The sequence below is a fragment of the Antechinus flavipes genome, chromosome 2 (assembly GCF_016432865.1).
Source record: "Antechinus flavipes isolate AdamAnt ecotype Samford, QLD, Australia chromosome 2, AdamAnt_v2, whole genome shotgun sequence".
NCBI lineage: Eukaryota > Metazoa > Chordata > Mammalia > Dasyuromorphia > Dasyuridae > Antechinus > Antechinus flavipes.
Genome location: NC_067399.1, coordinates 654,731,834 through 654,858,887, shown reverse-complemented (window position 1 = coordinate 654,858,887; position 127,054 = coordinate 654,731,834). Strand labels below are relative to the sequence as shown.

Here is a 127,054-nt window from a genome sequence, read left to right as displayed (position 1 = left end):
GATCTGTAACCACAGGAGGTTGGACTTGATTGTGACCAAGGTCCTTTCCAACTTTAAATCTCTGACCCTGGGCATCCAGGCCACGTCCCCGGCCCCTTCCCCTCCACTCCCTGGCACTCAGCTCCTGTACCTCCCCCGCTTCCTTCACCTTGAAATTTCTCTAGTTTTATTTTTATTGACATTTATACTCGTTATTTCCAGCTATAAGAACTGAAATCAGGGACTTTTTTTTTGGTCTTTGTATCTCTAATGCCCAGTGCAGTGCCAGGCCCTTATTAAGCTCATCAAATGAGTAAAGTACTTGCAAATCCTAAAGTGACTTATTATAATTATTCATGTTAATAGCAATAAAAACTTGTGATGAATTGAATTAATTGCGGGGTCTCTCCCTTGCACAGGAAGAATGAGAGGGGATGAGGGGCAGGGGGAGGCTCTGAGCTTCCTTTGTGCTTGGATTATAAGGGGTAAGCCCAGCTATGGGGGCTTCAGTCATTTTGCAGAACTAGGGCAAAGCTGCCCTGGGCGTCTCCAAGGGCGGAAGGGCTTTCCTGAGACACCAAGAAGAGGAAGCCCCGCCAAGCCTGTAAGAGGAGGCCTTTTGCCCCTTGGATGCCCCGAGCCAAGGAGAAGCAGCCTGGGGTCTCCCGTCCCTTTCTCTCTGCCCACCCTCCTTCTCCATAGTCCAGTCTTTCTGATTGGCCTGAGAGGAATCGGCGTTGGCCCCCCAGGACTTCTTTTTTTTTATTTTTTATTTTTTTATTTTATTTAATGATTACTTTATAATGACAACATTATTCCTTGCACTCGTTTCTTTTCCGATTTTTTCCCCCTCCCTCCCTCCACCCCCTCCCCTAGATGGCAAGCAGTCCTTTATATGTTGGATATGTTGCAGTATATCCTAGATACAATATATGTTTGCAGAACCGAACAGTTCTCTTGTTGCATAGGGAGAATTGGATTCAGAAGGAATAAATAACCCGGGAAGAAAAACTGAAATGCAGATAGTTCACATTTGTTTCCTAGTGTTCGTTCTTTGGGTGTAGCTGGTTATGTCCGTCATTTATCAATTGAAACTTAGTTAGGTGTCTTTGTCAAAGAAATCCACTTCCATCAAAATATGTCCTCATACAATATCGTTGTTGAAGTGTATAATGATCTCCTGGTTCTGCTCATTTCACTTAGCATCAGTTCATGTAAGTCTCGCCAGTCCTCTCTGTATTCATCCTGCTGGTCATTTCTTACAGAACAATAATATTCCATAACATTCATATACCACAATTTACCCAGCCATTCTCCAATTGATGGGCATCCTTTCATTTTCCAGTTTCTAGCCACTACAAATAGGGCTGCTACAAACATTTTGGCACATACAGGTCCCTTTCCCTTCTTTAGTATTTCTTTGGGATATAAGCCCAATAGAAACACTGCTGGATCAAAGGGTATGCACAGTTTGATAACTTTTTGGGCATAATTCCAGATTGCTCTCCAGAATGGTTGGATTCGTTCACAATTCCACCAACAATGCATTAGTGTCCCAGTTTTCCCGCATCCCCTCCAACATTCATCATTATTTTTTCCTGTCATCCTAGCCAATCTGACAGGTGTGTAGTGGTCTCTCAGAGTTGTCTTAATTTGCATTTCTCTGATCAATAATGGTTTGGAACACTCTTTCATATGAGTGGCAATAGTTTCAATTTCATCCTCTGAAAATTGTCTGTTCATATCCTTTGACCATTTATCAATTGGAGAATGGCTTGATTTCTTATAAATTTGAGTCAGTTCTCTATATATTTTAGAAATGAGGCCTTTATCAGAACCTTTAACTGTGAAGATGTTTTCCTAGTTTGTTGCTTCCCTTCTAATCTTGTTTGATTAGTTTTGTTTGTACAAAGGCTTTTTAATTTGATGTAATCAAAATTTTCTATTTTATGATCAGTAATGGTCTCTAGTTCATCTTTGGTCACAAATTTCTTTCTCCTCCACAAGTCTGAGAGATAAACTATTCTATGTTCCTCTAATTTATTTATAATCTCGTTCTTTATGCCTAGGTCATCCCCCAGGACTTCTTTTGGGGCCGAATGAGAGCGGCCCCAGAGGCTGCCGAGGGGCTCTGATTTCACTAGTGGAGACGGAACAGGGAGGTTGCTAGCAGGGTGGCAGGGAGTGGGGATGGGGATGGGGAAAGGAGAAGGGGGGGGGGGGAAAGGCAGGATTCTATTGCTAGCCCTGCCCCGCCCCACTCCATGGCACTAAGCCGGAATCACTCTGCTTTTCCATGGCTCTGCTAATGAAGAGAGAGCTTCCCGTCTGCAGGGCACTGCCCAGTCTGGTGAGACTCTACCCCCTCTCTAGCGCAGAGGCAGACAGTCTGTTACACTGAAATGGAAGAGACTCAGGGTTAGACATTGAGACCGGGTCCTGACTATGGGGGCTGAGAGCAGCAGGGACCTTCAAAGAAGCAATTCCTGGAATCTTTCTTTATCCGGGAGAACTTCATGTAAATATAACACGTAACTGTAATGGGCTGAGGCTCGAGTTGATGCACTGAGGTCCCAAGCACGTGAGGCTAAATAGTAATTGGACCATACTCTATTAATATATAAGGTTGGAGAAAGAATGGCCCCCGCCCACTCTTTGTGCAAGTCCTGAAGTGTTGTATAGGAAATGATGATTTTGGTGGGTGGAGGCAGGGGAGTGAAAAAGGAAGGGGAAGGAGAGACTGCTGGCATTGTCATTGCGACCCCCCTTCACCTCCGATCCCCCTCTGCTGGCTGGCTTCTTGTCGCAGCTGCCCATGTTGCTATCGCAATCCCCCCTCACCCCTACTGAGAATAAAGATTGAAGACTTTTCTCTGACCTGAATTCCTGACTCCGGCTGATTTTAAATTCGCGGTCATCACATGTAAAAATAAATACATGTAAATAAAATGTCAATAGAGTTGAGAAGGAACTTAGAGGTCATCAGGGTCAAACACTTGAGTGTACAAAGGAGAAAACAGACCAAGACAGATCTAAGAACAAAGTTACAGGATGTCAGAGGGGAAAGGGACCTTAGACGCCATCCCGTCCTAACCCCCTCATTTTACAGAGGAGTAAACTGGGACCCAAAGGCGGAAGGCACTCCCCGGAAGTCACAGGGATACTTAACAATCAGGCCTTGGTTTACTGCTTTGTCCATCATGATAGGGAGAAGGTTGAGAATTTAAACCCAGATCCTTTGTCTTCAATCCAGTGATTTTTTAACTTCCCCAAACCAATGAATGAATCAATCAGTCAACAAGCATTTATTCATCTACTGTATACCAGGAACTGTAGTAAAATTCAGACAAAAGAAAAAAAAAAAAAAAAAAGCAGTCCCTGCCCTCAAGGAGCTTACATTCTTACAGAGGAGATGGTACCCGTGTCTAGAGCTACAGACAAAGCAGACAAAAGGTAAGCTTGAGAAGATGGCAACTGCCCACTGGGGGACTAAGAGAGGCCCCAGCAAGACAGAATCTCAAAGCTGAAAGGGATCGTCCAATCTCCGATTGGGAGCCAAGTCATTTCTGCTTGGAGACCGCCAGTGACTCCACATCCTTAGACGTGGGCCGTTCTATTTAGGGACAGCTTGAATGGCCCCATAACTAACCAGCGGAAGTAGGTACCATTCTGTACACTTGAATCACTTAGTTCCTTGTCCTACCGTTTCCACCCTGTGGTATTCAACTCTTGGCCATGCCCACCATCTAACTCATTTTCTCCAATCCAAACTGCTAGATTGTAGCAGAAAATGGCAAAAATCCTCCGACTGTATCTCGACAAGTTCATGGTTTCTCGCTCCATTTGGGCTTGTGGCCTTTCTGCCTTTGTTTCCTTATTCGTAAAATGAGTTGGAGAAGGTGAGGATTGCAATATTTAACCTATACCAGATTGCTTGTGTCCTGGGGAAAGGGGGAGGTAAGGGAGAAAGGAAAAAAACTTGGAACATGAAATTTTACCCCAAAAAAATGAATGCTGAAAGCTATCTTTATATGGAATTGAAAAAATAAAATACTATTGGGAAGGAAATGGCAAACGTCTCCAGTATCTCTGCCAAGAAAACCGCAAATGGGGTCACAGCAAGATGGACACAACTGACAAATGACTCAACAACAACCTCTTTTATTCTTCCCTGATCAACTATGAAGTGGCTTTTCTAAACCTCCTCTTCCTTCCTTAAGTGCCCAGTTCCAGCCCAACCTTCCAAATCAAATGACATACCCTTCTATTTTATTGAGAAAACCAAGGCTATTTTCTTGGGCTGCTTCTTTATTTTTACTTCTGGCTATCTTCTTCCTGCTAATGCAGCAGCCGATCTCAGACCAAGAACCGTGTTCTGGAAAACTTCATCTTTCCTGGGGGAGTGCCCCTGCTCTGAGCCCTCAATTCTGCTTTTAAAAGTGAGTAACTTAAGCTGGCTCATTGTATCTAAGTCAGCTTCAGCCAGGCTATATTTTATTCTTGCTAACTTTGCCTCTGTTTCCTCATCTGTAAAATGAACTAGAGAAGGAAATGGCAAACTACTTCAGTATCTCTGTCAACAAAGGGGTCTCAGAGAGTTGGACGTGAACGAAAAAAATAACTCGGCCATTCTCTGCTGTTCCCTGCCATCCTGTGAGTGTGCCCTCTCTCCTCCATCCCCTTCCCATTTCCACTTCTGGAACCATAATCAAAAGAAGGTTGCCATTTTTACCTGAAAGGGGATGTCAGTTTACTCACCTGACCAATCTCAGACCCTTCCAAATTGAACCTCCCAGGTCACTACTTCTCTTCCCTTGTCTCTTTCATTAGAATGTAAGAGCCTTGGCAGGGCAGTGTGTTTGTACCCACAGTTTTTAGCCCGTGGAAAGCACTTCCTACATGCTGTTTCTTACAATCCTCTCCTCCATACCTAACAAGCTCTCCAACCGTCAGCTCTTTATTCCCGTCTCGATGATCCTTCTCCTTGCCTCCACTTCTGATTGGGTCCCCATCCCCTCTCTTCCATCTCTCAGGAGCTTGTCCCATCATTCACTGCTTTTCTCTCATTTTTTTTCAGTCTCTCCTTTTCTATTGACTCTTCTCTGCTGTCTAAAAATTTGCTCACAGGCCCCTTATCCATAAAAACGTTTCCTTTACCTCACGCTGATGCGATTTATGCTAGCTTATGGAGCAAAACTCTGGGATTAGGAGATTTAGGAGAGCCATTGCTGGCTCCAAAGATGGATTTGGGATTTAGCCCCAAACGTGGAAGCACCAAATGTGGGGGTTTGGTCGTGAGAATTCACAATGGCCATTCTCTTTGGCAAAAGAGGGGTTTATTTAGGAAAAGAGGCAACAGACAAAATGGAGATGCAATAGGCACCAGGAATGGTAAACATGAAACAGAACTGGGAGAGCACATAGCAAGGAAACAAGCTTTAATAATTCATGATGGGAAAGATCAGTTCCCTAGTGGAACTCACAATCAGCCAGGAGAAAGACCCTGATGGGTGCAGCTTCTAGGGGAGATATAGCAATAACCTTACCCCTGGTCTTGGGAGTGATATAGTTAAAATGATATATTTCTTCCCCTACCTTCTAGGGGAGATGTCATGATAACATTGCTGGTTGTCGGATAACAATCTGCTGGTCAATATTTCTAAGATCCCTTGGCCTTGGGATACAGCAGGTTCACAAGCATCATGGCCGTCTGATAACAATCTGTGGGTCAGTTTCTGAAACAATAATGAGGTGCACACCAGACCACTCCTCAACTCTACCTGTCAGTCATAAAATTAGCATATCAGGGACATGAAACACCTGGTCTCGCTAACTTTTTCCTATAAATTTATTTTCTTGCTCCTGGTTCTCTGCTAAATTCTTTTGGAACTTAGCCTGCTGTTAACAGGGAAATCAATCTTTACCCCTTAACTTGGAGACAAACTGATTTTGTGAATTCTTTCGCCGTAATTGGGACACTGAGCCAGGGACCCTAACATTATTGGGGTGTCTCATGGAAGGTGGGACTATGAGGCTAAACTGATCCCTGTCAGTGCTCTTTCCTGCTCGCGCCAGGAAACAATTCCATCGACATTCTAATCCATCTCTGCCAATCCCACCCAGTTACTCAGGACCTCATCGATGCTATCTGCCCAATAGACAAATTGTAGAATATCAATTTATTGAAACCAGAGACTGTTTTGTTTTTGGCTCTAATTCCTAGCACAGAGCTTGGCAAACAGTCAGTGTTTAATAAATGCTCACTGACTGATTGGAAGTCACTGTGGTTGAGCTCTTAGCCCTGCTGCTTCCTAGCTGAAGGATCTTTTGACTCCTCCTCGCTGTCTATGAGAGAAACCGAGACTGGATCTGGGGAAATGAAGTGGTCAGCCTCATGTCAAGGCCCCCTGCAGTGGAGGGCCCACAGGGCTGAATCTGGCTCCATAGGGAAGGAAACTCCAGGTGCACAGAGCAGCATGCTAGGGATTTTGAGATCCACCGACTGATAAAAAGATGTCTTGGAAGTGATTTTGTCTTGGGGGAGACTTTCCTGCTCCATGTTCCGTAATTCCTTACTTAGATCTCTTCATACACCCCTCCCCCCAAAAAAAACCCTGATGAGACTGGAAGTATTCTTCCCAGGACACAACGGGGATGACTGTTTTGTAGGATGTCAGAGCTGAGCTGAAAGGAGCCTTGAATCTTAGACCACAATACCTGGGCTGAAAGGGCCCTTGGAAGAGAGAGCCTAGAATGTGAGAGTTGGGAGGAAATTTGGAGGATCATCTAATACTAATCTCCCTGCATTTTACAAAAAAAGAAACTGAGACCTGAGGAGGGGCTGTGACATAGCCAGTGTCATATCAGTAAATGAGAGGAATCTGGGGGGAGAAGAATTGGAGCTGAAGTCGGAAGCTTCTGACAGTAGCTCTGTAACCTCGGACTAGCTTTTCTGGGCCTTGGTCTTCCTGTCTGTTAGATGGGGACATTAATTACTACCAGCCCTTCTGACTAAGCTCAGGGATCTTCCTACAGCTCCCGGAGCACGGCTTCTTCCTCCCCTCGGCCGGTGTCCCACCTTGCCACCCCATCCTCACCCCACTTCGTCCGTGTGAGCCAGTCCGAGCCAGGGCTGAGAAACGGGACAGAAAGCCACTCACCTTTCATGGTGCGGGCTGCGGGGCCGGCTCCGCCTCCCCACGCTCGCTTCCAGGTGTGGCTCGGGCCGAAGGCTCTGGGGTTTTCTTTTTTGGGGGGTGGGGGTGGGGAGCGCTGTCCTGACTAACCTCCGGGATGGAGAAGAGCAATCTTTCGCTGCCCCTTCTCCGCCTCTCTGACAGGATCAGGGGAGGAAGCCTGTGAGGGGAGTTTGGAGCAGGTGGGGAGATCCGGGCTCGCTTTTTGGGGCTGCCTGCGCGTGGAGGCGCCCCGAGAGCACCGAGCCCCCTCCCCTGCGCCGGGCTTCCCGGAGCGCGGCGGGCTGTGCTGGGCAGCGGGCACTTCGGGCACCGAGCCTCGGGGCCCGGCCTTCGCCCCTCCTGTCTCCCTGGCGCCTCCGCTGTCCGTGGTGCCGGAGGGGGAGGAGGGGCGGGGGGGGGGTTCCTGCGCTCCGACGGCGCCCCAGCCGCCCCTCCGGGTCCGCCACGTTCTAGGGCCCGCCCGGGGGGCTTGGTGCGTGCGCCGGCTTTCGCCTGGTGAGAAGGGGGCTATCGGGGTGCGCCGTCGTCCTGGTTACCCGCACACCTGGCCGCAGCCAGCAGGCCAACGGGTGGGGGGGAGCTGGCGGTACCCGCAGGATGGACCCCCCGCTCCCGGCGTCTCCGAGAAGGCTGCCGGCTTCCTTCCTGCCGCCTCTCCGCATCCAGCCCAGCAGCAAACTAAAGCCCACTCCCTCTCTGGGCCCTAACCCCTTCTCTGCCGACGGCTGCTAGCATCCCCTCTCTAGGCGGCTTTCCAAGGAAGTTGGAGCTTTCCCTCGTGGGGAAACTGAGGCTGGGGCGGGGGAAATAACTGGTCCTGGGTCACCCTGTAAAATCTTCTGACCCCCTCCCCAGGGCTGTCCCATTAGGTCACTTCGTCTCACTTAAAACCACCCTATACACAGGGTGGAGGGGACTGAGGACTTGGGGAAAGGACACTTATACATACGGGAAGCTTTGCAGTCAACTGCCCTGGGTTCAAATCCCGCTTCTGCCACTCTGCCTGCGAAAGGTTAAAGGAAGCATTTAACCTCTCAGACTCAGTTTCCTCATCTGTATCACAACAGCATCGGACTAGATGACTCTAAGGTAGCTTCCCACTCTAATTTTGCAATCCTTTTTTCCCCCTTTTTCTTTTTCTGCATGGCCAAGAGAAGTAAAAACACTGCTTGATAAAAAGGAAAGACTGTAATTATGAGAACCCTCTTTCAAAGGGCTGGGCAATCAAACGGTGCCCTTTGATACAGCAATACCATTACTGGATCTGTAACCAAGAGATTATAAAAAGGATGAAAGGACCCATATGTGCAAAATACTTATAGTAACTCTTTTCATGGTGGCAAAGTATTAAAAATTGAGGGGAAGCCCATTAATGGGGGAATGGTTGGACAAGCTGTGGTGTATGAATATAATGGAATACTATTGGGCAATGAAAAATGATGAACAGGCGAATTTCAGGAAAACCAGCAAAAACTTGTGTGACCCGATGTAAAGTGAAATGAGCAGGACCGGGAAAACATTGGGTATGGGATCAGCAACATGGTGTTATGATCAACTGTGAATGACTCAACTCTTCTCAGCAACAGCGATCCGAGATAAGTTACAAAGGACTCACTAAGGAAAATACTCCCCACATCTAGACAACTGATGAACACACTTTTCCCCACTTACTTTCCCACTTTTTAATTTTTTTCTTTTGATCTGTTTCTTCCTTCAAAACTGTGATTTATATAGAAATATGCTTTATGTGATAGCACATGTATAACCTCTATCAAATTGCCTGCCATTTTTGGAAGAGGAGAGGGATGAGAGGGAGGGAGAAACATTTGGAACTTAAAATCTTATAAAAAGTGAATGCTGATTAACCAACACCTAACACCCTATATCAAGATAAGGTCTAAATGGGTTCATGATTTACACATAAAGGATGATACTATAAGCAAATTAGGAGAACAAGGGATAGCCTACCTGTCAGATCTGTGGAGATGGAAGAAATGTATAGCCAAAGAAAAGCTAGGGAACATTATGAAATGCAAAATGGATAATTTTGATTATATTAAATTTAAAAGGTTTCGTACAAAACTAATGCAGACAAGATTAGAAGGGAAGCAGAAAACTGGAGAAAAAATTTATATCCAAGAATTCTGATAAAGATCTCATTTCTAAAATATATAAAGAATTAAATCAAATTTATAATAATACAGGCCATTCTCCAACTGATTAATGGTCAAAGGATATGGACAATTTTCAGCTGAAGAAACTAAAGCCATTTCTAGTTATATGAAAAAAATGCTCTAAATCACTATTGATTAGAGAAATACAAATTAAGACAGCCCTGATGTATCACTTCACACCTCTCAGACTGGTTAAGATGATAGGAAAAGGTAATGATATATGTTGGTGGGGATGTGGGAAAACTGGGACATTAAAACATTGATGGTAAAGTTGTGAACTGAACCAACCATTCTGGAGAACAATTCAGAACAGTGCTTAATGAGCTATTAAAAAGTGCATACCCTTTGATCCAGCAGTGTCTCTACAGGGTCTGTATCCCAAAGAGATCATGAAAAGGCAAAATAAGCCACATGTGCAAAAATGTATGCAGCAGCCCTTTTGGTGGTGGCAAGGAACTAAAAACCGAGTGGATGCCCATCAGTTGGGGAATGGCTGAATAAGTTATGATATATGAATGTTATGGAATATTATTGTTTTATAAGAAAAGATCAGCAATATAGTTTCAGAAAGGCCTGGAGAGACTTACATGAACTGATGCTAAGTAAAAGGAGTAGAACCAAAAGAACATTATAAAATTATTTTAAAATTATTATTACTAGCTATTATAAAAAAATGAATGACGTGAAAATTGTTTTGACATGTAATTGGTAAAAAAGATACTATTTGAATTTTTTAATAATAGCTCTTTTATTTTTCAAAATACATGCAAAGATAGTTTTCAACATTCACCCTTGCAAAACCTTATGTTCCAATTTTTATTCCTCCTTTCCTTCCTCTCCCCTCCCCTAGACAGCAAGTAATTCAATATAAGTTAAACATGAGAAATTCTTGGAAACATATTTCTACATTTATCATGCTGCACAAGAAAAATCAGATTAAAAAAGGAGGGAAAATGAGAAAGTAAAACAAGCAAGCAAACAACAAAGGTAAAAATACCATATTGTGATCCATATTCAGTCCCCATAATCCTCTCTCTGGATACATCTTCTATCCATCATAAGTCCATTGGAACTGGCCAGAATCATCTCATTGTTGAAAAGAGCCACGTCTATCACAATTGTTCATCCCATAGTTTTGTTGTTGCCATGTACAATGTTCTCTCGGTTCTACTCACTTCACTCTATTCCATTCATGTTCCATAACTTATTCAGTCATTCCCCAACTGATGGGCATCTACTCAGCTTCCAAAAATACTGTTTTTTAAAAAAGTAAAAAGAACTGCCTTGAGAGATGGAAGGCACTTTTCTCTGAAGATCTCCAAAGAGATGCTGGATGACCAATAGTTGGACCAGGTATAAAAGGATTCCTACTGCAGAGAGAAGTGGATCGTGGTGAGAGGTGGGTGGAAGTATGCTTGCTTTAAAGTCAGAGGGTCCAGATTCAAGACCCAGCTTTACTGGAATTTTCAAATCTCACTTATATTATGAGTTGGTAAAAAAAATTAAGTTACCTGGACTTCTATTTTCTCATCTGCCAAAAAAGAAGGGATTGGATTAAATGAGTTCTAAGGGACTTCTTGCTTCTAATCCCTTGATCTTCTGGATCCCTTCACCTCTGTGTGAGGATAGCATCCTTGAGGATAACACTTGATAAATAGGCTCTGCAGGGAATAGAGCGCCAGGTCTGGAGCCAGGAGAGCTGCGTTCAAATTCTGGTAGTCACACTTATTTGCTCAATGACATTAGGCAAATTTCAGTCTGGTAAAGTAGAAATCATTCTGGATCCAGTCCTGGCTTTTGTTACTTTGGACAAATCTTCAACCTCTCTGGGCCTCAGTTTCCCCCTCTGTAAAAAGGAGGGGGTTATCCTAGGGTCCTTCCCAGTTCTAAAGCCTGAATTGTTCTTGCAGATTCCATAATTCTATCAAGGACTGGCCCCAAGGCCCTGACTAACAAATGGCCTAAGTGACCTCAAAAATCGCCAGTGCATGTGCATTTCTGCAGCAACTATAGTTTTGACTCAGACTTTGCTGATATAATTGCTCCATCTCAGACTCAGCATGATTGTTAGACATTAGGGTAATTTTCTGAACTTTCAAAGCAACATGTCTTCATCCCTCGTCAGAATTTCAATTTCTCAATTTCATCAAATCCTGGCTTTGCTCATAATGTGCTAGAAAGGCTCTTCAAGTCCAACCCTCTCATTTTATAGGTCTGAAAGGGGGTATAATTTGACTAGAGCCATACCATAGGAAGTGGCAAAGCTAGGGTTTAAATCCATGGCCTTAGAGTGCAAATTCAGATCTCCTTCCTCTGTACACAGACTCTTATACCCTGAATAGCTCCCATTTTCTCCTGTGAGACAGGGCTTGGACTTTTCCCCTTTTAATCTGCTTCATTCTTCCGTTCCCTTTCTACATTGCCCCAGAATGCCCAAGTTCACTTTCTTATACATGTTCAGCTTCCTAACCAGTAGCAACTTGATAAATATTTAACTACCACTTCTGCACTTTTAAGTTGAATCTGAATTGTTAGCATTTCCTCCATCATTTTCTAAGTCTAGACAATCAATAAAACAACAGTCAACTTCTGACTTACAGTATTTGCTGATTTCCAAGGCATAAAAGCTCACAATGAAATTTATTTTAAAAAATTATTTATTTTAATTTATGGAATAAAACAAGCATTTCCATAATATAGTATAATAAAAAAGATGATTGCAATTGAAACTATTATGTACCATTTGCTATATTTCCATGTAAATTTCATGTTTTTTTTCTCCTTTTTCTTCTTCCTTCTCTGCCCTGGTCCTACAAATGGCTATCATTAGATACAAATGCATAAATACATATATGCATATATACATGTAAAGTCATTCTATACACACGTCTATCATTTCTTTCTCTGGATGCAGATAGCATCTTCCTTCATATGTCCTTTACAGTTAACTTGAGTATATTATTCACTCAAAGTTCTTAAAACAATATTGCTGTTTTATACAACATTCTTTTGGTTCTGCTCATTTTGCTCTTCATTGTTTTTTGCAAGTCTCTTCATGTTTTTCTAAATTAACTGAGTTCATTATTTCTTATAGCATAGTAAAATTCTATCACAATCACGTACCTCCTCTGGCTCAGTCACTCCACAAGTGACAAGTATCCCTGCAATTTCCAGTTCGTTGCCCCCACAAAGAAAGCAATTATAAATATTTTAGAACATGCAGGTACTTTTTATTTTCCCTAAATATTTTTGGAACTAGACCCAGTAGTGCTATTGCTGGGTCAAAGAGTATAAGCAGTTTAATAATCCTTTGGGCATAATTCCAGATTCTTCTCCAAAATGGTTGGATCAATTCACAGTTTGACCAACAGTGAATTAGTGGCCCACACTCATTCCACATCCCCTCCAACATTTGTCACTTTCCTTTCAACCATTTTAGACAATTGGATAAATAATACAAAATGATCTGAAGATTGTTTTAATTTGCATTTCTCTAATCAGTAATGATTAAGAGCAGTTTTTTCAGACACATTATTTTGATTTATCTAAAAATTGGCTATTACATCCTTTGACTACTTATCATTTGGGGTATGTGTTGGATTCTTATAGATTTTCACAATGAAAATTTAGGGAGCTGATTAAGGAGTTGACAATGAAAATTTAACCATCAACTCTCATGAATATTCTACTGCTCCCATTCCTCCTTACAAAACACTTTTTAGAGGGAGCTAGATTTCCATTATAGACTTGCCTCTGGGCTGGTGTTTCATGACTTTAAGTTAGAAACTTCCCCAGATTTTCTTAGAATTGTAGGTTGGAAAGCCCTTCAGAGGTTATCTAGTCCAACTTGTTCCTGGGACATCAATTCCACCCACAACATCCATCACAAAAGACCAGCTGGTTTATGCTTGAATGAGGGAGACCTCATTCCTTCCTGATGCATCCTAACCCATTTTGAGATGCTCCTCAGTCCAAGTTTTCCCTTTGTTTGTGCTTTGACACAGCTCCTTGTTCTGCTCCGTGGGGCCAGGCAGAGCAAGTTTTCCATGTGATAATTTAGCAAATATTTGGGGAGAGTTTTCAGGTCTACCCCCAACCCTCAGTCTTCTTTTTTTCTGAGCTAAACAGCCCTAATTCCTTTGTTTTCTCCAACCACATCAATCATTTTCTGGACATTCTCCAGCTTGTTCATGACCTTTCTAAAATATGGTGCTCACCATTGAAAATGTCTCTCTAGATGTGATCTCATCAAAGGTGGGACTGTGAGATTAGCCTTTCCCTCTTCTTTACATCACCATTTCCTTAACATAGCCTGTTTGCCCTGACTTTCAGGTTGCTAAGCAACACTGTTAACTTTGAAGGAACTTGAAGACCTCATCTTATCACATTACCTGGGATCTAGCCATAACTCCCCCATCCTGTACTTGTGGAGTTGATACTGTGAACTCAAGTGGATTTTGTTTTACATATGGTACAGAACTGTACACAGTATTGAGATGTTGATTTGATCATTCTATGACTATTATCAATTAAGGCATAAAAGAGGGAAATTCATACTTGCCAAGGATGTTTGCCACTATCCTGGAGAAGTACATTTGGTAGAGGGAGCTTCCATATGGGGAGTTCTCCCATAAGATACCCCCTTACAAAAACATACAAGGCACTTGCTTCTTGGAGCACACAAAGATGAAAAAGGATCTAGTCTGCTTTCAAGGGGTTTATGGATTAGTAGGGTACAACAGGACCCCTACTCCAAAAAAGCATAATTTGGTAAAAGGGACCTAGAACTTGGAGACACAGGGTCTGAGTTAAAATTCTGGGTGCCCTTTTTGTGGTGGCAAGGAACTGGAAACTGAGTGAATGCCCATCATTTGGAGAATGGCTGAATAAGTTGTGGTATAGGAATGTGTTGGAATCTTTACAAAAAGAACACCACAGGAATGTTATTGTTCTGTAAGAAACAACCAGCAGGATGATTTCAGAGAGACCTGGAGAGACTTACATGAACTGATGCTGAGTGAAGTCAGAACATTGTACACAGCAACAAAATGATATGATGATCAATTTTTTTTAATTTAAATTTTATTTTATTTAATAATAACTTTGTATTGACAGAATCCATGCCAGGGTAATTTTTTTACAACATTATCCCTTGCACTCGCTTATGTTTCGTTTTTTCCCCTCCCTCTCTCCACCCCCCCCCCCAAGATGGCAAGCAGTCCTGTATATGTTAAGTATGTTGCAGTATATCCTAGATATAATACATATTTGCAGAACCAAACAGTTCTCCTGTTGCACAGGGAGAATTCGATTCAGAAGGTAAAAATAACTCGGGAAGAAAATCAAAAATGCAAATAGTTCACATTCGTTTCCCAGTGTTCCTTCTCTGGGTGTAGCTGTTTCTGTCCATCATTTATCCATTGAAACTCAGTTAGGTCTCTTTGTCATAGAAATGCACTTCCATCAGAATACGTCCTCATACAATATCATTGTCGAAGTGTATAATGATCTCCTGGTTCTGCTCATCTCACTTAGCATCAGTCCATGTAAGTCTCTCCAAGCCTCTCTGTATTCATCCTGCTGGTCATTTCTTACAGAACAATAATATTCCATAACATTCATATACCACAATTTACTCAGCCATTCTCCAATTGATGGGCATCCATTCATTTTCCAGTTTCTAGCCACTACAAATAGGGCTGCTACAAACATTTTGGCACATACAGGTCCCTTTCCCTTCTTTAGTATTTCTTTGGGATATAAGCCCAATAGAAACACTGCTGGATCAAAGGGTATGCACAGTTTGATAACTTTTTGGGCATAATTCCAGATTGCTCTCCAGAATGGTTGGATTTGTTCACAACTCCACCAACAATGCATCAGTGTCCCCGTTTTCCCGCATCCCCTCCAACATTCATCATTATTTTTTCCTGTCATCTTAGCCAATCTGACAGGTGTGTAGTGGTATCTCAGAGTTGTCTTAATTTGCATTTCTCTGATCAATAGTGATTTGGAACACTCTTTCATGTGAGTGGTAATAGTTTCAATTATGATGGATGTGGCTCTTTTCAACAATGAGGTGATTTAGGTCAGTTCCAATGGTCTTGTGATGGAGAGAGCCTTCTACTCTCAGAGAGAGAACTGTGAGGACTGAGTGTGGATCACAACATAGTATTTTCAGTTTTTTGTTGTTTAAATTTTGTTTTCTTTCTCATTTGGTGTTTCTTTTTAGATCTGATTTTTTGTGTTCAGCATGACAACAGTGGAAATATGTATAGAAGAATTGCATGTTTAATGGATTGGATTACTTGCTATCTAGGGGAGGGGATGGGGGTAAGGAAGGAAGAAAAAATTGAAACACAAAGTTTTGCAAGGATGAATGATGAAATTATTTATGCATGTATTTTGAAAATAAAAAAAGTTTATAAAAAACAATTCTGGCTGCCACTTACTTCTTGGGGGATGTTGGGCCAGCCATTTCATTTCCAGACTTTTTTGTCATCTGTAAAATGAGGGGGTTGGTGGGGTTGGCTTGTAAGGTCCTTCCTAGTACCTAAAGCTCTGAAAGGATCTCTCTCTCTCTCTCTCTCTCTCTCACACACACAGCAGAATGTGACAGAGAAGATATTCTGAGGCACAATGAAGGAAGGAAGCAGCTCTTCTTCCCCTTCTTGGCTTCGCAGAGCTGCTTGATTTTCAGGCACATTTTATGGATGTATTAGTAAATCCTTCAGCAAAGCAAGGGGAAAGAATTGCTCTCCCCACCTTTCAGCTGAAGGGCTCAGTAATAGGCTGACTCACTTCTGGGAATGGTACATCCCATGGAGAGAGGCTAAATCTATTGACTATTTATAAAGGATCTGAAGGCTTTGCTGACAAGCTTAACCAAATCAGCTCAAGGTTATGAGAAGACCCCAGGCAGGCAGGAAAGGCACTCTTATTTAGCACCAAGGGACAAGAGAATGAAACAGATGACAGTCTGGTCTCTGGTAGCTGAGAATCTAACAAGGGGCATATGGCTAGTGTCCTAGACTGGATGTGGGGACCCCAAATCTTGCTTCCTGGCTGTTCTTAATGGTTGCTGTGATCTTGGTCAAGGCACTGACTACCTACTCGGTGAACAAACAAGCATTTATTAAGTGCTTACCATATGCTCAGCCTTAGATATAAGTATATCTATAGTAACATACATAATCTAAAATGGTTAGAGTATGCAGCAAGTGATAGCCAAAGTTCTCATGTAGAGGTTCAGGAATTAAAAGTGAGAAGATAGAAGCAGGATGGAGAAGGCCTAGACTTCTTTTGAAAGTACTAAGTATTACTAAAGAGTAATTATAAGATTAAGAGATTAAGAAGAGGATATTAGGGGAAAAGATCCAGTTGTAAGAGTCAGAGGTTCTGGGTTGAAATTCTATCTCTGATGCTTACTGCCTGTGTGCCTTGAAACAAATCTCCTTCCTCTCTGAACCTTAGTTCTCAAAATAAAAATCATGAAATGAGGGGTTCGGACCAGAGGGCCTCTAAATTCCTTCCCATTGTAAATCTGTGACGCTGTGATTAAGTGATCTTTAAGGCTTTTTCCAGTCTTAGATCTGAGGATCAGAGAGGGCAAAGCCATCCAAACAATTGAGAGTTAAATTTTGAATCCAGATCTGATGACTTCAAATCCATTGCTTTCCTCCCCAAGGCAGGCTGTTATGTGAAAAGAGGAAGAATCGAGTGAGACACATTTGGACAGAAAGGGAGAAAGGAAGGGAATAAGCATTTAGTGCCTACTGTGTGCCAGTGTTAAGTGCTTTTACAAAAATTATCTCATCTGAGACAATTTCTAATGAATTTCCACATGGGTAAGGAAACTACTTTAACCCCTGAATGAGAACTGTGGAGCTGTAGTTCCCTTTCCTTTCTGGCATAGGGATAGATGAAGGAATAGTTTGTAGTTTGCAGTGGACTTAGTAGAAATCTCAGATGAAGGAAGGAAAATTGTCATGGATATATGGATGCTTTTACAACAGGTAGTCAGACAGGAACAGAAACTGACCTGATTGTAGGGGCCTACCCTTTATGGCTTGAGCTTCTTCTAATCATAATGAAATGCCTCTGCAGGATTGATGGAGGAAATCAATTATCCATTTTGGAGGACCTGAAGATCAACAAAATTTTCTCTTTAAATCCCACCCCCTCTACATGCTTATTCCTTATCAGAAATCCCTTACGCCTTATTTTCCTTATATTCTAAATCGTTCCTTTATGTTGCTTTTGTTCTTTCTCTATATAAATTTATGGTCAACTGAGAATTGTGCATTTTTAGTACATATCTTGCGATTACGGAAGCCACTGGCCATTCGGCCATGAAGCATTTAGCCGGTAAGAAGCTACCTGTCCAGCTTGACCAAGAGCTGCCTAATCATCATTTTATTGATCAGTTTTTAAATTTACCTAAAGGAGAATTTCTGATGGAATCTGAATTCCTCTTGTATTTCCAGAGTCATCACCTGTATTGTGAAGCTAAGAAATCCAGTCGTAATATAGAAAGGAAGACTTGACGAGAACAGGACGTGGACACGAGCAAAGTCTCCATCCCTTTTCCCAAGGGAAGTTGGGGGAAGTCAAACAGAGTCCTGCCTCCAGCCAGTCCTGAATAGCTAGGCATAGTGGTCAGCCCCCTTCCTACAGAGGTCCAGTGAATCAACTCTGCTGTCCACAGGGACACACCAGTGATTCTTTGTCCAGCTTAGTCTGCATCCTGGCTACTTTTCAGCGAGTCTTTGAGCCCCTCGCAATTTGCTCTGTAAATGAAGATAATTCTAACCCTTCTTCCATCACAGACTTGTTGGGAGGGAAATGTGCATCACTAAGAGAAACAGCTGTCGTCAGATAGAGCGAAGTGGCTAGGGGGAGTTACCGCCTCTTTTTGGAGGCGAAAAGGCTGGAAAAGCTGTGGAGGCAACGGGGCTCAGACCTGAGTGTTCATAAACATAGACAATCCAAGCGTATGCAAGTCCTGAATTCTCAGAAACCAAAGTCATCTGTTGCATAACAAACTGAAAAACAAAGGAAATGCACATTTGTACTGGGGTGAGGAACCCGTTTCATTTTTCTTTTGCTTTAGAAAAGAATCAGAGATCAGGAAATGGCTAAACAAGCTGGAGTGTATGAATATTATAGTGTTCGAAGAAACATGATGAATACAGAAACTTAAAAAGAAAAAGATCGACAGAACTAGATAATGCACCAAAAGGAGTTTGATGTTATATAGAATGTGTGTTCCCAGGATCCTCCCCCTACAAAGGGATGCTGTCTCTTTTAGGAGCGAGCGCGATGGCTCTAATTCCCAATATTCACTTTAATTCTGTGTTGTAGCCACCGTTTTCTTGGTTCTGTTTATTTCACATCAGCCTCAGTTGTCTCCTTTTCTGACTTCTCACGGCAATAAGCCCTGTGCAGGCTTGCTCTGGCGTGGCCCATAAACGTTGGGGTCTGGAGACGGCGTCACGGTGGTGATCTCCAGCTCAGACTCGAGGACGCGAGAGGACGGACGGAGGCCCCAGTTCTATCCCCGGCGGCCTTGGGCAGCCGTTTGCTCCCATTTCCTCAGCCACAAGGTGAGGGGTCGGCCCCAGTGGCCGCCGGGGTTCCTCCCCACTCTGGAGCTGGGACTGATAAGGCAGATCAGGACCCGTCCTGCACATTATCACCCAACACAGGGCCTGGGCCCGGGTCGGGGCCTTCACCCAGTCCCGCTGCCCGTCAGGCAGCTCCAAGTCGTAGAACTACAACGGGGACATTCCCTGCCCTTCCCTCAGAAGCACTGACTGAGCGCCAGGGGCTGACTCGGCTTCCCAGGATCTTCTTTCTTAGCTTCCTGGGGACTGCGACTCCCCCGGGGGGTTGCCAGCAAGGAGGGGCTCGCGGGGGGGAGGGGGGAGACCAGGGACTCAGAGTGAGGGCCCTCCTTCCATCCCAGCCTCTGAAGGCGTCCTCCAGGGGTCACAGGTCACTGCCTCTGCAGCCGTCTCCCCCCTTCCTCTCCAGCACCCATGGCTGCTGACTCCCAGTTCTCCCCCCAAAGCCCGTTAAACGGCTCAGGGAGAACCAAGTGCCCCTGACTGCCTCGCTGCTGTCCCTTGGGGCCCCCAGGCCTGTCTGTCTGTCCTGCAGCTGCCCCCTCCTGTCCGACATCCCCCTCCCGCCCACAGGCACCGCCTGCCTCTTCCTGACCTTAGCACAGTAGCTGGCACAGGGTAAGCGCTTAACAGATCCTCGTTTCTCCCTCCCTCTCCCCCACTTGGGCTTTCCTTCCTTCCTTCCCTCCCTTTCCCCTGTTCCTTCCCTGCCCCCCATGCTCTCCTCCCTCCCCCACCAGTTCTCCCCTGGCCGCTTGGGTAGCTCGGCTGCACCAGCCCCCACTTGAGGCACAGCCTTTAAGAACCCAAGGTCTCTCATATGAAAATATGCTCCAAATCATTATTGATCAGAAAAATGCAAATTAAGACAACTCTGAGATACCACTACACACCTGTCAGATTGGCTAGAATGACAGGGAAAGATAATGGGGAATGTTGGAGGGGATGTGGAAAAACAGGGACACTGATACATTGTTGGTGGAATTGTGAACACATCCAGCCATTCTGGAGAGCAATTTGGAACTATGCTCAAAAAGTTATCAAACTGTGCATACCCTTTGATCCAGCAGTGTTTCTATTGGGCTTATATCCCAAAGAAATACTAAAGAAAGGAAAGGGACCTGTATGTGCCAAAATGTTTGTGGCAGCCCTGTTTGTAGTGGCTAGAAGCTGGAAACTGAATGGATGCCCATCAATTGGAGAATGGCTGGGTAAATTGTGGTATATGAATGTTATGGAATATTATTGTTCTGTAAGGAATGACCAGCAGGATGAATACAGAGAGGACTGGCGAGATTTACATGAACTGATGCTAAGTGAAATGAGCAGAACCAGGAGATCATTGTTGAGGTATATAATGATACTGTTTGAGGATGTATTCTGATGGAAGTGGATCTCTTCAATAAAGAGAGCTAATTCAGTTTCAATTGATAAATGACGGACAGAAGCAGCTACACCCAAAGAAAGAACACTGGGAAACGAATGTGAACTATCTGCATTTTTGTTTTTCTTCCTGGGTTATTTCTACCTTCTGAATCCAATTCTCCCTGTGCAACAAGAGAACTGTTCGGTTCTGCAAGCATATATTGTATCTAGGATATACTGCAACATATCTAACATATATAGGACTGCTTGCCATCTGGGGGAGGGGGTGGAGGGAGGGAGGGGAAAAATCGGAACAGAAGCGAGTGCAAGGGATAATGCTGTAAAAAATTACCCTGGCATGGGTTCTGTCAATACAAAGTTATTATTAAATAAAAATTTTTTAAAAAGGAAGAAAAAAAAAAAAGAACCCAAGGTCTGCGGGAAGACATGGAAGCCAGGTCATTGAGGAAAAAAGGCTGCATCCGCTTCCTGGGAACGGACTCTGCAAGGGGGGGGGGGGCACAGGAGAGAAGGAGCCCACGGACTTATCGTAGGAGGATCCGGGTTTGAAGCCCCCGCTGTCTCCTGTCACTCCGTGCCCCGGGGCCCACGCGGCTCCCTGGGAAGGCCTCGGAGATTCCTTTTGGCTCCAAGTGTGTGATTCTGGGCTCCCCACGCAGGGCTTCTGGAAGTGCCCGAGGCAAGGAGAATCAGGCGCAGAGGCCGAGTCAGAAGCACTCGGATGGAGGGTTTGGGGAAATGCAGCGACCAGGGAGTGGCCCAGGGAGCCGGGCTGTCCGGAGGAAGTGGGGCCTTGTGTGGGGCTCCGGGGCCCGGAGGGTGCCCGCTCTGGAGCCCGAGGACTCACCCCCTCCGGACCCGGCGCTGCCAAGGTACCCCATTCCCTCTTAGGGAACAAGCCCGGCCTGCGAATTGCAATAGCCCCAAGGAGCCACAGAGACCCTGGGCTCTGGCTGCCAGAGCCTCGTTTCTAGAGAGGGAAACTGAGGCCCAGGAGGGAACAGTCCTGGACCAAATCCATCCCCCATCACAGACATTTGACCCCAAGCTTCTGGAGCCCCAGGCCACTGTTCTTCCCAGAGAGCCGCTGCCTCTGAGTTAAAGCAAACTCCCCCGAATTTAGGGACTTAGGGTTTTTCCTTTTCTCCGGTCATCTGCATTTTTTATTCTACTTATCTGCGTTTGAAGAAAACTGCAGAGAGGAGACAGCCAAACCCAAAGGAAGGATCTCCCCCCAGTTTCAGGCCTCAGGGAGGGCGCTGCTTGGGGATGCACCTTTTTCAGGTGAGATTCGGGGGGCCACGGGGGACAGTTAGCCAGCCAATAAGTGCTAATTAAATGCCTACTATGTGCGACTCTAGGAAGTGCTGGGGGAAACAAAGAGGTAAAAGTCCGCTTTGGGGCCACAGCCTAATGGGCGGCAGAAACACCACAAAACGCGCCCCCCAAACCAGCCACCGCACAGCCCGAGTCAACATGTCCTTTATTGCAAACCCAAAACTAGCCAAGCGCCCCGAGTCCGCCAGAAGACTCCCCTGGCCAAGTCTCCAGAAGTCAGCGAGGGGGGATTTCCTTTCCTGCAGTCACAGCTCGTCCCGTCCTTGTGCCCGGGCGGCGGGCAACGCAGAGACCCCGTGCACAAGGCCGGGCAGCCACGGTCGGAGGGGGCTTCTGGCCAGTCCGGTCGTGAGTCGTGGTCCTGGACCGGTCACTTCCCCTCGGTTCCTCTCTCTGAACTTCAGTGACACGTTAGGCTCCAAGCCTTAGTGGGGCACAAATCCAAGAAACGTCCGGCCCGGCCTCTGACCTTGACTCCCCGCCCTGACCCTCGGCCCTGGCAGACTGACCCGGCCCCCGGCCCCCTCCTCTGCTGGGCCCCCATCCCGCAGTCCCTCTCCCTGGCTCGGCCCGGTCAGTCAGGATGGCAGCCCTCATGTTACGATGAGCAGACTGGGGCCCGAGGCACGGGCACAAGGTCCCAGAAATGGGCCCTTGGGGATGGGGGGGAGCCCCCGGAGTGGGGGAGGGCGGGCGGAGGAGCACCCAGTCAGGCAGCATGGACCGAGGAAGGCCTACTATGTGCCAGACACTGTGCCGGGCACTGAGGGGAAAGAGGCCCCAACAAAGACCGGCCCCCGCCCTCAGGGAACAAGGGACCGAGGCTCTGTCCAGAGGTCAGGAGGAAGGCACAAGGCAGTGTGTGTGTGTGTGTGTGTGTGTGTGTGTGTGTAAGGAGTCACTCCGGAGTGACTGCCGGGGGGGGGGTTGGGGGGCACCAGAGACTGGGGTCGGCGGGGCAGGCCCAAAGGCGGGGGCTCGGGAGCCTCCTGGATCGGGGTCGTCCTTGTCCCCTCGCTCCTCACCATGTGACCCCCCCCCCCGTCCCAGCACCCAATCAGATTCTCTGTTGTACGAGACCGGTCCGTTTCCGCGGTCCCTAAGGAGGACTGAGGGGGGGGGTGCTGCCCCCCCCCCCCTGCCTCATGGGCTCCGAAGGACCCAGGCTCCCCTTTCTAGAGAACTTGGAGGTTTCCAAAGCTCAGAGCTGGGCCACGTGATGCCCTCCCACTTGCAGAGGGGACGCTGAGGGTCAGAGAAGTCAGTGACTTGCCCACGGTCACCGGGCCGGAGCCCGGGCTCGAGCCCACAGCAGCCAGGGAAGGGCCGCCCGACCAGTGCCCGCCATTTGGTGCCAGGGAGGAGCCGGCGGTCAGGGCACGGCACCCGGCGTCGGGCCCATCGAGCAGCTGTGGGGAGCGGATGCTGTGGCCGATGACCGAGCACACTGCTCAGGGCGGAGGCCTCTGCCCGGCTGGGCCCCCTGCCCGCGGCTCTGGGCCCCCTCCTGAGGCCTCCCCGGCCCTCCCGCAGCCGCCCGCTCCCCCTCCCCAGCACGTGATCTTCCCTTCGCATGTGTTTTGCATAGACTTCCCGAGGCACCCACAGCCCGCATGCAGGAAGCACTTACTAGATGCTCACAAATGCTCCCTCTGAGGTTCCCAACAAGGCTATGGCGTGCTAGAGAGCAGAGTCCCACTTAGCTTGGGAGAGGCCAGCGGGGAGCCCAGGCCGGACTTGGGGGCAGCACCCCATGTCACCCAGACTTCCCTCTGCCTTCCTCCTGGGGCGGCAGGCCCACCTGGGGGCCACTTCCCAGCCCTGACCCGAAGGCTGGAGGATGCAAGGGGGGAGCGACCTGACGCTGAAACGGCCTGGCTGGAGTTGGAGGTGCCGGGTTCAAATCCTGACACTCCTCACCTGCAGGCTCCCTCTGGGCCCGTTTCCTCCAGACTGCACCCCCCCCTCTAGCTCCAGAGCCGGGACCCCGGGACACTCACTGCCTCCGTGATTGTGAGTCAGCCAGGTCCGCCTCAGGGCCTCAGTTTCCTTTTCTGTTCAAGGACCAATCTGGGGGGCTGTGCTTTGGCGGGAAGGAGACCCCCATGAGTCCAGAGCAGCAGCCCCCAGGGGCCTGGGAAGGGAGAAAGCACTTTCCTCCCAGAGCCCAGTCAGGAACCAGGGCCAGGGCCTGGAGCCCTGAGGGCCACGGGAAGGAGTCCCCCCCAGGGACCCCAGGGCACTTCCCGGGCGGCGGGAGAAGCCGACCAGGGCCAATCCTCTCTGCCAGAAGCTCGGGGCCGCCCCGCCCCGTCCCTCCCCTCCTCCACCACTGCTCCGGGGGTCCGGCTGCCATGCCAGCGCCCCCGTGCCCCCCCACCTACACACACAGCATGCCCACACACCCCCTCCCCGCTCCTGCCCCCAGAGGCGCCTGCTGGGCCCCGCCAGGCTCCAGGTGCCCGGCCCCCTCGGTTCCGCCCCTCTGGAAGTCCGGTCCGGTGGCGCCTGAGCCCCCTACGGGGCGGAATCGCTCTGGGCTCCTTCGGGGGACACGAGGAGGTCAAACTTGATGAGGGGCCTGGCGATGGCTCGCACCTCGGGGTTCAGGGGGTTGAGCTGCAGGTTCACGCTCCTCAGCGCCGGCATGGCGGCCAGCTTCTCCACAGGGACGTCTGTTGGGGAGAGAGGAGGCGCGTGGGCACGGAGCTCAAAGGGCGCCTGGCGGCCACAGAGCGGCTGCGTCCGGCCCGCTGAGCCTCAGTCTGCTCGCCGCCAACCGGGCTGGGGCCAGGCCCGCGCTGCATCAGCCCGCAGAGCCGGAGCCGGAGATGAGGAGGTCTCGCTGCTTGTCCGCCTGGGGCCGCGCGCTGCTTCCCAAGGCTGGGGCGGCTTCCCTGGGGGGCCGGGGGTGAGCCCGCCCACCCGCCCGTGGGACCTGCCCGAACCGCACACAGCAATGCCCCCCGGCCCGGACCTCGGGGCCCCCTTCTTTCCTCCCGTCTCCCGCCAGGGCTCCCCCAGAGTCCCCAAGGAGGAGAAACTCTCTGCTGCCGAGGCGGCGGCTCTGGTCCCTCTCCCAACCCAAGCTCCAGACCTACAGCCCAGAGCCCACGGCCCACGGCCCAGAGCCCACGGCCCACGGCCCAGAGCCCACGGCCCAGAGCCCACGGCCCACAGCCCACGGCCCACGGCCCAGAGCCCACGGCCCGAGCTGTTTGCTGGCCAGCCCGCGCGGCTCCTCCCTCTGGGGCCCAGCCATGCCCACGGCGGCCGCCCACAACAGGCTGGCTCTTCTTCCAGGCGTCAGACAAGCCTTGAACGCTTGGAGAAGGGCTTGCGGCCCTTCTCTACCCCAGACGCAGGTTCCCTCTACGTGGAGGCTCTTGCCTTGGGACCCCCTGATCCCGCGGGGAGGGAGAAAGGGAGCAACCCGGGGACTCCCCCCCACCTTACCCCACAGCTCTGCACTCCGGGCCACCAGGACACTCCGTCTCCCCTTATCCCCGCTCCAAAATTCTCTCCCCCCCATCTCTGTTTCGTGTCCCCTCGCCCCCACCCTGTTTCCTTCCCATGTCAGCTTGAGTCCCGCCTTTGGCAAGAAGCCCTGCCAATCCTCCCAGTCTTAGAGCCCTCCTACGGAGATCAGCCCCAGTTTAATCTGAATTTATCTGGTCTGTCCATCGGTGTTTTCCTGTTCCTGTCCTGGAACAAAGGGCCTGGTTTCTGCCCCTCTGTAGCCCTGGCACTCGGAGCAGGGCCTGGCACAGAGGAGCCACTTATTTATTAAATGTGCCCTGATGGACTAACGCCCACCACTGATCAAAATGTTAAACCAGTTCGCAGACCCGGGTTAAAAAGGGCCGGTGAAAGGAGTTCAGAGGCTCTTCTTGCCATCCCTCGCCGCCGCGCCAAGGCCGTGCTGCCCCCCGGGGGGCTCTGCTCCTTCTGCTGACCAGCCCAGGCTCCCGGGCAGGAGCAACAAGAGGCCATCTGCCCTTCATCCACCCCCCTCAGGTGTCCCGACGCCTACAGGGCATCGGGGAGAGAAGGTCCAGGCTCGGGGACCGCCTGCTGCGCCGGACGCCAGGGCCCGGCTGCTCCTCCCCGCCCCCTGCCCGCCCGCCTGCCCCACCCCGTGCCCAGGGTGGGATCCATTTTCCAGCACACACAGTTTTCTCTGGAACTCTCTATAGGCAAGGATTGCGCTCTGCTTCAGGCTTTCCCTTCCGGGTCTCAGCACGTATAAAGAACTTAATAAATGCACATTAACTGACAATTTAAAAACATTCACAAGCATTTTTTTCCCTTCCTCTCATCTGCTGCTCCTTTCATCTTCACCCCCCAACAGAGAAAAAAGAAATCGAGTGACCTGCATAGGGTCCCAGGGCCAAGAGGCAGCAAAGTCAGGATTTGAACTCAGGTCTCCTGGACTCTGCGCTCCATCCGGCAGCCCCTAGTCTGGCTCTCAGGTCAGCACGCCAGCCAGAATCAGAGTTTGCCTGTGGACAGCCCCTTCTCACCGAGGCTTCGGTTCCTGGCGCCCCGGGAGGGCCTCGGGGCCGGAGCCTCAGAGACAGCCAGCGACTCACCAGAGCCAGGACTGGCATTCCCGGCCGCTGAGCGGCAGAGGCCCTGGAGTGCCCGGTGGGGTGGGCAGTGCCAAATGAGAGCCTATCCTGGGGTCCAGAGTCCCGGATGACAAGTGCCAAGCCTAAGTTCTGGGCGGAGCTCTGCCACTAATGTACTGGGTGATCGGCCCTCCCCAGGCCTCCAGATAAGGTCAGTGGAGATGATGGGACAGAGGCTGAAAAGCTTTGAGAGGCTCTCCTGTGGTCCCCTCTAGCTCAGACATTCCTGTTGTTTTTAATTTTTTGTATAATTAATGTTCATCATTTTCCTAACATTGAATCCTTTATATAACCTTGCTATAAATCTATCTTGCTTATGGTAATTACACATGTGTGCACGTGTGTATGTGCAGAGAGACAGAGGCATCTACAGTACTTTTGCTGGGATTTTACTTAAAAGTTGGAATCAATACTCATTTATTTACTAGCAAAACGGGTCTCCTGTTTTCTTTGTTTAATCCCTCCCTGTTTCAGGTGTAAGGACTGTCTCATAAAAGAAGTCTGGGAGAGCTTTTCTTTCTCCGTTTCTGGGGATCACTTTAGCACAGGTTTGCCAAGCCCCACCTGTAACACACCTGGCCCGGGGCCTCGGACCTTTTATGACTCCTTCCCTCTCCAGGCCACCCCCACCCCTGCTCTCACCGACAGAGCGGCAAGGAGAACTCACCCACGATCCCGTTCTTCTCCAGGTTGATGGTCTCCAGCGCCTGCAGGGCAGTGAGCTTCTCTGGGAAGTCCTGGAACTGATTCCGGGCCAGATTAATTGCCTTGAGGTGCTGTAGGGTGCTGATCTCATCAGGGAGCCGGCGCAGAGCATTCCCCTCCAGGTTGAGCTCTGGGATGATGGGAAAAGAGCGAGCCGATGAGACACACAAGAGCTCACCCGCCTCATCCAGTTTTTCTTGGATACTAAGAAGTCAAAGTCTCAGCTCTGAGCAGGGAATTGGGGAGCAGCTGACGTGGTCTCAAAATCTGCCTCCTCACTACCACTGTAACTCCCCATGGCAGACCCGCCTGTGAGACCTCTGCCAGCGCCGGTCTAAGGTCCTAGCTCAAATTCCATTTGTATGACTTTGGACAAGCCTTTTCCTTATGGGAACTTCGCTTTCCTTCTCTGTAAAATGAGCAGGGTAGACTAACTGGTCTCTGAGGTCCTTTCTAGCTCTGAATCCTCTAACTCTCCCTATACTGCTCCCAGCAGCTCATGTTTCTTTGGACTTTGGGACTCTTCTCATTTCCACTGCTTTTTAACATAAACATTTGTTAGGCATCTACCTACTACATGCCAGACACTGTGCTAAGCACCAGATATTAAAAAAGAGACAAGAAAATAGTCCCTACCCTAAAGAAGCTTCCAAAGGACCTTACAAATGAAGGCTGAACATAAACCATTATTCTTTTATTGGATTTTTGCTTTGAAATATCAATGTATCAGCAAGGTGAACACTCCTTCCCACAGGGATGGTTAAAATTCAACCATTCTTTCTCATCCCAAGGAATTTTTTTTTAATTTTTATTTAATGATTACTTTATATTGACAACATTATCCCTTGCACTCGTTTCTGTTCCGATTTTTTTTCCCCTCCCTCCCTCCACCCCCTCCCCTAGATGGCAAGCAGTCCTTTATATGTTGTCATCCCAAGGAATTAATGAAATTGTTTCTAATGAAAACATCTGTAAAATGAACTAGCCCCTCTCTGTAAGTGGGATTTACCAAAGTATTATTTGATCAGAGAACATGGGCACTCTTGAGAAACTTACTATGTTAAGGATTTATGAAGACAACATTTACCTGCTATATGACTCTGGGTCTGTTTCCTCATCTGTGAAATGAAGGAGCTAAACTCAGAAGAGCTCTAAAGCTTATTTCTAGCTTTTGCTTTTTACTGCTCAAACAAAAGTTCTATGGTTCTATTCCCAAGTCCTAGAAGAGAAACCCATACATTCGGAAGTGTTTTTAAGTGCCTTGATTAGGTTGTGTAGATGTGGAAGACATGTTTGGAGGCTGGGTGACTAGGGATCTACAGCATTTCAGCTCCCTACACCAGGAAGGCCAATGGCAGCCAATAAATGAGCCCTTGCTGGGTACCTGTTCCATGCTCAGTTTTGTGCTAAGCTCCATCTAAGAATATGAAAGACATCTATGTGACCTGGTCCCTGATCTTAAAAACGTTAGCGTCTGTTCCCTCCCCTAACCTAACAAGGTTAGAGTGCAACTAGAGAGAAAGACTGTCCTGAGACCTACTTCTTATAACAAGTTCCCCAAAAGAGCACATAAAGTCAGTAGTGAGACCAAAATGATCCCCATTTTACAGATGAAGAAAATGAGTCTCAGGTTAGGTACTTACTAGGGATCCCAAAGCTAAAAGCTGCATGTGGAGGATTTGAATATTGACCTCCAGATTTTAAGGTACCATAGCACAATGCCTTTCTCAGTAAAGATATCATCAACATTTCATGAATGGAGTTGGAGTTGGGGAGACTTGGGATTTAGTCACATTTCAGATTTTTATGAGCTGTGTGATCTTGGACAGGTCACTGAATCAAGAGTATTAATAGCGCCCACCTCACAGGGTTCTTATGGCCTAAAGACATTTTCAAACCTTAAAGGACTTTATAAATGGGAGTTATCATTATTCTCATTTTTACAGATGAAGAAACTGAGGTTCCAACAGTGCTTCTACTGGGCCTGCATTCCAGAAATCATAAAAAAGGGAAAAAGACCAAATGTGGGAAAACATTTGTAGTAGCTCTTTTTGTGGTAGCAAAAAATTGGAAACAAGTGGCTGCTCATCAACTGGAGAATGGCTGAATAAGTTATGGGATAGGAAGGTCATGGAATATTATTGTTCTGTACGAAACAACAGCAGGAGGATTTATAGAGGCCTGGAGAGACTTAAAGGAACTGATGCTGAGGGAAGTGAGCAGAACCACGAGATCATTGTACACAGCAACAAGACTATACGATGATCAATTCTGACGGATGTGGCTCTTTTTTTTTTTTTTAACTTTTTATTGACAGAACGGACATGGCTCTTTTCCACAATGAGGTGACTCACGCCAGTCCCAACTGTTCTGGCTACAACATTTCCTTACACACCACAGATGAGCCGTTTGAGAGCCTCCCAACCTCTCCTCCCTCCCCCAGAAGACAAGATCTAGAAGTCTGATTAGCTGGAGAGCAGGTTAGGCCTTCTTCCTTCAGGCTCTGCCACAGGGAGCCTCTGGGTCTTCAAGGCTCTTCCCCTCACTGTTTCCATCAACATCTTACATCCAGGGAGCAGGCGTCCCTTTGAGGTGAAAGATAATTTCTGTTGATGGTTTCTGTTAGAAATCCCGAGGAATGGCTGTTCACCCTGCCCCCAGCCCCTGACTCAGGGCTTGGAGCCTGCAGAAGAAGAAATACCAGAAGGCACCACATACAATCACCCAGCCGGTATTATTAGACCAGGTCTGACCACACTGTTGTCCTATTTAAGAAGCTTCACTGCTTGCCCTCAGAGAGTGCCTTGGAATAAAGCATGGCCTCCCCAGTCTGGTATGTAACGGATTTCTTACTCAAGCCTCCAAAGGACTGGAGGACTTCTTTGTGAGCTGTGAGGATCCCTTGGCCAATCTAGAATGAGGACCGGTATGATTAACAGCGGTAAGGAAGGCTTCCTTCCTTCCTCCCAAAGAGGTCATCAACCGAGATTCACCTAGGTCAAGAAGCATCTTCTTTATCATGGAAAAGTACTTGACAGGACTAAGAGAGGCACTGCTCTTACTTAGTAAGAGCATGAATTAGTTTGAGCATCTCGCTCTCCCTGCCACCTCTCTAAAGGAACATTTGAACGATACCTGTGTTGCATTAGGGTGGGCAGGAAGGACAGGAGACTTGTAAGCTTTTCCCTACAGGTAACGAATGTAGAGGAGTGGGATCTAGATTTACATGTGAATTGTGACATATTAATTATTTATGCATTTTAAAATATATCAAAATATATTATTTCTTTGGCCATATTAAGTAAAGAGTTATGTTTAAGATCTAAAAGTATTATTATTTACAGTATCTATTTGTATACACAGAAATATATTGGTGGGAGCTCAAGAATTAAAGTGGTGAATAGAGGAGTGTTATTTCTCCTCAATAGAGAACTTGGCAATTGAGAGAATTGACAGTAACTGCATTGTGATGGGGAAATCTAGTCCTACTAGTGTGAGAGGAAATTAGAGCAACCAAACCAGCCCAGCAAGTGAGAAGCTGTCTGTCTCAAAGCCCAGGTGAGAGGTGGGAGGCACTATCAGTGGAAGCAGCCACTCCATGTAACTGTTACACTGGGGTTTATTGAGGATTTTTTTTTATAACCACTGACTATATGGAGATTCATCCTCTGTGATTTTTTTCTCCACATTTTGCATTGTGGGGAATTTCTAGTCTGGGATTTCTTGGGAGGAGAGCTTGTTGTTGGAGAGATTCTTTATCTAAAATTTATTGGATGCCTAGTATCATAGGGATTCAAGAGCAAAAATTATTCCTTTTTTTTTGCAGGTCAGTATAAGGAAGATTTTTTTTTTTAAACAATTAGAATAGTCCCAAAAAGGAATAGGCTTCCTTATGAGGTAGTGAGCTGCCTGTCTCTAGAAATCTTGAAGCAAGGACTGGATGACTACTTAGGAGATGTGGTAGGAAGCATGCATGTTTTAGGGAGGCAGCCTAGTGGGTCTCTAAGTCTCAATCAATAATTCACCAGTTATTAAGTGCCTATTATGTGTCAAGGACTTTGTTGGGTACTGGGGGTACAAAGGCAAAGGTGAAACAGTCCCTCGTCTCGCAGAGCTTACCTTAGACCAGGAGAACACAAACATGCATACACATATATCTACAAATAAAGATATTATGCACGTGTGTACACACAAGCAATCTCCATCTCTCTCCCCATATATGTATATAAATATATACACATGTGTATGCATTTCTATCTCTAGAGAGACATATCTATAGCTATTCAGAGGTAAATAACAGGGCAGAAGGCTGATTAGGCAAGACCGAAGAGTTCTTAAAGGGGAACCATGTGGGAGAAGGTGGGAGCAGGTGGTGAAGGGTTCTGAAGGCCAAATAGAAGATGAGCTCAGAGGTCTGTTCCAGCCCTGAATCCAAGGTGTTCAAGTCTCTGAGGTGCTAAGTGCCCGGTCCAGCCCTTCAGCCCAGGCCTCCTAAATCCAAAGCACAAAAAGTTACCTTCCAGCCACATTTGGAAGCAGAGAAGAAAAGTGAGCTGAAAGGGGGGGGGGGGGGGGGGTCCAGGGGAGGGTGCAGGCCCCCATCCCAGCCTGAAGCATCTTCTAGGCCCGTTCCAGGGATGATAAAGGCAAGGCGAGTGGGTCAGAGAAGCTGCTTTTGCATGACAAAACAAGCCTCTCTCCCTGATAGTCTTTATAGTTTCTTCTTTAGGGTTTGTGAAGCTTTTTATAGTTGTAGTGTTGGGGTTTTTCTCCAAAGCCTAAGTGAGTAAGTTGAAATAAGCATTTAAGACTGAGTCCCAGAGGCTCCAAGGGGAGAACAATGGGCCTTGGGCATCCTTCCCTCTCCCATCCATTTCTAGCATCAAAGGACATGGGCCAGTCCCTGAGCACACCCCAGGCTGCAAAATTACTGCCTGTTCCCAACGAAGAGCTGACACTGACCACAGCAGGACCTGGGATTTGCTTCTCCTGAATATCGACGAAGCTGCTCCCGGGCCCACCGGGCAACATGTCCTGCTCAGAGAAAAAGTCCCCTAAGAGCGGAGGCACATCTTGCTCCTCAGTCCTGTTCCCCTTCCCGGCCAGGGGCCTCCCTCCCCCACCCCCCTCCCAGGCAGCTCAGGCCCACTCACAAAGACTCAGTACCCAAGTCCATTTCTGACTAATCATGTCAAATAAGCCCGACTGGTGAGGGCCCGGAGCGCCTGCATTTCCACCTGTATCGTGCGTGCCACGGGTGGGGGGAGCCTAGTCTTGGAAAGGGCTTCTGAGCCACCTTGTCACGACCATCATTCTACAGAATAGGAAACTGGGATCCTGGAAAGTAACCTCCCCAGCTCCCAAGGCAGGGCGAGAAAGCAGGGCCTGGGCTTCTTTGGGAGCCCCTGAAATGACATGGAATCACAGAGCCTGGCACTGGCGGGGCCGGCCATGGAGCTAACGGCACCGAACAAGCATCTCCTCTGCCCGATCCTCGGCCTCGCTCTTGCAGCCGTTTCCCTCGTTCCCTCCATCCCACCACTCTTCCTCAGGCTCCTGCTCCACCTTCAATCTCCTCACCCCCTAACCTTGCCCAGCAGGTGACCACTCTGCCCTGTCCTCTCAGATCTTGGCCATGCCCTTCTCGTGCCAAACCTCAGCGTGAGTATTTAGGGTTGGGGTCTAAATGCCCAATTTCTCTGACCCTGTCTCCTCCACACCCATTCCGAGATGGCCAAAGAGAGGCTGAGCAAAGCCCCTGCGCGCTAAAGACCCATTACACATTCGTGTTATCTCAGACCTCATCTGGCCCTTCCCAGAAGAAGGAAGCACTTTAATCACCTCACACTTCATTGAAAAAAAAATGGGACCCCTCCTTTTCTCCCATTTTCTTCATCTCAAGACCCCTCGCCATCTTCCAGCCTCTCCTCCTTTGGCCCAGTCTCTGACAAGGAGGCGGCCCTTCTCACCAAAGTCTCTCCACATGTACCTTGATGCCCTCCCCTCTTCTTTCTCCAGCAGATTATATCCTTAATCATCCTACCCCTCCCATCTTCACCTTCTCTTTATTAATTGTTTCCTTCTCTCCTTGAGACAAGCCCAGGTTCCATCTTTAAAAAGCCTTCACTGCCTCCTACCATCCCCTTAAGCTATTATCCTGTCTCCTCCCTGAGCCAAATGCCTTAAAAACTGTCTATACATGTTGCTTCTACTTCCCCTCCTCTCACTCCTTATATCTGGAAGCTAAGAAGCCCAAGTGTAGTCTAACAGAACTGGATTATTTTGTCTGTTGTTTTGTAACTTTTGACTTATATTGAGACTCCTCTCTACCCAAATCCTTAAGCCTTTTTCAGAGATGTCTCTGCTAAGATCCATCTCCCCATCTTGTATTTGCATTTTAAGTCAATTTTGAAGGCAGAAGTCTCCACTTTTCCAGCTGTCACACAGATGACAGACTGAAAAGTAGACAGGCAGGAGGCAGAACGACCTGGGGGTCTGGGCCATTAGTCTAAGCCGAAAGAAATCAGGCGCAGACAAGAGTGAGGGAAGAGAAGCCAGATGTGGGGGAGACTGCTGGGAGAGAACGAATGGGACTTGTCAACTAACTAACCTATGGGGGAAGACAAAGCGAGGGAAGCTTCACAGATCAGGCAAAGTCAAAGCCTGGGGACAGTGGAACCTAACTAGAAATAGAATGCACAGAATAAATTAGACTGGGATCTCAAGAACAGGCCCTGTCTTTCTTTGATAATCTTAGTACCTAGCACAGTCCCTGGCACACAGCAGGTGTTTAATAAATGTTTATTGGTTACCTTGACAAAGGTCGCTACCAGGTAAGATCTGCAAAAGGGCAATTATCCTGAAATTGGGCCATCTAATGTCTTCCCTTACAGCCACCAGAGCTGATGGAGTCACGCCATTATGATCCTCCTCCAAGCTGGGCCTGGAAGTCGGGGCCTGCCTCCAGCCCTGGCCCAGCCACGGCAGGCCGGTAACTGTCCCGGGTTCTCGGTGTCCGAGTCTGCACAGAGGACGTTTGGGGAGTGATTTCTAAGACGCTCTCCAGGTTGGGCATCTTATGTTGCTGGGACCTTTCCAAGTCTGACCTTCTCTTCCTAAGGCTCCGAGCTCTGGCATCCTCTGCTCTCTGTGATGGAATCATAGTTTGGGAAATGGAAAAACCTTTACCCGCAGCACGACCCCTTACTTCTCGAGGAGGAACTGGAAGCACAGAAAGGCTGCAGGCCTTGCCCAAGGGCTCCAGGACTCCAGGGGGTTCCTTGCCCCACGAGCCCCAGGCCACCTGCTCTAAGAGGCCCTTCAGATCGGAAGTGATTAACAGTAACAATGGTAATGACTGAAGAACAATCAAATTCACGTGTGATTGGTGAATGATTATTCTTATCATCTTTCTCCTTTGGGGCCCAGCCAGGACTAGTCCAGGGATTAGTCAGTGTATGCCCACAGTTCTATACTGAATGATCTTTGGATAATAACAGCAGGAGCTGATGCTTACACAGGGCCTTAAAGATACAAAGCACTTCATACAGACCAGCGCATCAGTCCTCCAAATAGCCTTATGGGGTCCTCCATTTTACAGATGAAGAAACAGAGGCTGCAAGAGTGATTAAGTGGGGTGGGATCTGAGCCTAAAGGCCCCTTCAAAGCCTGACACTTTTTAGCCTCTAAGGTCTCTCCCAGCTTTAGTATCCAACAATCTATGTTCTAGCTTCCTTTCTAACTCTGACATCTGAAGCCCCCCAGCTCTGCCAGCCTCCTCCCTGCTCCAGGGTTCCATGAGACAGCCATCCCCAGCACTAGCTCACAGGTTGCCTGGCAAGGATTCCTCTCCACTCCCCCTCCCCTGCCCTTGTCTGGGTTGCTTTCCTCATCATCTCATAAAACAGAGGGGCTCGTGCACTTTCTGCTGTCTCTATTTAAAGCTTGTTGATCAAGGCAGACGACCTTTTTAGGCAGATTTCAGCTGGGACAGGGGAGGGATCAGACCACAGCATGATGTCCCTAGCTCAGGTACTTGAAAGGACATTCAATCAATCAACATTTATTAAGTTTCTTCATGCAAGAACTGTGCTAAATGCTGGGGATGAAGAGGCTAAAGGGATCAGTGAAATAAAGCAAGTTCACAAGACACAATAGTCGATGACTACAGTCAATTAGTGTTTAATAAATCCAAAGACTCTAGCTTCTGGGATAAGAACTCACTATTTGACAATTATTGCTGGGAAAACTGAAAAAGAATATGGTGGGAACTAGGTACTGACCAACAGCTAACACCCTGTACCAAGATAAAGTTGAAACGGGTTCATGATTTAGACATAAAGGGTGATACTATAAGTAAAGGCATATCATCGAGCTTTCAGATCTGTGGAGAAGGGAGAAATTTTAGTCAAAGGAAAAACCAGAGAAATTCAAAATGGATAATTCTGATTATATTAAATTTAAAAGGTTGTGTACAAATAAAACCAATGCAGCCCAGATTAGAAGGGAAGCAGAAAGCTAGGGGGAAAATTTACACCCAGTATTTCTGATAAAAGCCTCACTTCTAAACTATATAAAGAACTGACAGATTTATAATATAAGCCATTCCCCAACTGATAAATGGTCAAAGGATATGAACACACAATTTTCAGATGAAGAAATCAAAGAAAGCCATTTATAGTCATAGGAAAAGATGCTCGGAATCACCGAGTGTTGTGGATACAAAGGCAGAAGGCCGTCCCTGCCCTGCAGGAGTGTCCAGTCGCCCAGAGCCAAGCCCTGCAGTCCCCTGTTCTCCCTCCGGCCCTGGGGATGCAGCTGAGTTTTCTGAGCAGGGGAGTGGTGACTGTGTACAGCATGGCACAGAAGGTCAGACACCGGACAATCCCTCCGGCAGCTCTGCAAGGTTTCCAAAGACTGATTCCCAGCCTTATGCTAGTGACCGCTCAGCGTTCTGTGTGCCCCGGCGGTGAACTGCCTATTCTGCCGCCAGTCCCGGTGGGGCTGATTGGCATGTGGTCACACGCACCCACAGAAGGAAGGCTGGCATTTTCAGTGAGCTCTATTGCCACCTGCAGGCCAGAAGGAGACAGACAGACTCTGTTGCCGCACAATGACGGACGGCGGCCAGAGCCCTGGCACTCGCTGAGTGACCCTCCTCACGCCACTGATCAGGGCAGCCGGGGGTACCAGGGTGCCCAGGGTGCCAGGCCTGGAGTCAGGAAGCCTCATCTCCCCGAGGCGCAGACTAGCTCTGACTCCGTGTGTCATCCTCTTTGCCTGTCTGCTCATGTGAAAAATGAGCTGGAGAAGGAAACGGGCAACCCTCCGGGGTCTTTGCCAGGAAAACCCCACAGGGGTTACCAAGAGTCAACACGACTGAAACAACCAGCGCTGAACTGTTGGGGGGAACTCCGTGACCTGCCTGACCCCACCCCGTTTCTGCCAAGGATACGGGACGGGCCTCTGTAAGGCGAGGGGCTGCCCAGGGACCCCTCTCACCGGAGATCCCCGCCAGAAACTGGCTCCAGTGCAGGAGGAGAGACAGCACTAGGGAGGTCCCCCTGACCTTGGGGTGCTTCTAATCCGGCTTTGGAATCTGTAATCTCGACCCCACCCACCCACCCTTGGAGTGCTATTTTTCTGGCAATCTGTCTGTTAATGATCATAAAAGTCCCCTGGCCTAGAAATGTATTGTTTCCCTTAGATTTTAGGGTAGATACATCAGTGATTCTGAGTTCTCTGACCTAAGAATGCTATTGTTCTAACAATCGGTCTGTCAATGATTTCAGGCTTCTGGCCTTAGGAGAACCACTGCAAACACTGCTGACCATTGTTCAGAGATAACCAAGTTCCTGAGACAATACTGAATAGACCACCCCTCAAACCTGCCCATCAGCCATAGAGTTAGCAAATAAGTTACATGAAGCTTTGATCAACTTTGTCCTAAAAATCTGTCTCTTTTCTCTTGGGTCCTTTGCTAAATTCTTTTGGAACTTAGCCTGCTTCAATTAACGTTACAATCCCAATAAACTTTGCCCCTTAACTTGGATATGGGTTCAAGCCTGCAAATTCTTTTGCGACACCTCCCAACACTGGTCTGTGACCCCAAACCTTTTGAGGTCCCTTCCCAGTATCAACTCTAGCTACACTGAAAGCCACCCAGCCAGAGAGTAAGCCCAGCCCCTTGTGGTTCCCAACTTGGCAGAGGGGCCTTCTCTACTTTCAGAAATCTGTCTTTAGCAGCCTGAACTTGGGGACTTGGCCCATGAAGCTCCTTTTTGCCCCCTTATTCTGATTAGGGGGAAGCCCTAACAAAGATTTTTCTTGCAACAGCTCCACTTTGTCTTCCACCACTGTAAAATCTGAGCTGCCTCCTTCACTCAGACACAAGATGATGCTGCCATTTATTAATTTTTTGCCATACAGACTTCCCCATGGTCCCTCCCCAGCAGAAGGTAAGTTCTTTCGGAGCAAGAGTTGTTTCCTTCTTTGTATTTCTGTCTCTACATCCTAGCATCCTATCTTGGTACCCAGTAGGTACTCAATACTGATTGATGGAAGGAAAATAAAGAAGGGATGGATGGGAGAGAAAAATAAGTGCTTCCCAGCGAAAGAACTATGGGAAATGAGTGTGCATCACAATATAGCATTTCCACTCCTTCTGTTTTTGTCCGCTTGTATTTTTGTTTTCCTTCTCAGGTTATTTTTACCTCATTTCTAAGTCCGATTTTTCTTGTGCAGCAAAATAACTGTATGGATATGTATACATATATTGTATTTAACATATACTTCAACATATTTAACATGTATGGGACTACTTGCCATCTAGGGGAGGGAGTGGAGGAAAGGAGGGGAAAAGTTAGAACAGAAGGTTTTGCAAGAGTCAATGCTGAAAAATTACCCATGCATATAACTTGTAAATAAAAAGCTATAACAACAACAACAAAAAAAAAAAAAAAAAAAAAAAAAAAAAGAAAAGTGCTTGTTCATAAAAAAAAAGAAGCCTTTAGAGGAAAGGCATAAAGATGACTTCAGAGCTATTCCTCTCACTTTATGGCCCAGTGAAGATTCCTTGGGGCCTGAGAAGGAATTCTATTCTTGCTGAGACAGGAGGCTGGGATTAGAGAAGGAAATAGGAGCTCTAAAGTGGGAAGTGCAGGGCTTTCCATACAATCACATTTGATCCTCATGATTTTATGTGATAAATAACCAGCGCATTTGAGTTTAAAACCTGCTTTTGTCCCTTCTTGTGGGACCTGGGGTTCCTTCAGCCCTTCTGGAGGCCTCAGTCTTTGCATCTCAAATGAGGAAGCTGGACCAGAAGGCTTCCCCCAGCTCTAACTAGGAGCCTATGACTTAGAAGGACACGGGGGGCAACAAGGGGCTGAAGGAACTGGGCAGCAAGGAGAGACGCGAGACCACCCATAGGGAGTTTTTCTTAAGGGTTTCTAGGGAAGGCACCAGGTCAAGCTCTGAGGGTACAATTTAATGGGGAGTTGGCATGTGAATAACAAGAACCACCCACAGGATCAATCAGACGCAATCTCAGAGGACAGCACGAGGAGGAAGAGCTGGGGAGATCAGACTGGAAAACAGAAGGGCATTGGGAAAGGTCACTGGGACCGCATGTGGAGGCTTCCCAGCGAGGAACCCTGGCTCACGTGCTGCCCAAAATAAGCAGAGCTGAAATCTGGGTCAGCAAGACTCGACATCCCGACAGGAGCGAGACCCTCGAGACATCGCTGATGGCCACAGAAGAACCGACTACCCAACACCGGCAATGAGATGGACCCCCCTCTTACCTCGTCCAGTTTGGTCAACAAGTTGTGACTCGCCAGAAGCGGGAGCCAGCCATCCTACCTCTGCAGGGCAAAACCAAAAAGAAAGCAAGGAAGCCTTTTCTGAAGGGAAGGCCAGCTCTTGTGGGGACCCACCTCATGGAGAATGTTCAGGGGCGGCAGGCCCATCACAGTTGATCATCACACATTCTTACTATTATTGTGTACAATGTACTTCTGGTTCTGCTCATTTTGTTCAGCATCAATTCATGTAAATCTTTCCAGGTCTTTCTAAAATCAGCTTGTTTATAATTTTTTTTACTAAACCTTTTTATTTTCAAAACATATGCATGGATAAATTTTCAACACTGACCCTTGCAAAACCGTGTGTTCCAAATTTTCCCCTCCTTTCTCCTACTCCCCCCTCTATAGCAAGTAATCCAATGTATGTTAAACATGTTAAAATATATGTTAAATCCAATATATGCATACATTTTCCACATATATCATGCTGCACAAGAAAAATCCGATCAAAAAGGGAAAAATTAGAAAAAAAACAAAAATGCAAGCAAACCACAACAAAAAGAGTGAAAATACTGTGTGTGATCCACACTCAGTTCTCACAATCCTCTCTCTGATGTAGATGGCTCTCTTCATCACAAGATCATTGGTTGCTCATCATTTTTTATAAAATAATAATATTCCATTATCTTCATATACCACAGCTTGTTCAGTGATTCCCCAATTGATGGGCATCCACTCATTTTCCAATTCTCTGCCAATCCACAAAGAGCTGCTACAAACATTTTTGCACATGTGGGTCCTTTTCCCTCTTTCATGATTTCCTTGGGATACAGACCCAAAAGTGGCCCACAGTATATCCATTCTTAACAGACTTTTAAATGAGAATTTGATTAAAGAAGATGTTTTAGCAGCCTTTATTATAAAGCTGTTTAAATCATGGTTAAATGAAAAAGAGATCAGTACAGTAGCTTCCAGTCTTCAAAAAGTCAGCATGGACAAAAGACTGATGGAATTTTTTCCTGCTAACAAAGTGCTGATCTTCTCACAAAATGTTTTACCAAAGCAGATCTAAAAGAAGTTTCTGAATATGTTTAGAAACAGCAAAGAGCTCATAAAGAGCTACAGAAAGAACTTCAAGAACGAATGTCACACGAATGCACTTAAAGATATCATTTTGCATGTCAAGGAGGAGATGAGGAAAAACAGAGTAGATTGTTATAAACATAGTCTGGTCAAACGTAATGAGCACTATGGAATAGAACAAAAAGAAGATGCTGGTCACAAAGCAAGACGTCAAGCACTGGAAGCAACATAAGCTCTACCGGCTGCCTTTGCTACTCAAGGTCAGTCTGAGCTGACTGTTATTGAGGATTCAGGAATACTGTTATGACAATTACTTTGTGAAAGCCTTCCAGAAAATGGTGGTGCTTTTTTTTTTTTAAATAAAGCTGAAGTCATGAGTGAAGAGTCCATTTTGAAATGATGTAAGATGCACTATGTTACAAAGGGGAAAAGTGTCTTTCTTGAGCAAATGAAAAAAAGCTGTTGAGTGGCTCAAGAATGCAGAAGAATCTGAGTCTGAAGGGGAAGGCAACTGAACTGTGAACCTACAAGCTCAGGAAAGCAAACAAGAGTTGCAGTTGGAATGCTATTCTTATGAGTCCTGGTTCGTACATTTTCCTGCTTCTTTATGCCAAGCATGGTGTAAAGACTTTTATGGCAAATTTATTTTTCCTTTTTTTAATTTAAATTCTTTTTTTACGCTTTGTTTTTCCTATCATTTATTTAAAAATTTTTAATAATAGCTTTTTATTGCTCTAAATCACGATTGATCAAAGAAATGCAAATTAAGACAACACTGAAATTCCACTACACATCTCTCAGACTGGCTAAAATAACAGGAAAAGATAATGACGAATGTTGGAAGGGATATGGGAAAATTGGGACACTAATGCATTATTGATGGAGTTGTGAAATGATCCAAGCAGTCTGAAGAACAATTTGGAACATAGTATTTTTACCTTTTTTGCTGTTGTTTGCTTGCTTTTGTTTTCTTTGTCACTTTTTTTCCTTTCTGATCTGTTTTTTCTTGTGCACCATGATAAATGTGGAAATATACATAGAAGAACTGTACAGATTTTAAGATATATTGGATTACCTGCTATCTAAGGGAGGGGGTGGGGCAAAGGGAGGAGAAAAAAATTTGGAACATAAAGTTTTGCAAAGGTGAATATTTTAAAACTATCTATACATATTGTTTGAAAATAAGAAGCTACAAAACAGCTTGGGTCAGGATAAGGTTAGTCTGGAGTAGATTTAGGGTTAGAGTCAGGAGTCATATATTTTAGGGTTATATTTTAGCTAGATAGCAAGTAAGCCAATATAGGTTAAACATGGGCAATTCTACTAAACATTTCCACAATTATCATGCTACACAAGAAAAATCAGATCAAAAAGAAAAAAAACGAGGGGGGAAAAAGCAAACAACAGCCAAAAGGGGAAAATACTGAGTTGTTCAGGCCCCGCAGTCCTCTCTCCACCCCAAGTCCATTGGAATGGGCCTGAATTGTCTCACTGTGGAGAAGAGCCACGTCACCCAATCTTGCTGTTGCCGTGTGTAATGATCTCCTGGTCCTGCTCCTTTCCCTCAGCATCAGTTCCTGTCAGTCTCTCCAGGCCTCTCTGAAATCCTCCCGCTGGTTGTTTCTTACAGAACAATAATATTCCATAACCTCCATATACCACAACTTCCTCAGCCATTCTCCCACTGATGGGCGTCCACAGGCAAACGTACTCTGCTTTCTAGGTTAGCTGATAACCGAGCCGCCAAGTGAGAGCACAGAGGGAGCAGAGACCTCGGACGGAGCCTCCAGGAACACCCGTGGTGAGAGACGTGAGCTGGAGGAAGGTACAGCGAAGGAGACATAGACTGGAGGAGGACGTAAAGGTCCCCGGTAGAGCCCCCTCCCTTGAGAGGAGAGGTCACAGAGCATTTAAACCAGCATCATCGGACTCTGACTCCAGAGTGCTCGCGGAGGGGCCAAAACAGGAAGCGCAGTCACCTCACGGCCTCTGGATGTCCCGGCAGAAGTCCCCCAGCCCTGACGCACTAACAGCAGAAAGCCCCCATCCCTGAATACAGTCAGCGTCCCCCTCCCCAGAGTCCCGACGCTGAAGCAGCAGGACCGCCCGAGACATCCAGGACTCGCTCTGCCTTTTCCCCTCCGAGCACCTTGGAGAACCAAAAGGCAGATGCTTGTTCTGGCTGGGACAGAAGCAGTGCTTTCCGTTGGGACAGAACTCGGCTAAAGAACTGAGGGAGGGAGGGAGCTGGGCTAGGGTGTGGGGGGCGGGGGGAGGGAGGGGGCGGCTCCCCTCTCGAGTCCGAGGGAAGCCGCCAGCACCGGCCCTTCTGTCCCCCCAAAGGTCACCTAGGGTAGAGACTGAGACTGGTGTCCCACGCACTGCTGAGGAGAAGGCTGGGACTCTGAGGTCTGGTCCCCAGGGAAATGACGCTGAAAGGAGGAGTCAAAAAGTGAATGATGGGGAACTACTGGGGGGAGGAGGGGAGAGGCTGAAATCCCCAAAGGGATCAGACTGCCGACAAGGCGGAGCAGTCCCTGTGATTCTCCCATTGCTAGGCCAGCCCCACTGCACAGGCTACTGTAAGTGTCTGGGGTTCGCTTTGCACTCGGGGCCCAGAGCTCTGGGCTGCTCCGTTCAGCTCCCGGTCCCCCCTATACCCCCGGGATCCCGCCCAGGCTCCCTAACACGGAGAGCTTTAAACGCCCTGGCAGACTCCAGGGAACAGAGTCTGACCCAAACAGCCTCCCCAGGACCACCGAGCCCCCGGCTCCCCGGGACCCAGCAGGGCTCAGTCTCTCGGGACTTTCCCTCCTACTATACACGCGGTCTCTGGGGAAAGAATCTGATAAATTCACCAGCGCTAAGCGAGGGAGGCTGGATGCGCCTCTCTCCGGGCCACAGCCATTTAAAAAGAGAGCAGTCTTAAGCCCAAAGAATGAAGCTATAATTACGGCGTTTCAGGCACCAGGCGAGCATGAGGGGAACATGAGGCGAGCATGGGGGGAACATGAGGCGAGCACGAGGGTCCCTGTGAAGAGGGCGGACCTCCCCGGGGTCACCCTTGGCTTCCTCCCAGGCCTTCCCCAGATTTGGAGCCGAGGTCCTGGGTGGGCCCTGGCCCGGCCTCAGTGTCCTGACCTGTGAAAGGGGCTGTGGTGGGAGGGGGAGGGAGGAGCTGAGCTGTGCCCGGTGCGGGGCCATGAGCGCAGTCTCTGGAGTCGTGTGCATCTGACTCTCGGTGGCCCGGCCATGTCTTGCCAGTCCCAGGCGGTTTTCTAGGCAGACACTGCAGTGGGTGTCATTGCCCAGGAGATGCTGGCAAACAGCTCGGGATCGCCTGGCTGGGAGCGTCTGAGCCCAGCTCTGGCCTCGGGCCCTCCGGGCCCTCGGACCCCTGCTGCTTTCTCCCCTGTAAGCTGTGGTCCCTTCCTGGTGCACACCACCTCCCCTGGAGGAGCGGCCGTTTGGCTCTTGCCCCTGCGGTTTCAGCACCCACCCGGCGCTAGGGACGTGGCAGAGAATGCAGGAGGTGAGTCGGAATCGAAGGAGAGCACGGAGAGCTGGGCCCAGAAGGAGGGCTCGGGCTCTGTCTGCCCCAGACATTTCTTTGTTGTATGATCTCGGACCGAACCCCACCAGGTGCCCCGAAGGGCCTGCCCACCAGCTCTCGATCCACACAACCACTGCCCCCGCCCCCAGGGCACAGACAGCCCCGGGGAGCACAGCAATGCTGCCATCGAGAGCCAAGGGCGGGGGCTGCGCTCTGGGAGCCGAGTCGCCAGCTTAGCCCCGGCCCCCATCACTCCTGCGCTCAGAGGCCAGCCCTGGCAACAGCCACATTCTCCCCAATCCCACCCAGAGCAGCGGGGACCTCAAGCAGAGAAAACAGGGCCTCCCAGTGCCGGGGGCCTTCGGGCCCAGGGCAGGACCATTACAAGGGCCAAGGTCCCTTTGGGATGCGGTCCACAGAACCAGCTTGAATGGACCCCCAAGGAGGAGCCTCGGCCAGCTCCGAAGCAGGAAGGAGCCCCCGATGGCTCCTCCAGGCTGCCCCCTGGTTGGACACAGAGTTAGAAAATGGAACACGTCCTTCTGAGGGTCCCAGCTGCCCCAGGGAGCCCACCGCCTGGCCCACAGAAGCAATGGCAGGTTTCCAGCAAGGCACTAAAGCCAGGGAGTGCCAATCAGAGGGGAGAGGAGCCAGGATGGGCCAACGTGTAGCCGCTGCTGGTGCCCCTGGCCAGTTATGGAAGCTCCCCACAAAAATGAGGAGAATCACGGCACCCACTTCTCCGACTGAGGTGAGACGCTTTTGTAAGCCGAGGAGGGCTACAGAGCACCTTCCTCTCCCATGCCCCTGCCCTGTTGTGGAGACCACGATCAGAAGATCAGAGCTTCAGAGTCAGAAGGACCTCACAGGCCACAGAATGCAAACCCCCCACTGGACAGCCCAGGAAACTGAGGTTCAAGGACTGACGAGCCACTTGCCTTCTAAAGGAACAGGGAGGGTGGGAGGGAGAGAGGATTTGGAACCCAAAATTTTTAAAATATTGGTTAAACTTTTAACATGTAACTGAGAAATATTTAATAAAATAAATAAAATTTTTTAAAATGCTGATTGGGTGACTGTCCAAAGGGACACCCGGTCACAGAGTGGAAGGCAGTGGAGGCAGGATCTGGGCCCTGGCCCTGGGACACCGGAGCTCCTGACTTGCCAGCCAGGAGGAGAGAGCTGAAGGGAGGCCGGGATGCCCGTTTCTGGCCTCAGTGCCTGGGCACCTACCTTGGAGTTGGCTGAAGGTGCTCATGAACTTGCCGGTGAGGGCCTGGAGCTCGTTGTTGGCCAGGACGATGAAGCGAATGTGCTCGGCCACATTCCGGAGCACTTTGTAGATGCCGACGGGGAAGGAGACAAGCTTACACTCGGCCAAGTCTGTATCAAGAAGAAGGGAGGAGGCAGAGTCACAGAGAGCAGAGGACAGAACGAAGGCCCCCAGACAACCCCCATCCCATGGCCCCGGGTCATCCACGCATGGGCAGCAGGGTGAAGAGGCGAGCCCAGGGGGCAGTGCCCAGACTGCAGACCCGAGCCTTCAAAACCTGGGGCCTAAACTGGCCTTGGGCACTGACCCTGGTCAAGGAACTTCATTCACCTCAGTTGCCTCAGTTTCCTCAACCACAAACGGAAATCATAATAGCACCTATTTCCCAGTTGCTATGAGGATCAAATGGGATCATATTGGCAAAATGCTTAGCCAACTGCCTGGCACAGAGCAGAAAGCTCTCCTTCTCTTCCTCTCTCCCTCCCTCCCTCCTACCCTTTTTCCCTCCTTCTCTTTCTCCTTCCTTTCCTCCCTCCCTCCTTCCCTTTCTCCCTTTCTTTTCTCCCTTTTTTCCTCCCTCCCTCCTTCCCTTTCTCCCTTTCTTTTCTCCCTCCTTTCTTCCCTCCCTCCTTCCCTTTCTCCCTTTCTTTTCTCCCTCCTTTCCTCCCTCCCTCCTTCCCTTTCTCCCTCCTTCCCTTTATTCCTCCTTTCCTCCCTCCTTCTTTTCTTTTCTCCCTCCTTTTCTCCCTCCCTCCTTCCTTTTCTCCCTCCTTCCCTTTCTCCTTCCTTTGCTCCCTCCCTCCTTCCCTTCCTGTTGTTGTTCGTTCTGTCTGACCCATCATGATCCCACCTGGCAGAAACACCACGGGATTGGCCATTTCCTTCTCTGGCTCATTTTACAGGTGAGGAAACTGACTCGCCCACAGTCACACAGCTAGGAAGCACCTGGGGCTGAATCTGCCCTCGGGAAGATGAGTCTCCCTGACCTGAACACCAAGGTCTTTGCTAGCCAGTGAGGCTGCAGAGATACAGGGCATGTGCACACACAACCATGTAGAAACACACACGTTTTTAATATCTGTACGTGAGATATGGTTCCTGCCCTCAGGGAGATCACCACTGTGAAAACAGGATTCTGGGCCTATCCTTTCCTGCCGTGCTTCTAGAGCAGGAGTTCTGACCATAAGGTCTACACATCTCCAAGGAGGCTATTGCAGGGGGTCTGTGAACTTGGACAAGAAAAAAATATATCTTTAAACTGAAATTTAGCATTTCCTTCAATTATGAATACAGGTAACAAGTCATTCTTAAGAAGAGTCCACAGATTTTGCCAGACTGCCAAAGGGAGCCAGCTCACAAAAAGGTTGAGAATTTCTAATCTAGAACTTGCCACATTCTAGAACCATTCTAGAATCTCACCACAAGAGGCTCTAGAAATTGCTGCCTTGTCCTAGTCATGGAAAGCTTTGCTATTTTTAGGCAGAACAATGTTAAGCAGCTGCTCAATCTGCTGTGACCGTATTTTGTAATCCCAATTCTATATTATCCAAACTTGCTTCTAAATCCAGTATGAAAAACAAAAATTTATATAGGTCTGTCTTTGAGAAGAGACTGACTATGACCATTTGGATATCTATGGCCTAGCTCTTATTTTGCAGTTGCAAGAAATTAAGGCACAGGGCAAGGGCCAGATGAAGAACACGGATCATGGCTGTGAAGGGAGTTTGGGAGTCAGAAAAGTTCTGGGGGGAAATGGAACTTTGTATTTGGAAAACTGAGTTCAATTCTAAGCCCCCCATTTCAAGGGGCCAGTGACAGACTGAAGTCCATAGTGATGGCAATGAATCTAGAAACACTATCAGGAGGGGAAGTGGGTCACAAAGTATTTGAGCTGACCTGCACGTGCAATCAATGGACTGGAGAACACAAAATGTCAGCAGTGGAAGGGCCCTTAAGGAATTCTATATTCCAAACTCTTCATGCTACCAAAAAAGGAAATTAAGTGACTTGCCACAACTCACATTAGCAAACCCAAATCAAACTCAGACCCTCTGACTAAATCTAGTCCTTTCCCCTCTATTCTGTGGTTGGTGCCCAATCATGTGCGACTCTTTGTGACACCATTTGGGGTTCCCCTGGCAGAGACAGTGAAGTGGTCGCCATGTGCAAAGGGTCACACAGCGAGGAAGTGTCTGAGGCCGGATCTGAGATTTCAGGTCGGGCGCTCTCAGCACTATGGCGCCCCCGGCGGCCCCCTCACTTTTTTCCTTCGCCTGCCCTGGACTACGTACTCCCTGGAGACTGGCCCCAGTAGCACAAAGAATGATCCTCCTTGTAATTAAAATTATTATAAAAGGAAAGGCAGCAGGCACAGGCCAACCCCTCGAAACTGGGCAGGCCTTCATGTGGTTAAGGGCACCTTTCACTGAGGAAGGGCAGGGGGGCTGACAAACGTTATCTCAGTAATCCTAATTAAGAGCCCCCGCTGGGGCGGGGGGTGCAGGGGAGAACCAGACGCCCAGCTTAACACACATGTTTCTTCATTAAATAAATGTCAGCCAAGTCCCGTGGAGAAGGAGCGGAGGACAGGCCGGGTGGCCTCCAGCGGGGTCCTCACAGGCAGACAAGGTGGGGGGTGCCGGCCCCACCCCGGGAGATGAAAGGTGGAAAGAGGTTTGAGGTATCCCCAGCCCTCAGCACAGGACCTGGTATATAGTAGGTGCTTAATACTTGTTGGTTTCCCGAAAGCGCTGAAACCAAGGCAAACCCCGTGCCCCTCTGGGCTCCCCTCTGGCCTAGACTCCCCTTAAGAAGGAAGCAGGGCCACATCAATGGGCCGGCCCTGGTCCAAGATCCCCCCTTCCAAGCTGGCTCTCAGCAAGCAGCAGCTCCGGAGCCGCAGGGGCTGAGCCTGGCACCGGCCAAGCAAACAGGGTCAAAGACACGGCCTTTTTCTTTAAGGGCCAGAAGTATATGAAGGGGAAAGGAAGCATTACATACTCCAGACATAACAATGATGGCCCAGTGTCTGACAGAGCACGGGCCCTGGAATCAGGGAAGCGAGTTCAGATCCTGCCTCGGACACGTCACTTACTGGCTGTGCGACCCTGGGCAAGTCACTTAACCCCAATTACGTCACCCCCCCAAATTTGTGGGAGGTCCCCAACTGATAAATGGTTAAAAGGCAATTTTCAGACAAAGAAATCAAAGCTATCTACAATCATGTGAAAAAGTGTTCTGAATCACTACTGATTAGAGAAATGTACGTTAAAACAATGCAGGTTCTATCTCACACCTATCAGTGTGGCTAATATGACAAAAAAGGGAGAAGATGTGGGAAAACTGGGACACTAATGTTGGTGGAGTTGTGAGCTGATCCAACCATTCGGGAGAGCAATTTGGAACTATACCCAAAGGGCTATTAAACTGTGCATACCCTGTGATCAGCAGTGTCACTACTGGGTCTATGTCTCAAAGAGATTTTTAAAAAGGGAAGAGGACCCACATGCACAAACATATTTATGGCAGCTCTTTTTGTGGCGAAGAACTGGAAATTGAGGAAATGCCCATGTATTGAGGGAATGGCTAAACAAGCTGTGGGACATGACTGTGAAAGAATATTACTATGCTGTAAGAAATGACAATCAGGACAATTTCAGGAAAACATGGAAAGACTGACAAGAACGATGCAAGGCGAAGTGAACAGAATCAGGAGAACAGCAATGCTGTTCAATAAAGAACTGTGAATGACTTAGCTCTTCTCAGCAATACAATGATCCAAGACAATCCCAAAGGACTCATGACGAAGCATACTATTGGCCTCCAGAAAAAGAACTGACAGTGTTTGAATATAGACTGAAACATGCTATTTCCCCTTTCTTTCCTTTCCTTTCTTCCTCCTTTCCTCTTTTCCTTCCCCTCCCTCCTTCCTTTATTCTTTCTCTTTTATTCAAGTCTTCTTATGAAAAATGAGAAATATGGAAATATTTTACATGACTGAAGGTGCACAATCTATATCTGATTACTTATTTTCTCGGGGCGGGGGGGGAGTAAAGGGAGGGAGAGAGTGATAGAGTTTGGAACTCAAAGTTTTATATAAAAATCTTTAAAAAACAACAACAACAATATCTAGGAAGACATTAATGTACTGTTGATGGAAACTTGAATCAGTACAACCATTGTGGAAAGCAATTTGGAATTATACCAAAGGGAAAAATGCCTCAAGATTCTGTTGCTAATCATAATCCCCAAGGGGGTTACTGATAAAAAGAAAGTTCTCATGCATTTGGGGAGCAGCTTCTGTGGTGGCAAAGCTCACTCCTCACTGGGGTGAGGTGGGAAAAACTCTGGGCCGTAAACACAACAGCACCGTGCAGTAAAAAACCATAAATATGGCGACCCAGGGGAAGCACTGAAAGATTCACACAAACTGACACCAAGTGATGAACCAAGAAAACAACAGGCAGAACCAACCCCACAAGTCCATCAAAAATGAACGTCACACAAACGCCGAGAACAAACAGGGCCTTAGCGCAAAGCTGAGGATGGTGCTTCCCTGCCCCCTCTTGATGGACTGGGAGGTGGGGGAGCCATGCAGTGGGACACCACACATATCTATACGTGGTCAAGCTTTTTTTTTAATTTCCTCTTTTTTTCCCTTTAAAAAGTCCTATTATATAGGATGATCCTCTGAGAAGAATGAAGAAGAGGAAAATGTAGGCAACTGTGAAAATAAAAGATACCTATTTTTAAATGGCTGCAGGTTTTTCCCCTCTCTTTAATGTTTTGTTATCTGAACTGATTCAGGGAATGGAGGAGAGGGGAGAGATACATTCTGAAATTAGAGTGAAATGAGAAGCCAGGAGGAGCCGTGGTGACAGCGGGACACCCAGCTGTGACTCCTGCCTGAGACAGAGTGGGATCTTGGGCAAGGCCTTGGCCTGCCTTCAGTCTCAGCTTTCTCCACCACAAACTTGGGGTGACATTTACCTTATGGGACAACAGAGACTCGTAAACAAATGTTAAAGCTGCACACGCATATTTCATTGCTTCCAGGACTGTCTCCCCTTCCAAAATGGGAAGCCCTTTTATGATACAGACAGGGTGCTGATACCTAACCAGAAAGAGTCAAAATAGAGAAAGAAAATTGTAGACAAATTTCCCTAAGGAATATTGATACAAAAATTTTAAAGAAAATATTAGCCTTTGCTAATTATGATTATAGCAATTTGTCACTAGGATAATACACTCTGACCACGTCTACCATAAATGCAGGACTAGTTCAATATTAGGCAAACTATCAGCATAATTGATCACCATTAATAACAAAACTAAGACAAGTCCTATGATTATCTCAAAAGAGGCAGAAGAAGTTTTTGAGAAAATATAGCACACATTCTTATTAAAAATACTAGAATATAGGAATAGAGTTTTCCTTAAAATGATCAGTAGCATCTAAAACCATGAGCAAGCATCTTATGTGGTGGGGACAATAAGCGATGGACCCAGCTCTTCTCTCTGCCCCCAAGAAGCCGGTGTCCCTGCCTAGAACAGGCTGTCACAGCAGGGGGGCCTCCTCAGGGCCTGGCCACCAAGTTCGGCGAGAAGGAGCAGGCAGCGAGGCTGAAAGCTGGGGAACGGGAATGGGTGTGACTGGGGAGGACACTCAAACCCCGGCAATGAGGAACCTGCAGCATGACGGGCTGACTGCGCCTTGCCCTGCAGTGGGCAGCCTCCAGAAAGGGGCAAAGGGGGCGGCCGTGGGCAGGTGTCAGAGGGTTTGTGGTTCACGGTCAGGGAGGAGGCCTCCGTCACCCCCACCTCCCTCCCTGACGGCCTTCACCAAAAGCCCACAGTGGCAAGGAGGCAGCCACATTCTCTGAGGCCCGCAGGTCCCAGCTGGCCACTCCCCTGGGACCCCTGACCCTCCCCACTGTCAGGGTGCTCCTTCCTTGCTTTCCATGAGAGGAGCCCAGGGAGTGACGATCAAGCCAGGAATCCTGGCCTCCTAGTCCCTCCCGGCACAAGCTGACTTGGTGAACCCTCTGCCAGGGTCCTGGACTCTTGAGTCCACAAGGTCTGGGTTCAAATTCTACCTTAGATTGCTAGCTAGATGATCTGCACAGGCCCCTTCCTCTCTCTGGACCTTGGTTTCCTCATTTATAAAAGGTCATGGATGGTAGCTTAGGAGCTTCTGCCCTAAAACAGAATTCTTGCTAGTTTGTGCCACAAAATCAGCATCATGCCAGGAGTAAGGGGGACTTTCCACTAAAACAGCAGCAAAATTCTCGGCAGTTCAATGATCCACAATTTCTCAGTAAAAAATGCTAGCCAGAGAAAGAACTGATTGTGTCTGAATGCAGATTGAAGCATTTTCTCTTTCTCTCCCTCTTTTTTTTTTTTAATTTTATTTTTCTTGAAGGTTTTAATTTTCAGGTGGGAGATTTGTTTTTCCCATGATTTTTATGGAAATGTTTTGCATCATTTCACATGTGGCTTCCTAATTGTGGTTGAAGATAGGGGGAGAGAACTTACTAAACATTTTTTCAAAAATGTAAAGATATATCTATTTTAAATGTAACTGGGGGAAAATATTAAATAAAACAAAAGAAGATATTGGGGGAGAGGAAGCAGCAAAAAGGAAAGTGCAGTAAAGCCAGGTGGGACTTCTTCGGCTGTTTCCTCACCGGCCTGCTTTTACCTTACAATTACCTCAACACTTGTTCCAAAAGACTTCCGAAATCATCTCCGCCCGGCTGAAGACTCAATCTTCATCAGCACCTGCTTCTCGGATGTCACAAATGACATCCTTGAGTCTCTCAGGCAGAACATTTTCATTCTATGGCCAGTATGGGATTTTTGATGTTGGAAAATTCTCTGTCTCTCAGAGGCTGAATTCTTCTCTCAACATGTTTATGAGCTTCAGGACGCCTTATGCTCAGCAGCACAAAAGCTCACTGAATGACTAATGGCCATGGGCTCCGTGAGGGTTTTTCCCCAAAAGCTTGAGAGAGGCAGGGTGAGCCCCCTGCCCTAAAAGTTGGAGGAGGGGCAGGTTGGCAGTAGCATGGGCACAAAACCAAATCAGTGGGAGAGGCTGCATATGGGGGAGCCCTACTAAGGCAGTGGCTACACAAGTGGCTGAAAAGAATTCCAGAAACTTAAGGAGAAGAAGTCAGGGGCAAATTTCTTCCTCATGTTCTGCCCACCTCTCAGAGAATCAGATGGGACCGGCGCCCCCTCCTTTTACAGAGGAGGAGACGGAGGCTTCCCAGAGAAGGGTCACACGGCCTGAAGCTCACTGCATGCTTGCTCTAGACCTGGAAGACTTTCCAAAGGCCATCGCATTTACCCCGCTCATTCTACAGACAATCAAGGCTCGGGGGGGGGGGGGGAGAAGAGGAGGGAGGGGGACACGTGGCAGAGCCAAATCGGGCCGAGGTCTTCCATTCTTGCCGCTGCCTTTCAAGCACCTCGTGGGAGCATCGGCAGGTGAGCGTCCTGCAAATTCACGGCCTGGGTCCTGGCAGGATGTGGGGCCACAGTGGCAACAGTGCAGAGGGATCCCCCAGAGCCTCCTGAGAGAGAGCAGAGCCCCCTCGAGGCCAGCCCAATGAAATGCCGTGTGGCTGAGCAGCTAGGATGTGGTCCCGCACACAGAGCCGGCCCCGGAGTGGATGGACCTCAGGTGGACACTGGGTGGAATAGCCGAGGAAGAGGAGCAGGCGAGCGGCCCTCTGGGTTCTGACAGGGCTTTCAAGGAGCCCAAGCTTCTCCCACAAATAAAGGCCTGGCCTTCTCACCCAGAGATCTCTGTAGTCTCCAAGCAGGAGAGGGCTTATTCTTCAAATGTAGAAACCTCCCGGAAGCCAGAAACTTCGGAAACTGGGATGCTCCCCTCCCCCTAAGGTTAATCAAGGGTGCATTTAAGCCTGAAATCATGAGAAAACATCAGGTCCTGGCGCAATTACTGGCCATTGGGAACTAAACATAAGTTTGAGTCCCTAGAAACCAGCAAGCTTCAGAGAGTTAGAGCCTAGAAAACAAACGGCTGCTCACAGAACAGCGCCTTTCCTAACAACCTACGGTTTTAAGACAAAGAAGCAGCGCGCATTTCTCTTATTAAACAGCTCTGCTGAATTATCAGCAGCCCCGTCTCCTTATTTCCCACTCCCACTCGCCCCATTGGGCTGCGCTGGTCACAACCACCAAAGGGAAACAAAGCAGGCACATGGGAGCAGTCCCACCCCACGCAGGGGGACCAGGACAGCAGCACAAGGCCTCAAACACGGGGGGAAGCCGGGCCGGTCCCAGGGAGAGGGTCCGCGTCAGGGAGAGGAGGAAGGCCTGGGCCAGGACCAGGAGCCGAGCAGGAGGCCACATGCAGAGCACCACAAATGAGAGGGGGATTTTAGAGCAAAATAAAGAAAAAGTCAAGCCTGTGTCCTCGCCCCCAATGGTCTAAGTGTCCTTGACACACATTCTGCAGGCAGAGACATAAGGGACCCCTGAGGCCACAGAGGCGAGTCCCCCCATTCCGCAGGGAAGGCCCTGGGGGAGGGGAAGTGACGCGCTCAAGGTCACAGAGACAGGACTGCCAGAAGTGCAGGGGTTGCCACTCTCTCGTGGAACTCAAAGACGCTACGCAGACACTGAAGGCGCTGTTGCTGTGATGGGGGACCCCACAGGCCCCTTTAAGATGCACAGGGAAGACGCTCTGACGGACGGAGCAGGGGACACAGACGGGCCAGCCTCCTCCTCCTCATGGCGGAGGCAGCCTTAGACTTCCAGGACGCAGGCTCAGAGAAAGATGCCAGCACATCTCCTTCCAACTCCATTTAAAGCAGAGGAAACTGAGGCTCACAAAGATGAAGGGCCTTGTCCAACAAAGCAGCCACCCCGCATGGGCTCCCCAACTAGGGAGGCCCTCCCACTATGCTCCCTCCCTCCACCCTCCTCCCCCATCCTTCCTCCTTTATCCCTCCTCCCCATCCCTCATCCCCATCCCTCCTCCCCCATCCTTCCTCCTTTATCCCTCCCTCCACCCTCCTCCCCCATCCTTCCTCCTTTATCCCTCCCTCCACCCTCCTCCCCCATCCTTCCTCCTTTATCCCTCCTCCCCATCCTCCTTCCCTTCTTCACTCCCCTCCCAGCCCCAGCCCCACCTGCTCCCAGCAGAGCTTCTGAGACCTGGAGGAGGGCGCCACCTGCTGGCTGCTGCCTGTGCCTCCTGGGTATGAGCGGGCCCTCAACAAGCGCCCCCTTCACCACGTGACCGGCAGGCGGCCTCTGGCTTTTGCTCGTTCCCTCCCGGCTCTTAGCCCGGCCTCGGGGCAAGGTCCCGGTGCATCCCCGGACCTGGGCCGGCCCTCGTCTCCCACCCCCGGCCCACAGAGGGGCGGTCCTGGGCCCCCTCCTTGTTCCACACTCACCAGATCTTGTCTTGTGATTTTTAAAAAACATTAATGTAAAATTTTTTTCCAATCCTGAACTCCAAATTGTCTCCCTCCCTCCGGCCCTTCCTCTGCCCATCGCCAAGGCAAGCGATCTGATGCCCTTATCCACAGGACGCGGCGCAAAACGAACTTCCCTATCCGTCCCCAGCCCCGGGCGCCTGTGAGAAACCCGTGAATGGGACTAAGTAATCCGCGGCTGACCGGGGGCTGCGCAGGGAGAGGGCGGAGGAGAACTTCGTCAGCGCAAGGACCAAGCTCGGAAGACTGGAGAGCAAGCCCAGGGACCTCTGGAGAGGGCACGGCCCTGTGGGCACTGGTGTTGCCAGCGAGGAAGGGCTTGTTCAGGGCATTCTACAATTTGCTGAATGGAAAGGGGGAGGGGACGGTGTAAGAGTGTCCGAGGCAAGAGCTGAATTCAGGCCCTCCGGCTCCCAGAGCCACCCCCAGACCCCATCTACTCTGCCACGGTGGGGTCCCGCCGGCCCCCGCTCTCTTTCACTCGCCATCTTGCCCAAGTCCCTCCTCAAGTGGGAGGCCCAGCATGGAACTGAGGCTCCTGGCGGGGCACCGGCACGCAGACCCCAGGGCCGCTCATGGACGGAGCAGAGGGCATGCAGGCCTTTCCCACGGGCTCTGGATGAGTCCTGCCCCTCTCCAGGCCTTGGGAAGTTGGCATTCTCAGGGCAGCAGACGAACCCTCATTGGTTCCCATTCATCCAGCTCCCATCGCCCCCTTCCCGATCCCATCCTCCAGTCCCCAGCCTTCGCCTCCTCCATCGCAGAGTGTCCTGGCCCTGGTCCGGCCACCAGTCATGCTGGGTCCACCCTCAGTCCAGGGCCTCCGGACCTGAGCCTCACCCTTCCTTGAGGGCAGGCCCTTAGGCCCACAGAAAGCACATTATCAATAGTTTCCCATTTGATTATTCATTCATTCATAGTGGCGGGCTGGCCCCCCAAGGTCCCCCTGAGAAAATAAAGGCTGATCCTAAGGTTCCCCATGTCTTGTTCCAGGCCTCCCCAAGGCTGCCCCAGGGGCTAGTCCCATTGACTGTGGCCCTTCATCTCCCTCTTCTCTTTCCTGGATATGCTGTAGCCCCTTCGGCCCCCTCCTCACCTCCCTTCCCAGCTAAGCCCCAAGAGTCCCTGCTTAGAGCTATCTCATTACTGCTGCCATCCTGGATCACCGGGCATCGCTACTGAATCTAAGCTCTCCAGACGCCCACCAGGGTCCAGCTGGGGGCTCCGGCACCACTGCCCTGGAACCTCCGTGGTACCTGTCCAAGTCCGCTTCCTCCTCAGCCTGACTCAGAGGCTCTCTGGCTTTCTACAAGGCTCAGCCCAAAGGCCACCTCCCCCTCCTCCAGCCGCGGAGCCTTCCCTTCTGCCCAGACATTGCTCCGCGTGCTGCAGAGCACGGATGTCGAAGACACTTCTGTGGATCTGAACGTCCCCCTTCCTAGATGGCCTGTGACTGCTCTGCAGAAGTAACTGGAACCTGGCCCCCTTGTTCCGTGCACTGGCCTTGCCTCCCTGCTTGATGTCATCCTCCAAGTCATGAATCAGTGGCCATCCGAGTCCGCAAGGCACCGAGGGCCTGGGACGGGTCCCCGTGGGTCCTCCAGGACCCAGGATAGATACCCGTGGGGCCCAGGACGGGTTCCTGTGAGTCCTCGAGGGCCCAGGACGGATCCTTGTGGGGCCCAGGACGGATCTCCGTGGGTCCTCGAGAGTCCTCTCTCAGGAAGACCCATCAGTGAGTCACTGGTGTTTGAGACACATTCTGCGCTGCTCTAAACGGACCAGAACCTGGCTCATGTGCCCCGCACAGAGTCTGGGAGGCCCTTGGGACGTCACTGCTCTCTTCCGGAGCAAAGGTCGAACCACCACCAATGGAGCACTGGGATTCCGCTCCCAGTCTAAGGCAGGAAGCTGAAAGCTGAACAGTCCCAAGCTCCTCAGAAGGACTTTCTAAGCAGGTCCTTATCCTGTACCTCGAGAGCATCACTTATCCAAACACAGGGTGACGAGAGATCCAGATGAAATCCTTACAGTAAAGCCAAGCAACTCGGGGGTGATCTCGGGGGTCTCCCTGGGCAGCCCCCAGGAAAACCTCTTGGGTCCCAGGAGTGAGGGAGATGCCTCCAGGCCCCCTGGGGCAGGACGACGAGCTGTCCAAAGTCTCCACACGGGAGTCCTCCACATCCTGTGAGCCCTTCCGGTGTCTGCGGGCCGTGGCCAGAGGCCGGGGACCCTGGGGCCTGCAGCTTCCTCCAGCCAGACTGCAAGTGGGAAAGTCCGTCCAGTTCTACCAGCGGGGCCGCTCTGTTTCCACTGGGCAGGTGGGCCCTCTAACAGGCGGCCACTGATGCTAAAAATACCCCTTAAAGGGGCCCACCCGGAACCTTCAGGGAGCTGGAATTGCAGGCTCACTGCAGGCTGGGTGAGACGGCAAGAGCCCGACTAGGACAGGGCACTTTCCGAGGCCTTTTTTCCTGCTGAAAGGCGCCTTTGTTTCCCTAAACACCCACGGGCACACACACCGGGCGCACACAGGATCCAGCAGACTCCTCACTCACCCAAAGTGTCGGAGTCATTTTCCACCGTCTCGTTCACCTTCCTGGCAACTCTGGCAACAGCTTCTCCCATTTTCTTCAGCATGCAGACCCAGTCCTTCCTGTCAGAGAAGCGCCGCCAACGGGTCGTTCGGGAGGGAGACGCGGGGACCTGCCGCCCAAGAAAAAGAGAAGGCGGTGGGGATCGGGGGCTCCACAGCAGCTAGACCACACGGCCCCACGCCGCGGAGGGCAGCCCCACGCGGGGACGCACACGGGTCTGCGGCCGGCGAGGGTCCCCCACTCACCTGGGCCCTGGAGAGTCCAGAGCCCCAAGTGACCCTCCACATCATCCCACTGCCCTCGCTGGGGAGGCGAGAGCAAGTCAGGTCATACCTGTCTGCTGAGGAGAGCAACAAATGGTGATCTCAGCAGCGCACAGAGCCAGGCGTGAAACCTGAGACGGCAAGATGAGAGCGGGGGCCGTGAGCACCCTGGGGTGCGGGCTCTGAATCACCTGGCTGCTAATCCCAGGACTGGAGCCAGGCTGGCTGAGCAGGGCACACCCCGGTGACTTCCAGGGGGCGGACAGAAGGTCACTCGGATGAAATGGGACTCTCGGCCCCTCTGCAGGACGTGCATTTGGGGAAAGGCTCAATCCACTCCACCTTCTCACCCTGACTGTGGGACCAGAGCAGCCCCTCCCTACCCACCTGAGCCTAACTCCTTTGGATTAAAGTACCCAATCTTCCTTTAAAAAAAAAAACCTTAAAAATGCAAACCTTTGAGTGCAAGCTTCAGGCCATAACTCGTCATTAACACTGTCACTGGCTTCTAAATCTGGCAAGACTCCTCCAGAAGCCTCAGGAGAATGGGCCGCAGATCATGACAATCCCCATCAGACAAAGGGGAAGGAGGGAGGAAAAGTACAAGGCTGTAGAAATGAATGCTTCCCAAGAGCAGCCCAGGCCTGGGTTCTCGCCCTAGGAGAGCCTCCGACCAAGGGATTAGGAGAATGAGGCCACAAGGAAACACCTCTGAGCAGCATCCAGTCCTCCCCCAAGGGACAGCCCAGCCCAGTCCCTGAGAGCAGCAGGGCTCAGCCACCAGGAAGGGAATAAGCATTCCCCTACACCAGCAGACCCTGAGGGGCTGTGGGGTTCTGTTCCAGACCCCAACAATAAAGTGAAAGTCACACTAAAGCAAGTCACAAGATTTTTTTTTTTTTGATTTCCCGGTGCATATAAAAGTTATGTTTACACTAAAGTGTGTAAGTATTAAGTGTGCTACAGTAGTTTGTCTAAAACACAATGCATATAGCATAAAATTACTTTTCTGGATGGCACGCATTTAATCTACATCAGATTGCTTGCTACCTTGGGGAGGGGAGAGGTAAAGGATGGAGAAAGACAAATTTAGAACGCAAAGTCTTACAAAAATGAATGTTGATGTTTGACATATATTGGACTACTTGCTATCTAGGGATAGGAGGTGGGGGAAAGGGGAAATTGGAACACAAAGATTTGCAAGGGGTAATGTTGAATAACTGTCAACGCATATGTTTTGAAAAATAAAAAGCTTTAATAAAGGGGAAAAGAAGGAAAAAAATGAATGTTGAAAACCATCTTTACAGGTATTTGGAAAAATAAAAAACTATTATAAATTTTTTAAAATCCTTTTTTGCTTTAAAAAAAAAATGGTAACCATCATCTAAGCCTTCAGTGAGTGATAATAATTTTGCCAGTGGAGGGTCCTGCCTCCATGCTGATCAGGCTGCTGAAGGCTGGAGCGACTATGATAACTTCTTCAAATAAGGCAACAATGAAGTCAGCTACATGGATGGGAACACTTTGATGCCCTTGTAGAGCAATTAATCAGCCTAATTTCAATATTGCGGTTTTTCAGGGAATGGCTAGTGGGTGGAGCAGTCAGAACTCACGCATTTATCAATAATTTGCCATCTTATATGGCTGTGTTTTTTGGCTCCCCAAGATAATTACAACAGTAACACTGAAGATCATTGATCACCATCACCATAAGAAATACAACAAGGAGGATGATGATAATGGGATGACGACACAAGAGTCTGAACTATTGCAAGAATGACCAAAATTAGAAAGACGCGATGTGAGCACATGCTGTTAGAAAAATGGCACCGGCTGCATCTGCTGAAGCCAGGGTTGCCACAAACCTTCAATTTGTTTAAAAAAAAAAAAAAGCAATATCTGAGGCGTATAATAAAGCAAAGGGCAATAAAAGAGGTACACCTTGCGGCTGTTTGGTCAGCTCAATCTTGTCCGACTCTTTGGGACCCCATTTGGGGTTTTCTTGGCAGAGATACTGAAAGGGTGTGGTCATTTCCGTCTCCAGCTCATTTTACAGATGAGAAACTGAGGCAATCAGGGCTAAGTGCCCAGGGTCACACAGCTAGGAAGTGTCTGAGGCCAGATTTATAGTTAGGGAGATGAGTCTTTCTGACTCCATACTCTACCCCCGCCCCCGGCCTCTGGCAGCAGGCTGACTGGGCCCCCCACAGCTTCGGACCCAAGTTCAGCCGGGCCTTCCCTCCAGCCTTCTCTCCCCAGTTTCAGTCGCTGAGTTCCCAGAGGACTCTCCCCTTGGAGGAAGCACTCAGGCCATGGAACTCACTCTTTCACTGCCCTGACGGTCTGGACTTCCCCAATATGGCCCCCTCCCTTTGAGGGTGGGCTTCTCCCTGTTTACTCTAAGCTCCCTGAGGGTGGGGCCCTTCCTGAAAGCTCACTGCCTTGAGACCTGCCTCGGTGGCCACCCCGTATTCTTCCCTAACTTCCCCCTCCCCAACGCCCCTCACAGCCCCTCGGACACGCAGCCCCCTTGGTCCTGAGACAACATCCGGACACCGTCCGTGCAGGAGAGTGTTCTGCCTGACGCTGTTCTTCAGCATCGCTCTCCATCCCAGCCTGCTCCTAGAGGATGAGGGGCCCTTTGGCTTCCGAGGCCAGCCCATCTCCGGGTGTCCCTGTCCCGGCTCCTGAGATGTCCCTGGGATCACGCCCTCTGCCTTCCTAATTTCCTACCTCCCCTTGGACAGGCTCTTTTCCTGGCTGCCTTCAAAAAGATCCCACTCCCTTCACCAGACAAACCAATCCCTCACTAGTGACCTATAATCTCCAGCCCAGCCCAACACTAGAAATACATGGTGACATCGTCTTCCTCAATCCCAAAGAGAAGTCGGTATCTGTCTGGCTGTCTGAGTTCCGGAATAATGATTTGGAATGAGAGGTCCTGAGTTCAAATCCCAAACTGATATCCGAACCTTGGGCACAGAACCTCATCGGTTTCCTCACTGGAAATTCTAGTTTACTGGATAAGGGACTTGAGGCTGGAGAGTTAAATTACTAGGCAGGACTTGAATTCAGGACTAGAGCAGCAGCTCCAGGAGGCAGCTCCAGGGAGCAGCCCGAGAACTCCCCAGCTAAGTATTCCAACATGCCTTGGACTAGAAACATAGACATTTACTTGCAGGCCCACACCTCCCTCAGGCCACATCACCTAGGGAAGGCCCTTCCTTTGGGGCCCAATCCGAGGGAGGACCTGCCTCGCCTACCTCTGCATCCCCAGGGCCCTGCCTCCACAGGTGCTCGTCAACCATGTGGCCAGTGGGATTCGGGGCTTTCACAGTGTCCGACTGTGGGGAAGGGCAGAAAGCCCAGGGTCACAGCTCTGCTCCCGCGGGCCCTTACTCTGGGGTCTATCTGGAGAACTCTAGTTCCACCTAATTGGTTTCCCTTGTCATCTTCTCTTCATCCCTTTACAAACACGCCCATGAGAAGGGCGCTCCGGGCCGCTTCAGACTGGGCCGAGGGGGACCAGGGGGACCCCAGCACCCCAGAGCCGGCTTCACCCGGCAGGGAGCCTCACCTTCTCTGCCCTCCAACAGCCCCTCTCGTCACCAGCTGCTCTTATATTTAGTTACTGGTACAGGCGAGGGAAACCTGAGCCCTGGGCAGCCTCTGGGAAACCCAAGCAGCCCCGGACGCTGCGGGGAGGCAGATTTTTAATGGGACCTCTGACTAAAAGCTGACCACCCCCCAAACTGAGCTGCCTCCGTTTCCCAGGCCCAGGAATGGGACTCAGGGTGGGAGAACAGCAGTCTTCCAACCTGCCCGAAGCAGGAAGACCCCAACACGGCTCCCCCACCAGAGCGTTTCCAGGGCTCTCTAGTGCCTCGTCAGAGCAGTCACAGCCAATGCCTCTGAGGCAGTAAGAGACAAGGGTCTCACAACTCAACAGCAAAAGCCCCTGCTCAAGTGCCCCTTCTGCTACCGGCAAGCAAGAGCCAGTGTGGGCCTCAGTTTCCCCACTTGTCAAACGTTAGGGGGTTAAGTCAGAAGCAGAGAAGTCTGGGGATGTTCCCAATTCTATCTGTAAATTCCTAAGTAAAACAGGTGGGATTACAAAGCAACCAATTAAACTGAGATAATCATCAGCGGTTTTAAAAGCTCCAGAGACCCCGGGTGTGAGGCTAGCGGCCGAGACAGCATTGTAAGGTTTGCAAATCTAGATTCGTCTGACCCCACAACAATCCTGGGAGCCTGGGGCTATTATGGTCCATCAGACAGATGAAAACACTGAGGCAGGCCAAGGCGAAGTGACCTGTGCAGGGTCCTACAGCTGGGGACACTGGATGACCCTGACCTAGCCCCTTCTTCTCTCGGAGCCTCAGTTTCTCCACTGTCAAGTGAGGAAGGTTCCTCGTTCCAAATCCCGGGCGCAGCCGTGGGAGTGCGGAGCCCCCCGGGATCCGCCCTTCCCCCATTACCCCCCTCGCACCCCAGCATGGCTCCGCCCTGGATCCAGACCGCCCCCCAGGCTCCCGAGTCCTGCAGCTAGGCTTGGGGGCGGAGCCATGCCGGAGGTGGAACGTAAATGGCGAGGGGGAGGTGTTCGGCTAACGATGGTCCCGCCCCTAGAGGCGGGGCCAGGACTAGGGGCGGGACCAGACCTGGGGCGGGGCCTTGCGAGCAGGCTACCTTCTCCCTCTCCGGTTACCCCTCCCCCTCCCCCTCCCCGAGGTCTCCTCGCGGTATTGCGTCACGCGGCGCTTCCCTTTCTTCCTCTTTCTCTTTTTTTTTTAAACCCGGGGCACAGAGAGGGGCTGCCCGCTAGGGGCTGCCTTCTCCTCCACTTACAGCGAGACTGGCTCCGGCCCCCAGCGACCGTTGTGCCGCACTTCGGCTCGCGACACCCGCCGCCCGCCCCCTGCTCCGGAGCCGGCGGGAGGGCGGGGAAAGGGGCGTGGCACACGCAAGTTTGGGCGTGCGCAGCTAATTCCTGCCAATCCGCGACTGCGAGAACCGCAAGAGGCCCGCCTCTAATCCCCGAGCAGCCAATCAGCACTCTCCAGCTCCACCTGGGCTGGAAGAGAAAGGGACCGAGGGGGAAAACGGTGCGCGCGCTCCCTCCGATCCCTCCCCCTCTCTCTAAACAATCTCCTCTGGCGCCTCCCAGGCCGGGGTGGAAGGGGCGAGGGAAAGGCTGGGTCGGGACGGTGGGGTGGGGGAAGAGAAGGAAGCGGGAATGGTGACAGTGTGGAAGGAGCGATGTGAAGGGAGGGAGGGGTGAATGGATGAAGAAGTGAGTGGAAGGAGGGAGAAAGGCAAGGGGGGGGGTGGGGGGACAGATGGATGACATTAAGTGCTTTCTATGTATAAATACTGGGCTAAGGTGAAGATACAAAAAGAAAAGACGATCCCCGTTCTCAAGCAGGGACGTTCTAACGGGGCAGAGACCACACAGAGGCTCGCCGGTGCTATAACGGCCAGCGTTTACCAGCGGTTCGCAAGCACTGTATGTTCGCCCCCCCCCACCCGGCTGTAGGGTGGGATGCCTGTGACCCCTTTCAAAAGAGGAAACCGACTGGGCGAGGTTCCCGTCAGATTTTAAGCTCAGATCTTCAGCGCTGCTCCCCGCGCTGCCCCCACGGTCCAGTGAAGAGCAAAGGTGGGATTTATGACCATTGTTCTCTTACACGGAGCCATCACAGCCTTCTTTCCCAGGGGCCTTTGATACTCAATTCTGCTCAAACTGTCTTGTACAGAAGGGATTCAGGTGAATTATGGTTTATGAATAATGGGAAATTGCTGTTCTATAAGAAACGATCAGCAGGAAGATTTCAGCGGCCTGGGGATACTACAGGAACTGATGCTGAGGGAAGGGAGCGGAACCAAAAGAACATTGGACACAGCAACAAGAAGATTTTGGAATGATCTACTATGGACGTGGCTCTTTTAAATAATAAAGTGAGTCAGACCAATTCCAATTGGCCTGAGAGGAGACGACTAGGGGGGCTCACTAAGGATTACAACATAGTATTTTCACCTTTTTTGTAGTTGTTTGCTTTGGTTTTTTCCTCTCACATTTTTTCTTACTTGATCAGATTTTTTTTGTGCAGCATGATAAATGTGGAAATATGTTTAGAAGAATTGCACAGGTTTAACATATATTGGATTACTCGCTCTCTAGAGAAAGAGGGAGGGAGGGAGAAAAAATATGGAGCACAAGGTTTTGCAATGTATTTCAAAAAATAAAAAGATGTTAAAAGTAAAATTTAAAAGATTTAGAAAAGTATGAGGAAACTTATATGAACTGATGCAAAGTGAAGTGAGCAGAATCAGGAGAGGAATGTATATAGTAGCCTCAACATTCTAAAGAACAACTTTGAAAGACTTAAGAACTCTGAGCCATGATTCCAGAGACTTGATGATGAAATATGCTATCCACCCACGGTGAGGAATAAGACCTATATTTTGGGGGAATTTACCGATAGAGGAAGTTGGGTTGATTGACCATAAATATTTTTATAAGGATTTTGTTTTTGTTCTTTTTTCAGTCTGGGTTGGGAGAAGTAAGAAGAAGAGACAATAAATGCTTATTAATTTTTTAAAATTCCATTTTAGATTATTTTGTATATATTTCCTGTGTGGATATGTTCTTCCTTCTTCCCTACTAAGGAATTTAAGCCTCCTCAGACCAAGTAACTGTTTTTGCTTTATTTAACATGTCCCTAACACCTAACATAGCATCATAGATCAAAATCTGGAAGACACCTTATAAATCATCTAGTAACAAGGTGCCTTACGCAAATAGATGCTAAAATACCCATAATACATTCTTCAGCAGTCCTCCCTCCAATACCTTCCATAGTATAGCAGTGATAGGTCTAGGTTTTCAAGGGCTATATCTAGAGAGTAAAAGTTCTGGTAGGCTAAAACAATCAAAAGAGGGGCTCAGGATGGGCCAGGGATAAGCCAGAGGCAGAAGACGAGGTAAGTTAAAACTTGGAAACTCTAGGCAGCTCTCCGAGACTGTAAATTATTGAGTGATCCATCTGCCTCTTAGAAAAGCAGGGGTTCTAAACCTTTTTGTATTACAGTTTCCTTTGACAGTCAAGGGAAGCCTATAGATCTCTTCTCAGTCCCCTTCTATACCCCATACAATTCTCAGAATTATATTTTTAATGCATAAAACAAAATTGAAATATAGTTATCTAAATATTTTTTTTAAAACATGCTCAGGACCTTCAGATAAAGACTCCCTGTGTAAAGAAAATTCCCATACCCTCCCTTGTGTGGAAATTCCCAACAAGTTGAAATATTACAGATCCAGGCAAAAATCTGGATTACTGGTCTTTAGCTGTAAAAGACTTCCTAACAATGGCAGGTCTTCCAAAGAAAAATGGGCTATCTTGTAATAACTGCCATTTATATGGTGCTTTAAGGGTTGCCAAGTGCATGAGGCACATTTTATCTTTGGCTCTTCATAATCACATTTAATATCAATGATCACTTTGTAAGGCATAGGCTACAGATAGCTCCATTTTCAAAATTAGAAATGATTATTATGTCAAATGAGTTCATCACGAAAGATCCTCAGGCAAAGGGCGGGAAAGAATTTGTCAAATATGTTGTGGGGGGAGAGGGGAGTGTCTTGTTATAATTGTTGCTTTCAATGAGCTCTATGGTGTTTTCCAGCTCTGAGATTTTGGGATTCCAAGCTGTCCACTTCCTGATATTTCCATTGCTATGGACAGCTAAAAAAGTTGACTTCCCAGGTTTTATGGGGAGTGTATTAAAGCATAGCAGCAGAGCTATGGAAAAGCTGAGGTCATTCCCTTCCAGACAGAGGATCCTCCAACCCCTCAACCCAAGACTCTTGTGAGGCCGTCTCCCTGGCAATAAGGAAGTGGCCATGCCCTTTAACTTGCTTCGACAAGGCTGTCAACCAAATGGAGACCTCTTGTCTAAGCCGGCAGCCAGGCTTCCTGCAGCCCCAGAAAGCTCCTACTATGTGCTGCCCTGTGGAGAGGAGATATACTGTGCAAGATCAACTTTGCTGTCTCATGGCAGGCTCCATGGATTAAGTGAAGTCTTTTCAGGTCTAAATGTTTTGGGTAGCAGCCGAGACCAAAGAACTAGTTGGTTGTATCTGCTCCTTTATCATCCTCCTATGCTCAGGTCCTTTACAGATGTGACTCCAGGATCAATTCCAATAGATTTGGAATGGAAAATGCCATTTGCAGCCAGAGAACCAAGAAGACTGAATGTGGATCAAAGCATAGTATTTTCACCTTTTTTGTTTACTTGTTTCTTTTTTCCTTGTGTTTTTTCCCTTTTGACCTGATTTTTTTGCACAACATGACTAATATGGAAATATGTTTAAAAGAATTGCACATTTTTAACCTATATCAGATTGCTATCTTGGGGAGAGGAGAGGTAAGGGAAGGAGGGAGAAAGTCTTACACATAAAGTCTTACAAAAATAAATGACAACTATCTTTACATCTACTTGGAAGAATAAAATACTATTGAAAAATTTAAAAAAACAAAAAAGGGTCAGGATGAAGGGTCCTATGTCTGTGTTGGACATGAACTAGACTGAGTGCTAGAGATGAGGATTCTTTTCCAGGAAGGATTCCTCAAAGCGCAAAGGCCTCTCTTATCATTTTGACTTCTTCTAGAAAGCCATAAGATCCAAATATACCTGAATAAAAGTCCCCTTCTATACACATATAGGAGCTTCTTTGGACCTGCTGGTCCAAATTTAGAACTGAAGTTGGAAAACTGCAATGCAGTTAAATAATATCACACAGGCAGTGAGAGTCAAGACCAGGATTTGAAGCCAGACCCTCCAGTTTCACATTCTGGACACTTTCAGGATACATTCTCAATGTATTTGAGCCTAACCACTAAACTCCATTTCATTCTTCACTCTCTTCTGACGGATATGACATTGGAACTCAAACAACTCCACATGACAAGACGTGAAACTAGGAACTTTTGGCCCCAGGACAAACTGCATGAAGTTCTTGTACGATCAGAGATCAAGAGCTGGGAACCAAGCTCTTCATCTTACAGATAAGGAAAAAATGAGCCTGGAGAAGTTGACCTGACCCAGCTTACACAAGTGGGAAGTATCCGAGGTCGAACTGAAACCCAAGTCCTCTGCTCCCAGGCCCAGGTTCTTTCTCTTCTGCCAAGATGCCATCCCAATGGGCTATGAGCAAGACCCGGCCTCATGATAGGGAGACCGATGCTCCTGCTTAGAACTGGAAAGGGAGCAGAGAATCTCAGCTCACTGCTTGGTGCTTCCTATTCTAATGATTCCTACTGGGTCTGTAGTCTCCTCACTGCTGAAGGACTGAAAGTATTTACACAGTCTCAATTTGGTGCCCTGAGCCAATCCCCAATTGCCCACTCTCTCTAGTTATCGTCTCTACCCTTCCTTTTATTCTAAACCACTTTTAAATGGGGTTGACAAAACCAAAGCAAAGAAAAGGATGATAGCCCTCTCCAAGATGGACTTTCTTGGAAATCAGATGACCTCAATCCTTATAGAAGAGAGAGTCCATTCAAATCAACAAATATCTTTTAAGAGCACACGAGGGACTCTGTGCTAGACTGGGAATATAAGGCTGAAACTGAAATGATCCCTGCCCCCAAGGAACTCCTTAGCAAGCAGTCATTCAGTAAACACTTGCTCAAAGCCTATTATTAGCTTGTGGGTTGTAAATTTAGGATTGGAAAGGAGGGACCTTGGGCCACCTAATTCAATCTCATTTAACAAATGAGGAAAGTAGGACCTGGCAAGCTTAAATATCTTCGAGCAGAATATATTTCCATTTTGTTTTGTATTCCTAATGCCTAGTACAGTGCCTGGCATGTAATAGATGATTAATTAATGCTTGTTTGCTTTGTCTAATGGCATTTTAAAAAGTTGTTTTATTTTATTTTCATTTCAAACTTTTCCCCTCAGCCCCCCACCATTGCTAAGACAAAGACTCAAAACCTATTTTAAATCTGTAGCCCTGTAATATGCCTGGCATGTAGTAGGTGATTAATAAATGCTTGTTTGCTTTGTCTAATGGCATTTTAAAAAGTTCAGTTTTATTTTATTTTCATTTCAAACTTTCCCCTCAGCCCCCTACCATTGCTAAGACAAAGAATCAAGAATCAATTGACTTTGCATCTGTTCATTCCGGTGTTCTCCGGTTTCTCTGAAATCATCTCCATCATTGCTTAAATCTGCAAGCATTCTTTATATGCCTCTTTCTATCTATTTTTCAAAGGCATCTAATCTAATCCCCTCATTTTATAGATGAGAAAACTGAGACGCAGAGTGGTGAAGAGCCTTCTTCAAGTTACAGAAAGAATAGCATAACCAGTGTATATATCTCTTCATTGCCCTTTGGAGAGCTCTAGTTTCACCTCTTCAGACAATTATTAGTCCATGATTCTTACCAAGTGATATTGCCAAAAGGAGATACCCAACAAAATATTACTTTGTCCCGGCCCTCATGGAACTCACGTTTACTGGGACATGTATGTAATGGGCTGGGATCTTCATGTAATTGCAACCCCGCCTGGGAGGGCAGTGACCATGTCCATAGATGGGGAATACAACAAGACTTGAGTCTAATTCCTACAGCATGTGCCTGACTAGGTGCATTGTAAGTCTGGTCCTTGAAGACATACCTGCAGCAACTCTCTCTCTCTCTCTCTCTCTCTCTCTCTCTCTCTCTCTCTCTCTCTCTCTCTCTCTCTCTTCCTTCTTCTTTCTCTCTCCCTCCTTCTCTGTCTCTCTCTCTCTCTGTCTGTCTCTCTCTCTCTCTCTCTGTCTCTCTCTTTCTCTGTCTCTCTCTTTCTCTCTCTCTCTCTCTCCCTCTCTCTCTTTCTCTCTGTCTCTCTGTCTCTCTGTCTCTCTGTCTCTCTCTCTCTCTCTCTCTCTTTTTCTCCCTCCTTCTCTTTCTCTCCCTCCTTCTCTCACACTTTCTCTCTCTCAAGGTCAAGGGAAAGGATGAGAAGGAAAAATTTAACAGGACTGGTGGCTGCTGGCTCTCACCCAAGGAAAAATCCACATCAGACAGAACTGGAATCCTAGTGCAAACCTTTTAGAGAATTAAGTTTATTGCCCAAAGGGCGGGGTTATGAGTAAGGGATGGAAGATTCTGCAAAGGAAGTTCTGAGGAAAATTTTCCCTAAAAGGGAAGGTGCACCCTATTGTAGACCAGGACTGGGAGACCTTCTGGCCATCACATCATAGGATCGCAGGATCATAGATCTTATAGATTCAGAGCTTTTGACTCCAGCCCCTTCATTTGATGGACGATTCAAAGAACAATAGCATTTATAGAGTGTTTTAAGATTTGCAAAGCATTTCACACATGTTAACCTTTCATTTTCACCCCCTCTATGAGGTAGGGCTACTCAGGGTCACAGCTAGAAAAGGAGTTGGGCAGGACTTTAACCTGAATCTTCATGAATTCAAGTTGAGGGCCCTACTCACTCTAACACACTTTCTCTGTCCAGTCCTCCCATTCTACAGATAAGAAAATGGAAACCTAGAAAGTGGAAATGGTTTTGCCGAAAGGTACACAACTAATAAAGCTTTGGATCGGCTGGCCCCCAGTTCCTCCAATTCCAAATATAACATTTTATGCTTCTTAGAAGTTGCTATCCCAGCAGCCAACAGCGAGTGTTCCCCTGCAGTGGGTTTTGTTTTTTGTTTTGTTTAAGGCCAGCTAACCGTGGCCTTCCTGGGGTGAGACCCAGTCAGCCTCCTCTTCTTTACTTTGCTCTTGAGAATCACTTTACCTTCCACTGATTTCAAAAAAAAGATGCTAACTTAGCTTTTCCTCCTCATCCATTTCCTTCTCCTTCTTCAGTCTTAGAATTTGAAACACTATGAAAATCCATTATTCTGGAATCTTGGTAGAAAATCCGAGGGACTATCAGAAGCCACCATAAAGGCTCCTAAGAAAATCATGGCCTTGGGGAAAGAGCACCAGATTTAGAATTAGGATATGAAGTCAAACTCTAGCTCTGTCATTTAACCAGATGAATGACTCAGAGCAAGTCACATACCCTTTCCATGTTCAAATTCAGTTCAAGAAGTATTTATTAATCATCTCTGTGCATGGCACTGTTCCGTATGACGAAGACACAGCGATAACAAAGATGAAAACCCAAACCGTTCCTGCTTGTGTTCTACCAGGGAGATACATGTTTTTAGACTGGGGGACATTCAGAATAGTACATGTGGCCTATGTCCTGGACCCCAACTCCTACGTAGTCAAATGAGACTAAACCCCAGAGTCAGACTGACTACATCTCTCCCTAAAGATTATAGAATGACTTTGAGGAGTCGCAAGTTTTTCTTTTTAAAAAATTTGTAGAAAAAAAGTTTTTTCCCAGTTCCAAATTTCCTCTTTCTTCTTCTCCTATCATGGGAAAGTCAAGAAAAACAAAACCCATGACAAATATGTGTGATCGTGCAAAATGAGCTTCTGCTTTAGCCATGTCCCCAAACCCCCAAACAGACAAGAGTGCTTTACTCTGCTCTCTGAGTCCATCAGTTCTGTCTGAAGGTGGATAGCATGTTTCATTATGAGTCCTCTGGGAATGCAAATTAAGACAATTCTGAGGTACTACCTCACACCTCTCAGATTGGCTGAGATGATAGGAAAAGGGAATGATAAATGTTGGGAGGGGATGAGGGAAACTGGGACACTGGTGCATTGTAGGTGGAGTTGTGAAGTCTGGGGAGCAATTATACCCAAAGGGCTATCAACTTGTGCATATCCTTTGATCCAGCAGTTTCATTACTGGATCTGTATCCCAAGGAAATCATCAAGGAGAGAAAAGGACCCACATGTGCAAAAATGTTTGTGGCAGCCCTTTTTGTGATTGCAAAGAATTGGAAAAGGAGCAGATGCCCATCAACTGGGGAATGGCTGAATAAATTACAGCATATGAAAGTTATGTGATACTATGGTTCTATAACAAATGATGAGCAAACGGACTTTAGAAAGGCCTGGAAAGATTGACACAAACTGATGCTGAACAAAACAAGCAGAACCAGGAATACATTGAACACAGTAACAGCAAGATTATTTAATGATCAATTATGAAAGACTTGGCTCTTCTCAGGTAATCTAACACAATCCCAATAAACTTTGGATAGAAAATGCCATGTGCATCTCAAAAGAGAACTATAGAAATTGAATATAAATCAACAGATGCTATGTTCATTTTTTTTCCCTTCTGTTTTTTCCCTTTTGTTCTGATTTTTTTCTCCCAACATGATTCACAAAGAAAGGTACATTAAAAAGTTAATATACATGTAAAAAGTAAAATGAAATACACATGTGGAAAAAAGTGAGTCCTCTGGAATTGTTCAGGGTCATTGCTTTTATCAAATTACTCAAGTCTTTCCAAGTTCATTATCTTTACAATTTTTCTGTTACTGTATAAATTGTTGTTCTGGTCTCTGCTCATTTCATTCTGCATCAGTAAGTCTTCCAAGATTTCTCTGAAATCACCATTTCTTTCAGAAAAATAGTATTCCATCACATTCACATATTATCAGCTAGTTCCCAGTTTTGGTTTCCAGTTTATCAATGTCCAATTTTTTGTCACTGGAAAAAGAATTGCTAGAAATATATTTTTTAAAAAATATTGGTCCTTGCTGTATGTGCCAAAATGTTTGTGGCAGCCCTGTTTGTAGTGGCTAGAAACTGGAAATGGAATGGATGCCCATCAATTGGAGAATGGCTGGGTAAATTGTGGTATATGAACGTTATGGAATATTATTGTTCTGTAAGGAATGACCAGCAGGATGAATACAGAGAGGATTGACAAGACTTACACAAACTGATGCTGAGTGAAATGAGCAGAACCAGGAGATCATTATATACTCCAACAATGATACCATATGAGGATGTATTCTGATGGAAGTGGATGTCTTCGATAAAGAGATCTAACTCAGTTTCAATTGATCAAGGCTGGACAGAAGCAGCTACACCCAAAGAAAGAACACTGAGAAATAAATGTAAACTGTGCAACAAGTGAACTCTTTGGTTCTGCAAACATATATTGTATCTAGGATGTACTGTGACATATCTAACATATATAGGACTGCTTGCCATCTAGGGGAGGGGTTGGAGGGAGGAGGGGAAAAACTGGAACAGAAGTGAGTGCAAGGGATAATGTTGTAAAAAAAATTACCTTGGCATGGATTCTGTCAATAAAAAGTTATTTAAAAAATTAAATTAAATTAAATTAAAAAAATATTGGTCCTTTTCCTCTTTATCTGATCTCTTTGAGGTATAGACCTAGGAGATAGTTAAAAGGTATGTGAAATTTAATATTTTGCGGGGCATAGTCCCAAATTGCTTCCCACAATGGTTAGAATAGTTAGAATAGTTCACAGCTCCACCAAGAATGTATTAGTGTACCTATTTTCCTGTTTTGTTTTCTTAGCCACGCTGATGGATGGGAGTTGGTACTTCTGAATCATTTTAATTTTCATTTCTCTAATTATTAGTGATTCAAAGCATTTTTTCATATAACTACTCAAGACTGATTCCTTCCTCTGAAAATTTTCTATTCATATTTTTGGACCATTTACCAATAAGGGAATGGATTTTATTATTGAAAATTTGACTCAGTTCCCATTATATTTTAGAAGTGAGACCTTTATTATTGCTGCTAAGATTCTCTCCCCTAGTTTCTTGCTTTTCTGTTAATTTTAGAGACATTGGCTTTCTTTTGGGAATTCTATATAGTGGTTCATAGTCATCTCCCAGAGTTCTTTCCCGAGGTGTAGCTGATTCAGTTCATTACTGCTCTATTTTTTTCTTTACTTTTTAAAGAAAATGATTCCCTTTATATTCTTAACCTTTTATTCCCACAAATAAATTTTATTCTTTTTTCTAGTTTTATAATATAGTTTGGTCATTTGATTGATATAGCATATAAATCATATCAACAGCAATATCAATCAGGCACTGAATAAGAAAATTAATTTCAGTAGTATTGTTATTCTTACTGTTTTGGCTTAATCCAGTTACAAATAATTAACATTTGTCTAATGATTTAGATTGGTCTTTTTAAAAAATAATAGCTTTTTATTTTTCAAAATACATACAAAGATAGTTTTCAACATTCATCCTTGCAAAATCTTGTGATCCAAATTTTTCTCTCTCCCTTCTCATCTCCCCCTCTCCCTCAACAAGAAGTAATCTTGTAGGCTAAACATGGAATTCTTCTAAACATATTTCTACATTTATTATGCTTCATGAGAAAAATCAGATCAAAAAGGAAAAAAAAAACGAGATAGAAAAAAAGCAAGCAAATGACAACAAAAAAGGTGAAAATACTACATTGGGATCCACATTCAGTCCCTATGATCCTCTTTTTGGATGCAGATGACTCTCTCCATCACAAGTTATTGGAATTGCCCTGAATCAGCTCATTGTTGAAAAAAACCACATCCACCATAGTTGATCATCTCATAATCTTCTTTTTGCCGGGTACAATGATCTCCTGGTTCTGTTCACTTCATTCAGAATCAGTTCATATAAGTCTCTCCAGGCCTCTCTGAAATCATTCTGCTGAGCGTTTCTTATGGAACAACAATATTCCATAATATCCATAGTACCATAACTTATCCAGCCATTCCCCAAATGATGGACATCTGTGGATCATAGCATCTGAAGCAGCTGCAGGGCAGCCTTTGCTGACACAGGTATTGTGGATTGGGAATGAGATAAATTGGAGGCAGAGGGAAGAGGAGAGAGATTAGAGAACAGCAATGGCCTCTCAGCCAGAGAAGTCAGAGAATAGCAACAGCCCCTCAGTCTCCCAGAGGAGATCCATTCTGGGTTGGATCTCCAGCAGCCACTGTCAGGTGACTTCCTGTATGATAACATGAGGTGCCCAGCATCCATTCAGTTTCCAGTTCCTTGCCATTACAAAAAGGGTTGCTACAAACATTTTTGCCCATGTGGGTCCTTTTCCCCTTTTTTATGTAGATTGGTCTTTATATGAAGAGTGTTTTACAATTGTGTACATAAAGTTCCTGTGTAGGTCTTGACAGGGAGATTTCCAAGTATTTTCTACTGTCTGCAGTTTTTTTCAATGGAAATTCTCTTTCTATTTCTTCCTTTTAGAATTTGTTGGTAATATAAAAAATGAGGATTATTTATATGGATTTGTTTTATATCCTGCAACTTTGCTGAAATTATTCGTTGTTTTGCTTAGTTTTTTTCAGTTGATTCTCTAGGATTCTTCAAGTTCTGATTCTAAGATGGTTCTCTTAGATGATCGTCTTCAAGATAATTCATCATATCACCTGCAAAAGTGACAGTGTTTTTTTTTTTTTGCTATTCCTTCAACTCATGTTTCCTATCGTATTGCTATGCCTTGCATTTCTAGTACAATATGAAATAAAAATCTTAAAATGGACATTCTTGCTTCACCCTGATCTTACTGGGAAGGATTAATTTAATCCCCATTACCTTTTCCCATTATCTCTATTAGTGAGATAATATTTTCTTGGTCTTTATATACTACTGATCATTTTAAAGAAAATTCCATTTATTCCTGTGCTTGCTGATACGGTTTTAAAAACAGGAAAGAATGTTATGTTTTCTCAATCTATGTTTCTAAATCTGTCTTATTTCAGCACTTTGCAATCGTTTTTTCATTCAGGGCTCACAACAACCCTGGGAGGTAAGTGCTCTTCTCATACTGATGAGGAAACTGAGACTTAAGTGGTTAAGTGACTTAGCCATCACACTGCTAGTCAACGTGTCTGAGGCTGGTTTTAAACTCAGTTCTTCCTAACGTGAGACTCGCTTCTCTATCAACTACACCTCTCAACTGTTAAGGGAATCTTTGAAAAAGATAATGGAGATAGATAATGGACTGGATCTCAGCGGTCATTTAGTCCAAATGCCACTTATTTTGTAGATGAGACTAGGCAACACAAATTAAGGCAGCTAAGTGGTATATAAAAGATACTAAACCTATCAGGGAGACCTGATTTTAAATTCTGAAGCAGGTACTTAGCTTGTAGAACTCTAGGCAAGTCACTTAATTTCTGTCTGTCTCCATTTCTTCATCTGTAAAATGAGAATAATAGCCCTTTCTTATGAAGTTGTTGTAAGGACCAATAAATAAGGCAAGTCATTTAACCTCTGTCTGCCTCAGCTTCCTCATCTGTAAAATGAGAATAATAATAGCCCCTCCCATGTAAGAATCAGTAAATAGGGCGAGACACATAAACTCTGTTTACCTCAGCTTCCTCTTCTGTAAAATGGGAATAATAGTCCCTCCTTTATAAAGTTATAAGGATCAGTAAGTAAAGCAAGTCACTTAACCTCTGCCTCAATTTCCTCATCTGTAAAATGGGAATAATAACAGCCCCTCCTATACGAAGTTGTTGTAAGGACCAGTAAATAAGTGTTAGCTCTTATTATTCTCCCCAAGGAGTTAAAGCGATTTTTCCCCAGAGTTACATGGATCAGTCAGAAGTGGGATGAGAATCTGAGTCGCTCAGGAAGGAGCCAGGGCTTTTCTGTGGCCACTCCCACCCCCAGTTTTTCCTCAGCAGCATCCGACTCCCTCCAGGAGAGGGCAATGTTGCCGGGCCTGCTTCACCCTTGGCAGCTACCTGCTCTTGGGGCCACTGTACATGGTGTACTCTGCCCTGGGCACAGGCTGGCATTGGGCGTGGTCTGTCATTCAGTGTTGTGATGACAGGACATTTCTTTTTTGCACAGGGCTTTGCTCCAGCCCTGGAAAAATCTCTGTTGAAGCGCTCTCTCCCTCCCCTCTGGCAATGTTTTCATCCTGTTAGCATTGGATGGGATGGGGGGCGGAGGAAGGGGAAGAGGAGGTGGGGGCTCCCTCCGGACGTACCTTTGACCTGGAGCGCCCACGCTGGAGAGCTCCCGGACCTCCCGGTGGCCAGCGGCTCTCCTCCTGCTCCCAGCTCCCCCCTAACCCGCCCTCTCCCCCAGCCCCAGACCCCAGGCTTTTCCCCCTGCCCGCTGCTCTGGGGCCTTCCAGATCATTTCCATTGTCCCACCCTGGCATCAGCCCTTGCAGTGATTCAGTGGTTAATCCTCCAAGCTCCCCTGGGCGTGTCTACATTAATTCCCGGGCAACTCCCTTTCTGCCTGGTACAAACTGTCCCATCACCATCATCACCAAGAAAATAACCATCATAAACACCATCGAGATGAGCAAAACCCATGATCAGGTCGAGGATCCGCGATGTCTATCTCGCACCTCCACAGCTTAGCAGACACGTTTGCCAGCTGCTGCGGCCCAGGCAGCTCTGCCCTCTGCGGGGCAGGGTCCTTGAGGAAAACAAATGGCTGTGACCGGCTGGTCCCCAAGCTGGGAGGGCCCTGGCAGAGCTTGCGCTCAAGGGGTCCTCACACATTTATGAAGCCCTACTGTGTGTCAGGCACACAGAAAGAAAAAGACGGCCTTCTCTGCAGCTTGTTTGGGTGTGGCGTTGTCCCCTCCACAAAACTGAACTCCTTAAGTCTGCCTTCAGACTAGATGGCCTCTGAGTTCCTTTCCCCTTTAAGCTTATAGTCCTAAGGTAGGGATTCAAGAGACCTCTCCCCGCTACAAAAAGCCTTTAGTACAATATCATATGATCAGCTCCCATTTTGGCAGCACATTTGTGAATCCAAAATACTTACTATGATTGTGGAGACAGGCGATGTAAATTATTATTTCCATTTTACAGATGAGGAAACTGACCCCCAGAGAGATTAGGATGACTTGTTTATAACTAGTGTCAGAACCAAGATTCCGACTGAGGCATTCTGACCCCAAGTATCCTGCCCTAACTATTAAAAAAAAATGATCCCTTCCATTTGTATAATAATTACAGATTTGGAAATACTTCTATCTCTGTTACCTTATTTGTTCCCCATCACAATCTAGTTACTTGTGTACAAGCATATGTCTCTCCAATGGTCCTGAAAGCCCCTTTAGGGCAGGATCCTGTCCTGGTCTGCTTTCCCACATAAGAGCCTCCCGTCCTATAGCAGCAAACATTTAAAGCTGGAAAAGACTTTCTGCATAATGTAATCCAACCATCTCAATTTATAGATGAGAGAGCGGAGACCCAGGATGTCACGTCGTAAATAAGATCACACATGGAGTATGATAGTAGGGCCGGGATCTGAACCGAGATCCTTTGCCTCCAAATCCCCATGGCTCTATTCCCTGCCCCAGGCTAGCTTCTCCTTTATTAAAGGTGCTCAGTACGGGTTAGAAAGCCAAATCAAAGCTCGAGGCAGAAACAATATGTGGTTTTTTAAAAAAGGAGTTATTTGCTCCATGAGGCCATTTCTGACCCTCCTGGATTTTACAATCTCTCCTTCCTGAAATCTCTTTGAATGATTTTGAGTTTTTTGAGTGTTTACTTATCTTTGTTCGGTTGTTTCTGTTCCTACCGGACCTGGAATGGAAGCTGATATGGTTAGAACTTTCCTTTAGGAAGGAGCCTTTCCAGAGGAATCTCAAGGGCCATTAGCCATGCCTGAATAAGAATCTGTTCCACTGTCCTTTCTACAGAAGGCCTCTAGGTGTCTACTGACCTCCCTGGTGCCCTGTAAGTCTCACCTGGAATCCCACCTTGAACAGGAAGCCTTCCCGAGCCCCCCAGGGCCCTCCTTCCCTTTTTTAGTGATTTTCTTTTTATCCTGCTTGCTTTGCAAATTTGGAAACATTACAGCAAAGGCTATAAGCTCCTTGAAGGCCTCTTTCTATATCCCTGAAGCTTAATACAGTGCCCAGCATGTAGTTGGTGCTTAATAAACATTTATCGATTGATTGATTGACTTGAAGACTTCCAGTAATGGGGGAATCTCCAACAAGAGGCCTGCATGTGCTTGCTCCAAAGCATCCTATTTCACTTCGGAAGAATTTTCTTCATTAGCTTAAAATCTAAAGTCTAAAAGTTTTCCTCTTTGTTCCAAGCCCCAATTGTTTCTAATTCTGCCCTTTAGGTCCAAGAAGAGCAGAGCTAATCCCTCTTTTAAAAAAAATTAATTTAATTTTTATTTTTAGTACCAAGTTCTCTCCCCGCCTCTACTCCCTCCCCACATAGTGAGAAGGCAAGAAATATGATTCTCATTATACATATGAAGTCATGCAAAACATATTTAGGCAACTAATTTCTCTTTTAGGAAACAGCTTTTCAAATACTTGAAGAAGGTTTTTTCTAACACTTCAGTCTTCTCTAATACCTCTGGTCTCTTCCACGGTGAGGGAGGAGGTAATCAGAGCACACACACATACACATACTCTGAGTGATCACAGAAGATGAAATATTAAGGTATTAATGGGGTGTTCGTACTGCTGTTCCTTTCTTAAGTAGGAACGCCGTTCTGAGTCTGGGGGAGCGGCAGTGATTTATTCCGCCGCCCATGAGGGAACTTGGAGCTTTGTTCTGCCGTGTCTCGCTCTCCTTGACCTCCCGGGCCGTAGCACACGTAGACATCCATGGGGTTTTCTGGGCCATGATTTGCTCTGCCTTCCTTCTCTAGTACTTTAAATGAGCAGGAAGTTTGGGAGCTCATCAGGTCTAGCTGGGGGCTACCTTGCGGAAGGTCCCCTCTGAAATGGGGAGAAGGCAGTTTCTGTCTCCTCCCCCTACATCCCCTGACCGAGACGTCTAAAACTCACCTGGGAGTAGCCCCTCCAAAGGAGACCCTCATTCCGTAGCTGAGAGGGCAGCGCCAATGAGTCAGATTTCAGTGAGGAGCCCAACTTCTGGGAGAAGATGCAGGAGCTGGAGAAGGGGAGGCTGGTGAAGCTGCCCAGAGCGGGCACAGGTCAGTCCCCTGCAAGAGAGGCTCTAGCAGTCAGGGGTCCTCAAACTTTTTAAATAGGGGGCCAGTTCACTGTCCCTCAGCTGTTGGAGGCCGGACTATAGTAAAAACAAAAACTTTGTTTTGTGGGCCTTTAAATAAAGAAACTTCCTAGCCCTGGGTGAGGGGGATAAACGTCCTCAGCTGCCGCATCTGGCCCAAGGGCCATAGTTTGAGGACCCCTGCTCTAGCTATTTGTTATCAGCTTTTGCTCTACACCCTTGTCCCTGGTGTGGGAGAAGGCACAGATGACGTGCAGATTTTCCCTGGGCAGAGTGCTCATATTTAGGATGGATCCAAAACACCTTGGGATGAAGATAGCAAGATACAATCTAAGAGTCAATCAATGTGCATTTATTAAGCACCTCCAGGCACTGTGCCAAGTTCTGGGGATACAAAGAAAGGCAAAAGATACAAAAGAAAAGGCAAAAAGCAACCGCTTGCTCTCCAGAAGCCCCCAGCCTAATCAGAGAGACAACATGCAAGCACTTATGTACAAACATAATCCACAGGGGAAAAAGGGATACTAGCATTGAAGAGGATGGGGACAAACTGTAGAAACTCTGCGCCACTTTTTTTTACAATAACTACAATTTTATTTGTATGTTTGTTGAGTTAGTATCTTATTTTTATATAATTTTATCCTTTTAGCTGCGTACTTATTTATTTTGAATATCCTTGAATTGAAAGCCAGGTTCAGGTAATTCAAACGCTTTAATGAGCGCCTCAAACTGTTTACCACTCAGTAGTACCTTGCTGCGAGGGCACCATTTATTGGTATTAGGCTGCTCAGCTTAATTCACCTAGAAAATAAAACAGAACTCAGAGGCAAACTTAGAGCACTGTGCTTGTGACAACACTCGGTGGGGCAGGGGCCCCGTTGGGGCAGCAGGGACTCTGGCTGTGAAAGTTAGCAAGTTGCCATAAGGAAGGAAAGATGTCCAGTCTCTGTGAAAATGCCCCAAGCAGAGAAATGGGTCACCATGTAGGAGGAGCCGGTGTCAATGGGTCAGATGGTCCGAGAAGGTCCGAGGAAGCTAATAAGGTGTAAAAAGTAGGAAGGGATCATCACCTTGTGAATGACATTCAGAGCCAAACAGAGGAGGGTATGTGTGATCCTGGAAATAACAGCAAGGCACTGGAGTTTATTGATTAGGGAGGAAATATGGTCAGAACTGAGCTTTAGGAAAATCACTAAGACCACACAACACACACACACTCATACTCACACACACATGCACACTCAGTCACTCACTCACACACACACTCACACTCACACACTCTCACACACACTCACACTCACTCACACAACACACACACTCTCTCACACACACACTCATACACACACACACACTCACTCACACACTCACACTCTCACACACTCACACACACATGCACACTCACACACACTCACACACACTCACACTCACACACACACACTCACACACACACACACACTTTTCAGTTTTCTTTTGTATGTCGTCATCCCTTATTAAACCGTTGGCTCCTTGAGGATGGGGGCTGCCTTTCTTTGGCTTATTTGTATGCCTCGTGCTTAGCACAGTGACTGGCACACATCACTGCACAATACGTCCACCCCACACTCCCTCCAGTGATCCGGATCCCAATCCATCCGTGTTTATCATCCCCCACAACCCCTAATAAGTTTCCTCAGTGTCCAGCCCAAAGGGTGGGGCCTTTGCTCCTGACTAGGTAAGGAGGTAGCTGATGGATGCTTATTGAATTGAACTGAATAGCTGAGTTCATAAAAAACAACTTCACAAGTCTAAGACTGTGAGCTCTTGATGGCAAGGACCGTGTTTTTGCCTCCCTGTGTCCCCAGCACCTAGTACAGAGCCTGCGTACAGTGGGAGCGAACTAAAAGCCATTTGGCCGACAAATGAAACTCTAAACACGTGGCTAGGTCTTAGTTGTTGTGGAAAAGGTCTTGGGGGTTTTGTGGATGATAACTCGGTTCCACCATCCCAAACAAACCATCATTTGTGCTTTTAGGGTACAGAAAGAGAGACAGAAGGGAGGAAGGAAATAGTCTATCTTGTGGATCTCCATCCTGGTCAGGCTATTGTTGCAGTCTGTTTTCGATTCTGGGAGTGTCAGATGAGGAAGGATGTGGAAAAACTGGAATGGGGCCAGAAGAGGGCAAAATGTTGAAGGCTCTGGAGGTAGAATATCTGAGGATCCTCTGGAGGAACGAGGGCCCCTTAAACTGAAGACGAGCACATGGCGTTGTCTTTCAGAGTTCCTTTAAATACCACGGAAGAGGGGGTAGATCCAAGCTGCCTGACCCCACGTGGGAAAATGAGGAGAACAGATCAGAAATTGCAAGGGGGAAAATTTAGGTTCCATCTCCTAACATCAGAGTGACAGTTTCGCCTTGGAAGTGAAGTTTCCCTCGCGGGAGGGTAGATGAATACTTGTCAGGAATGTGTTAGAGGGGAGAGCTGCTTTCTAAAGGGGTTGCATTAGTTGTGCTTTGTGATTTCTTCCAAATTTGAGATTCTGTGACACTTGAAGGTCAGGGAGGTTTAGTAATCGTGGTCACCTAGCAAGTGTCAGAAACAATATTCAAATCCAGATTGCCAAGTTCTGAGTTCTTTCCCCAATACCTACTACTGTCCTTATTTTGCCAATACTATACATTCTAAAAGGCCCAGAGAACAAAGACCTCTTTTTGTTTCAGCCTTTTCAAATCCGAGTCTGACCTTCTGTAGTTTAAGAACATCCTTCCTAAGGCTTTCTCTAGGTCTAGTCCCCGTAACCCCTCCCTTCTCCACGGTGTTTATTATCTCTACCTCATCATACGCTATGTCCATCCCACACTTCCTTCAAGAGCCAGATCCCAATCTATCCATCTTTATCATCCCACACAACTCTTGATAAATTTCTGCAGTGTTCAACCAAAAATATTGGAGGCCTTTATGCGGCTCCTGACAGTGGGTATGTAGGAATAACATTATTTCTAAGGTTTACAGAGCACATTACATATATTATTTCATGTGATTCCCAAAGGAAAGGGTAAGGGCCAGAAGCCTGCAGGTATAGGGAGCTAGGTGATTTCATTCATTACCCCCATTTTACAGATGAGGAAACTAAGGCTGACAGCTTATATAACTTGTCCAGGGTCATGCAAATAGTCTCATAGGCTGGATTTGAATTCATATCTTCCAGTTCCAGCACTCTACCCGTGCCACCTAGTTAGGTCTACCTGGGGCTCACACGTTAGCCACCTGCTATCTTTCACTTGACACATGCACTCATCCACCTCCTTTTCTGGTTCTTTGATGATATCTTTTACATAGCATCATCAACCCTTCATTATATACTGTTCTGTTCTCTAATTACTCACTGTGCATAAGTTAGCACTTCAGTTTATCAGCCTGTAATGCTGATCTAATTGTTTTTCCTCACTAGTGAAATTGCAAGCCCCCTCTGAGGGAGGGACCATGGACTAGCCTGACCTTCATCATGACGCACAAGAGAGGCACTAAATGCTTTCTGATGGAATGGCACAGGCCTTGGGCAAGTCATACCCATTCATTGGGTCACTTTCCTCCTCTAGAAATCAAGGGAATTGTGTGAGATAATCTGAAGATGATCTTCTAGTCCAAGAAGCTGCCATCTGGGGGCATTCCACATTCTCAAAGTTCTCCCAGCTCTGAAATTCCTTGTTATAAGACCCATCCTAAGAGACAGGAGAATAAATAATACATGTGCTTTGAATCCAGGAAGACTTGATTTTGTCTCCCTTCTCTGATTCATGCTGGTTGTATGATTCTAGGCAAGTCACTTGATATCTCAATTAAAATGTGGATGTCCTAGAGACCCTTACAGGGACTTCTCAACATCAATATTATTTTTTGTAGTAATACCAAGACTTGAATTTTGAATATAGTAAATATTCCATAGCTATAATCCTTTTAAACAAAAGGGCTTTGGAAAATCTCCAATAATTTTTAAGATTTTAAATTGGTTCTGAAACCAAAAAGTTTGCAAACTGCTATTCTAGAAACTCTCTAAGGTTTTAAGTAGCAAAAAAGGAAAGAAAACATATTGGTAGAAGGAGCTTCCCATGTCACCCAAGTTATAGATTCAGTCCCTATCCATAGGATTTCTATATCTTTGACATCTTATATCATCTATAGCTTTCTATGTCCTTATAATAAATAACAAATGACACATGTGATTTATTGATAAACCTTGATTTAGTGCTAACTATGTGGAGAGGATTGGAAATACAAAGGCAGAAATAGACTCTGTTCTCAAGAACCTTCCCTTCTACTTTTGTGCAATAAGAAATGATGAACCGTTGGATTTCAGAAACACCTGGAAAGATTTACATGAGCGAATGCATATTGAAATGAATAGAACCAGGAGAACATTGTATACAGTAACAATAACATTGTATGATGATCAACTGTGATTGATTTAGCTCTTCTCAGCCATACAACAATCTAAGATAATTTCAAAAACCTCAGTATGGAAAATGCTATCCTCATCCTGAGAAAGAATAGATGGAGTCAGAATGCAGATTGAAGCATGCTATTTTCACTTTATGTTTTTCATATTTTTTCCTTTTCTTCTGCTTCTTCTTTACAACACGACTAATATGTGTAATGAGCTGAAACTGAGTTGATGCACAAATCCAAGCACTTAAGGCTAATTACCAATTGGACAATACTCTATTAGCATTTGCTTGGAAAATGGCCCTTCCCACTATTCTGTGAGGGCTCCATCTGTTGTATAGGAGATTGGGTGGAGGATTTAGGAGGTGAAGTGAAAAAGCCAGAGTCACTCTTGAAGGATTCGTGTCGCAATTCCTCTCACTTCCTATTGCCATTTTGTTCATGTCCACAAAGAATAAAGATCAAGGACTTTTGCTGATCCTGACTCTGGCTGATTCTAAAGTATCCAGGGTGCTAACGCGGTCTTCACATTTGGTGCGCATTGTGGAACTAAAGACCCTACTTTCAATGAAGAAGTCTCCAGTGACCAGGAAAGTAGGCAAGCATTTTAATAGACAAATAGGGAACTTATTTTTTTAAGGACTAGACTAGTAACCTTTTCCAGCTGAAATGGGGCAGATGTTAGGAAAAGATGCTCCTCCATCCCCTAAGGATGCTATAGAAAGTATGCTTTACTTGATCAAGGAGCAAGGCTTAATTAAAACTTGGGAGCAGATCGCTAGACTCTTGAGTACATTAGAACGCACATCCCCTTGGTTCTTAGAGGAAGAAGAGATAGGGCTAGATAATTGGAAGCTGGTAGGATAACTACTATGTGAATAGTACAATGATAAAGGTCCTCATCCAATTTCCAAGGAAACATTCTATGTATACAACATAATACAGTTGGCCTTAAAGAATCCTGCAAGTTCTAGAAAAAAGAAAAGTTCTAGGAACAGCCAGATGAGGAAGTCTGAGGAAAAAGAGGAAGACAGTGAACAGATTAATGACCATATCCCCACAGGGCATGGAGATTTAAGTGAAGTTCAAGGGTATGGTGACTTTCTATGCCACCAGGAAGCTTCAACTCTTCCTAGGAAGCAGATAATTGACTCTCCTCCATCAACTCCACCTTCCAGGATGGAGGGAGGAGGAGCAGTGACACCACCAGCATCTCCCCCCCAGCATCCAGCTGCTCCTATGAGTAGATTGCAAAAGGCAATACTCAAAGCCACTGAGGAAGGAAGGGATATAAGTGATCTGAAACTGGGTATGTATCTGGTGATTAAACAGTTTAACTCTTCAGGTCAAGAAAGTAGAAAATATGCTCCTTTTGATATAAAAATCCTCAAAGACCTAAAAAAGGCTTGCACTCTTTATGGGGCTACATTAGCTTATGTTAAGATGTTATTACAGAATTTGGCTTATGAAGTCTTAACCCCTAGGGACTGGAAATCTATAGCAAGGACATGCTAAGAACCTGGACAAAACTTGTTGTGGCTTTCTGAATATCTTGAGCTCTGTAGGATACAAGCCCAACAAAATAGTCATAGTGAAGTTAATCCTCCAATCACCTGTGACCAACTAACAGGGGTAGATTCTTATGCAGACATCTCAGTACAGATTAATTACCCCTTAGCAGCATATGAGCAAACTGCTGCTGCTGCTGCTATCAAAGCATGGACTTTTCTCCCTAGTGAAAACGACAAGGGTGAAGCCTTCACAAAAATAACACAAGGGCCAAATGAACCCTTTGCTGATTTTGTGCGATGTTTGCAGACAGCTATCACAAGAACAAATGGGGAAAATGCAATAACAGACATTTTGATAAGGCAACTTGCTAAAGAAAATGCTAATGAGGTTTGTTAAAGAATTATACTAGGACCGCACCAGGATGCTCCTTTAGAGGAGATCATAAGATGCTGTGCCACAGTGGGCACAAATGCCTTTTATAACCAGGCTATGATGCAGACTTCCCAAGATCCCAACATGGGAAGACAGAGTCCCTCCTGGCAAGGGATTTCCAGGAGACTCATCAATGCTTTCAGTGTGGAAAAGCAGGGCATCTGAAAGCTCAATGTTGGCATAGAGATAGAATGAGAAAACAGGGTGGGAGAACAAGACCCAATACCCCAGGTCCAAAATGCAACAGAGGCTTCCATTGGGCCTCAGAATGTAGACTGATTTAGGGAAATGGGATGAGGGGCCCAGCCCCAGGGCCCAAGGCAAAAAATACTTGGGGCATGATGACATCCAATACTACGCCCAGAGAGTGCCTAGAAGGTCAGTACCCAGACATGACCAATCAGCCAGACGCCATGTAATGGGAGAAAGGGATTACACAATCAATCAGCCAGGAAGCAATCTGATGGGATAAAAGGATTACAATTGGGGAGCATAGAGTTGTATGTAGCTGGGACAACTGAGATACCCCCTGGAGAGGTGAAATCTGTTCCTCTCCAGTCTATGGATCCCTTGCCTCCAGGCACAGTAGGCTTGACCATTTCACCTCCTTTTTGTATGTACAAAACAATGTCCATCCATACACTGATGTGGGAAACTGGGGAATGTGTAGATAATATTCCAGTCACTAATACAGGTAGACAATGTGTGACTTATCACCCAGGAGAAGTAGTAGCATCAGGTTTACTAATATAAACTCCTAATAAGCAATCTGGTGATAGTCACCCAGATTCTGACTCCAAGCAACAAAATCCAGGAATATACTGGATAGCTGCTGTGACCGATGACCGACCTATGCTCATGATCTATATTAATGGCATACCATTAGAAGGATTGGAAGACACTGGTGCAGATCATACAGTCATTAGAGGTGTCAACTGGCCTCGTCACTGTCCAAAGATTAAGGCAGACACCTACATGTCTGATGTAGGAGGATCAATAGCAGCTAAAGTTAGTGCTATCCTTTTGAGATGGACTTTTGAAGGCTAAACAGGAGTTTTTACTCCTTTTATAGTTGAAAAAATCCCCATTAATCTGTGGAGAAGAGACATTTTACAACAATTAGGGTTAAAAGTGATTACTTCGGTTTTTTAGGCAGGGCTGCTGTTGAAGACCTATCAACACTTTCACCTGTTCCTATCCAATGGAAAACTGATACACCAGTGTGGATAGAACAGTGGCCCTTAGGTAGCAATAAAATTCAGGCCTTATCAGATATAGTACAAGAGGAACTTGACCAAGGACACGTACAACCGTCTCTAAGTCCTTGGAATTCCCCAGTATTTGTTGTAAGAAAGAAATCTGGAAAATGGAGGATGTTGACTGATTTAAGAAAGGTAAATGAACAGATGGGAACTATGGGAACTCTTCAGCCTGGACTTCCATCTCCTACACAATTGCCTAGAGAATGGTCTCTTTGGGTTATAGATATTAAGGATTGTTTTTATTCTATCCCTCTAAATAAGGAGGATATGAAAAGATTTGCCTTTTCAGTTCCCAGCGTTAACTTAGCTGAGCCCTATAAAAGATATGAATGAACAGTTTTGCCACAGGGAATGAAAAACAGCCCTACTATGTGTCAAATGTATGTTGGTGCTGCTCTTACTCCAGTAAGAAAAGCATTTCCAAAAGTTATGTTATTACATTACATGGATGATATATTGGGATGTGCACCTGGGGAACAAATGCTAGAAGCATGTCTACAAAAGATCATGGAAACACTAAGGTACTACAAACTGCACATATCCCCAGAAAAAAAACTCCTTTTCAGTCCACTCAGCAGAATGAATTGTATGCGATCATTCTAGCTCTTATTTATTATACAGGAGATATAAATATAATATCTGATTTGGCCTATTTAGCAGGTGTGGTACAAAGAATTGCCACAGCCCAAATAAAATTTGTAGCCTCTAATATATATCAGCTCTTTAAGAAACTTCAAGAGCAAGTGAGAAAGCATTCAGGTAAGATTTATATTTTGCATGTCCATTCTCATAGTGGACTTCCAGGTCCTATTTTTTTATGGCAATTCAAAGGCAGATAGCCTTCTAACTATGTTGGTTTCAAGATAGCCTTTATTTGAAGAAGCCCAAGAATCTCATTCTAAATATTATCAGGCTGCTTGAGCTTTACACTTACAATTTTGAATAATAAGAGAGGAAGCTAGGAGCATAGTAAAAGCCTGTACAGCTTGCCTTCCTTTCCACGCTCCTACACTGTCTCCAGGGAAGAACCCTCATAGTTTGAGACCCATTGAAATCTGGCAAATGGATGTGACCCATTATAAATCTTTTGGTCGTCTGTCTTTTATCCATGTTGTGGTAGTCACCTTTTCAGGATTCACTTTTGCGATACCAGCAGCAAAAGAGACAGCCTGAGTGGTCACTGAATTCCTTATCCAAGCATTTGCAATTATGGATGTGCCACAAGCAATAAAAACAGACAATGGTCCTGCATATACTTCTAAACATTTTGCACACTTTTGTACACTGTATAAGATTTTACACACCACTGGCATACCCTTTAATCCTCATGGACAGGCAATAGTAGAGAGGAGAAACAGAGACATTAAGACGCTCCTCCAAAAACAAAAGAAAGGGGGAGCCACAGGTAACCCTAGAGAACTTCTAAATCTAGCCCTTTATACTATTAACTTCTTGATTTTTGACAAAGATGCACTGGCTCTGGCAGAAAGGTTTTATAACCCCCTGGAAGGGCAGTATCCAGTGTGAGCGGCTCCACTATCTTTAGATAATTGCCAGGTGATGTGGAGAAACCCAGAAAGTGGTGAATGGAAGGGACCAGATAGGTTAACTGCTTGGGGGAGGGTTTGCTTGTATCTCTACAGGTGGAGAAGGAATCAGATGGGTGCCAACGAGCCGTATTCGCCTTGTCCATTGGAGAGAGACGGAGCAGACCCTTGAAACGAAGGAGAAGACCCAAGAAACATTGGGTAGTTCCGTTGCTGACTGTGCCCACCACTGAAAGAGCATGGCAGTTATGGTGTTTGACTCATAGACATCAAAAATTGTTGTAGGACTTCAAAACCCTCAGGAATCATTGGAATCCCTGAGATATAAAAAGATTGTTGCAGGACTTGAAAACCCTCATGAATCATTGGTTTCTCTGAGAAATGATAAGACTGTTATGGGACTTGAAAATCCTGAGGAATCATTGGATTTTCTGAGACATGATAAGACTGTTGTGGGACTTGAAAACCCTCAGGAATCATTGGCTTCTTTAAGACATGATAAGACTGTTGTAGGACTTGAAAAACCTCAGGAATCATTGGATTCTCTGATATGTGAAGCAATGGACAATAGATTGGTTTGGGACTATCTCTTGGCTGCTGAAGAAGGTATATGTGTAACTGCTATTTACATACTCTCCCTCTAGGACTTCTGGCAATCTTTTACAGCACCATGTTGATTTATATTATTATATTGCTACTTGAATGTACAATTCATCTTTACACCACATCGAGCCTGCACTGACTGTGGGGAAAGTCATCACTAATAGCCTCTGCGTTATTGCTTTGTGCTTGTGTAATACCTCCCACGCTGATGGGTTTGTGCATACCTGTTTCTAATAAGACCCTTCAGCCCAGACACTCACTAGCAATCCCCATTTCCCTTTGATACTTTTCATCTCCCTTTCTGAGATGTCAGGGAGGGCGTGATCATCTCCTTTTTAGTGCTTTCACCTCCCTTCCTGAGAAGTGGGGGGTGGGGGTGAGGGAAGGTTGATCACCTGTGTTCTAAAACAAAAGAAAATGGGAGATGTAATGGGCTAAAACTGAGTTGATGTACTGAGATCCAAACACTTAAGGCTAATTACCAATTGGAAAATATTCTATTAGCATTTGCTTGGAAAATGGCCTGCCCCACCATTCTGTGAGGGCTCTATCCATTGTATAGGAGATTGGGTGGAGGATTTAGAGGGTGGAGGAAAAAGCCAGAGTCTCTCCTGGCAGATTCCTGTACGATTCCTCTCACTTCATATTGCCATTCCGTTCATGTCCACAAAGAATAAAAATCAAGGACTTTTGCTTATCCTGACTCCAGCTGATTCTAAAGTATCCAGGTTGCTAACACGGTCATCACAAATATGGAAATATGTTTTACATGATTGCACATTTATAACCTACCTCAAATAACTTATCATCTTAGTGAGGGGAGACATGAGGAAAACAGGGAGAAAATTTGGAACTCAAAATTTTTCATAACAATAATTATTTTATTGAATTTATTCCAGTGCTTTATTACAATGTATTTTCTAGTCAGGGTTCTTTCTTTTTTTATAATGATAGCTTTTCATTTTTCACAATATATACAAAGATAGTTTTCAACATTCACCATTGCAAAATCTTTTGCTCCTAATAATTCTCCCTCTCTTCCCACCTTCCCCTCCTGTAGGCAGCAATAATGCTATACAGGTTAAATATGTAATTCTAAACATATTTCCACATCTATCATACTGCACAAGAAAAATGAGAACAAAAGGGAAAAAATTAGAAAGGAAAAAAATAGCACACAAACAACAATAAAGATGAAAATACTATGATCCACATTCAGTTTCCACAGTTCTCTTTCTGGGTGCAGATGGCTCTCTCTAACTCAAGTCAATTGGAATTGCCTTGAATCACCTCATCGTTGAAAAGAGCCAAGTCTATCACAGTTGATCATCACATAACCTTCTTGTTGTGTACAATATTCTCTTGGAAACTCAAAATTTTACCAAAAATGAATGTTAAAAATTTTTTTTACATATAAGTGGGAAGAAAAACTACTATTAAAAAAAAAAAGAACCTTACATTCTATCTAGTACTTTTAAATTTTACTTTCAAGTTTGAAAAAGTGCTTTGAGTCTCTGGAGAACCTATACCGGGGAATATTAATCTCATTTTACAGATCAGAACACTAAAGTTCAGAGAGATTGATTGGACAAGTTGACCAGAGCCACATAGCCAGCAAGAGCCTGAAGTAGGATTTGAACAGGGTTTTTTCAAAAGTCCTACTAGATACAATTTGTCATTAAAAATAGGATTTTATAATGGATAGGTGCAAAAACTGAATCAGTTTTCTAATAGCATTTTCTTTGCAATGTATTGTTGTAGAGTTCTGCCTGGACATGCAGCCACTATGTCTTAGAGGCAGGATTTAGATAGGCTATTTCCTGTTTTTATAACCTTTTCTCCAGCTAGGTGACTTAGCCCTATACTGTGTCTTATACAGGTTAAGAACTGGACCTGTGATTTATAATTTCTTTGAAATGTATATTCTTAAGTGCCTGGGACATAAAAAGGAGTAGACTTGTCTAAGGTCACATAGTAAGGCATTCCTGACTCCAAGGCCAATTTGCTCTACATAGATTCACTTGGGATCTCTATAATTCTATGAAATAATAATAATAACAACAATAATATATCATTTGAACATTTGCAAATAACTTTACAAATAGCTACCTTTATACTCACAAATAACTCGAGAAGGAAGCTTTATCCCTATATTACAAATGAGGAAATTAAGACTGACAGAATCGAAAGGATTTTTAGAGGGTCACACAACTAGTGAATATCTGAGAATGGATTTGAACTCAAATCTTCTTGTCTCTAGCTCTGGTTCTCTATCTACCACCATACATTATATGTATACATCTCCTTCTCTAGAACTTAAAATCCCAGAAGGGACGGATTGTTTCATTTTTCTTTTTGCACCCTCAGTGTTTGGTACAGTATATAGTAGACACTTAATAAAAGCTCCTTTGGTGGAATATTAGAGTTTTTAAGTCTCTTAAAGGTCATCTCTTAACCTCAAGGTATCTAGGAAGATTTCTAGGATAGTAAAAGAAATTAGTATTAGAAATACTAGATTCTCTGGGGATAAGTTAGAAACATTTCCAATAAGATCGGGGTGAAACAAGGATGCCATTAGTACTATTATTATTCAATATTGTACTAGAAAAGACAGCTATAGCAATAACAAGAAAAAGAAATTGAAGGAAAAGGAATAAGCAACAAGGAAACAAAATTATTACTTTTGGCAGATGAAATAATGTTTATTTGGAGGACCTAAGAGAATCAACTAAAAAAAAAACTAGTTGACACAACTTTAGCAAAGTTTCAGGATGTAAAACTGGGAATTTATCTGCCAAGATAAACACAAAAATTATATGAACACAATTATAAAGCTTTTTGACATAAATACAGTTCTGAATAACTGGAGAAATATTTATCATTCATGGACAGGCCAAGTCAGTATAATAAAAAGAACAATACAATCAAATTAACTGACTCATTCAGTACCATACCATCAAACTACCAAGGACTTGTTTTATAGAACCAGAACAAATAATAACAACATTAAGAACATCAAAGAAATCCATCAAAAAAAGGGATGAAAGTGGGACTAGCAGTCTCAGATCTCTGTATTATAAAGAGGTAATCATTAAAACAGTTTGGCATTGGGTAAGAAATAGATTAGGTACATAATATACAGAAATATATGACCACTGCCACCAAATGTTTGATAAACCCAGAGATCCCAGTTACTAAGGCAAGAACTTACTATTTAACAGAAGCTGCTGGGAAAACTGGAAAAGCCATTTGGCAGAAACTAGGCATAGATCAACATCTCAAATATTAGGATAAGCTCAAAATAGTTACATGATTTAGACATAAAGGATAATATCATAAGCAAATTTGAGGAGCCCAGAAAAAAAATTACCTGTTAGATCTATTGATAAGGGATGAGGGGAGAGTTTATGACTAAAGAGGAGAAAGATCATGGGAGATTAAGTGGATAATTTTCATTTCACAAAATTAAAAAGTCTTGTGTAAACAAAACCAATGCAGCCACAATTAGAAGAAAATCACAAAACTAAAGATGAAACATTCGTAGAAAATATCTTGATAAAAGCCTCATTTCTCAGATATAGGAAACCGAGTCAAACTTTCAAGAAAAAGAGCCACTCCCCAATTTTGCTTCAAATAATTAATAATTTGAGAAATGAAATTTATTTTTATTATATAGGCATATATTTCTTGATAAAAATTATAGAATTTTATTTTGCTTATTTTGAATGGAGCTAAAAAGAACAGTTCTGTTCTTTTTTTTTTTTTTTTCAAATTAAAGAAAACTAGGTGGGAGTGAGAAAGGTAAGTTATACATTTGGGCCCTGTCAATTTTCAGTCTGGGTCTATTATTTGTTTTTTAATGTCAAATGGAAAGGCTGTCTTATCTCAGACAAAATGTCCATTTGTGTATCTTTAACTAATAGAATAAAACAAAAAACATTAAATCACAGACAAGTGCAAATTATGACAACTCTGAGGTACATCTCATACTGAATAGAGGGGATATGGGAAAATTGACTACGTTTCTGTAGAATTGTGAGTTGGTCCAACATTCTGGAGAATTCGGAATTAGACACAAAGGGCTATCAAACTGCGCATCCCTTTGGTGCAGCGATATTGCTACGGTCTGTACTCCAAAGAAATGAAAGGAAAAGGAAAAGGACCTTGTAGGTAGGGAAATAGTAGCAGCTTTTTGCGGCGGCAAAGAATCAGGAATGGAGGGAGTGTCCATCCTTTGGGGAATGGCTGGACTAGTTGTGGTCCGTGATTGTGACAAAATACTGCTGTCCTCTAAGAAACGAGGAGGGGGAGAGTTTCAGAAAAAGCTGAGAAGAGCTGCGTGAACTGATGCAAAGTGAAGTGAGCACAGCGAGAATCAGCAATACAGGATCCAAGACTATTCCATGATGACAAACGTTCCCCAGGGAACGGAACTAATACGGTCTCAAGGCAAAAGTAAGCAGACTCTCCCCTCCCCCCGCGCAGTTGGGGTTAAGTGACTTGTCCAGGGTCACACAGCTGGGCCGTGGTAGGTGTCTGGGGCAGATTCGAACCCAGGTCCTCCTGACTCCAGGGCTGGGGCTCTATCCACTAGGAAGCAGACTTACAAAAACAAATAATTGCTCTTTCTCCGGCCTTCTCCTCCCCCTTCCCCGCCTCTTTTTCCCCTTCCGCCTCCTCCCCCTCCTCCCGCGTCTCCGCAACATGGCTAATAAGGAAACATGCTTCATGTTTCTTGCCTTCTCAGAAAATGGGAAAGAATTTGAAACTGAAAAATAAAAAATTTTAATTTTCAAAAAGAAGTAATTCCCGGGCCTAGCGGGTATTTCCCCACCGCCCTCTGAGAGCTTGTAGTGCTCCAAATGGGAGGTGCTATCGGGGCTCCGCCCTACGCGCCTCCAGTCCCCGCCCCCCACGTCACTTCCTGAAGCCCCGCCTCCCTTCTCGCTTCCGGTCGTCGTCGCCGCTGCTGCTGCTGAGGGGCTGAGGTGGACGATCGGGCGGCGGCGGCGGCTGAGGGGGAGGAGCCGGCGGGCGGGCGGAGGGCGGCGGCGGCGGCGGCGGAGGTAGAGGGAGGGGAGCGGCGAGTGAGCCGAGAGAGCGCGGCAGCCCCGCCCCGGCCCGACCCGACCTAGCCTGCGCCCCCCGCCGCCGCCGCCCTCCGCCCGCCCGGCCCGGCCCGAGCATGTCCGCGTCGGCCTCGGGCAACGGCCCTGGGCCCGGCCCCCAGCACAGCCAGAGCCAGAGCCGGGCCATCCCCACTCGCACCGTGCCCATCAGCGACGCCGCGCAGCTACCTCACGACTACTGCACCACGCCCGGGGGGACGCTCTTCTCCACCACGCCTGGGGGTGAGCGGGCGTCTACTCCGGGACCGGGGCCTGGGGGGCGTCTACGCCGGGGCGGGGGGGCGGCTCCCCGGCTCTGTCCAACCTTGCGGACCCTGGGCTGTCCGGAGTTGAAAAGCAGTTTGTCCTGGTCCCTGTGGTTCGCCTAGGGGCTGTATGGGTGGGAGTAGGGCTACCCCCCAGATGCCAGCCAGACTTGGGGCTCACAGTCATTTGAAACGCGCCTTTGCCCCGTTCTTCCCCACCCTCTTCCCCGTTCCTTCGGACTCCTCGGAGCCAAGAGCCGAAAATGAAGGAGATTTTTCGCATCTTCCTTACCCACTCTCCCCCATATGTTAATGTTACTGATTTGGGGCGGTCCTCTCCTCCTGTTTGCGCACCCCACGGGGAAGCTCCGGAGCTCGGCTTGGGGGGCTGCGGAGCCTCCGCCCAGCTCGGCTGCACCATTGTTTACCTTTCACCCAAGTGTCCGAGTCCTGGGATCCGTCCCGGCCTTTTCTGGGTGCCCAGCCTGGGCACGAAGTGGATGACACATGGGAGGGGGGGCGGTTGGGACCAGGTCCCGCGGGGGGAGGGGAGGGGGGAGGGCGCCGCTGGAGCAGACCCTTGTAGCTGAGGGGGAGGGTCAGTGCTTTGTCTTTGGGGATGCGGCTCTTGAGTTTACCCATGATGAATAGAGGTTACTGTGCGTCCTGCGCGAACACTTGAGCCCCTTTTCTGATAGTGCCTCTTGGGCACTCCTGTGTGCCCAGGAGCTGGCACTTCCTCTGGCCTCCTGCTGCTCACGGGTCCGTTCTAACCCCTCAGAGCTGAGGAGCTAAAGCTTTCAGGTTTAGAAAACGACACACTTGGAAGCTCCGGGCTTTTAGTCGTGTAACCGTTGCGGGATCTGGAACGCCCAGGCCGGGGAACGGATTGAGCGGAGCCTGTAGAGTTCCATCTCTGCAGAGGATCTTGCTTGGAGGCGAGCTCCCTGCCTCCAAGAGCTTAAGAAGTCCCCGGCCTGAGAATTCATCTGCCTGGGTTGTGTTGGTTTTGAGGAAGTGCCTGCTTCGAGCTCTGCCGGACCTGAAGCCAAGTTGTTTACCAGGCCTTGCTCGCAGCCTAATCAGTGCGAGACCTGTCGTTGGCCGAACTGCCTGTTGTCCAATTTTTGGTGAACCAGGAATCGTTAAAAGTTAGTTATTTTCAATCAAACTTGATCCAATATCTGCTAGTTGGGTATCGTTTTCTAAAGCTTGACCTTGATTTTACAGCTTCCTCTTTCCTCATGTTATATAGCTTTTCTAATAGGTTTCTTTAAATATAGAGGGACAGACCTTGTAACTATTGCTGCCTGATATGGTAATTGATTTGGGCAGAGCACAAAATTCCATGGCTAAATATTGACTGTGACTCCATTCCGGGGATAAGGACTAAAGGAGGAAGTCTTTCAAAAACAATCTTGTCGCTTTGTCTTTAAATGCCCTCTGACTTGCTTTTAAAGATGGAGCCCTGTTCATTGTTTCTAAAATTCAGTGAAATTTGTTTCTAGAAATGTTGGCCCATTTTCCTCTCCCTTTGTTCAGGTGTGAGTTAAACTTATAGATTTAGAATTTTGGAGGGGATTTTGGGGGGTCAATCCCAACCCCTTTTTTGTGACAGTTAAGTAAATGGTGGCTTCCTGACTGTCTGCCTGAGATCACACAGACCCTAAGTTGCATCCCTGAGGTTTCAATGCAGGTTTTCTGGCTTCGGTGTTCTTTCCACTATATCTCTTGTACCTGCAACTATTTTTTTTTTGTTTGTTTCAGAATCAGATATTTCTTAGTGGCTTGATACTTGGGCGAATCTTAACTTCCTAGTGCCTCAGTTCCCTTATCATGAGGATGCTGTATTTAATAGCCCTCTAAGGTCCATTCCTTCGGGCTCTAAAATACATAATAATTTTGTGAAGAATTCAGGTTGTTAATGAAAATTTATAGTCAATAAACATTTATTAAGTGTCTGCTCTGTTCAAGACACTGTGCTAGGGGTTTGAAATTCAAAGAAAGCTTAAAAAAAAAAGACAGTTCTCACAAATTAATTGGGGAGACATCATGCAAATAACTAGGAACAGAAAAGCTATGTATAGTATAAATTGGAAATAATCAATAGAAGGAAGGCCTAGAATTAAGAATGATCAGGAAAGGCTTCCTGCAGAGTAGAGTTTAAACCTTTTTCCACTTGCGGCCTCTTTTCACCTGAGTAGTTTTAATGTCATCCCAGGTTTATAGATAATATAAAGTAGGTATACAAATTAAACATTTACTGATAGTAAATCAATAGAGAAATTTATTTTTAAAATAATTCTTTGATATACATATAATTTTACCATTAAGGATGAAAACAAATTTTCATACTAATGAAATTTATGCTTGTTTATTTTTACATAAAAAATTAAATCTTGGTACTGCATACTTGATATGCAGGACAAAGGGCATTCATTTTTCATGATCCCCATATTCAGTTATATAACCCCATAGAGGGTCTCATTCCACACTTTAAGGAGCTTCGCTGCTGAAGACATGATTGTAGCTGGGATTTGAAGGAAATCAGGAAAGAAAGAAGCAATGTTGAGGAAGGAGAACATTTCCATGCATGGGGACATTTTAAATGTCTGTAGTCAGGAGGACTGTCAAAGAGGTTGGTGTCTTTGTATCTTGGAGGGTTGGGAAGTGAGACATGACACATAAGAAGGTGTAAGAAGCCTGCAGGTCACTTTGACAATTGAGTGGAGGATGGACTGGAGTAGAAAGAATTTGAGGCAGGACCATCAGAAGGCTGTAGCAGTAGTGTCCAGGATCAGGAGAAAAGACCATGTGACAGAGACTTAACATGGGCAGGCAGTGACTACAGAGTGTATGTGGAAGGTGAGAATGAGGACTTGCTGATGATTAAATGAATGAGAGGAAAGGGATGCCCTTAGCACTAATAGGGGAGATTAGAAAGAGGGAAAGCTTTGAGGGAGAAAAGGATGAGTTCGTTTTTATATCCGCTGATTTTAAGATGAATCCCAGGATATCCAGTTCAAGATGTCCAAAAGGAGAGGTTAAGGCTGGAGATCACGGGAGAGGTTAGAGTTGGCTGTTCTCTGTGAACAATGCATATTCATAAGAGTCTCATGCTGGATTTAATCCAGAGAGCCATTTTACTCCAATTAGTACAGTAAATTAAACACATAGAAATAAATACTTATAGATGTTGTTTTCCATCTTTGGGATTCTTCAAAGATTAGAGGGCTAAAGTGGAGACTTGATTGCTGCTGGTTCTTTTCTTGATTAAAGAAAATAATTACTTTTTTTCCTTTTTACAGTATGTTAATAGTAAAAGACAGGTTTAAGGTAGCAAGAATATTTTATATACTTTATAAAAATAGTATTACTTTCTCTGATTATAGATTTCCTTTGTTTCCTTTGATTTTTCCTGTTAATCTTTCTGTTTCTTCCTTCCTCTTTCCCTAGTTGAATTCAAGTCAGTATTCATTGGTGTCTTTTATGTACACACAGTAGTGTATTACAACCTAGAAAGGGGGAAAATGTGTAATCTTTTTTAATGTTAAATCCAATATGTACGTACATATTTATACAATTTATCATGCCACACAAGAAAAATCAAATCAAACCACTTAAAAAAAAAAAAAAAGCAGCAGCAAAATGAAACGCAAGCAAGAAAAATGTATAATATTGAAGAAATAACATTGACTAAAATTCCACCCCTCCCCCCCAAAAAACCCAGCAGACAAGGGTATTCACAGCCTAGTCTGCTGGCAATATTTTTTTTTTCTCTTTGGGGAGCCTTGATGTGCCAGTGATCAGAATATCATGTCCTATTTTGGAAAAGTTTCACAAAATTACCCCTGTAGGAATTAGGGAAGGAAGGGTTGTCAAATATCTGCTGCTCAGAATCTTTATTTCTAATATGGGTATATACCCTTACCTTCTGTGGAGAAAGGGTTTCCATGTAGTATCTACCTAATTTTGTAGAGATGTTTTTAAATTTTTAAAAATTGACTTCTTATTTTTTTTTAACATGGCTTTCATTTCTAAATATATCTTTTCCCTGCCTCTTCCCAGCTAATCATTCCTAACTATAAAGGAGAACAGAAAAGAAAGAAAAAAGCAAGCTTATTAGCAAAATCACAATAGTGATTATTCTAAATTGCAAAGAAGGGAGAGAGCTGTGTTTTCCCATCTCTGCTCTAAGGCCAGACTTGGTCATTAAGTTATAGCATCTAATTTTCCATGTTTTGTTCTTTGCATTTATTGTTGTAGTTCTAATGTAGATTGTTTTCCTGGTTGCATTTCTCTCTGCATCAGTTCATGGAACTCTTTGCATTCTTCTTAAGACTTCACTTTTGTCGTTTCTTATGGAGCACTAGTATTCCTTTACTTTCATGCCCTTAGTGGACGCGTACGTTGTTTCCAATTCTTTGCTAGGTTATTTCTTTCCTGGAGAGGGAACAGAATGCACCCTTTATTTAACTAAATGGAAAGTGAGGCTGTAAAAAACAAAAAACAAACAAAAAACACACTAAAAAACAAAACAAAACTTAACTCGGCTAGCTCTTCCTTCATCTTACAGTGGAAGAAATGAAAGCCCAAAAGGAGTGTTAAGTGCCTTTTCCAAGATCACCCAGGGCAAATAGCAGAGTTGAAATTTGAATCTATTCCCATTGACTTTAAATAACAAACCCCAATCCATTTAAAATCCACTGGTGTTTTCTGTATTTTGGTGCTTCTTTTTTGCTCAGGAAGTGGTATCTTTAGAAAGTCCCAAAGTCCTTCTTTTGAAAGGTGATTTAAAAACTGAATAAAATTATGTAGACTTATACATAATATAAGTATTGGATTCCAGGCATGGATAGAGAGCTTGTACAAAGGCTCATAAATGGGAAATAGAACAGTATTTATGAGGAGCTGTGATCTCTACACCCCAACCCAGGAGCTTAAAAAGTTCACATAAGACTTCACAGCTAGCAGGCCAACAGAAGGTTAATGTAGGTCTAACCTAAGGTTTTGGATTAAGTTGGCAATTAATCCAAAGCAACTAAAGGTGGGCAGGGACCAAACTTATTCCCTTTAGGGTTGAATTCCTCAGGCATTTCTTATCCATGATCGTGTACTCCCTTTGTCAACAAGGATGGGAGAGGACAGAGACAAGTCATTTAATGGCTCTGAAAGAGTGATTGGCACAATAGAAACTCAAGAGTAAGTGACTTTGCCTAAGTGCCATAGAAACCTCATGGATGAGCAAGGAATAGTCCTGTTTTTCCTTCCCTTCTACCCATAAACCTAATTCTCTCCCAGAAAGAAACTAAATTCAAAACAGAGATCCTACAGAAAGCTAGTGGATGCCTGAGGAATTCAACCCTAAAGGGAAGAAGTTTGGTCCCTGCCCACCTTTAGTTGCTTTGGATTAATTGCCAACTTAATCCAAAGCCTTAGGTTAGACCTACATTAACCTTCTGTTGGCCTGCTAGCTGTGAAGTCTTATGTGAACTTTTTAAGCTCCTGGGTTGGGGTGTAGAGATCACAGCTCCTCATAAATACTGTTCTATTTCCCATTTATGAGCCTTTGTACAAGCTCTCTATCCATGCCTGGAATCCAATCCCTTTCAATCTCTGTCTCATGGAACCCTTACTTTTCTAAGGCTCAACTCAGATACCAACTGATCTTAGTTGCTGGTTCCCTGCTCCAAAGATTTGTATATTTGGGGTGTGTGTGTGTGTGTGTGTGTGTGTGTGTACTTCCTTTTCATTGTTGCTAAAAAAATTTTTGAAGCAAAAGGGAGATTAAAAAAAAAAAGTCAGCAAAAATGATGAGTATGTCATTATGTTTCCAGCTGTGTGGGACAGTGAATAAAGTCCTGGAACTAGAATCAGAAAGATTGAATTCAAATTTGGCTTCAGACACTAACAAGTTATGTCACCCTGGGCAAGTCCTATAGCTTTTGTTTGCCTCATTTGGGACTAATAATAGCAACTACCTCATAAGGTTCTTGAGAGGATCAAATAAGATAATATTGTAAAGTACTAAGCAGTGTGTTCCTAGTATATAGTAAATGCTTAATAAATTATTCTTCCCGCCTTTCTTCCTCTTTTCCCCCCATTTGAACAGTTTGAAAATACATGCAGAATTTTGCTTTTTCTTCTCAGATTATTTTTACCTTCTTTCTAAATCCGATCTTTCTTGTGCAACAAGATAACTTTATAAATATGTATACATATATTATATTTTAACATTTAACATGTGTAGGACTACCTGCCATCTAGGAGAGGGAGTTGGGGGAAGAAGGGGAAAAGTTGAAATAGAAGTTTTTGCAAGGGTCAATGTTGAAAAATCACCCATGTATATGTTTTGTATATAAAAAATAATTTAAAAAAATATATGCAGAGTACTATGCCCATGGACTTCCCTCCTGTGCAAAGGAGTAGAATAGGGGTATCTTCTCATATCTTTGGGGTCTGATATGCTTTTTAATTTTGCAATATTCATTTTTTGATTGGGTCTTTCCATTTACTTTGCTGTAGTCAATTATATATTGTTTTCTTGGTACTGCTGATTTTATTCTGTTTCAGATCTCAAAGCTTTTTTCATACTTTTCTGCATCCATCATAAAGCAAAGTTATATTTCATTACATTCATGAACCACAATTTGTTTAGCCATTCTCCCAGTGTGTGAGCATGTTTTGATTACAATTTTTTGTTGTCCTAAAAAATGTTACTATAAATATTTTGATGTACTTGAAGACTTCTTATCAGTCACCTCATTAGGGCATAAACCTACTAGGGAAATCCTGAGTCACTTTATTTGCAAAATTCCAAATTGGTTTCCAGAACTGTTGTACTGATTCACAGCTTCACCACCAGTGCACCAGTGTGTCTTTCCATCACCCCTGTGTAACACTATTCCCATCATTGGCCATCTTTGCCAATTTGCTGGGTCATTTTGATTTGCATTTGTCTTGTCATTAGAGATTTGGAGCCTTCTTCCTTGTGTTTGTTAAGGGTGTGCAGTGCTTTTGGGGACTGTTTTGTTCATGTCCTTTAACCACAATAAATGTTTGTAATTAATGTTTACAGAATTATAATATGGGGGGGGGGTCTCCAAAGTGATAGAAATACTCTCCTATAGGATCATAGAATCCTAGATTGAGAGCTGGAAAGGTGTTTTGAGGTCAGCTAGTCTTTATAGAGGAGGAAATAGAAATGCAGTGACTTGTCCAAGATCCACATAGTAATAGGTAGTGACCTGGGAGTCAATGTCACATGCTTCCAGTCTTCTCTCCACATTGCTACCTTGCTTCTCTAGGTTTCCCAGAACAAGCAGTTGTACAAGTTTTGTGTTATTAATTGTCTTGCCTGACAGACTGTAAATTCTTTATGTGCAGGAATTGTTTTATTTTTACCTTTGTAGCCTCAAGGTCTAGCATAGTGCTTGGTACACAGTTTGGTTGTTTTTCTAAAGGATTTAAGTGTCCCTTTTAAGTAAATCCAGGGAGCCTATAATATGAGAATATGATGTATTCAGATAAGTATAGCACAGATTAGAATATGATGACCATAGTACAAGTGAAGAGTATTAATTGCCATGAGATCATATGTAGGAAAAGTCTCTGTGTCTGGGAGGTCAGGAAAAGTTTTGAGAGGAGGCAGCATTTAAGGTTAACTTTGAAGAGTGACTAGGATGTCTACAGGTGATTGATGAATATGTAAAGAGCATTTGAGGGAGCAGCATAAACAGAATTAGGATGGCAAGCACAGTTATACCCTGCCCAACAATGACAGGGGTATTTTATGTAAACATGATATCATGGAAGGGATGTTAGGGGTGCTGGTTTCATAGGAAGAATATTTTTAGTAGATGAAAATTGGAAAAAAAAAACAGTATTGTTGGGTTTCTGTGTTTTATGGTAAATTTTAGTATAAGGTACTAATAGCTTTCTTGTGGAATAACCTGTCAAAGTAACAAAGAACCATTAATAAACAACATTAAGATCAGACTCGCATCCAGTTCTCGATTCACCTAACTCTGTTAACATCTCTCTCATCTTTTACAAAAGAATAGCAGGAGAGGTTTTGTGAAATGCTTTCCACAATCTGGCAAACTAATCTATAATTTATCAAATTATTATGAATTATACCAAATTATAAACCTGAATTATATACCAAACTTAAAAAGAAATAAAGTTATTTGAAAGGACCTGTTCCTGATGAACCTGACTCTTTATGATAATCCCTTTGTTTTTTAGATGTTCCCAGACTTGAGTTATATATTTATTCACTTTAGTTTTATAGTCTAGAATTTTACCAGGAATAGAAGTCAAGTTCATTGACCTATAATTTGCGGGTTCCATTCTCTTACCCTACTTTTGAAAATCAGAAAAATACTTGCTTTTCTCCAGGATCTTTTGGTGACAATTGATAATGACTCAGCAATTACACCTGCCCCTTTTTTCAATTCCCTGGAATGTAATATATAGAATGCAGTTGCAATCCACTTTGGTTGGAGTATCCATGTATGGTGTAAGAGCCCTTGAAAAGTTGACGGGTCCTTGATTGTCTTTACCTAGTAGATAATAGGAAGCCCATGAATGCTTGAGCAAAGAAATAGTCTTCCTGCTGTATCTAGAAGAACTGGAGCTACATATCTGATGGGAATGTATATAATAGCTTGGAAGAGGCAAGAGACTAAAATAGGATAAAAACCTGTCTGTCTAGTGTAGTAGTTCAGATAATAAATATTAATGACTTGAATTAGTTTTATGGAAGGAGGAGATAGATTGAAGAGAACTTAGATAGGTAGGCTTCCTGGAGAAACTGAAGTTTGAAAAGGTTAGGAAAAAAAAATTTGGTGACTGCCCAATAGATTAAAATTGTAAAGTGGGTAAGGGGGAATTAGTATGAAATAAATCTGAAGAAATAAGTTGGAAACAAATTCCAGAAGGCTCTGGATATTAGAGGCAGTACTGTACCCTTCCCTAACAGTACTTCCAGGATCAGATATAAAATCTGAGTTTCGGAAACCCTCCATGACATAGTATTTTTCCAGGCTTCATGTATGGACTTACTGTGTGATCCAGAGACACTGCTCTCCTTGCTGTTTCTCAAACATAACACTCCATCTGTTGGCTCTGAATTTTTTTTTAATAGTATTTTTTTCCAGTAGTATTTTATTTTTCCAGATATGTGCAAAGATAGTTTTCAACATTCACCTTTGCAAAACTCTTGTGTTCTCAAATTTTTCTTCTTCTCCCTCCCTCTAAGACAGCAAGCAATTGGATATGGGTTAAGTAAGTGCAGTTCTGAAAGTTTTTACTGGCTGTTCCTCATGCTTGGAATGGTCTCCTTCCTCATCTCTACTTCGTGGCTTCCTTCAAGTACCAGTTAAAATCCCACTTCCAGGCGCCCTTAAATTTAGTACTGTTTTTCCCTCTGAAATTATCTCCATTTTATCCTATAATATCTTGTACATAGTTGTTTGCTTGTTGCCTGTCTAATCAATCGAGATCCTTGAGGATAGAGACTGTTTTTGCCTTTTTTTTTTTTTTAAATCCCAAATCCTTAGCATAATTTCTGTCAACATAGTAAATAACTTAATAAATGCTTGTTCACTTGATAATTAGACAATGGGGAGCCAGGGAAGGTTTCTGAGTAAAGGATATCACACAACCAACAGCAGGGCATGAGAGACATTTGGGTGGTCAATACGAAGACGTTTGGAATGGAAAAAAGCTGGATATAAGACAAACAGAAGGCATTGTAGTCCGGATGAGATGAGGATCTGAAGTAAGATTGGAGCTGATGGGACGGATACTGAGAAGAGTCAGCAGAGCCTGGAGAACACTTTATACAATAACAACCGTGTTGTAAAGGCACATGACTTGACTCTGATCAGTGCACTAACCAAACAGACTTTCAGAAGATTGCTAATGAAGCATTCTACCCACTTCCTGTCTAGAGGTAACAGCCTGGGGGTGCATATCGAGACATATTTTGTGGACATAGTCAATTTAGGAACTTGTTTTAGCTTAATTACATTTATTTGTTCCTAGAGGTTTTTTTTTCTTTCCTCAATGGAGGGGATGTAGGAGGGAGAAATAGATTTTTCTTTAAAAAAAAAAAAAATAGACAGGATTTAGGTTGATTAGGATGATGGAGGAGAGGATAGAGTAAAAGGTTAGAGGGAGATTGGGAATGGAGAGTAGAGAATGAGATTCCCCAAAGACGGCAGAACTTCTTTAAGAACACTGTGGGAGAGAAAGATCAGCAAGAGTCCAGCCAAAGAGGTATATGTTGTGGAGGAAGGTTTTTAGAGGTAAGAGCAGCCCAGGCTGAATGGGAGGCGTGGTGCTGGTGGTGGGCTTGGGGAGGGGAGGCTTGCTTAAGCAAGTCATGGTTTCTCAAATTATTTTTTATTAGAGAGAAGAAATCTCTAAAGCTGGATGTGAATGGATAACTTGTTTTCTTAACTAGATTGATGCAACTTGAGATAAATCACACCCACACTTACACATCTTATATACATACCTACATCAGTTCTTCTTGCTACACATAAAGAGCGTTGAAAGGCCTGGGGAGGCAAGGGGTTTTAAAGGTTATGAGGACTTGAGGGAGTTAATTTTTCTTTTCTTCTAATAAGAAGTATTTCTTCTAACAAAAAGGGTCAAGTTGGTACAAAGCTCTGAGAGGATTCCCAGAGTTTGGAAGCAAATTGCAAGAGTTTTATAAGTTACTTCTCCACATCAATTCTGATGTTCACTGTTAATAATTAAAGGGATTGAGTACCTACAGCACCTCATCTGTGAAATCTAACCAAGTCAAACTGTTCCAGGAGGCAGGCTGTCACCTGGCAGGACTGGGCTGCCTTTTCTTGGAATCAGAAACCAGGAATTTTTTGCTCTAGAGAAAGTTTCTCAGATAAGGTGAATTTCCCAGCCCTGACTAGAATAATTATGTTTAATTCCTTTGCTTTGCTTTCGGTTTTTTGGTAGAGGCTGGATTAGCCAGGCCCTTGTTACATATACTATGTCTGTGAATTGCAGGATTATAAAATAATATACTGAATGAAACCCTAGGATCAAGCTCAATCCCTGACTTATTTCACAGATGAGGAGCCTTAAATGAATTTCTCTTAAGTAATTCTCAGAGCCAAGGTCAGAAGTAGATCTGAATCTCCTGAACTCCCCAATTCAGAGCGTTATTCCTGCACTGAACTTCTCTGTGGTTGGGTTATGGTAACAACACTCTTGGATCAAAGACCATTAGTGTCCCTTTATAAATATCCTGTATATTTGCTCAGGAAGGCCATTTTAGTAACTGGAAACAAATGGGAAAGTAAAACTAATCAGGAGGACCATGATTAGTTTCCCCCAGAACCTCATGTTGCTTTTGGAGTCACTCTTTTTACATAAATGAGTAATAATCGTAGCTGGAGAAATGATTTGTCTAAGATCACAGATCGAGCATAGACAAAGCTAGCATTTGAACCCTCAGTCCCCCAAGGTTCTAGCTACACACACACACACACACACACACACACACACACACACACACACTTTTTTTTTTTAACAGAGTGACTAGGTAGGTATTTCAACTTCCTCCATTTTTATCATCTGTAAAATGGAATTGTACTACTGTAGCTACAATCCTTAGGAATTCATGCAAGGATAGTAACATCCTTGGCTTTATTGTTAAATCAGAAAATAATTACTTGGTATTGTATATTAAGGTGATAGATACCTAGGACTGGATGACAAAATCCCAAGTCTTCTGATATGCTAATCCAGAATACAGTTTTAATAAATTGTCATAGGAAGGGTGGAGCAGGATTTTTGCTGACTTTAAGTTGGTCACATGTTCTGAACTGAACTAAAAGAGTTATTTTTCAGTCATGTCTAACTTTGTGACCCCATTTGGGATTTTCTTGGCAAAGACACTGGAGTGTTTGCCCATTTCCTTCTCCAACTCATTTTACAAATGAGGAGACTGAGACAAATAGGATTAAGCAACTTGTACAACGTCACACAGCTAGTAAGTGTTTGAAGACAGATTTGAATTCGGTAAAATAAGGCTTTCATTTTACTCCAGGCCCAGTATTCTATGCACTGCGGTGGTTATAAACATGTCTTGAGTGCTTGCTTTGTGCAGTGTACGCTGTTAGATAGATATACATACATTTTATATGTATGTATGTGTATTAAGAAGTGTAAGTGACGCACCTTGTCTCAAGTTGCGTCAATCTAGTTAAGAAAACAAGTTATCCATTCACACGCAGCTTTAAAGGTTTCTTCTCTCTAATAAAAAATAATTTGAGAAACCATGACTTTCTTAAGTTGAACTTCAACTGTTCCTTCAAGGATAGCGTGAGATTGGTGTTGGCAAGAACGTTCCAGATGAGAGGAATGGTTTTATAATCTTAGCTGTATAAACTATGGAAAATGAAATGAGAAGGGGGGATGGGACTAGGAAGGAGATCATTCTGGCTAGACTTAAATTTCATGTACCTCGACAGTGGGAAATGAGTAGGATAGAGCTACATGATGGAGCCTAATGGAACTTGGTCTTTACTTAGTCAGTCAATAAATAGTAAACATTTATTAAGTGCCTACTTTGTGCCAAGCACTCTCCTAGGCTCTAGGGATAACAAAAGACAGAAGACATACTATCAGAGATCACTTGTGGACGTCAAAGAAAGGGAAATTTTGATTACTGAGAGGCAGCATGGCTTCATCAGCTCTGATGTTGTCGTTTTATGTCACTTTACTGCTCTAGCTCATCAGAAGCTGCCCAGCGTCCCACGCAGTCTTCAGTGAGTCCTCCCGCCTGAACAGCAGCCTTTTCTAGTGAAAGAGGCTGTGGATTTGAATGTTGGCTCTGTTGCTGCAGCTTTTATGATGTTGGGCAAGTCACTTTGAACCTCTCTGCCCCTCAGCATATCCCAGCCCAAGCCAAGTTCAGTATCTTTGCCAGGTTCTCTAGGTTCTAGGCCATGGCTCACCCGCTTTCTCACTTTTACTGTTGTCAACTTGGAGCAGACTTAGGTTGCTATCCACTCAGACAACTGCAGTGCCCTTCCACTTTCTCTTCTATAAATTTTTCTTACCAGGATAGTCTTCTTCATGGAATCTAGCCAAGATCTTCTGTGATTCAGGATTCTTCTACCAGAATCAAGCTCTAATCCCATTGCTATTTTCAAGGCCTTCTTTGCTCTGCCACCTCATCTTTCTGACAATTCCTTTCCATTTGATTTAGGCTCCAACTAAACTAGATGACTTAATATTCCCAGTTTCTTGTGCTTTCCCACTTATATGTCTTTAGTCACACTTTTGTCTATAATAATATCCTCATTTTTATCTGTTAAAGTTCAGTTCAGGTTCTATATCTTCTATCAGCCTTCCCTCATCCCTTTCCAGTGTGATTTGTTCCATATTGTCATATCACACCATATATTGGTTTTTGTCTTACTGTCATAATTGAATGATCATGATGAGAACAGGGATAATGGCTTGTGTAAAATTGTTATCTCTCCCAGCATTTCATACTAGGTTCCTCATCCTTCTTGGGTAAAACTGCAAGGACTAGCTATACCTTATCACCTGTTTGTCATGTTGGTCGAGTCCCATATTAATGTGTTTTACAATTGATATCTTTCTATTAATTCTGCCTTTAAATTCGGGCTCAATGGTTTTGGCCTCTTATCATTGACTGCTAGAATAATATAATGGTTAGAAGAAATCCGTTTTAACTTTTCTTGCTGTTAACATTTTCTGTATTTATGTAGGCTGTGATAGAGATTATTTCTTCCCTCTTATGCTGAACTATCTTTTAAAATGAGCAGTTGCTCAATGTTAAACATGAAGTTTTAATTGGAATATTTCCCCAAATTAGAGATTATAAGTAGAAAGAAAAATTGTAGCTGAGACATGCAGAAATTCACAGGCTCTACAAAGTCAAAGAATAATTAGAAATGAAACTTCCGACTAAAGATGTCTACTTGTTTTATTTTTCATAGTATTTTATTTTTCTCTCAAGTTATGTTAATCTCAGGTCAGATATACTACCCTTTCAATTTCATTGTGGTCTATCTATTTCCTTTGTTCTATCATCAGGATCTCTGTCACCTTCCGGATAGCAAGGCATGGATAAGCACTTGATGTAGCTCCATATTCCAGGTCTTTGATTTGAACATCTCGGACTCCTTATTCTCTCTTTCCTCTTGACCCAGTTTCCTGTTTTCAGTTCTGATGTGATATGACAGAGCAGAGATTGGAGCATTAGCTCAACTTTTTTTTAGATGATTAAACAATAGCCATTTCCAGTGCAGAAGTCAGGGTTTCAGTATGCATAGTGTTATGTCGCTTGAAACCATAATGAATGATGTCTGTGTGTCTTATTAAGTGGAAGAAGTAGCATGTATGGTTGAAGTCTGGCATTTGACCAATCTTCAGCAGCTTGGAATTCAGTCTTGAAGCCACAGGCTTCCTTTATAAGCAGAGTCCCCAGAAGAGAGAGAGCAAAAGGATTGGATAGACTGTGCCAGCTTTTCAGGAACTTCTTGTGAACTCTTTTTGAATTAACATTAGGGGCCTTGGAGGGATGGCTCTGGGAAAGCTATTATGCAGCCATATTCTGTGGGTGTAGAATTTTCTTTACCTTCTATCAAGTTTTCTTTTAAATGCGCTGTGTTGTCACCTTTTTGCACAATTGGATTTGGTTACCATTGGGGATTTTTTTTTTCTTTTTTTTGTAGGAAGGAGAGAAGCCAATTCTTTTTGCAAATAGGGCAAGAAAGAAATGATATCTTGAAGTTTCTCTGGCAGCTGTTAACCTGAAGCTAGATACTCTAATACTTAATCTTTCATTTGAAAGCTTTTAAGAAAAAAGGCTGGGTTGTATTTGTTCATTTAACCTGGCATAGTAATATGTTGATAAACACACAATTTGCTTTAATTTACAAATTCTTTCCTCTACTCATGTGTTCTTAGGAACCCGAATCATCTATGACCGAAAATTCCTGTTGGATCGTCGAAATTCTCCCATGGCTCAAACCCCACCTTGCCACCTCCCTAATATTCCAGGAGTCACCAGTCCTGGAGCCTTGATTGAAGACTCCAAAGTGGAAGTGAACAATTTGAACAATCATGACAGGAAGCCTACTGTAGGTAAGAGAAAAAGTGGGGAGAGACACTTGGAAGACTAGTAGGGTAAGGCTGTAGTTTAATGTTAGGTAGCAGTGAAATAAAATTTATTCTTTACATAAAGATTTGGTTGTATCTCTATCAGAGTTGTAGAAATGATCTTGAAGGTGTTTTTTCTTCTTGAAGATTTTAGCCTAGACGCAGTAGGAGATAGAAGGGGGTTGACATAGAAAGAAGGGAATGGTCATCTGCAAAAGCATTGTCTTTTGATTTTTTGTTTTATTTTTTCACTAATTCTTTTTTTTTAATAGTTTTTAATTTTCAAAATATATTCAAAGATAGTTTTCAACATTCACCTTTGCAAAAACCTTGTGCTCCAAAATTTTCTCCCTCCTGCTCCCCTAGACAGTAAGGAAATCAATGTGCAATTCTTCTAAACAATTCTACATCTATCCTGTTGCCCAAAAGAGAAAAAAAAAACAAGCAATCAAATAATAACAAAAGTGAAAATATTATGTTGTGAATCCATGGTATTGAAATTAGCCTGAATCACCTCATTGTTGAAAAGACCTAAGTAAAGGCATTGTCTTAAAACAAATTCTGAAAGTTTGTGAGCCTCAGATCTTCCTGTACCTTTCCCTTGGCCCTCTATCTCCTTCATTTCCTCTTTGGGTCCTTGTGAGCCAGAGGTGGCCCTGAGCTCTATGGTGTCGTGTTTGGCAGAGATCTCTGGCAAATGCATCGAGCCGGAAAGGCCTTGTCGACAGGCTCCAGGGCAGACCCCGAATCTCTTATCTGAGGACCAGTTGATGTCATTCTGCAGTGGGTCATCACCACATTGGTTGCATGGTGATGAGTTTAACCGCCAAAGTGTTTCTTCTAAGTGACAGAGGAATTGTTTCCTCATTAGGGGAGAGAATACTCTGCTAATGAAATGGCGGTATCAAAGAACTGGCTCATGGAGAAGGGAATATGAGGCTTACATTTTTCCTTTTTCCACATCACTGAAGTTTTAAATTCATTTTTCTTGTTTAAAAAAAAAGTGAATTCTGTCCTTGGAATGGTAGAATTGTTCGCCCCTAAAGGTGGTGACCCCTAAACTTGAGCCAGCATTCTGACTCAAGGTTCTGAACCAGTTGTTGATGAACAGAGTTATAATTCTTAGCTGAGCCAAAGTTCACGGCCTTAGGAGGAACTGGTTGACTTGTAGATATTTCAGTACTCCCTGCAAGCCTGCATTTTTTCCTAACTTGTGAACTAAAGATTCCTGAGAAAGTTTTGGACTTGTGCTCTCACTATGGAATAAATTGACTGCCAATCTGATTTTTGAGATAAGTTTTTATCTGACCCATTCTATAGAGCAGCTTCTTGAGCAGAACATCAACCAAAGCAAAATATAGTGATTTGGGGGGCTGGGAGGGAAAGGGTGATGGCAAAAGATTTGTGGAATCTAAGATAGCTGAATTTATAAAGCAAGACCCTGAGGCAAGAAGGGCAGATGAAAGTTGGCAGGACAGTGTTTCCTTTCCCCCCTTTTCAACTCTTCTAGTCTCCATTTATAGTTTGTTAGTTCTGAACAAAGATCTGATACTTGATTTGAAGTAGATGTATAAAAGATAAAGCTGTCCTTTAGAGGACAGAGAAACATCTGATTCTGTGTGTACCTAGTGTAGAATGTTTCTTTTCGATTTGTTCTGAACCAGGGGATGATGCTCAGTTTGAGATGGACATCTGATCAGTCTCCAGATGACAGAAGCAGCAGCAGCTCCAATATCTGCATGTACCTGATTTGATCAAGAGGATTGAGAAGTGAAAAGACAGAAGAGGCAGTGGCAGCATTCTCCACTGCAGTCTCCACCTCGTCCTCCAGGTGCCAAAGGATCTGAAGACTAGCCCCATTTCATTGACTTTCTCCTCTGCTCCTGTCTCCCTGGCCCCAGTCTGACTGAATCAAGGCAAAAGCCGAACCTCTCTTCTCCCGGCCTTCTTTCCATCAAGGTGGAAAGCTCACTTCGATCCCGAGCGAGATGTCAATGACCAGCTGATACAGAGCTTGGGAGGGAGATGTTGGATTCAACATCATCCATTTTCCTTCCCCTTTGGCCTCCTGTTCCCCATGTGTTTCAGGACTGAATGGGCAGAAGGCAGGTTGCCTGAATGAGGGCTGCTGGGGCTGTGTCAAGGGTAGGAGGGGAAATGAGTTGCTAGTTACTTTGACCTTGGGTGCCCCCAGGGAGGAGCGCTCTCCCAAATGCTTCTGTGAATCCCGGGGTCTGATTCTGTGTCCTCCACTAACTAACTCCTCTCCCTGCCTCCACCTCCTTCCCTTTTGCGGTGTCATGTCCACTGTCCAAGACCTCTCCCCACCCCTCCACCCCCACAGCCTGCTATCCTTTCCCTTTACCTCCCTATTTGAACAAAACTTTTTTAAACTTTGTACTTAGAGGGAGCCATTAGTACTCAGCTATTGGGCCTCTTCTCTTATTCCTTTCCCCTGAAATTCCTGTTTGCAGAAACTAATTTCCCTTGTTCTTCTCCATCTGCACCAAGGTAAAGGCAACAACCAAGGCAGCGTGGGCATCTACTTGGTGGATGAGTTACACTGTGCTCTTTGACTTAAACTTGAAATATGACCTCTTCCTAGCTGGGCTTGGGCTACATTGGGAGACCCAGTCTCAAGAGTCAGTTTCTCTCTCAGGTTGGCAAACGAGTTTTCCATTCTCTCTGTTGCCCTCACTTTCATGGTCTTGTACTCCACAAAGCTGGAGACGATCTTAGAACTGACCCAGACTTTCTCCTGGCGCCTGCCCACTGTAGCTGGCGGATATAGAACTGGAGAAAAAACATGGGCTTAGTTTCACCCTTGCTGTCTTTCTCTCCCTGCCCCTGTCTTCTCCACACTTCCCACTGGACTACTGTTTCCCCGTATTTTCTTGTAACTCTGCCAGTCTGCTTTGCAGCCTGACATCCAAGGTACCTTGATCTCAATTGGTACCTGAGAACATCTGACACTCCTAGTTTAGGAGTGAACCTTTATTTTTAAGATGACTACAGACCTATTTTCTAGAAACATTTTCAGTCAAATTCTGAACAGCAACTTTTTCATTAAACATCTTCCAATATCAGGAAGGTGAGAGGTCTCTGTGGAACAGGCTTGCTGTTCTCAAGCCATCATCTCCTATTTTCACCCAATACTTTTGATACCTACTTTTGTTCCTTTCCCCATGACTGTGTGTGTGCATGTTTAGGGTTTGTAGTGGGTAATTCTGTATAACCAGACCATTCTGCCTTGTGCTTTGCCAAAGGCCAAAGCCTTCTTTTTCTTGCTCTTTCCCTTTTCTTCCTTGGCTCTAAACAGTTGGTTCCCTTTTGAATCCCTTCTGATTACCGCCTGTTGCTATCCCCACCCATCCTTCCATAGAACTCTTTGGTTTGTTGATTAAGTTTCTGCTGGTTCCTCAGAGTCCTGGGCTCTGACACTGAGAGCTTAGCTGCTCCCTGACTTTCACTCCACCTGTGCAGTTTTTTAAAAAGCTATTTGTTTTCATTCTAAACTCTGAAAAGACCCTGATGGTGAATACATTTTCACATGAGGCAGAAGGATATCTTAGGAACTTAATTCTGTTTTCTACTACAAAATGTGAATAGTTAAAAAGGAGCGGAAACCTTTGGAAATTATTGATGTTTCTCAGGAATAAGCTGCATCTGCAGTGTTTAGGGAATTTTTGCGTGTAAAAATTTGGAGATGAGAAAAGTGGCCATACCAAAAAAATTACATCCCCACTTTGGTAGCTTTCCATGTTCTTAAAAAACTTTTACGTTGCATGCATAAGGGGCCCTTTTGGGATCTCTCTGGTCCAGTTCAGAAATTGACATTGTGTGGCCTACAGCCCAGCATCCAGTCTATTGATGGGTTTGAGCTTCATTGTTAACATGGGAAAGCTTGATGGTTTCATTGAACACAAAGTATTGATTAGAAACTCAATTTTGAAACAAGGAACTATTGTGATAATTTGTTTTCTCTTGAGGAGAAGGTTGCAACCAAGTCCTTTTTTCTCTTTTAAACTCGCCTCACCTCACTCTGAGACCGAAAGTCTCGACCCCAAATGTGAGACTGTAAGAAATGCTCTTTTGATGCTGATCCCAAGAAGTTTTCTGATCTCTCTTTCATTAAATGATTTTAACTAAACTAGGCCAAGACAGCAGCCTGAAAACCCTGCTCCAGCCAAGATCAGAGGAGAGAGAGAGAGAGAGAGAGAGAGAGAGAGAGAGAGAGAGAGAGAATGTGTGAATGAATGTGTGTTGGAGAGTGGTGTTTAGATGCTATGGGCTGATATATCTTCTTCCTGGAAGTTCCTTGAGTTCGTGTCCTTAAAGTGGTGTTTAAGAAACTTGTAGGAACAGAGCCCTTGCAGTTTAGGTGACCCTTAATTTGCATTTTTCCTTCTGTGTCTCTGGAGACAACCTATTTTCTGCCAGTTGTAGCAGCAACATCTGGAAGGTTGAGAATCAGATTTCTTCTAAATTTGATTCACCGGATCCAAAATGTACTTTTAATATTCTCGTTTATTGAATAAATGATCAGATGCTGAAGACCACCAGGATTTAATGAAATTACCCTTCCAGGAATCTGGTGCAAGAATCTTTTTTTTTTTGTTTTCTTTTTTTACACCTTAAAGACTGAAAATAAGGCTTAAAGCAGTGAGCTTAATGTCTTTAGGATTTATTGCTACTAAATATGACTGACTGCCAAAAGCTAAAATAGGAGAAAAAAGAGTGTTCTGAAGTCTTAAAACTCAGTCTGTTCCCCACAGAGCGACTGCTGTCAAATATGGTGAATGAATGAATGATGAATAAGGATGGGCTCTCCCTTTAAGGAGGAGACAAGTCTGTGTTTCTTCCTGACTTTCAGCAAGCCAGGGCCCTTTTGCCCTGCCATAGTCACAGAGGCTTACATTTTTCTCCTTGTCCTAAAGGCCAGGGTTTCATTTCTAATGACTAGGTTAGAATTTTCTCTCTTAACTTGCAGAAAATCACCTAACTTCTCTGTGCCTCTGCTTCCTCATCTGTAAAAGAAAAAAGAGATAGACCAGATGACCTCTAATGTCACTTCCAGTTCTAGATCTCATGAGTATGACTCAGTAATTGCCAGGTCAAGGGATTCAGGCCATTCCTTCTCAGAAGCTGTGACAACTATTTGAATTGAGGCAACAGTACAGGGTCAAAACAGAATCTTTAAGCAGTGACCCCAGTTAGGAAATGGGATGTGATTAATAGATGAAGATCCGAGGAGAAGCAGACATGGCATATGAAAAACCAGTTCAGAAACATAGAAGATTGCTTGGTTTGCCAAACTCAAGGCAGGAATACCAGGCATTAGAATGTGCTAAGATAGAGGGAGCGCCCTACTAGGATTTAGATTAAAATGGGACAGGATTGGGGGCCGACAGCCAGATCAGCTAGGACAAGAGAAGAGGCCCTAAGTGTTTGGCTGCACCTGAAGACCTCTTCTACCTTTCCCTGCTTTTCCAATTAAAACACCTACACTGTTTGGGTAGATGTGTGTTTTTAAAGGGAGATTGGCCCCTTGACCTCTGTTGAAATTTTGTGGTTCCTGCTTTACTCAGCAGACATTTTTCTTTCCTCATAGTTATTAGAGATTCCTGCATTTAAAATGTTCTTTACATTTTTGGGTGTCAACATTTATCTAATTATTAGAGTTGGAGCAGCTGTTCCATAATTTCCAGTTATTCCTTGCATTTTCGTCTTGATCGGCAGTATCAGGTCTAGTGTCTTCTGCCATTTGTGGGAAAGTAGGTATTAATAAAGTCAACTTCATTGTACTCAGTGGCCCTCTTAATGTTGTATGGGAGCTTTCAAAGAGGATCCTTTCACTGGGCCTGGGCTTAATAAGTTCCCTCTCTATTCCCAGCAACACAATTGTGCTGACTCACCCTTTCTTTTGAAAGTTGAAGCCCTGCCTGCTGCAAAATTACCTGGTGTCTATTTCTCACACCGTCGGTCATTCAGCCATCAAATATTTATTGAGTGTCTGCCGTGTGCAAGAGTTCTACTTATTTTAAAACTCAGTTTTAAAATTTTTGCTTCAGCTGGCTGTGTCTTTGTGACTGTTTATTTGGGAAATCCTCTCTCAAGTTCCTTCTCTTTTCTTCCCAAGCTCAGTACTTAACTATTGGAGTGGTTGCTTCGGGGTTCTCATTCTAAACCATTTTTGGCACTTTGCCTTGTGCTCTCAACCACAGAAATAAATGGTAGCATTAGGAAGCATCTTGCAGGAGAGATCTCTGTGTCCTGTTGGCCTGCATTTGGCCCCTGTGCAGAGTTGGAATTGAGCCTCCCCTTCCTTTGGCAATCATCCCTCAGAGGAAAGCAAAGTGCTTTCCCTGCTCCCTTCTCACTGGTTCAGAGCTTTCCCCGCTTTGCACATCTCTGGACCGTAGGTCTGTGGGCAGTTGGTGGGATCTTTATTAATCTGCGTAACCCAATCACATTGGTAAAAGGGATTCCTTTGAGGCGAGTGCTTCCTTCTTAGGAATCTGGTTGGATTCTGGACCATCCCTATAACTCGTAGCTTTTCACTTTCCCTAAATAAAGATGGACTCGGAACCAAGAGCAAGTGGGCCCCCATTCCCAGGGACTTGAGTCTTGTCATTCATTGTTTTACTCATGGTTTTTGTTTTGGAATGGCTCTTCTGCCATTAGTCTGGAGGCCAAGTCAAAATTGTAAATTTCCCTTCAAAACTATAAGAATTTGTTTGGTACGTGGATTATTTATTTTCCCATTCTTCTGAGGAATATTAGCTTCTTCCCATGGGCTGGTCCTGGAAGTTGATCCCCCTTAAAGCTCAAGTACATGAAAGGTCTTTTGGGTCTCATATTAATCTTGCTATACTTCTTCTTTCCTTGAACTCTGCAGACCTGGCAGACTGCATTTTATGACTGGGGTGTCAAGGCTCTTGGGAATGTGACTGAGATGAAACAAGTTCCCTGAGGTGTTTAAACTCTTACTCTGCCCCCTGCCTAATGATTGGAGCAGGTGAAGAGATGCCTGGAAACTTGGTAATCATCTGGCCAAATGGGGTTCTGGAAAGGGAAGTTTCCTCTTCAGTATTAGAGAGCATTGGCTCTTGAACCTGAAGTTACTCACCACCCCAGACTCTGAAGACTCCATAAATCAAGCAAGGATGGTATGCCCATTCTAACCCCCATGTTTTCTCCCTACTCTTTAGTCCTGATCTTAAAACAAACCCATCTGTGCCAAGGGTAATTTACTTGAAACTATGGGACTAGTCCCTTCCTATGTGTAGGATAGAGATCAGATTAGATGAGCAGGATGAATGGTCCATCTCATTTACTAACTTCCCCATGTCTGTGTTAGTATCACCGGGCATTGGTGGTCCAGTGCCTTTCCTTCACCTCAAGATGGAATCCATCTATTTCTACCTTGGTGAAATTGCCCTCTTCCTGAGGGGGGGGTGAGGTAGGCCTTGAAGGTGTCTTGGAGAACCCAAAGGACACTTGCATGTTGGGTGTCCATTTTAAGCTTCTTTTAAAATAATCTTTTATAAAGAAAATGCTCATTCCCTTTAGCCCAGTCCAGCGGACCCCCTTGTCCTCTCATCCCTTTGCAGTGCCATTCTGAATCAAAAAGGCTATGGCTAGCTAGAAATTGTGCCACCTCCCCTGCCCCTGGCCATCTCTTCACCCTCTCCTCTTTCCCCCTCCCTTCCTTTTCATTATCATTCTGAATGGAAATCAGAGGCTGCCAGCCAAGGCCTTTAGGCACTTCTGTATAATTCCATGGGTTTCTCGGGGGTTTTTCTTTTGTTTTTGCTTTGGTTTTTATTTTAATTGTTCTTCAAAACCAACAGGTATTTGGAAACATAGGAAAACTCACCAATGGTTGCTGTTAGTTAGATCAATAAAGATCTTGACTAAAAACTTGGTTTTGGAAATTTTTTTCCCCCTTCACACTCTATCAGTTGTTAAGCACCTCAGGAGCTTTCGTTAATTCATTAAAATGTGGAAGGTGTTTGAGCAAAGACAAAAACCTCCTTTGAACCTAAGGCTCAAGACTGGCACATCAGTGGTATCCTTAAAGTTGGGGATTGGCATAGGAGAGTCGGGCCACTACTGAAGAAAGATCACTAGCCTTTGGGGTCAGGAGTCGTGGGTTCAAGAATCAACTCAAAACTTAGTAGTCGTGTGCTCATGGATGAATAAATCCCTCAGCCAATGAGCTTTGGTGTTCTCATTTGTAAAATGGGGATGAGACCACAGTTCCTGTTTGCAGTATTGTTGTGAGAGGGGAAAAAAAGCACCTTGTAAAATTTAAATTGTCACCTCCCTTTTGGGAAGTCAGTGCTTCCTTAGTGCAGGTGTTACTCCAACAGCTAGAGGCTGAAGCTTGACTCAGACACAAGTGTGCGCTCGGTGACATCTCCTGTCTGCTAACCAGGGCTCCAGAATTCTGTGGAATTCCCGTCAGCAGGCCTCACTCCTGTTACATTTCCTGACATTAGGAGGGGGAATGAGGCTCTTTGGCTGGGCGACTTTTTTGTTTTCTTGAATGAGATAGATTCAAAGGACTCTATAAGTTTAGAGAGTCATTTTCTAGTAAAAGGCCTAAAGCGTAATCTTGATTTCCAAGAATTCTCAGTGATGGTCAACACATTTGCTTTACCTTAGTGTCCTGTAAGGGACATTATGAGTTAATGGGAAGAGCACTGGATGGAGCTGGGTTCAAATCTTGCAGTTTTGTGAAACTGCTGTGAAACTGAGCAAGCTGAGGGGTGTTTTAATGCATTGGTTTTGGGAATCTGGAGACCTGGATTTGTATCTGTAAGTGAGGCTACCTATGGTACTACCTGCCTCATCCAGTTGGGTATCATAAACCTCAGAATCATTTTGGAAGTAATTATTTTTTTAATTTTTTTTTAAAATATAGCTTTTTATATACAAAACATATGCATGGGTAATTTTTCAACATTGACCCTTGCAAAAACTTGTGTTCCAACTTTTCCCCTCCGTCCCTCCAGCCCCTCCCCTAGATGGCAGGTAGTCCCATACATGTTAAACATGTTAAAGTATATGTTAAATCCAATATATGTATACATATTTATACAGTTTTCTTGTTGCACAAGAAAGATCGGATTTAGAAGGAAGGTAAAAATCCGAAAAGAAAAAACAAAAATGCAAGCAGACAACAGAAAGAGTGGAAATGTTATGTTTGGTCCACACTCATTTTTGGAAGTAATTATTAAGCCTCCATTATGGATTTAGAGCCAGAAGAGGGGACTTAGACGTCTTCTGTCTCCTCTCTTCTTTTACAGACCCAAAGAGATCATGTTAACTTGCCCCAAATCACAGTCGTAAATGTGAGATTTGACCTCAACTTCAGCCTCAGCTAGGCTGCCAGCCTGGCGGGTGAAGTGAACCCTTTCCAGACACCCCTGATGTATGTAGAGTGCTTGAATATATTACATCACCTTTTATGACCTCGGTGAAGTTTACCCCCTCAGAGTAGCAGATTGTGCTCAAAAGAGTGTTGCCGGGCCAATGTGAGCTGGGGGGGGAGAGCAGCAGTACCCGTGGTCCCGGCGCAGGGTGGAATTCTACCGCTCCCCACCTTGGCTACTATCCCTTTTCGGCCCCCCTCCCTTTCTCGCCCTTCTCCCCACGCCCGCTCTGTAGACCTGCCAACAAGCACTCTGCGGTACTGCTCGGCCCCGCCGATGGCTCTTGGGACCAAGACTGCAGCTGGTTCTCTCTAGGCCTTTGCCAGGTACTCGTTACTGGGAAATGTCTTGGGTCTGCGCTGTGTCCCTTGGCCCCTCTGCTTTAGATTTCATTTTGAACTTCTGGCCACTCAGATAAAACAAGGTGGCTCCTTGAAGCAGACCCTAACCCGCCTCCACCCCCCGCCCCCCATTACTGATCTATTGAGAAGAACTTGTAGGAGGACGGCTTTGCTGAGAAGAGGGGAGTTGGTGTCCAAGTGCAGCCTTTCAGGGCTCCCCCCACCCAAGAGCAGGTCTTCCTTTTGTGTGGTATCATCCCCGTGCTGGGCTCTCGGCTTTCTATGTCTTGATTGGAGGCTCCGAGTTCCCTTGGCGAGCAGGTCTCCCGGCAGGACTCCTCACTGTGGGCACAAATAGACTGACCTTTAATGCCCAGCTCTTCCAGGGCTGCTAAATTATCCTCTCTAGCACAGGGGGCTTTTCTGGGGGTCCCGGGAGTTGGGAAAGCTTTGAGGGTAGAATTCCTTTTCAGGAATTTCACGTTTTATTTGAGAAATGTGGTTGAATTCAGGTATAATTTGGTCTAGTGTTTGTGAGAATAATTCAGATGCCTGCATTTGTCTTTGTTGCTGAGGCAATTGGGATTAAGTGACTTGCCCAAGGTCACCCAGCTAGGAAGTGTTAAATGTCTGAGGGCAGATTTGAACTCAGGTCTCGTGCTCTACCCACTGCACCACCTAGCTGCCCTAAGCTGCCTGCATTCTTGACTGCAGGCTAAGTCAAAGCAGAGGCTCAGGCTGCCCATCCAAGTGGTATCGAAAACAAAATCCTTTCTGGCCTTGGCGGCCCTCTCCTCCTAGTCCAGGTGGTGACCGGCTGCATCAGATCTGGTGAGGACTGGGGGTATTGAGTTCCTTCTAGCCAGCCAGATGCAATTCCATTCTCCTTCGAGGCCCTGCTCAGCTGGGGCTGCTGCTCTTCTGTATCATCTTCCGGGACTAACGTAATCCAGCCAGCCTCTTGGAGACCCCAGGGGAGATTAGGGGTTTATTTTGCAGTTGGGTTCATTGAAGGCCCTCATGCAAAGGGTTTATGGAAGCTTGGTGGTTCCACCCAAATGGGCAGCAGCCCTCCCATGATGGATAAAAGGGAATGGCTCTGGGGGGGTCTAGTGGAAGGCCTGGGACCTTGTGTTGGGGAGCTACTGCCAAATGGCACTTTTGTGAGAGAGTTCAGCTGTGGTGCCATGAAGTCTGGTCCAAACTGAGACTTGTTGTGATCTGGCAGTGGGACGAGAGTCTGGTTCAGGCAAGACCGTTAGGGCGAATGGGTTTTTACAAACACACACCTCCCATGGGAAGCAGCAGAAAGGAATAATATAAAGCTTGAAAGGGGCAGCTAGATGGTGCAGTGAATAGAGCACCAGCCCTGGCGTTAGGAAGACCTGAGTTCAAATCCGGCCTCAAACACTTAACACTTCCTAGCTGGGTGACCCTGGGCAAGTCACTTAACCCCAGTTAACTCAGCATTACACACACACACACACACACACACACACACACACACACACACACACACACACACTATAGTGTATGTATCTCTCTCTCTATGCGTATATATATATATATATATAGCTTGAACGACAGGGGAAAAAATGAACCTGATTTAGTGGAAAGGGACACGCCGAGTCAGATCTGGGGCAGTTTCCACCACTTCCTGGCAATATTCTTCCTCATCTCTGAGCCTTTGTTTCTTCATCTATTAAGTGGGGGAAATGCTTGATCCTATGTAACATCTCAAAGCATTTGAGGAAAGAGCAGTTTGTAAAACTTCAAGGGCCCTTAAGTTAAGTTACCTTAAACTTACAAGGTGCATTGCCTTGCTGTCCTCGGCTCACTCTAGCTGGACAGTAGAGTCCATATTCTGTCATTTATAAGCTCGGTAACATTGGACAAATCACTTAACCTCTCAATTAAGGCCTCAGTTTCCCTCCATGTAGGTTTAAAAGAGGGGATTGGGTCCTTGTTCTTTTTCTTCCAGTAAACATCCAGTCCTCTCATTTTACAGATGAAGAAACTAAGGTCTATAGAAGGAGAATGAGCTGTCCAAGACTGACTAGAGAATGGCAAAGCTGATTAAATCCAGGGTTGTTTGGAAACTTAAAAGATACATGAAGGAATTCCTACATCGTCACCTTTTGACAGACGGGGATTGTGGCCCCAACATATGAAGGTCCCTCCGTCTTCCAGTCTTATACCTAACCCCACTAGAGAAGATTCTTATTCTTCCCTTGAAATGCCAGAGGCACCTTAGAGAATAATAATAGTTTTATTGATATATAATATATATATATACATATACATATACATATACAATTAATTAGCAGAGACCAGCTCGCACATTTGCCCGCCCTAGCATCAGTCTGGAGTACCAGCCTCAGAGATCAGAACGGACCTATTTGTTTTATAAGGAAGAAACAGGGCAAGCTCCTCAACCGGAGCTTCGAGTGTCCCGTTGTCCCCTTCCAAAAATTGTCTCTCGAGCCAGATTCAAATCACCTCAACTCTGGTGGACACCGAGTCCTTCTCGTGTCATTCTCTCCTGGCCTTCCCCGCACTGCGGGGAACCTCGCCAACAGCAGAGTCGAGATTTGACTCGAACGGCCCTCTAACGTCCCTGGGGTCTTTTCAGCGGCAGCCGCACTCCTCCACTATCATGTCCTTGTGATGGTCCAGGAGGACTTTGCCGTTCTCCAGGTACAACATGCTGAGAGCCTTGGTCTTCACAGGAGCGCAGCATGTGGAGGGCACTTGGTGGGGCTGGTAGAACTTCAGTAAACTCTGCAGAGAGAGGCAGGGCGGGTCAGAATTGCATGGCTCAGACAGAATCAGGAGAAACACTGAACTTTACCTTAAACTAAACAGAGCGAAAGCGAGGGTTTCTGGGTATAGGAATGGGGAAAGCGAGGACCGTTTTTAAAGGAGCTTCCAATACAGAGCCACTTATTCTTGGAGCCGGAAGGAGTGAACAACCTCGATTTCAGGAATATATTGGCCCAGTCAGAATGGCAGAATGGCACCTGATGTTGATCATAGCAGGAGCTAATGAGTTGTAAAAGCCTGTGGACTTTGTATAGCAGAACGGGCCTTTGGTCCCATCCATCCCAGGAACCCCAGTTGAGAAAAGCTCCTTCTTCCAATGTGTATAGCACCCCTTCTGCATCTCAGTCTTAGAACACTCAGAGGGACTGAGCCAGGGTCACACAGCCAGTATGGGTCAGTATGGGTCTTCTGGGCTTTTTACTCATTATTCCGCACTGCCAGAAATTTTGTGGGGGTTTGGATTTCCCTGGAAAGGGGAAGACTCCCTCAGTATCCACTTGGGGAGGCGGAATGAGGAAAGAAAAATCATTCGTGTGTTTGGAATGAGCCCCACCATGATGTCTCTGTGCCCAGCCTGCAGATAAATCTAACTGAGCCACTGTGGGGCAATTTCCCTTTGGAGTCGGACTGAAAAACCAGCACAAGCACAGGCTCCCTTTCCCTCTGCCACCTCCGCTCACTTCCCTTCCTTTTCTCTGTTCTTTCCCCTCAGTGAGCTATACAGAGGGAAATGGCCGCCGGTCAGCTCCGCTAACTTTTCAGAACTCGAGGGACCCATAACCCTCAGCTTGAGAAGGAAGAGGGATGGATATGGTCCGAATCTCGGGCCTCTCGGCTGGGGCCCCACCAGGGGTTTTTACCCCTTTTCATCCCCCCTCCTTCACCCACACAGACACACACGCACGTGCGCACTCACGCCCACCCCTTCTCCGTCTGGGGCCGTACCTGGATGTAGGCGTGATTGGTGGGGCTAAATCTCTCCTCCATGGGGTTGGGACACTCTCCCTCACAGCGGAAGGCCTCGTACTGCTTGGGGTAGATCACCCACGAGCCCCAGCCGATCAGGTTGAAGTCCACTTGGAACCTGACCCTCCTGCACTGCGGGACGGTGAGTCCGTTCCGCCGTCGGTGCTTCCTCTTGCTTCTCTCCTGGGAGACGCGGCCCTCCCTGGCCCTCCACGAGCTCTCCGCCTCCCAGAGCAGCGTGGAGCCGCCCGGCCGCCCTCGCTGCTCCGACGTGTTGGAGTACAGCGTGAGCAGCACGTCGGAGACCGGGGGTTCCGGGGCCCGGCGCCCGCACTCCTTGCCCGCTGCGTCCGTCCGGGCCGCGCTCGGCGCGTCCTCGGCGCCGCTCAGGGCCCCGAGGCCTTTGACCAGGGCCTCTGTCACCCTCAGGACCACGCCGTCCAAGGAGAAGCTGACGTGGGAGTCGGTGACCACAAAGGAAGCCAGCCGGCGTCTCTCGGGGCAGGCCGGCGCCTCGTCCTCGTCCTCGTCCTCGTCCTCCCACCGCGGCTGGTGAAAGATCTCCACCAAGATCGGGGCCTCCGCCGGAGGGTCCCCCGAGGGCGCCAGCTGGAGCCGGAGCTCGGCGCCCGCCAGTTTCTCCTCTTGGGTCAGGAAGGAAAAGTCAAAAGCGAACGTCCAGTGCTGTCCCTCCATCACCACGTCTGTGCAGAAAAGCAAAGGAGAAGGGAATGAATGGGTGAGGGGAAGGCGGCCTCCAGACTTGGGGAGCCGGCCGGACGCTCGGCCTTCCCAGAAACCATTGTTCACTTCAGGGACGTGCAGAGAGGCAGGTGTGTGTGTGTGTGTGTGTGTGTGTGTGTGTGTGTGTGTGTGTGAGAGAGAGAGAGAGAGAGAGAGAGAGAGAGAGAGAGAGAGAGAGAGAGAGAGAGAGAGAGAGAGAGAGAGAAGAGACAGAAAGAAAAACACACAGATAGAAGAGAGACAGAGAGAGGAGAGACAGAGACAGAGACAGAGAGAGAGAGACAGAGAGAGAGAGAGAGACAGAGAGACAGAGAGACAAACAGAGAGACAGACAGAGAGACAGAGAGAGAGAGATCCCATTCTTCCTAATTGGGGGAAAACCTCACTGGATTTGGACTCTGGTTTCAAATCTTGATTCTGCTATTGATTCTGTCATTTTTGGCAAGTCCTAGCCCCTCCCTGCCTCGGTTTCTTTCTTTCCTTTAAATGGCGCTGAATACATTTGCATTACCTACAGAGGTTTATAGAGTCAGAGCAGTAACTGATCGTCTCATCCAGCATTTACAAACAGCGAGATGAGCCTGAAATTATTTGCCCACTTCCACAGGCCCCTGCATCTGGTACCTATGTACCACAGTGAAGAAGTGACATAGACATCGGCACTATTCACTGGCCCCGGCTTCCTCTCAAGCTTCTGAGGACAGAGATAAATAGGGCTTAAAACAGGAGAGAACTTTGAGTAATTTCAGAGCACTGAACAAGGGGGGAGTTAGGAGACTCGGGTTCCAGCCTGCCTCAGACTCTGAGGAGCTTGTGACCCCTCGTAAATGGCTGCCTCTCTCTGGGTTTCCAGTTCCTTAATCTGGAGCATCTACTTCCCAGAGTTGTTGGAAGGGCCAAATGAGCCAATAAGCGAGGGACCCTTTCTAAGCCAAACACCATATCTACATTTCATACATATGTATATATGTTACCATACAGCGTTTATATATATATTGCTATTATTCAGCTTATATTCATAGCGTTAGAATTGGAAGGTACATGTATGTCATCAGCTATTATTCAGCTCATACTCGTAGTGTTAGAACTGGAAGGAATCCTCAGATTATATTCTCCTCCAATCCTGTTTGTTTTTAAAATGGAAAAAAAAATATTACGGGCAGGATTTGAGCCCAGGACTCCCAATTCCCAATCTTTTCTAGACCCTTAAGAGGCGCGTCGAGTGGCATCAAGGCTCTGCATCCAGGTCCCTGGCACTGCCCTTAGCTTGGGCATCTCACAATTCTGATGTTTTAATGTCGCCACCGCTGGGGTCCCTCTTTCCCCCTCGGAGAAGAAAAAAGGGCAGCTGTCTCTATTCCAGACAAATCCTCAGGGTTGGAGAGAAATTGATTGGGGAAAATGAGCTTGGAATTCCCTGCCTTCTATTCCCCTGACGGATGGCTCCTGCTCCTCCTCCTTCCCCCTCCCAAGCGGAGATCCCCTTTCACTTAATTGCTCTTCCCTCCTGATTATCACCTCCGGGTGTTAAGGATTTAGTGCCTGGGGAGCTGCTCAGCGGAGGTGACAAGCGTTATTAGCTGAATGAGATAGTCACAGACTTTTGTAGCTCGGAGGGGAGGACTGGGAGTCGCTGGCGGTCCTGAGAGCGGCCCCACGCGCGACGTTTCTTTTCCCTTTCTGTTTCTTTTTTCTAAAGCCATATTGATGCCTTTTGCTTTTACGTCCTGTTTCCCAATATCCCCGCCCCCGCCCCCGCCCCATAAGCCTTTCCTTGTGAAAAATAAAACTAAAAAAGGGGAGGGATGTGAGCTAAGATCGACGGCCCCCACTCACTGCCGGGCAGCAACTCACGTCCCTCTTCTCAGAAGAAAGGAGGCGCTTTTGCCGAGGGGACAGCTGAGGCAGGCCCAGCGAGGGCGTCCTAGGGACCGCTGCTTAGTCCCTGGCTCACCGCCGGCCCGCCCAGCTGGAACCCCAGCTCTGAGAAGCAGGGACTCTGTTTCTACGCCTGGCGCATAGTAGGCACTTAACGAATGCTGACCTTGAGCCAATGCTGAGTCGGGGTTGGCTCTAGAAACATCTTAGAAGCATCTCTACTCTACCAAGAAACCAGGGAGATCAGTTTACTCAACCTCCACGTTTTACAACTGGGGAAACCGAGGCCCAAAGGTCGACAGCAAGGTAGGGACAGGCTGCCCCGCTTCCTCCCCCGTGTCCCAGCCGCCCAGGTCTGGGGCGAAGGGCTGGGAGGGCGGGGCGCCGAGGTCCGGCGGGGCTTAGTCGGGAACACGGGCTGGTGAGTCAGCTGACTGGAGGCTCCCCAGGGGGAATCGGTTTCTCACCCTACCTGCCCTCGGGACTGCAGTCCCCCACCCAGGGAGCCTGTAGAATGGGCAGAGGAAACGAGGTCTTTCTCACCTTTCCCCCTCTCCTGTCCGAGTCACCCTTACAAAGAGCTAAACCGGGGGCGGGGCACTCCGGCCCCTTTCAGATTAGGGGATGTGGATTGCGGGGGAAGCCCTCGGGGTCGGCGCTGTCTGGCCTTGGGGGAGGGGAGGGTCCTTTGATTAGGAAAGGGCGATGCCCCGCCCCCGGCGGCGGCGGGATGTGGATTGGGGTCTATTAGCCCGGGGGCTAAGGGTAAGAGGTGGTTCTCGGCTACCTGACTCTCCATCATTTATCTCCCGTGCCTGTCAGTGGAGTGGGGGTGACTTTTCCAGGAACCGACGGGACGGAGGTGAGCTAGCTGTGTGCTCTTCACAGCCTGTCACTCCTCACCCCGAAACTCGGACACCCCAAGCCCTGGTGACGCTCAGCAGATCTCAACGTACGGGGCGCCCCAAATCCTGCAACCCCCCCCAACATTCACCACAGAGCTCAGCGCGGCCCGAACCCCGGGCCCTCGTGACACCAGCGGAACGATCTGGACGAAAGGTCACCCTCAAACCCTGAGCTGCTCTCTTGGCCCCGGGACCCACAGAGCCTGAGCTCCCTCAATGCCGGGTATTCGGAACCCTGGGGCACCCTTGACACTGAGACACAAAATCCAGGAACTCCCCCTTACAATACGTCCTTGAAACAAGACACTTCCATGGGCGCGGGCTCCTCGGGACACCCCCAACCCCGCCTGACCCCTGACGGTCCCAGCCTCCGAGGACCCGGTGCTCCCTCAGGTCCCGGCGCCGCAGATGCCGAGGATGCTGAAACTCAAGGAGACGCCGGCCCCCCTTCTCCCCGGCAGAAACCTGGGAGGTCCCTCCTCATAGCGATCCTCTTCCCAGAAGCCCGCCCTCCCCGAGAGCAGAGAGCCCCAGCCCGCCCCGGCCCCACCCAAGTCCCCACCCGCCTTTACCTTGGGCTTTCAGGCTGCGGACGATGTGGGCGCGGGGCTGGTGCCCGTGGTAGAGCCTCAGCATGTAAGCCAGCGGGGACGGCGAGGAGGGGAGCTCCAGCGGGAATGCGGACACCTCGGTCTTCCAGGTCATCAGCAGGAGAAGGACGAGAACCATCTTCCCGGGCTCAAGCAGTCTTAGCCCAGAGCCCTGGGCAGGAGCCGCCGGCCGCCCCTTATATGCGCCACTTTCCCGCCCTTTCAGTGACTCTAGAATCCCTCCTCCCTCTGCTCTGCCTGCCAGGGCTAAGGTCACCAGGGCACCCTGGAGAGAAGCCCCACAGGGTGGGAAAGGATGGGGAGGGGGCGTGAGCGGGGGGAGGATCTCAGAGAGCGAAGGCGTTTCGCTGCCGCTCATTCTCTGTAAAGTCAAATGGGTACCAGGAGATCTTACACACTTCCCCAATACTGTGATGATCGATGCCGACGGACGCGGCTCTCTTCGGCAATGAGAGGATCCAAAGCAGTTCCAATGGATCAGGGATGAACAGAACCAGCTGCCCCCAGAGAAAGAACGCTGGGAAACGAGTGTGGACCACAACATAACATTTCCACTCCTGTTATCGTCCGCTTGCATTTTATTTTCCTTCTCGGGTTTTTTTTCCCTTTCTTTCTAGATCCGATCTTTCTAGATCCTTTCTAGATCCGATATAAGATAACTGTATAAATATGTATTTATTTACATACTATATATTACTATATAACTGTGCATATATCTATACTGTATAAATATGTACACATATATTGTATTTAAGATATACTTTAACATGTTTAATATGTATGGGACTACCTGCCATCTAGGGGAGGGGGTGGGGGAAAGGGGAAAAGTTGGAACAGAAGTGTTTGCAAGGGTCAATGCTGAAAAATTCCCCATGCATAGATCTTGTAAATAAAAAGCTATAATAAAAAAAAGATAAATGGGCGCCCAAGTTCCCCTCCTCCTCTTCCTATCCTTCTATAATCACCTTCTCAAATACCACCATTTACTAAGGTTTGTCGGTGTTTTATATATGTTACGTCCTATTATTCCTAGACCGT

General features: G+C 45.9%; 3 protein-coding genes, 1 long non-coding RNA gene and 1 pseudogene across 7 annotated transcripts; 3 read left to right on the top strand and 2 right to left on the bottom strand.

Annotated features, from left to right (window-relative positions):
* Nucleotides 1–21,830: 21,830 nt before the first annotated feature.
* On the bottom strand, nt 21,831–62,017 carry LRRC20 (leucine rich repeat containing 20). 4 transcript variants are annotated; one of them, XM_051982532.1, is made up of 5 exons: nt 61,933–62,017; nt 56,783–56,930; nt 44,712–44,861; nt 27,001–27,168; nt 21,831–24,377 (listed from the first exon to the last, which is right to left on the bottom strand). In XM_051982532.1, the coding sequence occupies exons 2-5, from the start codon at nt 56,862–56,864 to the stop codon at nt 24,220–24,222; spliced, it is 558 nt and encodes a 185-aa protein (XP_051838492.1). In that variant the 5' UTR covers nt 56,865–56,930; nt 61,933–62,017; the 3' UTR covers nt 21,831–24,219. The 4 variants fall into 4 exon arrangements, with proteins under 4 accessions (XP_051838492.1, XP_051838491.1, XP_051838495.1 ...); XM_051982531.1 differs by lacking the exon at nt 61,933–62,017 and adding an exon at nt 60,348–60,664; XM_051982535.1 differs by lacking the exons at nt 27,001–27,168; nt 61,933–62,017 and adding an exon at nt 60,348–60,677.
* Nucleotides 34,211–41,823, top strand: LOC127552304 (eIF5-mimic protein 2-like; annotated as a pseudogene).
* A 360-nt stretch (nt 62,018–62,377) lies between the features above and the next one.
* Nucleotides 62,378–63,693, top strand: LOC127547201 (uncharacterized). The gene is made up of 2 exons (XR_007950088.1): nt 62,378–63,528; nt 63,633–63,693. It is a non-coding gene; the product is annotated as an uncharacterized LOC127547201 (long non-coding RNA).
* Nucleotides 63,694–92,788: 29,095 nt separating this feature from the next.
* Nucleotides 92,789–112,458, top strand: EIF4EBP2 (eukaryotic translation initiation factor 4E binding protein 2). Its single transcript, XM_051982530.1, has 3 exons — nt 92,789–93,111; nt 108,117–108,293; nt 109,973–112,458. The coding sequence occupies exons 1-3, from the start codon at nt 92,946–92,948 to the stop codon at nt 110,002–110,004; spliced, it is 375 nt and encodes a 124-aa protein (XP_051838490.1). The 5' UTR covers nt 92,789–92,945; the 3' UTR covers nt 110,005–112,458.
* Nucleotides 112,459–120,496: 8,038 nt separating this feature from the next.
* On the bottom strand, nt 120,497–126,136 carry NODAL (nodal growth differentiation factor). The gene is made up of 3 exons (XM_051974012.1): nt 125,978–126,136; nt 121,858–122,582; nt 120,497–120,870 (listed from the first exon to the last, which is right to left on the bottom strand). The coding sequence occupies exons 1-3, from the start codon at nt 126,132–126,134 to the stop codon at nt 120,718–120,720; spliced, it is 1,035 nt and encodes a 344-aa protein (XP_051829972.1). The 5' UTR covers nt 126,135–126,136; the 3' UTR covers nt 120,497–120,717.
* Between the last annotated feature and the right edge of the window lie 918 nt (nt 126,137–127,054).

What these genes read in the sequence shown, in the direction of transcription:
- EIF4EBP2 (XM_051982530.1), top strand. Translation starts at nt 92,946, where the DNA reads ATGTCCGCGTCGGCCTCGGGCAACGGCCCTGGGCCCGGCCCCCAGCAC. An exon ending in CTTCTCCACCACGCCTGGGG is followed by an intron (nt 93,112 to 108,116) that starts GTGAGCGGGCGT and finishes ATGTGTTCTTAG; the next exon opens with GAACCCGAATCATCTATGAC. An exon ending in TGACAGGAAGCCTACTGTAG is followed by an intron (nt 108,294 to 109,972) that starts GTAAGAGAAAAA and finishes GTTCTGAACCAG; the next exon opens with GGGATGATGCTCAGTTTGAG.
- LRRC20 (XM_051982531.1), bottom strand. Translation starts at nt 60,392, where the DNA reads ATGGTTGACGAGCACCTGTGGAGGCAGGGCCCTGGGGATGCAGAG. An exon ending in AAATGACTCCGACACTTTGG is followed by an intron (nt 44,862 to 56,782) that starts GTGAGTGAGGAG and finishes TTCTTGATACAG; the next exon opens with ACTTGGCCGAGTGTAAGCTT. An exon ending in CACCTTCAGCCAACTCCAAG is followed by an intron (nt 27,169 to 44,711) that starts GTAGGTGCCCAG and finishes CCATCATCCCAG; the next exon opens with AGCTCAACCTGGAGGGGAAT.
- NODAL (XM_051974012.1), bottom strand. Translation starts at nt 126,134, where the DNA reads ATGGTTCTCGTCCTTCTCCTGCTGATGACCTGGAAGACCGAGGTGTCC. An exon ending in CCGCAGCCTGAAAGCCCAAG is followed by an intron (nt 122,583 to 125,977) that starts GTAAAGGCGGGT and finishes TTTTCTGCACAG; the next exon opens with ACGTGGTGATGGAGGGACAG. An exon ending in CCAATCACGCCTACATCCAG is followed by an intron (nt 120,871 to 121,857) that starts GTACGGCCCCAG and finishes CTCTCTCTGCAG; the next exon opens with AGTTTACTGAAGTTCTACCA.